This window comes from Nesoenas mayeri, assembly GCF_963082525.1.
Source record: "Nesoenas mayeri genome assembly, chromosome: 17".
Classification (NCBI taxonomy): domain Eukaryota; kingdom Metazoa; phylum Chordata; class Aves; order Columbiformes; family Columbidae; genus Nesoenas; species Nesoenas mayeri.
In genome coordinates this window covers 12,569,346-12,705,980 of record NC_137565.1, presented here as the reverse complement: position 1 = coordinate 12,705,980, position 136,635 = coordinate 12,569,346, and the positions used below count along the sequence as shown (strand labels likewise).

Genomic DNA, 136,635 nt, shown 5'->3' with positions numbered 1-136,635 from the left:
CGTCCAGCCTGGCCTGGGATGTCTCCAGGGATGGTTCAGCCACCACCTCTCTGGCCAACCTGGGCCAGGCTCTCACCACCCTCAGGCCAACAATTTCTTCCTCATGTCCAGCCTGAATCTCCCTCCTTTAGTTTAAAACCATCACCCCTCGTCCTCTCGCAACAGACCCTGCTCAAAAGTCTGTCCCCATCTTTCTTATTGGCCCCTTTTAAGTCCGGAAAGGCCACAATAAGGTCTCCCTGGAGCTTCTCTTCTCCAGGCTGAACACGCAACTCTCAGCCCGTGCATGTTGGGATCTGGGAGAGCACGGCTTCCTAGAGCTTGAGCATCTCCCACAGTGTTTCAGGACAGTTTAACAGCTGGTTTTAGCTGACAGTGTGTAGGACAGAGTTGTTGTGTGGCTGATGCTGGTACTCAGCTATTGCCAAAGCCCCTCAGAGCTGGGATGAGCTGAAGCTCAAGGCCTGACAGCTGAACTCACGTCTTTTGTCAGGATCTGTATATTTTGTCCCCCAAGCGTGCAGTGTGCTCGTCATAATGTCCTTTCTCTGTGTACCCCAGGCACAAGCACGACAGCTCTGCTGTCGTTGGGAACGCGAAGGGACACGGACAGAACCGGGAGACAGTGCAGGAGCGAAGGAAGAAGGAGGCAAACAAAAGCACAAGAGCCAACCACAACCGCCGAGCCCTGGCTGACAGAAAGCGGAATAAAGGCATGATTCCCTCCTAAAAGACTCAGCCCGGCTGTCGTCATCCTCAGTCCTCTGCCTGGGAGGACGCGGTTGTGTTTTATTCCCTCAGCACTCGCTGTGCTCCGGGGACTGGTTGTCGTGGTTCAATACCTGCCGCTTCAGCTCACATGGAATTGCACACCCTGGTGGGGCAGCCCGTTTTGGGGAAGGAACTGCCCTCCAGGCAGACCCCGGCTGCTAGGCGGTTCACGGAGACGTGCGTACGACAGCGGGCTGCACCGCACCTGCAGCGGACAGGCTGCACAGCTGTTCACTTCCTTTGGTACTATTTATAATTCGGAGATTTTTATTTTCATACTGCTCCTTGCGCCCTCTCCATCACTCATGTGGGTTTTCAGCCCCCGCAGCGGGCGGCTCTGAGAGTGAAACTTCCCTGGAGCGGCCCCCGCGGCCTTCAGCTCTGCTCAAATGCCTTATCCTGCGGCACAGGACAATAGGAAAGTGCTTGGGCTGTTCCCATTGCCAACAGCCACCCAGGGGGAGTTAGGTGAACAAACACCTTATCATCCATCCCCATCCCTCGAGTGAGGTGTGTGAAAACAATGTGCAAATAAAAGATCTCAATCTTTTAGTTGGTGCTTTAGGCTCTTACAGACCGTATCGATCTTGAAGTTGGAAAAATCTCAACAAGCCTTTTAACGCGCTGTGTCTGCAGGCACTGAATTCACTTGCTGTTCCATGTTGGTTTAGTGTGATGAGATCTGGCTGCAGCCACCAAGACTAAAGATCCTGGAAAATCAGGGATGGAAACAGGAGGGGAAGGCGGCAGGGGCAGAGTCCCCGTGAGCTGCCTCCTCAACAACTTGTCACACTGGAGCTGAACTGCCCTCGTCATTGTGTTTGCTGTCAGGAAGGCCAGGAGATCATAGTAAACAGTTTGTAGTTGCTGAAGGGGCTTCTCGCAAGCGCTGTCTCTTGTTTGCAGTTGCTCCCTGTGCAAAGAGACACACAAATTGAGTTTGCTTTGTACTCTGTTTGTGAGGCGCTCAAATGCTTACGCGAGCCTGGAGTAGCTGCCGGCAGCTGGTGGGAAAACTGTTGCGGTTGCTGCTGTCGCGGAGCAGCAGCACGTTATTGCAGTGCTGTACCCAGCGTGGAGATGAACTTTCAAGTAAACAAGTAGGCTTGGCTTGGTTAATGTGCTCCGCGTGCCATCTCCCCACCACCATCACACGTGGTTGGGGTTTTTGTTTGTTTGTATTTTTCTAGTACTGCAAGTGCTACTGTTGTTATCCCCGCGCTGAGCAATCAGCCCTGGGCTGTGCAGCGTTCGAGCTGTGGTTCCAGGGTGCCTCTCCCCCTGCGGGCGCTGCAGCGCTTTGGCAACGCGGCCATGAGACAGACAGGGCTGCCGGGTTTTACGCAGAGGGCGGGACCAGGGGCTGTAGGATCAGAGCTGCTGCCAGACACTGCTGGGGCTGCTTTGGGAAGAGTAGAAATGGCTGTCACCGCTCTGCAGATGGGATGAAGTCCTGAGTGCTGCGAGCCTCGTTTCTTTGTGTATCAGGACAGCTCAAACCCCCAACAACACGTAGGAAAAAGGGAATTACATTTACCAACTTCCCCAAATCTGCTCTCAAGCGAAATCACCTGCCAGGATAACTAACTCTACTCTTGTGCAGCTACTGTTCTCTGCACTAACAGCTTCATTTACTCTCTGCCAGCCCACTCTAATGCTTCTCCCCCTGCCTAATACCGTATTCATCTTTAGTTCTTGCTTCTAAGAAGCTGCAAATCTCTATCACCTGCTCAGCACAGCGTGAAGCTATCGGCGCTGCAGACGGAGCTGGTAGTAAAGCAGGCGGTCTCATATGGTACGAGATTAGCCCAAGAAAGCTTAAACCGTTCCTCTTAAGCATCTCTATAAAAGCACAGCTGGAACTGTGAAAGCTGGAGTTGGTTTTTGCTCAAAAAACAGAAGCACAATGTTTTTCAAGTCCTCTTTGTGTTCTTAATGTTTTACTCCTGACACCTATTTGCAAACCCAATAAAGCTGCTTTCATTAGTGCTGGCTCTAATTTTCTCTCTTTCATCCATTGCTCAAATTCCTCCTTATTAGTGAAAAATATAGTGAGGAGGGAGAGACACGGCTTCTGGGCTGGGAAAGAGGGAAGAGCAGGAGTCACTCAGCCACATCTTCCCACAGCCACTGGAGAGCCCAGAGTAATTAACTGCTTCGTTACCCCCAACAGGATCCAAACAGCCCTTTCCTGGGAGGGAAGATGTGTGTGAAAGGGCCACTGAGAGCAGGGACGGGATGTTCAGTGAGGTTGTGGAGAATTTGAAGGGAACCTACTCCTTCCCCCCTGGCTGGAGCGGGGTGGGCAGAGCACAGGGACCCCCAGCAGCTCCCTGGGATGGGATAGAGCAGCTGGGAGGGTGCAAGGTAAGACTGTTCTGCCCCTCAAACCACTCAAATAGCCAGAAGGTGCAGAAATAGCTCAGAAAGATCAACATCCCATTCGGTAGGTTTTGGACAGGCTGGAATTATACACAATGTCCATTTTCAGCCCAGATTGATGGGCCCACACCAGCGCTCACCTGCAGGGGTGAGGCATCCATCCATCTACCCATTTGTCCATCTGTGGAACCACAGATGGTTTGTGTTGAAGGGCCCTTCCCAGCTCCCCAGTGCCCCCCCTGCCATGACAGGGACATCTGCACCAGCTCAGGGTGCTCAGAGCCCCGTCCAGCCTGGCCTGGGATGTCTCCAGGGATGGTTCAGCCACCCCCTCTCTGGCCAACCTGGGCCAGGCTCTCACCACCCTCAGGGCAACAATTCCTTCCTCATGTCTGGCCTGAATCTGTCTGTCCATTTATCTATCCATCTGTCTATCAATCCATTTACCCACTTCTCGCACTGGTAACAGCAGGGCCGGCAGCAGCATCTGTGCTGCAGCAGGATGACGGGCTAGGAACCTGCATCAAAGATGTAAATGATTTCAAGTCCCTTTTCTTTGGGCAAGATTGGAGTGTGCAGGCAGCTCCTCACCCCTCTGCTCAGTTCCCATCAGCAGTGGCAGCAACCTGTAGCTGTATAAACGCTTTCAAGTCTTTCACATTATCTCAAAAATAGTTTGATTTCTTACAGCGTGTTGAAGCTGCGGTACAGGGCCCTACTGAAGCATCCTCTGTCTCCTAGATAAGAAGTTACGAGCAGGGCAAGGGGTAAATCAGGGGAACACAAAGGCAGGAGACATGGACCAAGAATGTTTTATTTTAACGCAGTAAGTTTGAGTACAGCAGCAGAACTCCTTGAGTCCATCTAGGCTTACATCATATCAGTAGGTGGCTGATATAACCTGCCTCGGAGCTGTTCAATCAGGAATCCATTCCCATTTTGATGCAACCAGTTTCAGGAGAGCGGATCCTTCTCTGCAGCGTCTTTTGCCACCCCAGGCTGGATCCTGCTGCTGAGCATTTCAGTTGTCACTGCTCTCATACTTGTGCTTGATGTGTTTCCACAGTTTCTGGATGTAAAACAAAAACCAAACAGTGATCTTAGTTTTTAAGTGGTCCCGGGATAAAGTTTCACTTTAAAATGCAAGCTACCATGAACACTTTGCCCAAGAGCAAGAGGAGAAAGAACAGTTTGTAGGAGAACACGTGTGCGGGTACCAGCAGGGTCCATGGCAGGAACTGTCACCCCGGGTGTCCCTGCTGCCCGGGGCTCACTCTGCTCTGCCGCAGCCAGTCCCGCACGAGGGATGCGGGAGGAACAGCAACGGCAGCTCAGAGCCCCAGCGCACGCTCGCCCTGCCCGCGGAGCAGGCGGCACGTGGACCCCTGGGCTTTCAGAGCAGAACAGGAGGGAACTGCTGCTGTCCCGCAGCCCCTGCGCCTGGGAGACACAGATTATCTCCGCTCGGGCCGGAGGAGCGTTTCTGCTCCCGGAGACATGGGATGCAGAAAACAATCCTGCTCCAGGCACCAATATCTGCTGGCGCAGGCGGGACCGAGGGAAACACCATTCAGTGCGTGCTGTGCTGTTTGATGTACACAATAGAGTTTCAAAAACAAGCTCCCATTCTCCACAATCCTGTTCTCACACCCTGCTTAAGAAAACATTAACGCATATAAAATGCTACAATTAAAAAAAGGAGTCGTGTGCTGACATTCAAATGTGGTTTTAAGTGAGGTTTTACAAGTTACTGTTGCTAAAAAGGAGACAGGGATCCTGCTCTTGGTCTTTACTGTATTTTCTCAGCTCACCCAGCCCCTGGTGAGTGACTTCAAGGTGTTGCGGCTGTCACCTCGTGTGGTATCAGCTTTCTGCTGGTTTCACAACCTGATTCAGAAGGCAAAGAGCAGCTGTTGCAGTCAGGGAAGGTGCGGGGCAGCTCTTTGCAGCATCAAAGCCATTCAGATGAGCTGGCCCCCCTGTGAAACTGTGTCCTGAGAGACCCAAGGCACATCGGAGCTGCAGGACAGGGAAGGGAATCGCTGTGCTGCAGGTGGGAATGTGAAACACACTGAGTATTTTCTGTACTGTCTGCGAGATGGAAATTCCAGCACCTTCTGCCTTCTCTTAGGGCATGTGCTGCATCACCTCATCTGGCCCTGGAAGCCGTTATATCACCTGCCCATGTGACTCAGTATCCAGACAGTTATCGTGTCACAGCTCTAGTCAGAATCATTTTGGGTGGAAAAGCCCCTCAAGATCATCGAGTTCAACTGCTACCCACCCCTGGCACTGCCCCATGTCCTGAGAACCTCATGTCCGTCTGTCCAACCCTCCAGGGATGGTGACTCCAGCACTGCCCTGGGCAGCCTGTTCCAATGCCCCACAGCCCTTTGGGCAAGAAATTGATCCCAGATCCAACCTCAACCTCCCCTGGTGCAACTTGAGGCCGTTTCCTCTGCTCCTGGCGCTTGTTCCTGGGGAGCAGAGCCTGACAGCTTCTGTGCTACAACGTCCTTCCAGGCAGTTGTAGAGATATAAAGACAACTTGACCTTTCTCATCTCACTTTCACACCCAAGATGGCAGATGCTGTTCCCCTGCACGGTGGCAGCACTGCCCGTCCCCAGCTGTCACCCTCCTGTGCTCTGGGCAGACTGGGAAGATGAACGGCTATGGACCCAGAGAGCAGGCTCAATGCATTGTAACCTTCCTGCATTCCACCCCTTTCGATACTTTTTCCCCAGTTACTCCACAGCCACAGAAGCCTTAGAACACACTGAAGCTCTGACCACAACCACCACAACACACAGAATAACCCCAGGCTGGTTGGGCTGCAGGAGCTCTGCAGATCCCAGCCCAGCCCTGCTCACGCAGGGTCACAGAGCAGATCACACAGGATCCCAGGGGGTTTGAACGTCTCAGAGCAGGAGACTCCACACCCGCTCTGGGCAGCCTGGGCCAGGCTCTGGCACCTCCCAGCAAACAAGTTTCTGCTCATGTTCACATGGAGCCTCCTGTGTTTCAGTCTGTGCCCGTTGCCCCTCACCCTGGCGCTGGGCACCACTGAACAGAGTCTGGTCCATCCTCTGACACCCACCCTGAGCTATTGATCCATTGACCAGATCCCTCTCAGCTTCTCTTCTCCAGCTCAGCAGCCCCAGCTCTCTCAGTCTCTCCAGTCTCTGCCCGTTGCCCCTCACCCTGTCACTGGGCACCGCTGCAAAGCGTATGGAAACACCAGCAAAGCCCCCTGTGACAGGCACCGCGGCGCTCGGGGCCTCCCCGGGCAGGCAGGGCCGCGCTCCGCCCGGGGAGCCGGGGCAGCCCGGGCTGCGGGCCCAGGGGCCGCGCTGACCTTCAGGCCCGGGCCTAAGCCCCGTGCGGGCCCGCGGCGCGTCCCCACCCTTCCTTACCCCCTCGTTGAGGTGCTCGAAGATGGCGTCGGCGCCCTGGTCGAAGGCGCGCTCGAACAGGACGGCGCCCAGCACGATGCTGAGGGCGAAGGTGGAGGTGCGGCGGAACAGCGCCCCGTACGCCTGCCGCAGCAGCGCCATCTTGCCGCGCGCTCTGCGCATGCGCGGCCGCGGCACGGGCGGCGCGGGGGCTGCCGGGGGATGGAGGCGGCGCTGCCGGCGGAGCGCGGACCCGCGGTGAGTGCGGGACGGGCCGGACACGGGCCGGTGTGACAGGGACAGGGACAGGGACACCCGGCTGCTGCCGGGAACAGTGCGGCCAGCGGGCCCAGGGCAGCGACCGTCCCTGTGCTGGGACCTGGGGAGGACAAACCGCCAATCCTGGGGCAGTTCTGGGCCCCTCACGCCAAGAAAGGCCTTGAGGTGCTGGAGCGAGTGGAGAGAAGGGAACGGAGCTGGTGAGGGGCTGGAGCACAAGTGTGATGGAGCAGCTGAGGGACCTGGGGGTTCAGCTGGAGAACAGGAGCTGAGGGGAGACCTTCTGATCTCTGAACTGCCTGAAAGGAGCTTGGAGCCAGGGGGGTCGGGCTCTGCTCCCCAGGAACAAGCGCCAGGAGCAGAGGAAACGGCCTCAAGTTGCGCCAGGGGAGGTTGAGGTTGGATGTGAGAACAATTTCTTCCCCAAAGGGCTGTGGGGCATTGGAACAGGCTGCCCAGGGCAGTGCTGGAGTCACCATCCCTGGAGGGCTGGACAGATGGACATGAGGTTCTCAGGACATGGGGCAGTGCCGGGGGTGGGTAATGGTTGGACTCAATGATCTTGAGGGGCTTTTCCAACCAAAATGTTTCTGTGATTCTCTGCTGGGTCCATGGGTTGAATCCCCACTCTCTCTCTTTGTGCCCTGTGTGCTTAAGCAGCTTCCACTGGGTACATGAGTCATTATTTTCTGCTTTTTTTGAGGTTAAATCCACACAGCTGGCGCAGCCCCGGGCACAAGGCCTTGTTTCAGCTTCAGCAAATGCAGGTGAGGGAAGGAGGGGCCCTGGCTGTGGAGCCACAGGGGCCTTGTTGGGGCAGGAGCCCCCCTGCCAGGGTGACCTGCGGAGGGTGAAGCAGAGAAGAAGGAGGGTTTTGTCCTCCCCTGCTCTCCCCTCGGGGAGGTTGGGGGCAGTTGGGGTGTTTTCATGCAGGGCAGTGAGTGTCACTGTTGTGCTCTGGGCAGGAGGTGAGTGTTGTGGGCCATAAAAGGCAGAGGACGCTTTAGTGGCAGCTCCAGGGACCTCACGATGAGCCCAACATGGCCCTTGTGGCAGAACACATGGGAGAGCTGGGCTGTTCAGCTGGAGAAGAGAAACTCCTGGGAGACCTTATTGCGGTCTTTCCGGACTTAAAAGGGGCCCATAAGAAAGATGAGGACAGACTTTTGAGCAGGACCTGTTGTGATAGGACAAGGGGTGATGGTTTTAAACTAAAAGAGGGAGATTCAGGCTGGACATGAGGAAGAAATTGTTGCCCTGAAGGTGGTGAGAGCCTGGCCCAGGTTGGCCAGAGAGGTGGTGGCTGAACCATCCCTGGAGACATCCCAGGCCAGGCTGGACGGGGCTCTGAGCAACCTGAGCTGGTGCAGATGTCCCTGCTCATGGAAGTTGGGCACTGGGGAGCTGGGAAGGTCCCTCCAACACAAACCATCTGTGATTCTATAAGTGAAGCAGAAACATTCCCGTTTACCACCTTCTCTTTGTGTTTTTCTTTCTATTTAACCATAGTGAGGCCAGAGGGGTCCCAGGGTGGCTCCAGCACTGATGGGAGTGACAGACATTTTGGATTGAGAAAGGGAGAACAGATGACAGGGCAGGGGAATCTTGAAGTCATCCCACCGCATGGTCATTGTAAACCAGCATCTACATTAAATTTCAGAACAGATTCTCAAGTGACACTCACTTTGTCATCTGTCTCGCCTGCTCAGAAGGAGTGCACGGTCTGGCTGCACAGTCATTTCTCTTAATTTATTTATGTTTGATTCCCTGCATGCAGCTACCGTGGGGTTTCTGGGGTTGGGCGTGTGCTGGCAGCCTGGACAGAGCCTAGAAGGTGCCTGACATATTCCTGTGCCCTCTGCATCGTGTTCTCCCTTTGAAAAACTCTATTATTATTATTATTTTTCAATATTAACTGCTCGGGTTTGTCTCTAAGACAAATCTCCCCAGTAGCCCATAAACTGCTGCAGCTGGGGTGGGTTTGTGGCGCTCAGGTTGATCTTAATCCTGAACCAAGCTGGAGGCTCTGGATTTACACAGGGCGTCATGGAAATCAGCATCTGTCTGTCTGTCTTGAGGGTGCTGACAAACAGCCGGCTTTTGGCGTGTTCCCGTAGAGATATGAACGCGTTTAAATTGGCAGCTGAATATCATAATCTTGACATTTGGATTTAATGAAGTTCACATCAGGGTATCCAAAGTGGCTGAAATGGCCCCAGGTCTGGGCTGGAGGCAGCAGGAAATCGGGGTCAAGGCCCAGCGATGGTTCTCAGGGGAAAACACCCACACCTCGACAACAACCCGTCGTGTGCTGGTTTCTGGGTCACCTTCCCTCTGGCCACAGCCCAGGGAAACCAGTGGAAGGACCCCCGGGGAGTCCTAAATAAAACGTGTGGCCTGCAGAGTGCGATGGGCAGCGTTTGGCAGCAATTCGAGAAGGGAAAGGGGCTGGTGCACGGGAGATCTTGCCTGGAGTTCAACCAAACACCTCGGCTGGATGAGCCAGACACCTGCGCGTGCCCCAGAATGTGCTATTTCTTGTAAAACATCGCTCCGAGAGGCTCGAAGCAGAGGAGGTTTTTTGTTAATACTTTTCAGCATCAAGATATAGACAAAGCCCTGGCTTTTGTTTCGTTTTGTTTTGTAGTTGGATTTATGCAGAAAGACTTTTAAGCTGGTACAAAACCCGCCTGAAACCATTTCTGGCTGCCCGTGGGTCCAGGGGTCTGCTCGCCTGAATTCAATTGCAAATTAGGGTCTAGAGATGTTAAGAGGAAATGGCCAAGCTGAAGCAGTTCTTTATAGCGCAGCTACATTTACTGTATTTCATAATGACTAGGATGGATTTAATTAGAAAACATCTCTGTTTGCAGCTGAATAATGCTCTTTGTTTACTGTTGGAGCCTTTTGGGAGGATGGAAATAGGTTATCCAGCGCCGCTCAGAAGTGGCTTTTATTCCTCCGTACCAGTGCAGCGCAAAGCGCCGCAGAGTTGTCAGAATCCAGCCAAGATAATCCACGCAATTGAATTCTTAAAGAGATGGAAATAAATCTTCAGTGTAATCTTTGGAGGGGGCGATCTCTGGGAGAATCTGATGCTCCTCTCATTGCCTTTTTTAATTGCGTTCGTCCCCTGTGATGGGAATTGCTGGGAGAATTTGGGAGCCGGCACCTTGGGGCTGCCTGGAATCTGTAGGAGCTTTTTGGTGTTGGGGAGGGAGGGGGAAGGAGCTTCTGCAGTTATTGCCGGTGGGGTGATGAAAGGCAAAGTTCGAGAGATGATTTCAAAGGGCTTCTGCGGGCAGAATTCCCATGGAGAGCTGTGCGGACGCGTGTGGGGCCGCTATGGAATCTCATTCGTGTTCCCCGTTCCCAGCAGCCCTTCTGCAGAGATGGAGGCGCAGGAGCCGGCGGCTGCAACGAGAAGCTTTTATGTCACCAGAAACTTTGGGAGGCAGCGGCATAAGATGCAGAAAGGGGATGTTGTTCCGTAGTGAAAAGCCGCAGCAGGGCCCGCCGGTGGGTCAGACGCCGGGTACGAGTGTTCCCTGGGGATCCCTGCAGCCCCACCACAGCAGAGCCGGCCGCAAAACCCCGGGGTGAGCTAGTGAAGGATGCCAGAAAACTACGGCTTAATGTTCATTAAGCAGCACTTGGGGTTGGTTTTGTGGGCTGGAGAGGGACAATTTCAGACCTCAAGCCCTGCAGAGCTGAGTTTGCCTCCTGAGCAGTAGCTGGAGCTGGTGGTGTTTGTGGGAGATGCAGCTTGTGGTCACGTTGGGGAGAGATGGCTGATCACTGCCTGTCAATGAGGGGATTCACCTGGGGAAGGAGGAAGGGGAGGGGGAGGTTTAGATTGGATATTAGGAAAAAATGGGATATTAGGAAAAATTGGGTTGGATATTAGGAAAAAACTCGTCTCGAAAGGGGCTGTTGGGCATTGGAACAGGCTGCCCAGGGCAGTGCTGGAGTCACCATCCCTGGAGGGGTTTAAAAGGCTCATAGACAAGGTTCTCAGAGACATGGCTTTAGTGCTAGAGTTGGGTTATGGTTGGACTCAATGATCCTGAGGGTCTCTTCCAACCAAAATGATTCTATGACTCTATGAAAATACCTTAAAATGAAGAGATTTCAAACGAAGTTGAGTCTCGGAATGTTTTTACTTTCAGTGCGAATGTCTGCAAGCCGACTCAAAAAAAGCAGAATGAGGAAATGTTTCCATTGAAGGCAGCTGGATGTGGAGGGAGGGGATAACGTCTGAACCTGCGGTGTGAGGCCTGTAAGGTTTGCAGGGATTTGGTTTTGAAGCAGCGTTTCTCGGGAGATCGGGAAGGAAGGGAGTTTGGCACAGCTGCTCGTGAGGGATGGATGGAGGGATGGGTGGATGGATAGATGGATGGAGGGATGGATGGATGGAGGGATGGATGGCAGGAGGGCTGAGCTCAGCATGCTCGGCTCTGAGGGATCGCGTGTTGCTGTTGTTCTCCCTGCCGATTCCGAGGAATCATTAGGGAGGCCGTGATTGATTCTGACCCTGCTTTATTTATAAAAGTCTTGATTTCTTGCGCTGGTCTCTGTGCCATTTTTTAAACGCATTTGGCTGTCAAGGTGTCAAAAACTGGAGAAATGCTTGAGGAGTTTATCTCCCAGTGCATCCATCTTCAGTGTTTATCAGGCACCTTTACACCGCTCGGGAGAGAACTTCCAGCTCCAGCGAGGTGGGGACAGCACTGCACGTAACCACACACCCCATCTGCCCTACCGGGAGCTACTCCATGCCCAGCGCAGGTGCAAGCGCCTGAATTCTGTCCTGGTCCTTCTCGAGCCCCCCACAACAGAGCCTCCGGACCACAAATACTTGTGTGAGAAGCCACTCTGCCCTGGGGAAGAAGGATTTGGCACCTCCAGGCTGATTTCAGTGGCTGTGGAGCTGGGGGTTGTTTTTTCCTGCCTGTAAGGCTGTTGTGTTTTAGTTTTTGCAAGTAGTGTGTTCAGTGGTGGTGACACATCTCACTGCCACAGACTGGGGAGGATGAGGATGAGGATGAGGATGAGGAGGGCAGTCCTTGATGCACAGCAGTGAATAGATGAACTGAATGAAGCGACGTGTCCTTCAAGGTTTGCGATGCAGCTTCCTACGTGCAGTACAGGTGAGAGCAGCTGGTTTAGCATCTTTGAGGAGCTCCTGAGTTTCTTCCTTACCTTGTAGAGATGGACATGGGGGAATTTCCTTCCTGTTGCATGGCAGCTCGGGGAGCCCCGTGCTTCCAGTCGAAGTCCTGGGGCCCCAGGTGGAGGCTGTGACCTCTGATTCCTTCTGTTTGAACGTTGGATGGTTTCTGCTTCATCTCCAGTGGTGCTGGCAGCTGCTGGCTCTCTACGGTCTCTGTTTTGGGTGCTCTGAGCTCAGGGAAGGAAATTTCTTTCAGCAGAGCTGTCGTTGCTTTGGGTAACAGAGATAAACGGAGATCCGAGCTGTCTCCCCCATGTATATGCAGCAGACACTGCCTTGCCAGTCCCTGATGGACAAGAATATTTACTGTTGGGTCTCGCCTCTTCCTCTGTCTGCCAGCCCTAAATGATTTGAGTTCCCCTCCTTTGGAAGCAGGCGCTGTAAATCTCGGATCGTCCGTCGCCGGGCGCCGAGGAGCTGGCTGATGGTTCCCAGGCTGCGCTGATGCTGCTCTGCCAGAAGAGAGATGGGGAAAAGATACTTCTGCGACTACTGTGACAGGTCCTTCCAGGATAACCTTCACAACAGGAAGAAACACCTCAACGGAGTGCAGCATCTCAGGGCCAAGAGAGCCTGGTACGACTTATTCCGAGGTGGGTCCGACCGACCGTCCGCCGCTCCCTTTCTGGGCCTGGGGGCTGATGGATGAGATCTGGGGGCATTGGGAATAGATAAAATAAATCTGCACTGATGATTTGTATTCAGATTGTCTGTGCCGCTAAATTGTGGACTTGATGGTGTTGCTGTTGAGCGGTCTCAGAGGCAAAACCCTCGTGTGTCTGGATGTGGGAAGGGGAAGCTGCAGACGTCAGCTGGGACTTGAAATGAGGTGGAAGAGATAGGGAGGTTGTTTCTGAGGACAGGAGTGGGATATAAAGCTCTCTTGGCATCACGGGCAAATCTGAGACAGGAGAGCCGAGAGAACAAAGTGAGTTGGGGTTTCTGAAGGTGAGTTAATGGCTTCTGCAAACCAGAGTTGATTTCTGACTTGCGAGGAGCATGGAAATGGGGGGGTGTGTGTGTGTGCCGATGGAGAAAACGGACCGTGCACCCTTGTTGGCCGCGGTGCCCTGCGCTGGGTTCTGAGGGTGGCCATGAGAAAGGCTGAGGATGTGACCGCTTGGCTGGAGATCCCAGAAGGGTGGGAGGATTGCGGAAGCAGCGCAAAGCATGCTACAGAGTCATAGAATCCTTTTGGTTGGAAGAGACCCTTAAGATCATCAAGTCCAACCATAACTCAAATCTAGCGCTAAACCATGTCCCTAAATGTTCAAACCTGCCCCAGCCAAGGAGCAGAGGAGGAGGGCTGGATGTTCTGGGGCTTTGGCAGAGGAGGGTCTGGAGTTCTGGGCTGGAGGCTGTGTTAGGATGTGCTGGAGGAATGTCCTGTGTCCTCTGCCTGTTCAGCAGGTGCCTTCTCACCCAGCTCAGAGCTCTGACCTGGCTCACCACACAGTTACATGTGGTTTAGTACCACAGAATAACCCCAGGCTGGTTGTGCTGCAGGAGCTCTGCAGATCCCAGCCCAGCCCTGCTCACGCAGGGTCACAGAGCAGATCACACAGGATCCCAGGGGGTTTGAATGTCTCAGAGCGGGAGACTCCACACCCGCTCTGGGCAGCCTGGGCCAGGCTCTGGCACCTCCCAGCAAACAAGTTTCTGCTCATGTTCACATGGAGCCTCCTGTGTTTCAGTCTGTGCCCGTTGCCCCTCACCCTGGCGTTGGGCACCATGAACAGAGTCTGGTCCATCCTCTGACACCCACCCTGAGATATTGATCCATTGATCACATCCCTCTCAGCTTCTCTTCTCCAGCTCAGCAGCCCCAGCTCTCTCAGTGTCTCCTCATCACAAAGATGCTCCAGACCCCTCAGCATCTTTGTGTCCCTGCACTGGACTCTCTCCAGGAATTCCTTGTCCTTCTTGAGCTGAGGAGCCCAAAACTGGACACAGACTCCAGATGTGGCCTCCCTAGGGCAGAGCAGAGGGGGAAGAACCTCCCTTGACCTGCTGGTCACACTCTTCCTCACACATCCCAGGTACCATTGGCCTCTTGGCCACAGGGGGACATTGGTGACTCGTGGTCAACTGGCCCAAAAAATATGGTGGGAATATGTGTCCAGAGTCCTGAGAGCAGGACTGTATATTTTGGCCATAGCAAAGGCTTAATTTGGGTTAAACTAATTGTGACAGCATTGCCTGTGTGTTCCTCAGCTTCATTCTGGTTCCTGAGGGTCGGAAGTTGTGGGCTGTGTTCTGTCCTGGCTCTGCAGAGCTCTGGGTGACTCTGCTCCCTGCTGAACCCAACAGGGGAGTTGGAAAGGCTCTCAGTGTCGGGGCCAACAGCCCCAGCCCCGTTCTCTCTGGGTCAGTGCTGGTGTGACAGGTCACCCAGCACTTCTCACCAGGCTGCAACCTTTGATTTCCCTCTAACGGACAAAATTCCTCATCCCGTCCCTGATGAGGGGGTTCATCTCCTCTTGTCTCCGGACTCTCTGACCTGGCATCAGCCAGTGCCGGTTCTTCCACAGGAGCTGCCATGTCTGAGCTGGCTTTCCCCAGGACATCTCCAGGAGGTGGACCAGAAGGACCATTTCGGTAGTGTCCAGCTTCTCTGGGAGCTCTGTGCCTCTGCCTGGTCTAAGTGCTGCAGAGTCCTTGCTTTTCTGTTGCACTGCTTTTCCCCAACTGGGATGGGGAGAAAGCATGAAGCAGAAAGCAAAGAAGGTGATATCTGCAAGCTGGTGAAAAGCTGAAGCCAGGGGTGCAAATAGGGACTGTTAACCGTCAATTCATCAGTGGCTTAAGTTCTTGGCCTCCCGCTAGTCAACTGGCCTATTTGGGACCATGATGTGATGGGCTATAGCTGTGCAAGAGATCTTTAACCTGTTCTGTGGTCTGTCCTTTATCTCTTTCAGATGCTGCCGCTATCCTGCAAGAGGAGCAAACTAAGAAACCTTGTCGGAAGTTTCTGCTAACAGGTGAGTTCTTCTGAGGTAGAAATAATGGCCTGAGCTCCAGCAGCTCCTTCGTGAGCCAGCCCAGGGCTGTTCTGGAGAGCCCTGGGATGCGTGTTTGTGGTGGAGGGAGCTTTGTGTCCAGCATGTGGGCATGGTGATCTTGGGTTTGCATGCACATGTACAAGGGAGCACCTCGTGTTCGTGGCTCTCACGGGGCTCTCTGGCTTTCTTTCCAGGCCAGTGTGATTTCGGATCCAGCTGCAGATTCTCGCACATGACAGAGCAGGACCTGGAGAAGCTGAGCGCCCAGGTGAAGGGTGAGTCCTCAAAAAAGGACGAGGGTGTCTGAGCAGGGGGAGCATGGGCTGTGCAGGGGCACATGAGGGGTTGTGCAGCGAGAGGCTGTGGTCCTGTGCTGCTCGTGGATCCCTCCTGCCCGGCTCCTGAGCCTGTAGCGTGGCTGGAGTGCTGCCAGTTCTCAGATGCTTTCTGCTCTTGATCGCCTGGCACAGACACAAACCTGGAGCTGAGCAATGCTGTCACTGCTGAGCAGTGTCTGAAGCAGAGAGGGCTCTCTGAGCCCTCGGGGTTTTGTTCAGTCAGGGAATAAAAACTGTCAGCAGCAGAGGGCACTGGTACATCACTTCCCCTTAAATTTATGGCTTTGATTTCCCCCCACCTCTCTGACATTACCCAGGCTCTGCTGGTTCCACTCCTGGGAAGAGCTTGCCTGCTGTCAGCTGGGTTATCCTGAGGAGAGGACAGGGGTCCTGAATCCAGAAATGGCCCCTTCTCACATGGCCTTGGGTGGAACTGAAGTTTGGGCAGAGGATAAGGGGCGGCTGCTCCCCTGCTGTGACTCTCTGGAGCACTTTGGAACTTTTTCATTCTGGAAATAGCACCTCCTTGCCCTAAGAGAGGCGGCAGCTCTCTTTTCCCTATAGGTTTCTTTGCTTAGGGAGGGGTTGAGGTCTCCGCTGGAGATCATCCAGTCCCAGCCCAGCCTTGCTCAGAGCCGGGTAAACCCAAGCAGGCTGCTCAGGACCATGTCTGGTTGTGTTTGGAATATCTTCCAGGGTAGAGACTCTACAACGCCTGTGGGCAACCTGTTCTGGTGTTTGACCACTTTTGCAATACAAATGCATATTTTTCTTTTAATATTTAAATGGAAATCCCTGTATTTTGGTTTGTGCCCGTTGTCTCTTGCCTGTGCTGGCCTCCCTCCAGTATGTCCCTGTCTCTGTGGCACTGGGGAGCCCGGCAGTGGACACAGCACCCGGACAGAGCAGAGAGGAAGGATCAACCTGCTGCAATGCTTTTCCGGACACAGCCCAAATTCGGAGCAGCTCTTGCACCCACACCAGCTGTTTTGCCAATAGTCTGGCTAAGCCAGGCTTAAGTGTTGAAAGTGTGTGTGTACATAGATGCATATGAGATTTGGGGTGTGCGTGGGGTAGAGACTCCGTCCTGGCCTCCGGAGGGTTGGGTTTGGGCGGGCGGAGCTCTGAGGAGTGGGAGGAAGGCACCACTCCAGAGCTATTCCAGTCCTCGCCGTTGCTGAGTCAGTCCATGAGTCCCCGAGCTCTGTGAGTCAATCGCTGAGCCACGCTGACAGTCAATAAAACCCATCTGGTTGGGCTGCGCGGAGCTGAGCTCCCCAGCTCGTCCTTCTGGCGGCGGCAGTGCCGGCTGGCGGTCACACTCCTCTTCCTCACTCCTAGCGCAGAACCTCTCCCGACCCTTCTGTGCTGCGGGGTTTATGTGCCGGGCTCCCGAGAGGTGGCAGAGGACAGCAGCCTGTTCGCAGGAGCCTGTTTCCGTCATTGAAAGCCGTTTATTGCAGGGTAGTGGAAGCTCTTTGGAGCAGCGCGGAGCCGCGGGGACAGGCTGGCAAGCTCGTCCGCGCTTGAGCGGGTTTCTTTGCCAATTACGCTTGTTATTGAATATTGACTTCTGTCAAATGGGTCAGGCATAAGTGGGGAATTGGCTAGCGAAAGAGCTGATTCCTGGGAGATTACCTGGAAACCTTGCATTTGTCTTACCAAGTCAAACATTAAATTAAACAATTAGGCTTCAAGGAGTGATGGCCAAGGGCCGGCAGGGTGCCTTGTCCTTGGCTGCACTGCCTAGTTGTGGAGTTAAATCCTGCTTGCCTCTCTCATGGTGTTGCTCCTTGGAAATCCCGAGTGAGCCAAGTGGAGCTGAGCATCACATAGACCTCGAAATCTTAGTGCTGGTGAGGCCTCACCTCAAATCCTGGGGTCAGTTTTGGGCCCCTCATCATAAGAAGGACATTGAGGTACTAGAGAGAGTGCAGAGGAGGTGACAAAGCTGGTGAGGGGCTGGAGCACAAGTGTGATGGAGCGGCTGAGGGACCTGGAGGTTCAGCTGGAGAACAGGAGCTGAGGGGAGACCTTCTGATCTCTGAACTGCCTGAAAGGAGCTTGGAGCCAGGGGGGTCGGGCTCTGCTCCCCAGGAACAAGCGCCAGGAGCAGAGGAAACGGCCTCAAGTTGCGCCAGGGGAGGTTGAGGTTGGATGTGGGAACAATTTCTTCCCCAAAGGGCTGTGGGGCATTGGAACAGGCTGCCCAGGGCAGTGCTGGAGTCACCATCCCTGGAGGGGTTTAAAAGGCATTTAGACAAGGTTCTTAGGAACATGGTTTAATGCTAGAGTCAGGTTATGGTTGGACTCGATGATCCTGAGGGTCTCTTCCGACTGAAATTATTCTGTGATTCTCATCTGCCGAGCCTGCAGGGAGCTAGGTGGGATTTCAGGAGGGGCGAGCTCAGCAGGACGTGCTGGAGAAGAGGCGCAGCCTGTAACGCAGTGGCATGGATGGAAGGACCAAAAGCCACACCGGCGTTCAGTGTGTCCTGGGGACATGTCACCACTCCTGGGGGTACCAAAGCACCTGTGTCGCAGACAGTGAGACTGGGGCAGAGCTAGAGCTGTGACAGCTAATACACTACTAGTAAATATATATAAATGTAATAGAAATAGGATATAAAATAAAAGATACTCAATGCAATTCCTCATGAACTCTGCCTGCACCGAGCAGCCAGTCCCAGGCAGCAGCACTTAGTCCGATCAGCTGAGAAAAGCGAAAAAGGCAGAACGGCCCAGCAGCCTCTGAAAAACAGTAAAAGGCCAGACTAAAGAGAGTCCTGAACAGGCCTGTGTCCCAGCTCCAACAAGGACAGAGAAGAAAAAGAGAAAAACAGAAGATCTCGACTTGCCTTAAATCTGAAGGATGACACTAATGGGCTGGAATATTCTCACTGGTCAGTCTGGATATCAGTCAAGCTCTGCCCCATCCATCCCCCTTCCTCTGTGCTTCCCTCTTACGGGTCTCAGACCAGAGCAATTAAAAACATTAACTCTGTGCTGGGGTTTTATCTCTTGTTCTCACACTAAGTTGAAACAAGGACTGTGCCAGCTAGGAAAAAGGTTTCTAACTGCACAAAGAAAATTAGCTCACTTCCATTTAAACCAGCACGCCTGTCTGTCAGGCCACTCCGTCAATGTCCCCATGTGCTTTAGCACCCGGCCCTGGTGTTTTTGTGCTATGAGGCATCGCAGCCGCTGTGGGTGAGGTGACGGAGCGCAGGTTGGATCAGGATCTGGGTCCTGCTGCCTCTCTGGGTTGTCAGTGTCTTCGGAGGTTTCCCATCGGAACCCGCAGCGTCTGGGAGCTGCTGACAGGTCTGCAGCCTGGGCTGGTTGGGGATCTGAGATGAACTGGCAGCCCTGGAAGCTGCAGAGCCCTCTGCTCTGCCCTGGGGAGACCACACCTGGAATCTTGTGTCCAGTTGTGGCCCCTCAGTTCCAGCAGGACAGGGAACTGCTGCAGAGAGTCCAGCGCAGCCACCAAGATGCTGAAGGGAGTGGAGCATCTCCCGTGTGAGGAAAGGCTGAGGGAGCTGGGGCTCTGGAGCTGGACAAGAGGACACTGAGGGGGGACTCATTCCTGGGGATCAATATGGAAAGGGGGAGTGTCAGGAGGATGGAGCCAGGCTCTTCTGGTGACAACCAGGGACAGGACAAGGGGCAATGGGTGCAAACTGGAACACAGGAGGTTCCGCTTGAATATGAGAAGAAACTTCTTCCTGGTGAGGGTGGCAGAGCCTGGCCCAGGCTGCCCAGGGGGGTTGTGGAGTCTCCTTCTGTGCAGACATTCCAACCCACCTGGACACCTTCCTGTGTAACCTCATCTGGGTGTTCCTGCTCCATGGGGGGATTGCACTGGATGAGCTTTCCAGGTCCCTTCAACCCCTGACATTCTGGGATTCTGTGTGATTCTGTGAATCAGTGTTTTGTGCAGAGCTTTGTGTGCCAGGGCTGGAGATGGGCAGCTCTGCCTGTGCCGGGGTAAGAGCGGTCAGTCTCTTGGTGGGTGCACAGTGCTGCTGAACTCCGCTCTCCTCGGGCACAGAAGCAGAGGAGCTGTGAGGCTGCATTGCACCTGTGTCTCCCCTTATCCAGGTGCTACAGAAAAAGGTGTGAAGAAATCCCGTAGCTCGCTAACCCATGGCCAGGGGTGGGCTTGCGTCCTAAACCACAGCAAAGCCCTTCTCAACTTTTCTCAACACTGCTAAACCATGATGGCACTTCTTTGTCGTGTAAATATTGAACCTGTGCCTGAATCCCTCTTCAGTGGTATTGGTAGTGTCAGTGAGCTCCTTTTGCTAAAGATGCTTTTTTATTACAGCCAAAGGAAACATTACATTATTCTTAGCACTCAGCCTTTCCGATGCAGGGAATTCACCCGGTTGTTTGTGTTAGTCTTGTGGGTTCAGTAGGAAAATTTCTGGACAATTCGCTGTTCCGTAACAGCTCAGAGCGTGTCCTAGTTCAGCTTCAGCATTTCTGCACCCCACAGAATAGACTCATCAAGAAGCAACAGTTCCCACCTTCAGCAGGGAGGGAGGATATTCCCAGCTGTTCCCGCATCAAAGCATTAGCCCTCTGCATCTGCTGCATCATTCATCAGCGAGACGCTGCCAGGCTGTCATTTTAAGTAGAGTCATGTCAGGAAAAGTCACTGTCAAATTACCATCTTCTCGCTTCAAGTTATTGGCTCCCCGCTAATCGGCGTCACTTCTGCGGGTAGTATTGACATAAGGCAGCCTCTTCGCTGAGCCCCAGCGAGCCCGAGCTGCGAGGGAACAGCGAGGGCACGGTTGGGCGAGTGTTTGCACTATGTCCATGGGATTGATAGAGTACAAGTGACGCTGCTGGGGGTGGCTGTAGGCCGCTGGTGTAAGTTAGCGACAGGCACGAGGAGGAGCGCTCTCGCAGCCAGCTGCTGTGCCGTGGGCTGCTAACGTCTTCAGCTGCTCGTGTCACAGGCCCCATCGACCTCGGCTCTCTCTGCCACTGCTCGTGTGCTCGGAAGGGGTCTGGGCTGCTGCCTTCCTCCCAGTTGGTATCATCAGCAAAATGGCTCAGTCTGTTCTTCCAGGTCACTGATGGACAGGGTGAACAGGACTGGACCCAGTACTGACCCCTGGGGAACCCCATGAACTGCAGGCTTCCAACCTTGCTGAAGTCAAGGCAGACAGCCATCCTCTTGACACCCACCCTGGAGATGTTTATAAACGTTGATCAGATCCCTCTCAGCTTCTCTTCTCCAGCTCAGCAGCCCCAGCTCTCTCAGTGTCTCCTCATCACAAAGATGCTCCAGACCACTCTGCATCTTTGTGTCCCTGCACTGGACTCTCTCCAGTAATTCCTTGTTCTTCTTGAACTGGGGAGCCCAGAACTGGACCCAGACTCCAGATGTGGCCTCCCCAGTGCAGAGCAGAGGGGGAAGAACCTCCCTTGACCTGCTGGTCACACTCTTCTTCATGCACCCCAGGTACCATTGAGCCACAAGGGCACGTTGCAGGCTCAGCGTGAGTCTGGAGCCGTTCCAGTGCAGCCAGGAAGCTTTTCTGGACAAGGCAGTGAGTTGTGGCTGCTGGATTCCGTGGGTATTTTAGGCCTTGGGGTTCCCTGCTCTAACCAGAGACTTTGGTGGTTTTTGGTCTAGTCTGTGTTGGGACATGGAGTGGGATGAAAAGGAGATTTCGGTGGTAGGTAGAAAAGAGAGAGATATCCCTTTTTGATTTTTTTTCCCTTGCCTCATTAAAGCCTCTCACAACCAGTGCTTGTCCCCTTGTTGAGATGGGATGTGCCCAGGGGCTCACCAGATGGAGAAACCTGTGACAAAGGGAGATAAGGTGGTTGTGGTTCAAGGTTACCTGGGAGCTGAATTCAGGTACCCTGAGTCCCAGCAGTGCCCGGCTCACCACACAGAGGTTCTGGCCTCCCCGGTGTCCTCACCTGGCCAGGCTGCTGCTCCGACCCCAAACAGCTCTGCCGGGGCTTTGCTCCCGGGAACAGCTGCAGGAGACACCAACAGTCCCATCTCCCGCCGTGTCCTTATCGGCGGGTTGCAGAGCAGCACCTCGGCACCAGGACCACAGCAGCCTGTCTTCGTGGTGGCAGCAAGCACATCGTCACCCCTCCCAGCAGCGGCAGATGAAAAGGCCGGATGACAAATTATCCGTCTCCGTCTGCTCATTGTGTAGCGCGTTTCTGCCATCCTTATTAATATTCAACAGGCAGATGAATAATTGGTTGCCACCATGAGGATGAAGTGATCCTTCACTCTGCCCAAGCGATATTAATTTCACACCCTGTCTGGAAATGTATAATATTTTCCTTAAACGTGTGACATATGGCGGGGAGGTGTGGAGGAGGCTCCTGGTGGGCACGGCTGCGGGTGGCTCTGCGAGCGGGTTGGTCTCTAAATGGGATCAGGGTTCCCCAAACCACTTGTCCCCGAAGTTTTGATGAGCAGGACAAAGCGGAATGACACAGAGCTGCCTCGGCTTCCTTTTCATTAATCTCAGTGTTTATTTTTCAGAGTAGCACATTCTCTTTGCTGTTAGGTGGGAACTTTCCACTGGGCTGGGGATGTAGCAGCTCTCAGCATCTCCTCACCTGCTGTGCTTGATGTGCTGGCAGGACCACAACCACGTCATCCATGTCAAGGACTCATGCTGGACCCTGTTCTCCCCGCTGTCCCTTCCTGCTTTGTCACCGGTGCTGCGGGGGCACCGGGGAGCTTTGCTAACTGGGCAGCTGTGGATTTCTGCCCACTAGGAGGGACTGGTGAGCACTGAGCTGCCCCGCCGGCTCTGTGCCCTCCTGCCCAGGGAGGATGTGCTGCAGGGCCTGGGGCATCTGCCCCGTGTGAGGTTGAACCCTTGGAAGGACATGAGGCTGCCCTGCCCCTGGGTAGCCACCAGTGGTTTTCTGCTGGCACTGCCTTGTTTGTTCTGACCTTCCATGAGAAAACGCAGGAACGTGTTCCTCTCCCTCGGCCATGCTCTGCTCTGGTGTTGCGCCTCGGCTGAGCGGGGCCAGGTGACATCTTCCCGCCCGTCTGCAGGGGCTGGGGATCCATCACACAGCGTGTGCCTTAACCAGACCTGACAGCGTCTCTGAAGTCCCGTCTCCTGGCTGTACGCACTCTCTGAACCTCTCAGACTCCCGCAGCCTGCCAGGTCTGCATCGATCCGGACAGACGTCCCTGTCACTCCTGCCTCGCCGGGCAGAGGTGGCAGAGTCCCCTCCTGCCAGCTGGGTGGACGTGTCTTTGGAAACAGCTCAGGGCTCAGCGCCAGTGGAGGTTGTTTCAGGCGAGGATGAGGATGATCTACCCCAGGGGGAGATGTCACACTCCCCTCAAGTGCCCAAACTGCCGCCGTACTCGCTGGCTTGGTCCTTGTTCCTGGCTCTGGCTGGCTGGAGCTGTCACCAGAGAGGAGGCCAAGCATCAGATGGCAGGTGGGGACAGTGGAGGAGGAGCAGGAGGGGCAGCCACAGGCAAATTGCAAACTCTCTGCCATAAGAAACTATGCAGGGTAATGAGCAGCGGGTTTAATGGAGTGAAAGAACTGCAGCGCAAATGTCTGATGGCCTTCTCTCTCTGAACCAGGGGAGCAGAGATCGAGGGAGCTGCGGCAGGAGGGAGCAGATGTCCCGCCTGGCACCATTGAGGACTGGCTGGAGAGGAGGGCGAAGAGACTGAGCATGGCTCAGAGCAACAGGTACTGATGGCCGGGAGCATCTGTGAGGGCTGGATCTTCTTCTGGCCCGTGGGATGCTGGGGATCCCACCAGAGGGGTCTGAGTGGGGCAGGAGAAGGCGCAGGTGACCAGAGGTGCCATCTGATGGGACCCTGAGCTGTCATTTCAGCCTCTCAACACTGCGCTCTTGGCACATGATACAGATACACATACAGATCCAGTCTGGCACACTTGACATGTTTTCCCTCATGTCAAGAAAGGCCTTGAGGTGCTGGAGCGAGTTGAGAGAAGGGAACGGAGCTGCTGAGGGGCTGGAGCACAAGTGTGATGGAGCGGCTGAGGGACCTGGGGGTTCAGCTGGAGAACAGGAGCTGAGGGGAGACCTTCTGATCTCTGACCTGCCTGAAAGGAGCTTGGAGCCAGGGGGGTCGGGCTCTGCTCCCCAGGAACAAGCGCCAGGAGCAGAGGAAACGGCCTCAAGTTGCGCCAGGGGAGGTTGAGGTTGGATGTGGGAACAATTTCTTCCCCAGAGGGCTGTGGGGCATTGGAACAGGCTGCCCGGGGCAGTGCTGGAGTCACCAGCCCTGGAGGGCTGGACAGACGGACATGAGGTTCTCAGGACATGGGGCAGTGCCGGCGGTGGGTTATGGTTGGACTCAATGATCTTTAGGGGTTTTTCCAACCAAAATGACCCTGTGATTCGATGTGCAGGGGCACAAGCTGGGCCTTGCCACCTGTGGCTGCTTCCCCGGGGCGGGCAGGTGGAGCAGAGCTCCTGTGCTCCCCACAGAGTGCACAGACGTATCTGGAAGGTTGGTGCTGAGTTACTAATGCCCGGAGCTCAGTGGCAGCAGCCTGGTCTCATCTGTTGACAGCTCCTCCATCCTCTGCTGCCCTGTGTCTGCACATCCCTGCCAGTCCCTGCCAGCGAGAGGGTGGAATTAGCTCCTCCTCGCAGCATTCATTCGGATTCGGGTGCCTGCCGGTGCCTGCTGTTTCCTTCCTCACCTGACTGTGCCGCAGGCTTAATTGGATGACATTTGGGCAGGTGCCAAATCTCTCTTTTGTTCTTTTTCCATTTGCTCCCCTCCTCTCTGTGTTTGGCCTGGGCAGGATCTTCCTTCTGGTGCTTGTCTGGGCTTGTTGCTTTCTGTCCGCTCCATCCGTCAGCCTGGCCGCTCTTCACCCGCTGCTTGCTGATGGCTGTAACTTTCCTACCCCCCCGCTCACTTCACTCACCCCAGTTTGCTTCTCTTGCCTGTGAATCCCTTGATTTTGGGGTAGATCATCTCTTCCAGAGGATAGCCAGAGGAGTTGCCAGACATTCATAACTATTTGGTCCCTGCTGCATCCGAACATCCCCAAGACGTGGGATTTGTGGGGTTGTTGCTGTCTGCCCAGCCCCTCTGCCCCCAAAGGCCCAAAAACCATCTCTTGGAACCAAACGCCAGCTACTCAAAGCTTCTCTTTGGCTGCCAGAGAAGTTGCTCTGCATCTACCAAGAGGTTTAGGCAGGTCCCTGGTGCCTAGGGAGTCCGTGTTCCTCCTGAAAATGCTTCTAAGGACAGAGAGCTCCCTCCTGCAGTCCTTGAGGTGCCTGAGATGCAGCAGAACCTCTGGCAGGGTCTAACACCACTTTGGGGAATTTGTTTGGGATGACAACCTGCCCGGGGGCTGGTAGTGTCAGTAAAGACCATCAGTCTGTGCAGACCGGCAGAGAAAGTGCTCTCGGGGACAATGGGCTCCAAAAGGAGATGCTGGAGCCCCAGCTCTACCTCTCCTTGGCAGCACCGAGCAGGAAGGTTCGAGCTGGGCTGGAGGAGGTCTGGGACGCGTGATCCCCAAAGCGCGATGGAGGCTGTTGCTGTGAGCGCAGCTGAGTTTGTCTCTGCCCTGCTGGGGCTGTTCATACCTGGCAGGGGATCGCAGGTGGAGATTCTGCCTTGGGTGATCTCCAGCTACACCACAGTGCAAAGAAACCATCACGCTGGACTAAAAGCAGCCGTGTGGGCCACTGAGGGGTGACACTTTCTTCAAGGCAGTGACCCGAACACCGTTCCTGCCTGTCACCTGAATTACCCCCATGGATGGAGAGTCGCCACGCTGCCTTCCCCCCATCGTCGTGCGGCCGCTCTCCCGGCCTGGCTGGGCTCACAGGGACAATCTGCATTTGGAAGCCTCCGCCTGATGCGTATTTTCAAAGCCAGGCTGTGCCGTTGCTTTCTGGAGAGCTGGGCTGAGCTGGACGGAGTTTGCGGAGTTCTCTTAGCGGTGGAGCTCTGCCAGGGCGTGATTGATTTTTAACCTGATTGCCAAAGGAAACGGATCACGTTGGTGCACGGGAATGTGCCATGGAGCCTGCTCCCTGATTTCCTGCAGAAAAGGGGCTGAGTCCTCAAAGAGAGTGAGATCCCACAGGTTTCATGAACGTGGAAGTGGGTAGAGGAGGAGAATCCCATTAACGCCTTTGGAAAGGAAATGTTCTTGACCCTTGCTGGACACCGGAGGATCACCATGGTACAGCCATACTGAACGCTCCAGCTGTCAGTAAACCTCAGATAGCGCTTGTATCTTATGAGACCCCAGGGAACAGGGTACCCAGACAGCATCGTCCCTATTGATTAGTTTTGCTGCTCGCAGAACAGCTCGTTAGTTGATGGCCGTGCTGGTCCACCCTGCGGCATCGTCCTGCTGCCCACCAAACCGCTGCCTGCCTGGACAGAGCCAAAAACATCCCTCTTGGTGTGTGTCCCAGCAGTCCTGCCTGCTCCCCGGCTCTGAAGAGTCCCCACCCAGGGGACAAGTGACCAGGTGACTGTGCATGAAAACGCTGCTCTCAATGGCTCTATCTGGCTTTGGGCCACGGCGTCAGCCCTGCAGGGAGAGGAGGGTGCTGCTTCTCCAGAGCATTATGCAAAGGAGTTTGATTAGATTTCTCCTGGCATAACAATTAAAAAGATTCATCAGGATGGAAGGTGGAGGCCTGAGAAGCTGGAAGGCTGCTGCGAGGGCTTCTGTTGAAGAACAAATGTGTTTCATGCACTCAGGAATTAATGGAAAAGGTGTGTTTCCCATGAATTTAAACCTGCCCTGGCCAAGCACGTTCTTCAGCTGGAGACAAGGTGAGATGCTTGTTGCTTTTGCACTTCTTCAGTCAGCTGTGGTGTTTGCAGTGGCCTCAACTGGTAAACTGGAGGGAGAGGGCAGAGCAGCAGCGTTTCCCGGCTGTCGCGGGAGAAGGAGGCTGAAGGGTGCTTCAGTGCAAACACCCCGCTGTGTTGGCACTGCCTCCGTTTCCGAGGGGTCCTTGTCCTTTGGGGAGCGCACAGCTGGCTCGGGATTCAGTGCTGGGAATGAAACATCTGCTCGTTTGTTTGTTCTTCTCCCAGCTCAGCTGTGCGGAGAGTGCGGAGCAGCCGGGGCTGGGAGGGGATGGGGCACCAGGGGCTGGGCCCTCCCTCAATCCCCTTCTCTTTCTGCTCCCACCTTCTTTCTCAGCAGCATGCACTAAGAATCATTCTGGTTGGAAAAGCCCCTCAAGCTCATCAAATCCACCTGTTCCCCCACCCCTGGCACTGCCCCATGTCCTGAGAACCTCATGTCCGTTTGTCCAACCCTCCAGGGATGGTGACTCCAGCACTGCCCTGGGCAGCCTGTTTCAAAACCGCCAGGATGGGCTGGGGGTGGTTCCGCAGCACCCCTGCTGCAGGATTTGGGGGATGTGTATGAAGATACCTGTTCATTGGGAACCAAAAGCCCCGTCTGCTGCCCCAGCTCTCCTTTGGGGTGAGCAGAGGAAGCTCAGCCCCTCAGCAGGGCCTTGCCAGCAGACTGAGACATCTCTTCCTCTCCCCACCTCCCCAGTGCTCTGCCGGAGAAACCAGTGCCTTTCCAGTACCCGCCGGGCTGGCCCCCGGTGCAGGACCTGCCCCCGTCCCTGCAGGCACCCCCGCCCGGGGGGTGGCCGGTCCCCCCCAACCTGCAGTGGGGCTGAGGCGCCGGGACCCCACGGAGGCTGCACTGGAGATGGACGTCTCCTCGCCCGCTTTATCAAAGGGACAGAATTATTTATATACACTTTGATATCAATAAAAACTTTCCCCCCTTGCAGCCTGCGTGTCTCATGTTACTTCTTGCCTGGCAAGATTTCCCAGGGCAGGAGCTGTCCCCTCTCCATTGAATCCACCACTGGGCCCCATGCGGCTGATCCAGAATGGGGATGGAAGCTGTAACCAAGCTTTTAAAATTACTGTTTAAACATTTCCTCCAGTTGTTTACAACTTACGTTTGCTCCTGTTCAATTCAGTGTGTAAAACTGTGTCGGTTCAGGTGCCGGAGCTCCTAATGAAGCGCTCGGGGAGCTCCCGCAAGCCCTCTGCTCCCGCTCCCGCGGTGCTGAAGGTGAGAAGCAAGGAGGAAAAAACATTCCAAGGTTTCTCCTTCTCCAGGAAACCAAGTAAACAGCGTGTGCCGGGGGGCACACCGCTCCGAGACTCGCTGGGGGACTGGCCAGACGTGTGTGCAGGGAAGGGGCGAGGAGGGGGCTCCGTGCCCCCCTGCTCAGCGTGGGACTGCACTGGGACCTGAGAGCTTTGCTATAGAATCATAGAATGGTTTGGGTTGAAGGGCCCTTCCCAGCTCCCCCAGTGCCCCCGCTGCCATGAGCAGGGACATCTGCACCAGCTCAGGTTGCTCAGAGCCCCGTCCAGCCTGGCCTGGGATGTCTCCAGGGATGGTTCAGCCACCACCTCTCTGGCCAACCTGGGCCAGGCTCTCACCACCCTCAGGCCAACAATTTCTTCCTAATATCTAATCTAAATCTCCCCTCTTTTAGTTTAAAGCCATCACCCCTTGTTCTGTCACCACATGCCATCGTAAAAAGTCCCTCTCCAATGAAATTCCAGGGTGACAATTGTAAGCGCTCGCTTGAATGGTGGCCAAGCCCAGCCCAGGCAGAGACAAGCTGAGCCCAGGAATGTGGCCGCCACAGTGAGAGTTTGAGAGTCCCCCCTCCTCGCCAGACAAGGGGGCGGTGAGCGAGGTCCCCAGCTCTCTCAGGCAGGCGAGTGGCCGCTCAGTTTCAGGGCAGCGCTGGGGCTGCGCGAGGGATCCTGCCGGGGAGCAGCTCCAGCAGCGGGTCCATCCAGGACACTCGCACCCCCTGCCAGTGCATTTCAAGTTTGGCCTCAGGCAGCGGCGGCGGCTCCAGATTCATGAAGAGCGCAGGCAGGAGCCAACTGCCTTCGCCAAACCTCGCCTGGACCGCGGCAGCGCTCGGCAGAGCCCCCGCCACGGATCTGCGGGCACATTGTCACCAGGAGCCACCGGCCCGAGCACCCTCCGTCCTGGGACGCTGCTGTGACACGAGCAGGGGCTGGATGTGACCGCAGCACGGCTGGGTGTGATGGGGAACCAGCCTCAGCCTGGGGCTGGTTGAGCTTTAAGCCAAGTCAAAGGTTTTTACCCTTGGCGGTGTCTCTGCGGTTGCGCTGCTGAGCCCTGTGCTCCTCCAGGCCTTGGGCTCAGAGGATGCAGCCTCAGCCCCAGGTCTCGTCCCCACCTCCTGTGACAGGAGCTGCCACGTGTGGGTAACCAAGAGCACCCGTGTGACACTGATTTGGGGACAAATCAGCGTTCCTCTTCCCTGGGCGCAGGGTTCGCATGGCTGCAGGAGGCCAAACGGGGCGGGGAAAACCCCAAAGGGGCTGCAGGATGCTCTGGAGTCGGGGCACAGGCTGCCGGGCTCCGCTCCCCTGTCATGGGAGCAGCTCTGGCTGCTGTCCCCAACCCGCTTTGATGTGCATTGCCATGTCCCCAGCACAGTGCGGGGGGAAAGCGCTGGGGAGCCGGGGGGCGCTGGGGGGCTCAGCCCATGGCCCCACCGCTCCCCTGGCTTCACAGGGTGACAAATGGCCTCAGTGCGAGCCTGACGTGACCGCCAGACCACAGGCACCAGCACCTTCCAAATGACACCGCGGCTGCCACCGCTGCTGCCGGCAGATGCGAATCAAAGACCAGCTTCTCCCATCTCTCCCGCAGACGTTTTGGGGACAACAGAGAAGCGTGTGTTTTGCAATCAGCCATCAAAATACTCCACAGCTCCTCACCGCTGTTGGGAGACCCGCTTTCACCAGCCCCGCGTCCCGGCCCCGCGCCCTGTGCGTGTTTTGGAGCATCCCTGGGGGAGCAGCTGCTCCAGGAGGTTTTGCTTTACTCAACACCCACGAGCTTTATGGTTCCAAACCCGCTCCCCAGATCCAGCTTAAATTTGGTGGAGAAGCACATCTGGGGCTGAGGAGGCTGGAGCAGCAGGCAGCTCCCCGGGCGAGCTGCAGAACCAAACCGTAAATGAAAATTACAGTGTAAAACACGAACGCAGCTGCAGCCCCTCCGCGCTCCTCCTCGCTCCCCAAGGCACGAGCTGCTCGTGATGCAGAAATTCCCAGTGAAGCCTGAAAGCCTAGAGCGGGAGCGTTCCCTGCCCAGCACCAGCCTGGCCGGGGGCGCTGAGAGGGGCTGCCGAGGGGGTTTAGTTAAAACCGAGTTTTCCTGCAAAAGCTGGTGTGATCTCCGGCCGTCGGGGCCAAGCCGGGCGTCGCTCGCAGCGTGTCGTGTTCATGGAGCCGTGTAACTCCCAGGTGCTTGCAGGAGCCTGTAAATTCCAGGCTTTTATGGGGGTGTATTTTACAGCACGGTGTCGGGAGCGGTAATGACGGTGTGTATCACCGCCAGGGACGGGCGAACCCGCAGAGAACGGCTCTTTGCAGCGAGCTGCACGGGGAGGAAAACGCCAAAGCAGGACGGCACTGGGGACGGTACCCAGCTCCCCCAGGGTGCTGCAGGGGTGTCCCCACGGGGCTCAGTGTCCCCAGCAGCTGCCCTGGGGTGGGCGGTGAGGAGCTGCGACCCCTTCGTGACGGCACGAGCCAAAGTGCCTTTTATAGAGCGAGAGCGGGAGTAATTTATCGGGAAGCTTTTAGGGAAATGAGGAGCTCCTGGGCCCCTGCCAAGGTGCAGCCACGCTGGGCTCTGCACGGTGTCCTCTGGCAGCTCTTGCTGGGAGAGGAGGGGACAGGGACGGGGACAGGGACAGGGACAGGGATGGGGATGGAAACAGGGATGAGGACAAGGATGGAAGTATGGATGGGAATGGGAATGAGGATGGGGATAGAGATGTGGACAAGATGGGATTGGGATGGGGAGAGGAGACAAGAAGAGGGATGAGGACAAGGATGGGGATAGAGATAGAAACAGGGATAAGGACAAGTATGGGAATGGGGATGGAGATGGAGGACATGGGAATGAGACTGGATGTGGGTGGGGATTGATACGGGGATGGGGATGAGGACGGGACAGGGATGGGAATGGGGACACAGTGAGGGGACAGGACGCTGTGACCATCCCACATTACTCACCACACCAGACAAAGAAATCATCTTTCCCCATTTCTCCCCTCCCCAGCCCAAAACGCTTCTCATTGCTGTGACAATCTCAGCGCTGCAAACCCCATGGATTTGGGGCCGGTTTGCTCTGTCTGCCATGAACCACACCGGATCCATGTCCCCCAGCCCCTTCCCTCATCCCACTGCAGCACTTGCGCTGCCAGAATTATTTTCCTTTGCCTTTCCTAACAAGCATGTAATTAAATGAGCAAGGAGCAGGGCCGGCAGCACCGGCAGAGTGACGTGGGGAGCGCGGCCGGGACCCCCCGACCTGCCTGAGGAAACCGCCAAAGCTGCCCCAAGTAATCCCTTCTCATTAAAATTAACTGAGCAGCTTTGAAAAGCTGAGCTTGGGGGGAGCACATTATTCCTTTTATCTCATTTTTCTTTTGCGTTATTGTATTTTCTACCAAATTAAATTGTCCTCTTTTTTGGGGAGGGAGCCTCCTTATGTTTATTCACAGCATCTACAATAGACCTTATTTTTTAAAAAATTATATATATATATGTATATGTATACATACATATATATATATATATGCACATCTCTGAGGCCATGTGGCTTCCTTTAGAAATGAAATATAGCAAGGGCAAGTGTAGAGTCTTGAATGTGGGCAGGAACAGCCCCAGGTTCCAGTGTAAGTTGGGGAATGACCTATTAGAGAGCAGCGTAGGGGAAAGGGAGCTGGGGGTCCTGGGGACAGCAGGGTGACCATGAGCCAGCACTGGGCCCTTGTGGCCAGGAAGCCAATGGTACCTGGGGTGGGTTAGAAGGGGGTGGTCAGTAGGTCAGAGAGGTTCTCCTGCCCCTCTGCTCTGCCCTGGGGAGACCACACCTGGAATCTTGTGTCCAGCTGTGGCCCCTCAGTTCCAGCAGGACAGGGAACTGCTGCAGAGAGTCCAGCGCAGCCACCAAGATGCTGCAGGGAGTGGAGCATCTCCCGTGTGAGGAAAGGCTGAGGGAGCTGGGGCTCTGGAGCTGGACAAGAGGACACTGAGGGGGGACTCATTCATGGGGATCAATATGGAAAGGGGCAGTGTCAGGAGGATGGAGCCAGGCTCTTCTGGTGACAACCAGTGACAGGACAAGGGGCAATGGGTGCAAACTGGAACATAGGAGGTTCCACTTGAATCTGAGAAGAAACTTGTTGGGGTGAGGGTGTCAGAGCCTGGCCCAGGCTGCCCAGGGGATTGTGGAGTCTCCTTCTGTGCAGACATTCCAACCCGCCTGGACACCTTCCTGTGTAACCTCATCTGGGTGTTCCTGCTCCATGGGGGAATTGCACTGGGTGAGCTTTCCAGGGCCCTTCAACCCCTGACATTCTGGGATTCTGTGCCAGTTCATAACAAATCAAAACTTCTGCAGGGAGACAGATGAAATTCCATTAGGGTACCAGAGCCTCCCCCACTTTGTGAGGCAGCCGAAATGATTTCATTGCCATGGAGCACTTCCCACTTTCATTTCTGATTCGGGTGTTCGCTTCAATTTGTTTGACAAATTAGAGGAGATTAAAATAATATTTTAAAAAAAAAAAAAAGAGTAAAATGCAGCTGACTCCTCCTGGCATCCCAAAAATGGGGTGTCCCCCCTCTTGGTGCTGGGGGGGCCCCTCTGGAGGGTGGGAAATCCCAGGACGTGTGTTTTCCCCGTGTGGGGTCAGATACGCTCACGGCACCGAGAGCTTCCCCTGCTTTTATTTATTATTTTAATCTATTTTCCATTAAAAATGCATCACTTGGGGGCTCAGGGACCCATTAGCAGGCAGGGCCCCCCCAGCTCACACAGTCACCGTGGTTGGGATGAGCCGGTTTGTCAGCAGCCGGGGGGGGTTACACCGGACCAGACCCCAGCAGGGTGTAAATCTAGAGTGACGGGGGTGCTGCCCCCCCTGAGGGGTCCCCAGCTTGGCCAGGGGACAGTGACCCCCCCATACCCACCTCTGCTGTGGGCCCGATCCTGACTCCCCCCAGATTGCCCATTAAACTGGCTGAAAGTGCTTTTTTGGGGAAGGTTCTTATGCTGCGTGTTCTCCCCATCCAGGCACTTTTAAGGCAAATGGCCCTAAAATATTCATCAAAGACCAACATGAAATATCAGGGCGTGGGGACAAGGCGGGGGGGGATAAATTCACTTGGCACTTGCATGGGAAGGGGCAGGATCCACTGCCAGAGCGGGGTGGGGGACACAGGGATGTGACACCCCCAGTGCTACTGGAGGGACTCAGGTCCCACCGCCCCCGGGTCCGGGGATGCTCCAGCCCCCCCGGGATGCTGGGGAACCACAGATTGCCCAACATCGCCAGGAGGGCTCGACCACGCTCAGCAGCACCCCTGGGTGCTCCCATGGCCCTACACCCCCAGCACCCATCACCCATCACCCTGCCCCATCGCGCCCCCCCCGTCGCCAGGAGCCCCAGCAGCCCAGAGCGCTTCAGAAATCCCAGTTTTATTTCAGATCGGAAACAACCAACCAGGAAGAAAGAAAATCAAAACAAACCCAAACCCAAAACGAACTCCAAAGAATGAGAAACGGCCCCAAATCCGAACCAGTCCGGTGCCCAGGTGGGTGCTACATACAGGCTGGGGGGCTCGGGGGTGCAGGTCCTGGCCGGCGCAGGCTCCCCGGCCTTGGGGTCGCTCCGGCTCTTTTTGGGAGGGGGGGTCGGCTCAAAGTGCATCAAGCAGGAGGTCAGCGGTGTCCCCCCACCCGGCGGTGGGGAAACTGAGGCACGGCACGGGGCTGGGGCGGGGGGCCGGGCGGGGAGGGGGTGAAATCCAGCCCTTGGCAGCCAAGTCCATGCAAACGCTCCCGTCTCCAGAAACCGTCTCAGCTGTGTATTGCTTAGGGGATGATTTGGTTTTTATCATAAATATAGAGCTATAGACACGAGTATCGGTGCATCCAACGGGATCCTGCGCCCAGGGGGCACAGTCCGACCCCGGCACGGGGGGGCAGCACACGGGGCTCCATGCACGTTACATGCACTTACGGGGTGATTTGTTTTCCAGCGAGGGGGGTTTGTGTGTGTTTGTGTCCCGTATCAAAGGTCCCACGTTCTGCAAACAGCCATGCGAGAGCATCGCCCCGCGACAACGGGGACGCAGCGCAGGTCCCCGGTTCGCCCCATTCCCGGGGGGGTTTTGCATGTCTGCTCTGGCTATGGATGTATAGGTGTCTCTATACCCCTCGCTGCGGGTGCGGGTCCCCGTCGGCGGCAGCACTCAGGGGGTCCCGGTTACTTCATGCCGCTTCGCAGCACCTGGTTGGCGGCGATGAGCATCACGCTGATGATGAAGGCGATGGCGAAGGCGCAGATGAGGCTCTTCCGCACGCAGGTCTGCCGGATCTGCTGGCTGGAGCAGGCTGAGGGGGAGACATGGGGGTCACCCCAACGCCCCCCACCATGGAACAACTCCAGCCACCCACTCGCAGCACCCCACGTTCAGCACTGGTGGCCCCACATGAACCACTCATCCCTCACGGTGTCCCCAGCAGCACACACACCCCAAGAAGGGTCCGACATCCCCAGGGGACCCCAAGGGCTTTGTGCCAACTTCAGCCACCCACTCGCAGCACCCACCCTGCCCTTGGCACCACCCGGCACTCCGCACCCAAAAACCTGACATCCTGCCCCAAAAACACCTTCCTTGGACATGTCTGAGCTTGGGGTGGGAGCTGCGAGGGGGACACCCCCAGTGCTGCAGCACCCACCTCCTCCCCGGGGACTGCGCGCCCAGCCGGGTTACGGGGTGGGTGCTGGAGCGGTGCCAAACTCAGCCAAAAAAATAGCAGCTGTTGCCAGGGTCGCTTCGGTGTCCGGCCCTCTCCTGTGCGGAGGGGAGGGAGGTGGGGAGAAAGTGGGAAGATTTGGGGTTTTGCCTCAAAATGAGCCCATGGGACATGGGGGGAGATCCCTGTGGGGTGGCAGGGAGAGGCTGCGCTGAGCTCAGAGAGCAGTGGGGAAACTGAGGCACAGGGCTTGCTGCACCCTGTGGTTATCGCCCACCCTGCGCCCAAGGCTCTATCCAGTGGTGTCGGGGCTGGGGGTTTGTTCAGCACTCCCGGGCACTCACTCTCCACGTCGACGGGACACTCCTCGGCCGTGCCCATGTGGCTCTCCTCCTCCGTCATGATGATGTTCTCGATGTCCTTCATGGAGAGGTGCTCGCAGAAGGTGTCGTACAGCAGCCGCTTCAGCTCGTCCACCGTCAGCTTCTGCATGTCGCACTGCGGGGAGCGGGCGGGGGGCTGGGGAGGGGCTGACCCCGTGGTTGGGGGTCACAGTGGGGTGCTGTGGGGTTCCCCGGCACCCACGGGTGCTGTGTTTTGGCTGGATCCCCCCAGACTCAAAACATCGCCCCCCCTGCACCATGGCAGGGACAGAAAAGCCTCAGGCTGGTGTATCCTAACCCAGCCCTGATCCTAAGCCTAACCTTTCCACTAACCCTAACCTGCAGCCTGAGCTTGACCCTCAAGCAGACTCATCTGTGAACCCAACCCTAATGGTGACCCTGAGCTCAGCTCTGACCCTAACCCTGTCACCAGCTCTAACCCTGACCCTAACCCAGAGCCTGATCCTGAGCCTAACCTTCACCCTCACCCTAATCTCAACACTACCCCTGACCCTAATCCTAACCCTGACCCTAAAGTTAACCCCAACCCTGTCCCTGAATTAACCCTGACCCCAACCCTGACTTTAACCCTGATTTCAGTTCTAACCCCAACCTCGCCCTTGACCCACCCCCCAAAACTCTCGGTGGCAGGGCCGGGGCTGCTGGACCCCCAGGGTTGATGGGGGGTCCGTACCTTCCAGAAGACGGTGTCGAAGTCGGTGCCGTGGAACTTCTCGGGGATGCCCGAGGTGGACAGCTTGGGCCCCAGTAACGTCACGAACTCCTCAAAGTCCACCTGCCCGTCACCTGCGGGACACAGGGACAACGGTCACTCGGGGCTCAGGGACATGTGCCACTTCCCTGCCCTGCAAAGGGTCCCCATGGGAGCGTCTTGGGGGGACACTCTGGACTCGGTGATGCTCAGACATACACCCCTGCGCAGCCTGGGGGGCCCTGCTCCAAGCCTCAGTGTTCTTCTGGGGGGACATCACTGTGGGGACACTCTGCCCCAGGGCTGCCTGTGGGGACCTTGCTCCAGGGCACTTGGGGGGCTCAGAGCCCCCCGATCTTGTCCATCCACCCACAACAGCCCGGAGCAGCAGCTGGTGTCACAGGGCCTTGGACACTCAGACTTCAGCAGCCAGGGACCCCCAAACCAGCTGAGGACCCCCAGTACCAATGAGGTACTATTGCTGGCCAGGGACCCCCAAAACCAGCCAGGGACCCTAACACCAGCCAGGCACCCCAACACCAGCTGGGGACCTCCAGCAAAGCTAAGGGTCCCCTGACACTGCTCAGGACACCCACCACTGCCTGGGGTCCTCAGTGCCAGCTGGCACCCTAATGTCACCTAGGGACCCCCAAAACCAACCGAGCACCCCAACACTGGCTGGGGACCTCCAACAAAGTTTGAGGTCCCCCCAAAACCAGCTGGGATGCCTAACACCAGCTGGGGTCCCCAGTGCTAGACAGGACCCCCAATACCATTTGGAGACACCCAATGCTGGCCGGGGACCCCCAATGTAGACTGGGATCCTCCAGTACTGGCTGGTGACCCCCAACACTACCCATGACCACAAACACCAGCTGGAACCCCAATTCCAGCTGGCACTCTGATGCCGGTTGGGGACACCCACGGTGGCCGTGACCCAGGGTGGCACGGGGCAGGGACCTGGACAGGGTGTGCCGGGCTGGCCGTGTCCTGCGGCTGCAGAGGGTGCTGGGCTGGAGCTGTCAGGCTGGCGCTAATGATGAGTAATGACAGGAGCAGTGGCTTGGCAGCGCTGCCGGAAAGGCTTTTAAATGGGAGGGGAAAGGAAACCAATAAATTAACGAGCTCCTTAAGGTCCCGATGAGTGCGGGAGCGATGGGGACAGGCTGATGGTGGCAGTGACTGCTGGAGGTGCAGGGCCAGCCTGGCTTGCTGGGCACGGCCTGGGGTGCAGGATCCAACCCAGGGTGCAGGACCCAATCTGGGGTGCAGGATCCAGTCCCAGCAGGTTTACTGCACCAGGAGAGGTTCCGTTCCTGCCCACAAGTGCTTCAGGATTGTTAAATCCTCCTCATCAAAGCTGCAGTGATGATGATGATGATGATGATGATGATGATGATGATGATGATGATGATGATGATGAAGGATGAGCAGGAGGCTCCAGGCATGAGGCAGAGCTGGCTCAGGCCCTCCTGAATCCCACATCCCATGTTGGGTCCAGCACCCACCAGCCAGTGGGGTGGAAATGGGACAAATGGGGTGTTTCAACAAAGGGAGGAGTGGGGTGTCTCCTCCCTGTCCCCATCCCTGTCCGAGGTCCTACCGTCCATGTCGAGGCGCTGGATGATGACCTCCAGCTCCACCTCGTTGGGCATGTAGCCCAGGGAGCGCATGGCCGTGCCCAGCTCCTGCTTGGAGATGAAGCCGTTGCCATCCCGGTCAAACACCTTGAAGGCTTCGCGGATCTCTGCAGGGGGAGCGGGATCAGTCCACACACCCCCCAATAGCCCAGGCACCCCCAGCCCCCGTCCCCTCAGATCCCCCACGGGCAGCACTGGTGGCCCCACATGAACCACTCATCCCTCACAGTGTCCCCAGCAGCACACACACCCCAAGAAGTGTCTGACATCCCCAGGGACCCCAAGGGCTTTGTGCCAACTTCAGCCACCCACTCGCAGCACCCACCCTGCCCTTGGCACCACCCGGCACTCCGCACCCAAAAACCTGACATCCTGCCCCAAAAACACCTTCCTTGGACATGTCTGAGCTTGGGGTGGGAGCTGCGGGGGGGACACCCCCAGTGCTGCAGCACCCACCTCCTCCCCGGGGACTGTGCGCCCAGCCGGGTTACGGGGTGGGTGCTGGAGCAATGCCACACTCAGCCAAAAAAATAGCAGCTGTTGCCAGGGTCGCTTCGGTGTCCGGCCCTCTTCTGTGCGGAGGGGAGGGAGGTGAGGAGAAAGTGGGAAGATTTGGGGTTTCTGCCTCAAAACAAGCCCCTGGGTTGCAGCTCGGAGGGCAGTGGGGAAACTGAGGCACAGTGCTTGCCGCGCCGTGTGGCTATCACCCACCCAAAAGCCTTCTGGTGCCTGTTGGCTCCGTCCCACCTCCCTCTGCCTTGGGTCTCTGCTCCTTTTTGGGGTCGTTTTGCCTTTCTGATGCTCCTCGACATGCGGAGCTCACACCAGGCTGATGGGAACGCCGGGACCAGGCAGGCTCGTACCGGAGCACCGGGAAGCCGGGCTGGGATGGCAGAGCCTCTTCCTTCCCCGGGCAGCAAAGCTGCCGGCACCGGCAGCGCCAACGGGCAGGTCTGTGCCAGCTGCCACAGGGCTCATGTTGGAGGATCAGGCAGGAGAAACGGGCTGAGAACTTTGGTTTTGGGGGGAAAAAACCCACACAGGGTTGTGCAATCGAGCCTGAGTAGTTGGGGACGTCCCTGTCTGAATGATGGCCCAGCAGTGACATATTTCGAGGTGTTTTGGGGTAGTTTGGGGCTTTTTGGCCTGTCAGCCTGATAAGTAAAGCTCCTCCATGGCCAACATCCCTGCCGGGGCACGGGAATGCTCCCAGTCCCCCCTGGGCTTGTGGGGAGCCCCACACTAGTCTGAGCACCCCCAGAATTCATCCTTCGAGGATGCTCATCCCAGGTGGTTCCATCGCCTGGCTCAGGGTGTTGGGGAAAAGCAAGAATATGCCTCAACGGTGGCCAAACTGGGGTCCCATTGGGGGTGTCACCCCCGTCCAGCCAGGACACCCTGACTGTCCCTGGCTGAGCCAGCAGCACCCTGGTTTGCACCCCATGTCTTCTCAGCCCCAACACAGATCCCCAAGAGGTGGCTGCAGGCTCGGGAGGGTGACTGGGTGTCACAGACGTCCCCCCAAACCAGAGGGTGACCGGGAAGAGGTGGGAGCGGGTGGCAGCACGGCCCCCTGCAGCAGTGCGTGTCTGGTGCTTCGTGGGGTCACCTTGGGGCTCCCGCCGCTGCCATCGATCCCCACGGCTGCAGGTAGGGTACTGGGGGAAACGCTGGGCTGGGAGCACCCTGAGGCTCATCAGCACCCATTGGTGGTGTGAGAGGCTGGGTGCACCGACACAACGCCCTGGCACACGTGTGTGCACATGCGGTGAGCGTGCACACACACTGCAGCGAGGCTGTGCGCACACACCTTGCAGCGATGCTGTGCTTGTGCGTGCGCACACATAAACACCTTGCAGTGATGTGCTTGTGCACGCACGGCCCTTGCAGCAATCCTGTGCTTGTGCATGCACGCGTGTGCACGCATGCACAAGCACGTTGCAGCGATGCTGTATCTGTGTGCACACACAAACACTTTGCAGTGATGTACTTGTGCATGCACACATGCAGGCACACACAGAGCCACAGTGCAGTGACGTACTTGTGCATGCACACACACACACGCTCTCTCTGCAGCAGGGCTGTGCACATGAACCTGACCCGCTCTGACGCTGTACGTGTGCACACACCCTGCAGCGAGGCCGGACATGTGCACACACACGCTGCAGTGTCCACACACACAGATACCCCGTGGTGAGGCCACGCGTGTACATGAAAAGGCGTGAGCACACACGCACAGTGTGCAGTGGAGCTGTCCGCGGGGGGGTGGTTACCCACTCGTGCACACACAACCCCTGCAGTGGGGCTGTAAAGTAGCACATAAGCTCACACGCACACACACGCACTCACACACCCGCTGTACACCCACGTCCCAGCTTACTCAGGGGTCCTGGCCCAACTGTGGGGCAGGACCCCCTCGCCCCCCAGCCTTGGGGCTCTGTGCCTCAGTTTCCCCACGGGGAGTCCCCAGGGGCTCCAGGCTTAAAGCACAGCCCCCTCCATCCACTTCCAAAGGCGCAGTGGGTCTGTGCATGGGGCCACCCCATGCCTCAGTTTCCCCTGCGGTGCCAGTGCTGGGGCAGCGATGGGGGCTGGGGGTGCTGCAGCCCCTTTTCCCCCCGTGCCCTGGCCTCCCTGGGGACACCCCGAGCCAGAGCGGTCTAGGGGTACCAGCAGAGCCCATCCCACTGCCCCGGCAAACTTTTGGGGTGGAAAAGGCCATTCTGGCGATAGCGAGCTGAGACCGGCCCCGCTCATCACACGGGTGGGCAGAGCCCCGGCGGCCGCTCCTCCCGGCCAGAGTCCGGTGGCACCGGGGCTGCCGTGACCCGGCTGGGGTGACACGGGTGACAGCCGCTCCCGGGGCCCCCCGTACCGCCAGCCACTGTCATATTATGACAGCCGGGAGGGTGGCCCCGCCACGCCGGAGGGGTCCAGCCCCGCGCCGCGACCGCCGGTCCCTGCTGTGTCATATTGTCACAACGGCGATACCGGGGCCGGGACCCCCCCCCGCCGCTGCCCGACTCTCTCCCACGCGTTCCTTCCTCCCCTCCTCCTCCTCCCCATCGCTCCAGCCGCATCCCGCTCGCTTTGAACCTCCCCACGCCGCCGGGCCGGGGGGACCGCGCACCACAAACCCCCCCCGCACCCCACAGGGGATGGAGCCCCCGTAGCCTCCCCCAGTCCCCCCCAAGCCCGCTCACCCTCCAGCTCGTCCTCGGGGATCTCCACCGGGTGCTGCTCGGCGAGAATGTTGGGGATGGTGTAGATCCCCCGGTACATCAAAGCCGCCGTCACCGGGTGGAAAGGCATCTTCGGGGCTTCCCAAAAGCCAAAGTTTAAACCCAAATCTCCTCGGGGTATGTGGGGGGATGGTTCTCCAGCCGGTAGCGGGGTTACGCTAAAAACAAGTTACCCGGTGCCCGCCGCCCCCCGCCCGGCACCCACCGGCCAGGGCGGCCAGGGCGGGCGGGCGCTCCCCGTCCTCCGGGGCCGGTGTCGGGACGGGGTTGGCGGCGGAGCCCCTCACCGGGGAGTCAGGGCGCGGGAGGGGGCTGGAGGCGGCCCGCTGCCCCCGCGCACATGCCCGCCCGAAGTGGAAACGGGAGGCGAAAGCATCCAGGCACCGGCTAAATCCCGGTGGCGGCGGCGGCGGCGGGGACGGCGCTGGCCATGCCGCTCCGGGGCCCCCCCTCCGCCAGCCCCGGGGCTGCTCACAGCCCCCGGGGGGCCGCTGCCGCCCGGCCACGCTCCCCGCCGGGGCCCGGCATGGCGGGGCCAAGGCCGAGGGCGGCCTCTTCTTCTTCCTCCTCCCTCCTCCTCCTCCTCTTCTTCCTCGCCGATAAGTGTCCCGGGCAGGGCCGGGGCTCGGTTCCCCGCCGCTGGCTCAGCCCCCGGCGCCGCGCACACGCTCCCCCCCCGCCGCCGGCGGCAAACGGAGCATCCTCGGCCGCGGCCCCGGGGAAGCGGCGGCGGAATCCAGGGAGAAGCGGCGGGGCCAGGCGGGTTTTGAATGGTCCCGCCTGGCAAATGGGGCTGGGGGCGGGGGGGGGGACGGGGGGTGGTGCTTCCCCCCCCCGGGGAGGGGTTGAGGGTGGGGGGAGTTGCGGCAGAGGCTGTGACAGCCACCCGGGAGCGTCCCGGGCCGCATCCTGCCCCGGGGCTGCCGGAGGGGGATGGGGTGACCCCGGTGCCAGCGCCAGAGATGGTGGTTCCCTGTGGCACCCTGTGCCCGGGCAGTCGTCACCCTGGGGTCCCCAAATGCAGCACCCTGTCCTCGGGCAGTCGTCACCCCGGGGTCCCTACATTTGGCACCCCAGGTTGCCACCACCCCAGGGTCCCCACACACAGCACCTCATGCCCAGGGAGTTGTCACCCCCCCTGAGGTCTCCACACACAGTAGCCCAGGATATGATCATCTCAAGGTCCCTGCACACAGCACCCTGGGCCAGGGCAGCTGTCACCGCAAGGTCCCCACACATGGCACCCCATGCCTGGGACGGCCATCACTCCAGGGTCCCTGTACTTGGCACCCCAGGCTGTCACCACCCCGAGGTCCTCACATGCAGCACCCCATGACTAGGCAGTTACCACCCTGTTATCACCCTGGGGTCCCTGCACACAGCACCCTGGGCCAGTGCAGCTGTCACCCCGAGGTCCCCAGGGTGCTGTGGGGTGACAGGGACACCACAACCAAACCTCCTGCTGCCACACCATGGCAAAAATGAGTCGTGGAAGAGGAGTGAGCTGGGGCTGGGAGCAAAGCCCTCCATCCCCGCTTCTAACCCCCTCCTGGCTTTCCCCCAAGTCTTGGTCACATTTTTCACCTTATTTCTCACTTTGTCATTGATTAATCACAGTTGGGCTCACATGCTGGGGTGGCTTCCTGCTATGCCACGTCCCCACAGCATCTGTGTCCCCGTGGCATCGGTCTGTGTCTTGGTACCCAGGCAGGGATGTTGCCCTGGACCTGGGATCTCTCTCCTCCCAAGTGCCACCACCTGCCTTGTCTGGCTGGATCCCTGCATGGGGGTGGCCCCAGGAGAACGTGGCCCATGGGGAGATGGGGGTCACAGTGTCCCCCGTGCCTTGGTGACATCTCTCTTGCTGGCCCTGGTCCCTGCCAGGGGCTGCCTTTGGAAGTGCTGTGGTGGGGGGGGGGTTGGAGACAAGAGGGAACACGTCCCCAGAGTGGCAAGAGCGTGGGAGAGAGGAAGAGGGACAGTCGGTACCTCTCGGATGCTCATCCGAACGCCAAGGATGCTCAGGAGCGATGGGGGAAACTGAGGCAAGGCTGAACAGGCTCCAGATGCACTTCTTGTGTTGGGACTGTCACAAGAACCCCCAAAATTTCAGAACCGGATTCCTGCAGCTCCAACCCCTTCATTAAAATCCCCCTGGCATCCCGCAGCCACCCCGGCCACGTGCTCAGCCCCAGCCGTTGCCTCACGCAGCTCAACGCTGCCAGCAATTTTTGGGCAGACGGCGGCTCCAACCTGCCCCCGTCCTAACCCTTCCCTCTCCAGGGGGACCCCATGCCAGGGCTCCCCAAAACCCATCGGCTTCCCCGGCCGCCTCCCGGCAGCGCTGCCTGTGCAGCCACCAGCTGGGGTCCCCTTTAAGCTATTTTTTAGTTGGGAGAAATTTCCTTCTCTGGCAGCGGGAAAACCACGGTGGCCGCGCTCGGAGCTGGGGAATTTCAGGGCTGAGCAAACCCCCGTCGCTGCTCCGGGCAGGATTTGTCCTCCCGGGGTGTCACGGCTCGGAGGTGGATTTTTCCTGTGCTGATAAAACTTCATCCTCCGCCAGAGCTCGGTGTGGTGTTGGGGCACACGGACACGCATCCCATGGGGAGTCTCCGGTGTCTGATACTGTGGTTGGGCTCACAGCACAGCCATGGGGGTGCTTGATTATAATAAAGGACTTTTCGGGAGGATGAAGCCCAAAATGGTAAAGTAGCCTAATTGAAAATCTCCTCCTTTCTTTAGCAGATCCATTTGCTCCTCAATATTAATGAACTCACCCTCCCAATTAATTCTCTGTTTGCCCACTGGAGGCCCCGGGGTGGAAACTCATTAATTTCTCACCACCCAAACCCCATCAGGAATAATATGACAAATTTCTGGGGTTTTCCCCACAAAATCCCCCCTGGAGATGTCGCACTGGGCAGCAATGGGGACCTGCCGGAGCATCGTCCCCGCGGACGGGGGCAGCCGGCCCATCCGCCCCCGCTGCCGCGTCCCTCGGGATGGAGGGCGTGAGCACGCGGCGGCACGGGGGGAAAATGAGAATTAAACAGCAGCTTAATTGCATTTGAAGTCGTGATTGGGTTTTTTATCCGTTAGAGATCATCAGCAGAGCCATCTCAGCGTTTCTCCTGAGCCCGGCTGGAAAGCCCCATCCTGCTCGGCTGCACCGCCCTCTTCCTCACGGGATGAAGGCTGGGACCCACAGCCCTCCTCCCAGTACCTCCCAGTACATCTGTGCCATCTCCCACCACTCTGCTCCACGGCCCTTTTTCTTCAATTTCCTCACTTATTTTGAGGTGAGAAGCTCTAAATTCGTTTCTGAGATCTCAGTCCATCAGGGCTCACTGAGATGATGGGGTGGAGGCAGAGGCCTCCCCAAAACCCAGGGATTTCAGCTTAAAATCCACCCACAGCCAGGTGATTTATACATTTTCACGATGTCGGGACGTTGCAAATGTCCCTCTTTGTAATTCCCCCAGTATTTCATTAGCGGTTCCTCTTCACAATTCTCCCTTTATTTCATGAGGGGCTGGGACCAGCTTTGCCAGGGGGTCAATGTCGCCTCTCCCCTCCATCCCTTCGTCCCTCCCGTGATGGCAGCACCTTCCCAATGCATGCTGGTGATCCCCTGATTAGCTGATCCCACTAACGAGGCAGGAGAAGCCTGATCCAGGCCCAGTGTTTCATGTCCTATTTGCAGCATTGCAATAACCTTGCTCTCAAGAGCTCCCGGGTTCGCATCCCAACATCATCATCTTTATTTCTCCCAGGAAGATTTGCAGGGGGGGCTGGTGGAATTAACAGACGTAAAGCCACGTGCCCCCACGCCCCCGTGGAGACCTTGTGCTGGATCTTCTCCTGCCCGAAGCGTGTCCCGCCAGCTCCTTCTGTCTGCGTGGCTGCAAGTCTGGGCTCGGACACATCACCCAGTTGAAATTCACAGTTGTCCTTGTGGAGGAGAGAGGGAACCCGGCAGGGATGGGGATGGATGAGGATGAGCATGAGAACAAGGACTAGGATGGGGATGGGAATGGGATGGGATGAGGATGTGGATAGGATGGGGATGAGCATGAGGATGAGAATTGGGTTTGGGATTGGCATGGGGATGGGGTTGTGGGTGGGATGAGATGGGTAGGATGGGATGAGATGATGAGATGAGATTATGAGATGGATGGGATGGGATGGGATGGGATGGGATGGGATGGGATGGAATGGGATGGGATGATGAGATGTGATGACGAGATTGAGATGGATGGGATGGGATGGGATGGAATGGGACGGGATGGGATGGGATGGGATGGGATGGGATGGGATGGAATGGGACGGGATGCGATGGGGAGGAGGATGAAGATAGCAATGGGATGGTGATCCCTCACAGGGGTGGAGATGGGAAGGGATGGGGGTAGGATGGGATGGGGTTGGAGATGGGATGGGGATGGCATGGGAATCCCTCACAGGGACAGGGAAACCTGGCAGAGATGGGGATGGGATGGTGCAAACCTGAGCTGGGTGCCCTCAAATCCACCAGAACCACCCCACGGATAACTCACCCCAGGGCAGGGGGAGGATTCTGGGATCCCACATTGCTCACGCTGAGCACAGGGAGGGGGACGTGAGCGGCCCAGGGTGGCCGCTATGTCATTTTAAAGTCACCTGCTGGCACTGAGCCCTGGGAGGCGACGGAGGCATCAATCTCCCGGGGCCATTGCTGTCAGCTGGGTATTTAGTGCAATGTTTCTTAAATGAACGCTTGATGGAAGAAGAGGGATGGCTGCAGCGTACCGAGCCACAAGGTTATCCCGGCGGCCGCGCCGGCTGCCAGTCCCAGCGCCCGCTGTCAAACCCGGGCAGGCGGCCGTGATAACCCCCGGGAGGTTTTGGGAGCCGCTGCTGGCCCGGCTGTGGCCATTCCCACACCAGGGTGGATTTCAGAGCAAATCACACCCCTCATGGGGGAAACACCGGGCAAAGCTCCCGGCTGCTGGTGCAGGTGGGGAGAGAAGGGAGAATGGGAAAGGTTTTGAGAGCTCCACTGAATTTGGGTTCACAAGGGGGAAAATAGTCCATCTGTGGGGGGAGGCGAGACTTCTGCTTCAGAGAAATTCTTCTGTATGAAAATTGGGAAAGATGGAAATGAGCGTGTTCTCAGCATCCCTCCGAGGGGATGCAGCCGGAATGCTGAAAGCAGTGGTGATTCCACTTGCTCCTGCCGGGGAGGAGACAACACCCAGAGACCTCAGTCAAGGACCTTCTTACACTGATTAACAGCGTGAAAAAGAGGTGGGTGGGAAGCGCAGCCTGCCTGGAAGAGTGTGGGAGCACAGGGTGGGATCCGGCTTTTCCAAAGGGGCACAAGAGGGGAGCAAACGTGATGGCTCTGGCACAGCCTTGGCCTCAGAGGCACCAGGCGAGGCTGGAGCCATCCCTGACCGCACCAACCTGATCTGCAGCCCGTCCCCTCAGCGACTGCAGCATGAAGAGCAATAAATGCAACCAAATCCACGTTACAGCGCCTGTGCATCTGTGACACGGGTGGGCGCTGGTACCGGCCAGGTCACTGAGCAGCTTTTCTTTGCTACAGCCAATATAAGTCGGGCTCCAAACCAAAACCCTCGGGTGAACATTAAAACTGTTTGAAAACAGCTTCCACGCTGCCCTCACAGCATCCCTACGGCCTTTCCCTCTCTGTACGCATTACCCCAACAAATCTCCTTGCAATGACATTTGCCTTCAGCACCCAGCTGTGCCGGGCCAGGCTCTGCTCCCAAGCGATGCTCACCAGGGGACACCAGCAATCGGCCAGCACGGTGACCTCAGGTAGGGACACCAGCTCCATCTGTCCAGGATGCTGTGAGCTGCTGTCCTGGGGTGCCCAGCACCATGATGCCAGGACCCTGTGGTACCCAGTGCCATGATGCCAGGACCCTGTGGTACCCTGCACCACGATGCCTCGACCAGCAGCAGGCAGCACCCTGGCAGGGCTGTGACTTCGCCCAGTGTCCCCACAGCAGGTGACACAGTGTGTGGTGGGAGGAGGCGATGTCCCCAGGGCTCCCCGAGCAGCGGTGGCAGCAGATGCTGAGGGAGAACAAGAGGGATGATGCTGCCCAGAGTGATTCCTGGGAAAGGGAAAACTAACAGCAGGGGAGAAGGAGTTTGATCCTGGCTGCTGGGTGCTGGTTGGCAGCACCAGGTCGTTCTCTGCACCCAGACAAACGTCAGCCCTTGTGCTCTCAGGGTAGCAGCTCCCAAGCTCTCCTGGACAACTGCTGGTCCTGACCGTCTTGTATGGTCCTACACCAAACCATATGGTCCTGCACCCCACCACAAGGTCCTGCACCCCACCCCATGGTTGCACACCCTGCTGAATGGTCCTGCACCAAACCACGTCATCCTGTACCCCCTCTGTGGTCCTGCAACCCATCATATGGTCCTGCACCACACCGCATGGTCCTGCATCCCATCATGTCATTCCACAGCCCATGGCATGGTCCTGCACCCCACTGCATGGTTGTACACCCTGTTGAATGGTCCTGCACCCAAACACATCATCCTGCACCCTCTCTGTGCTCCTGCACCTCATCATATGGTCCTGCACCCCACCGCATGGTCGTGCATCCCACCATGTGGTTCCACAGCCCACAGCGTGGTCTTATAACTCATGGTATGATCTTGCACCCCAGCACGTGGTCCTGCATCCAACTGCATGGTCCTGCACCCCACCATGCAGTTCTGCACCCCATCACACCACCCTGCACCCCATCACTTGGCCCTGCACCCCAACACACATCACCCAGCACCTCCCTGCTCCAGCGATTCATCCTCCGCTCGCAGGGAACCGTGGTGCCCGGAGCATCTCCACGTGCTTTTTATTTTCTACCGTCCCTGTGTTTCCCCCCCGTGCTCCACCTCCATGGCTGAGTGGGCACCTCTGCTACCACCCAGAGGTTTTGGCTCTGGAGCTGTGGCTTCCCCACCAGCAAATCCTTCCTCTTCACCTGTTAAACCCCTAATTAAGCCAACAAGACACACATCGGCTTTTTAATTACAGCTCTGTGGTGGCTCCCCCAGGAGAGGCTCTGGGCAGGGGCACAGGCACCGAGCCGGGCTGGTCTCCAACAGGACCAGGTGAGGCCGCCTGTCCCGTCCCTCTCCCTCCTCATTTCATGTTCTCCCCTTTTACCCTGGCCCCCGGCACCGCAGGACAAGGGCAGCACACCCATCGGCAGCCCCGGAGCCAGACAGCCTCACAGTATCACAGTATCACCAGTCTCACCGGCACCATCCCTGCCTCAGTTTCCCCATCCCTGCCTCAGTTTCCCCATCCCTGCCTCAGTTTCCCCATCCCTGCCTCAGTTTCCCCATCCCTGCCTCAGTTTCCCCATCCCTGCCTCGGTTTCCCCGTCTACCCCCAGTCTGGCCCTGGCTTTCTGCTACAAGTCAGGGTGCGGGGACAGGGACACTCATGTGAGCAAGGAATTGTCCCCAGGCCAGTGCCAAAGCCACCCCCACTGTTAAATCGCACGGAGAACCGCTGCCCAAATGCTCAGCGCTGTCCTGGGTTTGCAAAACTCCCAATTTCCTTCCCAAGGAATCCGGGGCAGGAGGAGAGCGCTGGGAGTGGGACGTGGAATCGCCGTTTGATGGGATTTTCATCCTTGGGCAAAGTCATCTCCAGCCAACCCACACCCGCTCTGCTGCCGCCTGGGCTCTGATGAGCTTCATTGTGCTAAAAGGGCAAAAAATCAGAATGAAATTTCCTTTGAGAGCGCAGGAATGGCCCAGCCTGCGGTGCGGGAGGGCGGCAGGGAGCGGGCACGGCGCTGCGGGGCTGCAGCGTGTGCAACGTCGTGAGTGCGCGATGGCGCCCGTGCATGGTGCTGTGTGTGGTGCTGCAGGAGTGCAGTGCTGTGTGTGCAATGCTGAGTGTGCAAGGCTGAGTGTGCACTGAACAGGCTGCCCAGGGCAGTGCTGGAGTCACCATCCCTGGAGGGCTGGACAGACGGACGTGAGGTTCTCAGGACATGGGGCAGGGACAGGGGTGGGTTATGGTTGGACTCAATGATCTTGAGGGGCTTTTCCAACCAAAATGATTCTATGATTCTATTACCGGCACCGGTGGCTTTGGGCACACGCAGGAAATCAGGTCACCCCCCGCTTCCCTCACCCGCTGCCTCCCAGCACCCCCCAAACCTCCCCCGCTCCCCCACCAGCACCCTTGGCCAAAATCCCCCATCCCACCTGCACCAGCCCTGCATGAAACAATAAAAAAGGGGAAAAAATCCCCCCCCACCACCTGCTTCTCGGAGGGGACCAGAGGGCCGGGAGTGTTTAACATCACTGGGTTTGGTGCCCGTGAGCAGACACACAAGCGCATCCGTCGCTGAGTGCATCAGGCTGCAGTGGGGCTGGGTGCCGGGAGCAGCTCCCCAGGCCGGGTCCTGCCCAGACTTGGGGTGTTCAGCACCAACAACGCTTTGGTGAACCCCCCTGGCTCAGGGCCGGCAGCTCAGGCGGGTCCCCACATCACCAAAGGGGTTTTATCAGTAATTAATTTTAAAAATGAGGTCAATGCAGCGCATCGTTTATTTATTCCAGGCAGGCTGAGATCAGGCAGCGTCGGGCAGAGCCGGGGGAGAAAAACCACAGGGCTCAGCCCCCCTGGGCACCCCAAAACCTGGGAGGGAAAAGGGCACCTGCTGCAAGTGGGGACGGAGGGGGACGAGGTCCCAAGAGGGATCCCGGAGCGATGGGGAGGAAAGACCATCCCACCCCCCTAGAGCTGCCAGAGGGATCCCAGGGCTGCAGCTGCGCTTCCCATAAACCACGAACTGCGGCAGCGAGAGGTTTTCCCGAAGAAAAAAGAGCGAACAAGTCCCAGCTCCCCCTCCTAGTGCTCTGAATTTTTATTAAAACAAAGGAGAAAACGGTGATTTCTTCCAGCGGTCCGGGGGGTGGGGAAGCGGCTGTGCCGGGCCGCAGCCGCCGAATCGCGGCCACGCGCGGGGAGTCGATCCAAGGCAGCGCGGTTTTAAATAGAAAGGGTTCAGGACACGATTTCCAACATACCGAGCCCTGGGTTGAGCTGCCGGGGTGGCTGTGGGTCCGGGGATGGGGCGGGAGGGGGCACTGGGGGTCCCCAGAGGCTGCGGGCAGCACCAGCTCCATTAAATGGTAAATCTCAGCTGGGAGGGAGGTTTTCCCCCGAGCGAGGGATTTGGGACATGAAGGAAAGGTCAGGGTGTCACCGTCCCCCAAGGGGGTCAGAGCTGGAGCAAAGGCACCCGCGCATGGCAGGCAGGAGCAGGATGGCTCACCCGGGGACAGCAGCACCCCCGGGGGGCTTGGAGGAGCTGGGGTGGCCCCACAGCACATTCAGGGGTGCCAGACCTGGGCACCCAGTGAAAGCCCAGCCCAGAGCCCCCCTGGCCTCAAGCTGCCCAGGTTTGTCACAGTTTGCAGGTAAATGAGGAAAAGCAAAGGTTTCATTTGGTTGGCACTAGCTGTTCCGCTCCTCATCCCTGCAGAGAGGAGGAGGAGAAGGAGGAGGAGGAAGAAGAAACCTTCCTTGCCCAGAGAGGTGGTGGCTGAACCATCCCTGGAGACATCCCAGGCCAGGCTGGACGGGGCTCTGAGCACCCTGAGCTGGTGCAGATGTCCCTGCTCATGGCAGGGGGGGCACTGGGGGAGCTGGGAAGGGCCCTTCACCCTAAACCCTTATTCTGTGATTCCTCCCTCCACCTCCTCTCCCCAGAGAAGCAGCAGCTCCAATCCCACAGCCCGAGGTCCCCGTGACCCCTTGATTTACCGCACTCCCCCAGAAGACACTCTGGGGACAGCCCCACGCTCCCTGGGGGACACAGCCCAGGGACACCCCGGCACACTGACTGCTCCACCGGCTGCCAGGCGGGGGGGCACGGCTGCAGCCCCCACCCCAGCACCGGGGGAATAACCGGAGAGCTGAGCCAAAAAACTACACTAGAAAAATAAGAAGGCGGCTGGAAAAAAAGGGCAGGGAGGAGGATGAGGGGACACTAATCTAGAGAACATCACACAGTCCGTGGGCAGCGGGGCCCGAGTCCATCGGCATATGGAGGCTGGCAGGCGACCGGGGGCAATGCCCGGCCCCCCCACCCTGGCTGGGGCACCCCAGTCCCGGGGAGCAGCTCCGGAGCAGCGTGCGGGGCGGCCGGCGCGTCCTAGAGCTCCTCGAAGAAGGCGACGCGGGACTTGGTGCTCTGGAGGGTGAGCTGCAAGAGAGCACAGGGGGCGGCTGAAGGGGGACGGGGCTGACCCCCCTCTTTCCCATAAGGTTTCCCCCCCCCGGCGGGGCTGAGCAGGAGGGAGTTGGTGTCTTTACCCCCTCCTGGCCCAGCCCCGGCCCCTCGGAACACAGGCGGGCAGGCAGAAGCGGGGGTGTCGTGCAGCGAGCTCCCGGCTGCACCCAGGGCAAAGCGCAGGCAAGGGGGGGCTTGGGGAGCACCTGCCCCCCAGGCAAAGGCTGCTGAGAGGCCACAGACCTAATCAATGTAATTAGCGTGGCTGCAGCTGTCAGGCTGTGGGATACAGAGGAGCCAGGAGCAAAGGTGACAGTCCCGGGTGTGGGACTGCGCCCCTGGGGTCCGGCTGCGCCTTCCTCCCCATGGCCTGAGGGTGGGGAGACGGGTGGCTCTGCCAAAGCTGGAGGAGAAACATGGTGGGGGGACACATGAGGTTCTTGCAAAGCTGGAGGAAAAACGATCACTATGGGCTGAGGAGGGAGGCAGAACCACACTTGGCTCTAAATCCAGTGTCCCCAACACCCCTGGGCCAACCGGGTGCACGTTACTCTGTCCCCAGTTCGGGACCGTCCTCTGTCCCGTCCTCACGTCCAACCCCAGCACATCGCCCCAACGGGGTGAGCATGGTCCATTTGTCACCGCTGTCCCCACACCCGCGGGGGTGACACTGTCCCCCTGCCCCTGCGTCCCACGGGATGATGGAGCTGGAGAGTCCTCGCTGCAGGACCTGCAAACCCAGCCCAGAATAGCTTCTTGCAGACCTACCCAAAAAATAACACCCCCCGGAGGAACCACAAGCACATTTCCTAGCAGGGCAACCAAGATGAAAGAAACATCCTCAGCGGCGAGGGAAAAATCACTGGATTTACAGATAAGCACCCAAAGGAGCGTGGTGGGAGAGGTGCCACCTTCCCACCAGCTGCCAAATCACCGCAGGCGTTTGCCAAACCAGCCGGCTAATTGCAAAGGCTTCGTTTCAGCTGGATTAAGCGGCAGTGCCTTCTGCCGGGGACGCCGGTTTTGCTGAAGCAGGGATCCTGGGATCCCGTTACAGCGAGTTAAGCCCCGCGACGGAGCTGCCAAGAGCTTCCCCCTCCCACGGCCTTGCCTCGGTAATTCCTTCCCGGCTCTCGCGCCAGGCTGAAAAAAATCTGTATTGCAGAGGAAATTTCTGCAGGGACTTAATACTGTGTGCTGGCAGTATCGCCGGGGCCATCTCGTCCTCCTGAGCGTCCCCCCAGAGCGGGGTGGATGACATTGGACAGGGGTTCTGTGGCCATGGGCAGATCTTTGACTCTTTTTCAAGGTTGGAGTGGGAAGAAAAAAGGGGCGAGAAGCCCCAGGCTGGTCCAGCCCCACGGACAGCCCCGGGGCGGCTGCGTTTCGGCTCTTGCAGCAGCGATCCCGCCCGTGATCCCAAGCAGGCGCCTGGCTGGGTCTCAGCCCAGAAAATCTGGCGTATCAAACCTGAGCGGACATCACGAGCACAGCTGGTCCTGCCCTCCCAGTCTCAGCAGAGACAGGCGGTGGGTGACACAGGGGGCTGGGGACGCGTCCCACGTGTTCGCACCACCCACCACAGCCCAGCGGGGCAGCTTCACTTCCCCGTCGCACCAGCGAGACCTCTGGGAGGCCAGACACCCCAGGGACGGACATTGAGACAGGGCGAGAGGAAACGGCCTCACGTTGTGCCAGGGGAGGTTGAGGTTGGATGTGGGAACAATTTCTTCCCCAAAGGGCTGTGGGGCATTGGAACAGGCTGCCCAGGGCAGTGCTGGAGTCACCATCCCTGGAGGGTTGGACAGATGGACATGAGGTTCTCAGGACATGAGGCAGTGCCAGGGGTGGGTTATGGTTGGACTCTTGATCTTGAGGGGCTTTTCCAACCAAAATGACTCTGTGATTCTATGATTTACCCACCAGCGATGTATTGCCCAACACCCCCCCACTAAAGTGATCTGTTCTGCAGGCTGGATGGAGAAGACACGCACCACCACCCCCCCAGCCCACGGCAGCTCCCGGTTCTGTTCCATTAGAACACATCAAGGGGAGATGCCCCCAGACCCCCCAGCAAACCCAGCGCTCCGATGGAGAAGAGAAAGGAGCCACCTGCAGCCACTGCTGAGGCAGAGGGAAGATGTTTCCCTCAGGCTTATCAAGGAGATTCAACTGTTCTGAGCCTGCTCTCCGCCCGGAGCTACGCTCAGCTCTCCATCCGTCCCCCGTGTGCTGTCGCAGCCCTGGGGCGCCTCAGAGCAGGGCTGGGCAACCCCAAAGCAATGCCGGGGGCAGACACCACGGTGCCCAGAGCCGCGCGGTCCTGAGCAAATGCTGCGGCAGAGCCGGGGACGCCGGCTGAGCTCTGGGGGCATCCCGCACCGGCACGGGGAGAGAAGAGATACAGCCCTGCGCTCTCACCGGGGCTTTCATCCGTGACCTTCAAGGGCTCCTGAGATGCTCGATGCTGCTTTTTTTTACCTATCCAGGGAAAGCGAAGCACGAGAAGTGCAGCCCAGCTGCGGGGGCACAGGGAGCGGGAGCAAGGATGGGTCTGGATGAGACCGGGTGTCACAGAGAGGGGCGAGCGCTGCATTTCCAAGAGGGCCACGTCCTGCTGCTCCCTGGCGCTCAGCACCAGACATATTTCACCACCTGAAAGGCAATATCTGCAGGAATTTCACTGGTGACAGAGCAGACACCTTCACTCAAGGCATCCCCATCTCTCCTCACCCCCATCTCTCCTCGCCCCCACGTTACACTCTGGCTCTTTCTCACAAAGCCAAGAGGCTCCTGCAGCGCTGGCGTCCAGGCAGGAGGATTTCTTCCCGTTTCGGCTCCCGGAGAGGAGCCTCCATCTGTCTTTCTCCACAGTCACCTGAGGGCGTTACAACAGCATCACCCCGGCGGGATCCGGGCACAGTTGCCCCATTTCCCATCACCAGGAGCTGAGTTGTAGCTAAAACCTCAGCAGGGGCTCAGCCAGAGGAAGGGGCTGATATTCCCCCACTGTCCCCAGGGTGATGGCACCTCCGGCAGCCGCTGGCACCGGGGACTCGTGGCACCAGGGACACCCGGCAGCTCGCGGGCAGCTGCCTTCTCCCATCCCATTACAGGCAGGCAGATGAATACACAGGGAGGAAATTAAATCGCTCTTGACTGCACACTGACTCTCCACCACCTCCGCCGTGCCTGGAGGGAAAACTCCCCCCTTTCCTTCCCTTTTTCTTTCTTTGCCTCCTGTTTTCCTGGCTGGTGAGCCAGTGCGGGCGGCTGAGCTCCAGGGGGGAAAGCCCCAGCACCTCCTCTTTGCCCAGCCGGGCGAGGAGAGATAAATAAATACACGTACCCAAAGCGCAGCGCCGCGCAGGGTGATTAAGAACGAGTTACATTCTCGTCAGTGTGGAGAGGGGGGGAAAAAACTTGATTTACAAGCAGTATTATGATAATCTGCTTCCTGCAGGAGGGAGGGTGGGCTCCACAATGCGCTACCAGAGCCATCAAAGAAAATTTAGAGAGAGAGAGAGGGAAGCGCAATTAAGCGGCCAGAGCTCAAATGAATCAAGAAACGAGGAAGGGAAGAGTCCCGCTCCCTGCATTCCTGCACTGGGGTTCCGCTGAGCTCTGCTTCTTCCCAGGCCTGATTTGATTGAAGAAAAACAAACAAAAGCAACCCAATCAGTCCCTCCTAGGAAAAGGTGTTTTGGAGTGGCTAACGCGATAACCGCAGGCACAGAGCTCTTGCAGGGCAAGGAGGGCAGCGAGAACTCCTCGGGCTGTGTCCTCCCCTCGCACCGGGATGGGACGGGGGAGAAGGGGATGGAAATCCCATCAGCCTTTCCCCATCCTCCCCAGGAACGCGCAGAGGTTGTTTATCCTGCAGCCCAGCCAGGCTGGAGGTGACAGAGGGTGACTTGTGCCAACCCAATGCCATCACCTCGCCCCACGCCGCGCTGGGGACATCTGTTGGGAGACCTACGGCTCCTGATAAATCAGCACCTGGCGTTGCAACCATTAAATCCTCTTTATGTTCCCCTCAACGTCCTTCTCCATCCCCGCCTGGTCCCCACCGGCCAGCCGGACCTTCCAATTCCCACGCTGACTTTTGAAACCAAAACCTTTCCGAACTTTCCGTCCCCCACCCCTGGCCGTTTCTCTCTTCCTCCCACGCCGCCGTTTATTCTCTCCTCAGCACAACATCTCCCCCCAGCCTCCCAGGCTTTGATGAGCGCCTTGAAAAGAAAAGAAGATGACGCTCCGGTTGAAGGAAACGCTTTTCAAAGGATGCCACGAAAATAGCTGATAGGCCTGACGTTTCCTCTCGCTCCTCGTAAACAAGGGAAGGCGGCTGCCGTGTCCCAGTTTGGCTGCCAGGGAGTTTCACTTCCCAGCTCCGAGAAGCAGGGCAGGAAGAAAATGAAGCTGGAGGGGACACGGGGATGAGCGGGTGAGCCCCACGGGGGACGCGCCTCCGGCTCCTCCTGCGCTCACAAAAGGTGTTCTGAGATTTTCTCTCTCCTCTCGCAGCTCCCCAGGGGATGGAAATGCTGGTGCTGCTCCTGCTGGGATGTCCCTGGTGGTCGTAGCTTCCTCCTGTCCCGGAGGGTGGATTATAGAGTGATGACAGGGCAAAGCTGCAATTCTGCATCTTGCCCATGTACAGGATGCCACAGGATCCACGGGGATGGATGAACCCACCTGTGTCACCCGGGATCCCTCCTGCCCTCCCAGAGCAAAGTATTTATTATGCTGGTCACCTCCCTCTGCGGGATGAAGCTCCAGAGGCACATGAACACCCTTCTGCCCCAAAATGGTCACAGTTCTCCATCTCCCCAGCAACATTTGGGGGTGGCACAGCAGCTTCCTATCAGCATCACGAGAGCCTGGATGGCAGCGCCCATTGCTAACCCATCAGTGTCCCCACACAGGTGCAGGGGACACCCCAGAGCTCACCCAAGAAAGGCCTTGAGGTGCGGGAGCGAGTTGAGAGAAGGGAACGGAGCTGGTGAGGGGCTGGAGCACAAGTGTGATGGAGCGGCTGAGGGACCTGGGGGTTCAGCTGGAGAACAGGAGCTGAGGGGAGACCTTCTGATCTCTGAACTGCCTGAAAGGAGCTTGGAGCCAGGGGGGTCGGGCTCTGCTCCCCAGGAACAAGCGCCAGGAGCAGAGGAAACGGCCTCAAGTTGCGCCAGGGGAGGTTGAGGTTGGATGTGGGGAACAATTTCTTCCCCAAAGGGCTGTGGGGCATTGGAACAGGCTGCCCAGGGCAGTGCTGGAGTCACCATCCCTGGAGGGTTGGACAGACGGACATGAGGTTCTCAGGACATTGGCCAGTGCTAGGGGTGAGGGAATGGTTAGACTTGATGGTCTTCAGCATCTCTCCAACCAAAATGATTCTGTGGTTCTATGTCTTGAAGGTGAGAGGACTGAAGACAAACCCACACAGTCCATTTTGCTCTGCCCTGTTTGCCCCTCCGTGCTCGGCAGCTGCTCGTTGCCTAAACCCGCAGGAGACGATGCTGCATCTGTAGGAACCTGGCAGAACATGACCACTCCTGGCCCAATGATGGAGCAAGCCCCACCAGTCTACTGCTGACAAACAAGCAGATTTGAAGTAGCTTATCCAAACCTCAAGTGCCTCCATGACGGGAAAAACCTGAGTTGACGCCAACACTGCACTGCAACCAGGATCAGCAGGAGAGGAGCTGGCAAGAGCATCATCAGCAAGAGCTCACCGCATCCCACCACACCGCGAGCCCCGCAGCAACGCGGTGACCCAGAAAAAGAGAGCCTGGCAGGGAAAGGCCAAGCCCATCCTCGAAGACCAGAGCTCTGCTCCAGGACAAAGCCGCTTTTCTGGGAACAGGCGTGGAGATTTGCTCCTAGCCTGGAGACTTCAAAAGGCTTAAATCACAGTAAATAAGCACGACTGTGCCAGAAGAAAGCAACTGGAATGAAAGATCTGATTGTGTTTTAGAGCTGCAGCCTGTCCTGGGAGCATTCCTACACCGGAGGACGCGAGGAAGAAGTGGGTTTTTCATCTTCTCGAAGCGGCAAACCCTTCCGAAGCCGAGGTAGATGGAATCGGCAGCGCCGGCCCGCGGCAGAGAGCGCTACAGAGAAGGGAAATCGGTTTCCAGATGAGATGCTTGTGCTGTGCCCACAGAGCTCATAAAAAAGGATTAGCATGTTAACCACGTAATTAAACATGAAAAACTTCGCGGGCGTCTTCAAAGGCAGGCAGCAAAACCCAGAGGTCACACTGCAGCACTTGCTGCGAATCTGGATTAATTACGGGGGCTCCTCCCCGGCTCCAAATCGCTCCCAGTTGCTGGATTAGTCTCTGCACAAACCGCCAGGGCTTCACTTCTCCACCTCGTGCTGCGGCCACAAGTGGATTTTGCCCCAGTTTCACCTGCTACGGAGCTCCTCAAGCCAGTCGGGATGGGACCGCGGGTTTCAAGCACAATGAGCCTGCCCCAGAAAGATCCATCGCCTCCCCCGAGGCGTCCGGGACCCGCAGGGTCACCCTTTATTTTAGTCGCTTTGTCCCTCTTCCCAAAGAACCACCGAACGACGGGTCTTGGGAACACCCGTAGTCCCAACAGAATGGCTGGCAGCAGCCGCCCGGCACAAAACCTGAACTGGGGTGATGTACAGCGCTGCCTGCAGCTCTGGGAGGGCTGGACCATTTGAGAACAGCACAAACCTGCGCGGATCACTCCTGGGTACCGGCCAGGGAGACGTCTGCAGCTCCAGCATCCTCCTGCCTCCGCCACACAGCTCCAGAGGTGCTGGGAACCGCTGTACGTGCCCACCATGCAGGAACTTGGAACAAAAGCCTTTTCCAAAGGCACTTAATCACCAGCTTTGCCACCACCTGCCTTGGCGAGCGCTGCTACTGCAGCATCCGTGTCATCTCTTCCCTTAGCGCGACCCCTCGACACTCGCTAAACCCTGCGGGTGTGCAAGAGGAAAGAGCACAAAAGCCTCCCCAAAGTCGTCCTCCCGAAGGAGGGAGGCGATGCTCCACACGCACACCGATTGAGGGCAAACCCTGGGAGGAAAGCAGGCGCCGGTAAAAAGAGACACGGCGTTAAGAGAGCCGGTGTCCCCGGGTGTGACGGTGACCAAGCACCATCCCCCTGGGCCACCCCCAGCCACAGCCATGCCCAAGAACCACCCTCAGCCATCCGCTTCGTGCTCCTGTGACACCTCTCAAATGCATCCACGTGCTGCTCCGCTGCAAGACGGAGCATTTTGAGGCTGTTATGACAGTTTTGGCAGCAAAGAGCTGATGGGGTTTGTTTGGTGTTTGTTGTTTTTTTATTTTAAATCCTGAATTTCTTTCTGCAGCAAACAAGGTCCTGGTTTACTTCATGAAAGAAATCTTCAAAGGCCACCCCGCACCTCCGATAGATTCCCAGCCACCGGGAGCAGCGCGCAAACAGGCGCGTTTAATTATTTACGCATCTACGCCTGCGCTCCCCCGCTGACGCTGCCAGCTCAGCCCTGCCAAGAAAGACGCTTCCCAGCGCGGAGGATCGGGCGCAAGAACGGCTCTGGGGAGGCTGCGAACGCTGCCGAGGGAGCGAGAGCCGGGCAGAGCGTGCGACATGCAGGGGGCTGTGCCGCGGGGACCCCACTGTCACCGTCACCATCACTGGAGCGGCGCGGGGGTGGCAGCACCGGCGGGGAAGCTCATGCAGGGTTAGTGCGGCAGCCAGCGAGCCCAGCGCCCACGCAGAGTACCTCCAACAACCGACTCGGGGGTCTCAAATGCAGATAGGTCTTCTGCCCTGGGCTTGAGGCTAAACCAGCAAAATAAAATGAACAACGACAACAGAAAACAAAAGAATCCTCTGTGATACGAGCAACGTCAGGACACCCGTGCAATCGGTACGGTTTGCCCGGAGCGCTGAAGTGAGCAGCGGCTTCCAGGTGGGGCAGAGGGTTGGTATTGCTGAAGTATTGCTAAGCTGCCAGCATCACCCCATTCTGAGCATCTGGAGTTTTCCTTTCCATCACAACTGCAAAGACAAAAGGGCTCCTGACCTCCCGGTGACAGGAACACAAGCAGTGTGTGATTTTATCCTGATGTGCTCCGCTTACAGACTGTTATTTAAAAGCCTGAGAGGCGGGAGCCGGGCGGGCTCGGGTCCCTCCTGAAGGGAGCGGACAGGACAAGGCTCCAGCTTCCGAGGCAGCAGGATGGACCACACAGTCCCGATGACAGCGACAAGCGCTGACAGGCGGCGAAATGATCGCCCAGCCACCTTCTTTAAGTGAGACAAATGGGGCCATCAGCTCTCTATGAACTTGTCTCTGTCAGATGTGAAAATGTAGCATTTTCTGTTTAAACTGAGGACTGTAAGCACAGAGACAAAACCTGACAATACAAAACCCGCTGGGAGCAGAAATGCGCTCAGATTCTACGATGACGAAAGGGCCTGTGAAGATTTTCAGCTTCTCTGCTCTGGTGGGACAGGAGCTCGAACAGCCCTGGGCCAGCACGGGGAGATGGGAAAGTGAGACCCGCTGGATTCATTTTCCTGCCCCAATTCAGTGATTAGCGACTCCCAGCCATGAAAGTTGACACGAACTGATATTTTCAAATCCTTTTGGACCTGTCAGCTGGGAAGCGGAAAGAAAGAAGGATTTGTTTTTACAACCCGGAGTTGTTACCGCAGCCTGCAACCCATGCCTACGGGTATTTGAATCCTGTCCAAGGCTGCGAGCAGAGCCGGGTAACTGACTTTCCAGTGTAAAACCCTTTGCAGGGTAAAACCCTTTGCAGGTGACCAGGACTGATCATGACATCCCACTGTACCAATTCTGGATGTGCCCCCGGCCTCTCCTTACGCTGAGCCCAGCTGGGACAACAGCAGAGCTACTAAGAAAAAGGGAAAATAAAGAAGGTTGTGGCCTTTCAGGTGTGAGCCCCGGGAGAACAGACCCGGCCATCCTCACTTTTGGGCTAAACTACTCATCTGAACCGCATTTCTAGAGGCAATTTCCCAGGTCCCGAGCACAGGGAGCAGAGAGCTCACACACACCCCGCTAGCGAAAGGTTTTGCTGTTAGTATTTGAAGCTGCACTATAGGTTACTCGAGATTAAAAGAGAGGATGATGCTTTCGGTTTTTTCTACCGAGAGTTTGTAAATCAGGAGGATTTTTGCCCTTATTATTCACCAGAGAAGCTCAGCGCTGCGGCTTTGCAATGCCTGGAGGGAACGGTTGCAATAGGCAGGGAGGGTTTTTCCCGTTCCTGGGGTCGCTGGGGTGGCAGATCTCTCCTAACACACCCCTGTGCAGCTTTGGTTAAGGTTCAGCAAGACCTTCAAACCTCAAAGCCTTTGCATCCCTTCCCACAGCGCCGAGGGACAAGGCTCGGCTGGGGCAACCACAAGCCAGGGCCACCAGAAGCTGGATCTTCCGCACCCTGGTTCAAAGCTAAGCAGCCGGGGAAGAGAGCCTAGACCAAACAATTTTATTATAACAACTTGTGCAAAAGCTAAACCGAACGGAAGGGTTATTTTGGTGTTGCTTTTAAAGGATTTCATCAGGCGAGATACAAACTGGAGCCGTCCGATACCTTTTTAATAGTGTTGTGCTTGCTGTTGCCCCGGCTGGCGTTCTCATTGTGCAATATATCCAGCGCCGTCTCTCTCTCCTTGAGCTTCAGCGCCTCGATTTCCGTCTTCAGCTCGTTCAGCTGCTCCTGCAGGTGTTTGCTTTTCTCCATGTACTCCACCCTGGCACACACACAAGAGTCCTGGGTTAGCACCGACTCTATATCGTGGCGGCCCATAAGGGAATTAGAACAGAAAAACCCTCTCTTCATCACTTATAGTGTGTGGAACCGACAACGTTAATTTACAGCACGTGGTAAACTACTCTGAGCAATTTGCTTGTTATTAAAAAGAAGAGCCAGGCAGCTGACCCAAGAACAAAACTCTAAGTGATGCTATATAAAAAATAAAGCCAAAACAGAGCTGCTGGGTGGTGTCTGTAAGTCTCCCCATTTCCGAGCGAAGCTACAGTGTGACACGGGTTAATGTCACAGTTTCAGTCTACAAGGCAGCGATTTAAGCGGCGCTGCCCTACTCTGCAAAGTCAGCTCTGAAAATCAAAGGCACGAATCCTCCCAGCGAGGCAGGACCCCGATGTACCGACTTCCTACGTTTTAGAGAGACTGAGCTTGAGAATGTGTGGGAGCAAGCACCGCCCCCAAAATACGGGTATTTTTTAGGCACACAGCATGCCCAGCAGAGGAGAAGGTCTCCCAGATAAAGAAAGAACAAACAAAAAGAAAGGAAAAAAACCCCATAAACCATTCTCAGGACTCGAAGCATCGACTGCAGAAAAATCACACCCTGCCAGCCTCGTACTTGTGATTAAACACCCAGACCCAGGTCCCAGCACCAGCGGACTAACAAGAACCTATTTGGGGTGCCAAAATTTGTAGGGGGTTTATCTCAGCACACAAGGAAGGCGAAGAGTCCCGGAGAAGTCGGCAAAAGTATGTTGGTTATTGCTCTCAGCGTTTGGCAGCGCCAAGCTCTTCCTGCTTAGGAGAGCGGGATGACCTAGTTAGCAACCTGGGTACAGAACTGGGAATTATCCTGCCATTTGCAGCTTCTATCTTTCTCCTTCTGGCTTTAGGAGAAGTTTCTAACCTCCGTCTCAAGCGCATGGTCTGTTGTTTCATACACAGGAGACGGTTCTGAGCTGAGGCAAAATAACCTACCCTCTGGGACCCAGGGGTGTTTCATCCCAGCCCCGGGAAATTTTGGCCGGGGCGCTGTGGCAGAGCCCTCCGAGCTTTGATCTACCACCCATCGATGAATAAAGCTCATTATTACTACAGAGATTAAAATCTGATCTGCTTTGATTTCTGCTAAAATTGTAATTTCGAGGGCTACACTCGCACCCTCAGGAAAACACAAGATCAAAGCTCGTCATCGCATCCCAACTTGCTTGCGCGCACTTTTTATATATAAACATGACACAGATTCCAAGAAAAAGGGGTTAAAGCTCTAATGCGGGACGTTAGCGCAGGATCCTGCTGTCTTTACATTCTCTGGACACGATGTAAATGCATAAGCGCCAGCCTGCAATAGCTCAGCACACCAGCAGACTGAGAACTCTTCCTACTGACACGGATAATTCAAGCCTAAGCAAGAGCCAGGTTAATCATACAGAGAGGAATTGAGTGGTGCAGGGCTCAGTGGGCTTAAACTCACCCTTAGGCAGGTATTAGAGACACATCTGTGACACCAGGTCCCCACCTGCTCATTCACTAGTTAGATCATGTTCTGGGCAGAGCTATTAATTAACGACCAGGTAAATGAGAACCCAAAGGATTTCTCCCCCTTTCACCTGCTCATTCGAAACATAAAAGTCACATTCAGCCCCGGTACAATTTCTCCTCCCACCGCTATCCAGGCACACAGCCCCGCACTGCGCACACGTACTTCTCCTTCTCGATTTCCATGGAAAGCCTCTTCATGTCCGTATCCTTGAAGTCGAAGGACAGGCTCTCGCTGATGAGGTTGAAGCTGGGCAGGTCGGTCGGCAGCGCTGTCGTACTCGAGTTCATGGACTGCTAAAGAGGCAGAGCACAAATTAACCATTTTGGCCACACAAGTGTTCCTATAGCAAACATTCTGTAACACAGAGGTGCCGTCAGAGCAATGCTGAGCACAAGGTGCTATGTACTAACAATGTAATGAGGACGAGGGGAAACGGCCTCAAGTTGCGCCAGGGGAGGTTGAGGTTGGATGTGGGGAACAGTTTCTTGCCCAAAGGGCTGTGGGGCATCAGAACAGGCTGCCCAGGGCAGTGCTGGAGTCACCATCCCTGGAGGGCTGGACAGACGGACATGAGGTTCTCAGGACATGGGGTAGTGCTAGAGTCAGGTTAGGGTTGGACTTGATGATCTTGAGGGGCTTTTCCAACCAAAATGATTCTATAATTTGCACAGGAAAGGGAAGGGGCACCTGTACCCCTGACACAACACTACTCACAACCTCATTTGTCCAAACCAGCCTCAGACTTTCCACAGAGCACATCACTCAGCTCTTTTTCAGCTGGGGATCGTTTAACGCAGAAGATGGCAAACACTCCAAGGCGCTGCAGGGTAGAGCAGCAAACAAGCCCAGCAGCCCAAGCACCAGAGCAGCCTCAAGATCCTCTTGCTCCATTCACAATTTGCTCTTTAACTCAGAGCTATTGCTTTGCTGGGATCTTGCTCTTCACGGGAGTAAATAGGAGACAAAACACCACGTGCCTTCAAAACCTACCGACAAAACCATAAAGTCCAGATTTTATCACCACTGTGCCACTTAAAACAGGGCTGGACGCAAGCTGCCTCTTGGGAGGTCTCTGACAGCTATTTAATGTTCATTTTTATCTTATTTTTAACTTACAGTTCCAAGTGCTTAGGAACCAGTGCTGGATTGAGCTGGAAATGCAGAGATAATATCAGGAATCACTCGTATCACACCTGAGCACGGATGTGGGACTTTCATCCTCCTGCAAAATGCTGCCAGGCCCTTCGATTTTTATCTTCCCCTAAAGACATGACTCTTCTCAGTCAAAAATTGTCACAACTCTACTAAATGGGCTCATTACCAGCAGAGAAAAAGCATCTCATTGCCCTGCTGATGCGTTAGATGAGGCTGAAGCGGTGGCACAGGACAAGGACGGCACAGCAGCTTCTGACCGCGCTCCTGGGTCTGAGTCGGAATTGCTGCCCAGCCCTTGTTTTGGATACAAGAAATCCAGCCCGGCATCCAAAAGCTCACCCACCTCTCTGGCAGATGCTCCTTCCTGCTTTAAGGGATTCCTGGAACAAATCCAAGGAGCCCAGAGCAGGCTGGACTGGGGGATGGCAGGAGATGGTGCTGCTCCAATCTGGTGGATGGTTCTAGGGCACTTGTCCCACGAAACCAGATCTTGTACTCCAGCTGGTTATTTTTTTCTCTCCTTTCTCCTATTTGGGACACTCCCTCTACTCCGCCCTGGTGAGACCCCATTTGGAATATTGTGTCCAGTTCTGGGCCCTCAGTTCCAGCAGGACAGGGAACTGCTGCAGAGAGTCCAGTGCAGGGCAACAAAGATGATTAAGGGAGTGGAGCACCTCCCTTATGAGGAAAGGCTGAGGGAGCTGGGGCTCTTTAGTTTGGAGAAGAGGAGACTGAGGGGTGACCTTATTAATGCTTATAAATACATAAAGGGTGAGTGTCATGAGGATGGAGCCAGGCTCTTCTCGTTGGCAAACAATGACAGGACAAGGGGTAATGGGATCAAGATGGAACACAGGAGGTTCCACTTAAATATGAGAAGAAACTTGTTTGGGGTGAGGGTGGCAGAGCCTGGCCCAGGCTGCCCAGGGGGGTTGTGGAGTCTCCTTCTGTGCAGACATTCCAACCCGCCTGGACACCTTCCTGTGTAACCTCATCTGGGTGTTCCTGCTCCATGGGGGGATTGCACTGGATGAGCTTTCCAGGGCCCTTCCAATCCCAAACATACTGTGATACTGTGAGACTGTGATTGTTTGCAGCGAGCTCCGCTTCAACAAGACCCGCTAGCACCGGGGCGCTGGTAGATTTACTCTGCACAATAAGCTGCCTCTGGCCTCGCCGCCAGCCTGGAATGCACAAACAGCTGGGGCTCGTCCCCCACTCGAGAGGGACCACATTTCATTCACCCTGCGGGGGCGAAGCCAGAATGCAAACACCTTGTAGGAGCACGAACAAGCAGCACCTCAAGCCGTCTGGAGCGCTCCAGGTAAGTCAGACTGGCACGAGAAGGAAAGGCGATTTCTCACTCCCCTTCGCGACGGCTGGAGCGCAGGATGCAGCCGCATTAATTCTGGAGCGGGTGCTGCAAGGGACAGCCGAGTACCTAAATTCCAGCCTCGAAGGCGAGGGGACAGCTCTGCCAAGGCAACTGATTTCAACCCGGCATCCCATTGACATGCAGGTCCCGTCCCCGTGAGGCACACGGGTGTTGGCAAAGCCCTTCCCAGCGCAGGTTGCGCGGTCTGCGCCGTGCGGGGAGCCAGCAGAACCGCCCTGCTGGCCTTCAAACAACCTTTAGCTTCGGTTTGTTTTCCTTCAGCACAAGCTTGTTAGGGTTTAAAGAAAAAAAAAACGACAAAGCCGAACAAGAGCAGCAAGAGTTGAGCAGGGATTTCAGCTGCTGCAATCATTAAATGCAGGTGTCAGTTTGTCAGGGTCACTACAGCCACTTCATTGCCCGTCCTCAGCATCACTCTTTCATGAAGCAATGAAAAAACTGGTGGTCAGAGAGCAGTAGCATTGAGGAAGAGCAAGGAAAGAGCACAGAGTCTGCGGAGGGCTTGCGATGGCACAGGCTTAATATCTGGAGCAAAGCATTTTCCTGCCGTTTGCAATAATGCCAGGCAAACCTTCCAGAAGGCACGGAGATCTTTAATCCAGGTGATACAGGGTGACGAAGGGGACACAGACCTTTCCCCTTATGTGCTTCCTCACCTGGAACAAACTGCATAACCCCACAGGGCATTAAAGCAATTTGCTGCCGTTACTAGCGGCAAGCAGCAGGCTGGCGGGGTCACGAGCCAGCGAGACGGGCGAGAACAGAGGAGGCACAAGTCGTGTCGTGAGGCTTCCCTCAAGGGGATTGCTCCTCCTGGTGCTGCCACTGCCTTTATTTCGCTGCTCGAGAATTTGGGCGAGCCCGAAACAACCACCTGCTACGTGAAGAGGAGCAGAGAAGGGACAATTGCCTCTAGTCTTGCTGCGAGCGGGACCTGAAGGGCAATGAAGGAGGGAAAGAGCCGCTGCCAAGCCGGTAAAGAATGAATTGTTCTCCTAGCCCTGACAGCCCGAGACTCAGATTCACGTCTTGTTTCTCATGCACCACCTACCAGTCACATCACAGAAGCAGCTTGGGCTTCAAGGACTAAAAAAGCACTGAAATGAGCTTTAAAGAACCAGGATTGGAAACTGGAAAGTTAAAGAAAAATTATATATTTAACCGTTTCTTGCCTTTTCTGCAACACAGACATTAATGGTTGGACTTAATGATCTTAAGGGTCTCTTCCAAACTAAAGGACTCTGTGCCTCTATATTCATCCACTCCCTCCCTCTCCTGCTCGTCCCCCCAAGTGAAGTCCTGTCAAGCTTTCAGTGCCCAGGGACGATCAGCATAAGCACTGGGACCTCAGAAAAGGGCAAACTCAGCATCACACCCTCATTAAGGAGCTGGAATGGCAGAGCTGCCGCTCACCTGAGGGACATGAGCCGCCCAAGAGCAGCTTTCAAAGCTGCTTCATCCCTCAGGCCACCTGGGCTTGTTCCCTCTCAGGCTGCACAAATCCAGCTCTTCGAAGCGGTGCTCAGGACCGGGATCTCAGCACATCTCACGTGTCTGCCCTGAACACACACACAGCAGAGCCAGGAGAGAGGCCACAGGAGACAGGAGGAGCGAGGCAGGTGAACAGGGGATCACAGAACAGTTTTGGTTGAAGGGCCCTCCCCAGTTCCCTCAGTGCCCCCCCTGCCATGAGCAGGGACATCTGCACCAGCTCAGGGTGCTCAGAGCCCCGTCCAGCCTGGCCTGGGATGTCTCCAGGGATGGTTCAGCCACCCCCTCTCTGGCCAACCTGGGCCAGGCTCTCACCATCCTCAGGCCAACAATTTCTTCCTCATGTCCAGCCTGAATCTCCCTCCTTTAGTTTAAAACCATCACCCCTTGTCCTGTCACAACAGGCCCTGCTCAAAAGTCTGTCCCCATCTTTCTTATTGGTCCCTTTTAGGTCCAGAAAAGCCACACTAAGGTCTCCCCGGAGCTTCTCTTCTCCAGCTGAACAGCCCAGCTCTCTCAGCCTGTCCCCAGCAGAGCTGTTCCAGCCTCGGGTCATTCCTGTGGCTCCTCTGGCCCCTCTCCAGCAGCTCCATGTCTGTTCTGTGCTGAGCGCTGGAAGAGCCCAGCAAGGTGCTGCCACCTGGATATGGGCACAACGGTCACACTCGCATCCTCCTGACACTGGGAAACAACAGTGACCGAGCCTGTGCAGGGGCAGGAGGAGCAGCAGCCGCGTGGGGGAAATCTGCCAAAAAAGCACATCCCCTCCCCTCCCGGCACCAGCAGCCGCCTCATGGCTGATGGAGCCACGCAGGAGGGTTTCAATGAGGACACTTCACCCTGTGCATAAGTTAAACCCAGTACTAAAGAACCACTGGATCCCAGAATCCCAGTGTCTTGTCAAATACAGAACACTCCAAGGCTAAGCTTTATCTGGCACCTGACCGAGCATCCCGTAGCTAAGAGCACCCAACTATTTTCCATGGCTGACGGCTTTAAAAGCTTCTGAGCATTTTTGCAGGGAACTTGAGAGTATGGAGCTGAAAAATTACTCCATCTCAAGCCCTCTTCCATCTGCTCCTCTAAAGTTTCCAGAGGAGGGGGGAAGGAGCCTGCAGGTACCAATTAAAACTTCACTACTAGACGAGTCAATAACTCCCACGTACGTCTGGTGAGTTTATTCCTGAAGCTGCCGAGCTCTTGCCCATCTCCCCGCAGGACTGCGCGGCAGCCAGAGCAGGTGTGAGCTGCACGGAGGGGACACTTGATGGGTTTTGTCCCCCTGGCAGCACAATTAGAGAAGCAGAGGGCAGGAACCACCAGACAGATCGAAGCGATGATCATTTACTCCAGTATTCCAGTCCCCGGCAGCATCCGGGACCAGATGCTTCAGAGGAAGGTGTGAAATCCTCTTAATGAGTAATTATGGAATAATCTCCCTTCAAGAAGTTTTTTTCCCAGCACATAGAGGTGCGGTGTCTGGTTTATGCCCAAATAATGAATTTACAGGTTCTGAACAAAGTTTATCCCACCTAATAAGAATAAGGACATCCTCCGTTTTTTAAGTATTTAACTCTATTTTAAAGGCTATTATGAGCTGGTACACTCCACGCGTGCTATTAAAGCGTGTATCTGACATGGCTGTTAAATTGGTTTAAAGTTAGCTGCCTTTAATTTCCCCAGCAGCTCCCTGTTCTGGTAGCACGAGAAAGGGCGGAAACAAATAAAAGAGCCAGGTGACGTTCTCGTATGTGGTGCCTGGATGAACAGGACAACACTGCCAAGGGTTTCTGAGCATCAATGCGATGGGACGGCTCGTACCTGTCCATGATGGGATGGAGACAGGGGACTCCTCTGGCTATAGCAGAGGGGACATTTACAGGCTGGGAATGGGGAACGACACTACAGATGATGCTTACTGTGTAAGACGACTTGCTGGTGATCTCCAAAAGCTTCTGCTTTGCTCTCCGCTCAGACTCGCGAGCCTCCTGCAGGTCTTGCTTTAGCTGATCAGCCTCCTTCGCCCTGCAAGAAACACAGCGACAGGCAACTGTCAGATTGGAGTCGAGAGGAATGAGAAGATGGAGAAGCAGGATCACAGTGTAGGTGCAGAATAGGCTGAGATTTGTCCCACAACAAGACCTCTCTCAGGTGGGACGTTTTAATTAGCACAAAATTCCAAGCCACAGAAGGGCAGCTCTGACGTGGGCTCTGGAGAATCAATGAGCGAGGCGGAGGGCTGGAGAAGCGTGCTGAGATGCCAGGATGGGGAGAATGACTTCAAGAGTTAAGCTCAGCCTTACAGCAGGAGAGGCAGTTTTCTGACAAGTAAGTCTCTAATAAAGATTATTCCCTACATTCAAAAAGGAAAAAGCACCCAAGATGGCACAGCTTTGCCTGCTCGCAGGGCCCAACTATTCCAGAACTAGTATTCACCCCTGAAGCTCAAGGACCACCCTCCACAAGGAGAAAGTCGAAGGTGGGAAGAAAGCTGGATTAAAATTTGAGTGAAGACTTCACAAGATAGAGACCAAGGCAAGAAGAGAAGGACAAGGGCAGTGTCTACCCAAGCAGAAGGGCTGACACCAAGCAAGCTCTCACATGGAAAGGAGTAATCGCTTGGAAGGAAACAAGAATGATCTTTTACTTGCTCGCTACCAAATGCAGCGTGGGACCTGGGCTTGGGGATCAAGAGGCTGAAAACACCAGTTTTAATGAGAAATAAGGACTCCGGGAGCTAGGGAGACCTTCAGGCTAACCTGAAACACAGACCTCACAACCGGTGAGGAGAACTGAACAACTGAGAGGTAAATAGAGGAATAAAAAGAGAACAGGGAATGTTGATGTACCATCCAGAATAAAGAATAAAATAAAGGCTTTGGAGAAGGGTCTCCAGTTCCGTTCCAGGGAAAGCTCAGGGCCACCACTGCTCTGCCAGCACCATTTCCCAGCCGGAGACAACCCGGCTGTGACAAACAGCGAGATGGAGAGAGAAACCAGCTGAGCCACAGGGTCGTTTGCCGCTGAACGCGCACGGGAGGCCAAGGGCTCAGTGTGAGCCGCTGGACGGACAACGCGAGGCACGAGCTGCTCTGGGCTGAGCCAGAAAGGGGCTGGAAAGCAAAGCAGAGGCAGCTGCAAGGTTGTACCCTCTGACCTCCTCTCCGACTCCTCCGCCATTTTCAGTGCCAACATCTCTGCCTCTAGCACCTTCTGTTCCATCAGCCGCTTCTCCTCCTCCGTCCGGATGGCCGTGGCTTTGATTCGCTGCATCTCCTGTTCGGCCTCGGCCGCTTTCTGAGCCAGGAGCTTGGCCTCCTCCTCCGTGATCTGAGCCTTCTCAGCCAGCAAGTCTGCTGTCTCTTCAGACCTCATCTGAGAAATAAGGCACGTTAAGCCATCGAGTGTACTGAATGTCTCCCCATAAGTGCTCCCAACCCCCGGAGCGTGGCCCAGCGTCCCTCCCTTCCAGCCTTCCGCAGCCAAGACATGGATGTGCCCAAGCTCTGGATCAAATCCTCCTCTTGTGCTGCTCCCACAGCAGGATGAAACCAAATCCATCTGGCCTCTTGATCACCATCCACAGCAGCAGTTTGAGAACAGCCATAGGACACTTAGTGTCTCCCTAAAACGCTTCAGCAATGGAAAGAGGGAGGAACAACCTTCCGGAGACTCACCAGAGCCTCGTTGGCCATCGTTGCCTCTTCCTTTAACTGCATCAACCTCCTCTCCAGCTCATCCCTCGTCCTCTCAGCCTCTTCCCTCATTTGCTTCTCCCGGGCCAGGCGCTGCCGTTCCATCTGTGAAAAAGGGATAGGGGAAAGCAAGGAGGAATAACGCACATTAGGAGGCTTTCCACAAGGTGAGAAAGGGTCAGTATGTGGGGTTAGAGCAGAGGATTGCACGGCTGCTTCCTCTCTGCTGATTAACATGGGGAACTTCACTAAACAGGGGTGACCTGACGCACCCAGCTCCTGCAATGACAAGTGTCATTCCTGAGACAGGCCCCTGCCCTCTGATCAGGCTGCTCCCCACAGCACTGCCCCACAAGCTGCCCTGCAGGTGATCATGTCCCCACACAGCCCCTCCTATGCTGGTCCAGGCAAGGAGGGTCCCAAGAGCTCCAGCTGTGCCTGGAGTTAGAGCAAGTTGAACAGATGGCAAGAGGGCATCTTCAAAACATCAAATAGAATCATTTTGGTTGGAAGAGACACTCAAGATCAAGTCCCAGCTGTTCCCCCAGCCCTGTCCCTGCGCCATGTCCTGAGAACCTCATGTCCGTCTGTCCAGCCCTCCAGGGATGGTGACTCCAGCACTGCCCTGGGCAGCCTGTTACAATGCCCCACAGCCCTTGGGGAAGAAACTGTTCCCAGATCCAACCTCAACCTCCCCTGGCGCAACTTGAGGCCATTTCCTCTGCTCCTGGCGCTTGTTCCTGGGGAGCAGAGCCCGACCCCCCTGGCTCCAAGCTCCTTTCAGGCAGTTCAGAGATCAGAAGGTCTCCCCTCAGCTCCTGTTCTCCAGCTGAACCCCCAGGTCCCTCAGCCGCTCCATCACACTTGTGCTCCAGCCCCTCAGCAGCTCCGTTCCCTTCTCTCCACTCGCTCCCGCACCTCAAGGCCTTTCTTGGGGTGAGGGGCCCAGAACTGACCCCAGGGTTCGCAGTTTGGCCTCCCCAGGTCCCAGCACAGGGGATGGTCACTAAATCAATGTGATTCTTAGGGATACAGTTTAGTGCTAGAGTTAGGTTATGGTTGGCTTGATGACCTTAAGGGTCTTTTCCAACCAAAGTGATTCTATGAGTCTATGATTCTATAATATCGACGCACTGCATGGCAGGAGGCTGAAGGACATGGATGGCTGTCACATCTCCCCCAGCCCGTGGGAAATTTCACTTCCACTCATTTATAGGGATGGTCACAAAGAGCACGACCATGCCTATATCAGCTCCTAGATGAGACAAACTGTCCCCCTCCAGCTCGGTGTGCAGGGAACAGCAACACTTCTCCTGGGGGGGAACAGCCCAGCAGACCCCGTCACCTCTTCCCAGAGATGCTGAGAGCCTTGTGCAGACTGAACGTGCCCAACAGCTGCCTCCCCGCTAGCCAAGTGCCCAAAGGGAGCCGTCGGGCTAATTAATTAACACGCCAAGTTCAAGTGCTCCAGCAGCAGAGATGGATGCGTGATAAATCTCCACGCTACAGCAAGGACTCAGCACTGCACAGCCCACCCGCGGGTTTAATAAGGGAAGCGAGTGCGACACATTTCTCCGCTCCTCGGACACCAGCTGTGTTCTGCAAGCAGGATGCCCGCTGCTCTAACGGCTCTGCTTCCCTCTATTAAAGGTTCCCCTCGTTAATTATCATCACTATCTGCATCTCACTCAGGACTTCCATTAACGAGAAATCCCGATATAAAAGGATGATCTGGAATCGGTTAACAATGGTGAATCCTGGAGCGAGCAGGTGAGACAGCACAAGGAGCAGCCCAACCTTTCCCAGAGAGCACGAGCGCTCTGGATTTGAGTGATAAGCTGCCGCTTGGTCTCAGTGCCCGTGGGCCACCTCCCTCACCTAAGCACAGCACCTCAGCTCTTCCTGCTCTTGTTCAAACGCAGCAAAACCTCAGAAAATTGCAAAACCTGCGTCCGAAGCCACAAGCACTTGGACACTACGCTGCTCCTTCCAAGGAGAACCTTTTGCTCCACTAATGTCAACTTCTCATGGAGCAGAGCAACCCTTGGGGGACACAAAAAGCCCTTTGTCCCCAGAGGAGCTGGCCTGGTCACCCTTACAGTGATTCTCGTCCCCTCCTGCGACCCCACAAGCTCTGGGAAGGAGAACGGCTTCAGGAGGTGCCTGCAAGACAAACCAAATCACATCCCCAGTCCAGCTGAGCACCTCAACCCCAACGTCAGCGCCACACGGACACGCTCGAGCCCATTAACTTCATCCCTGGAGCAGAAGGCCCTCCTGGTGCAAACGACTGCTTGGGTTTCTTCTGCTGCTATCTAGCGGCTTCAGTGCAAAAGGGACATTGATATTCTAAGCACCAGTACTCAGATTAGCTGTGCAGGTTTCAGTGAGTAGAAAAGGTCTACGAGCAGAAAACAATGATTCATACAATCCAATTTGCTGATATATGCTCATTGGCTACACCCCGCTGCCTCCAAAGAGCCGTTTGTGCCGCCTGGGCTGACCTGCTGCAGATAAAGGAGGCCAGCGCCAAATTAGCATGCAGGCTGCACGCCCCGAAACGTCGGCGTGCATTCCATCACCGCGTAATTAGAAAATGAGGCGAAGAACTACGGCAAAGCACAGCTCCCCCTCACAGCCCCTGCTTTAATTACAAGCAACTACCCCAACACGCTCCATCTTTCCAGTGACCGAGGCGGGGGAGATGCAGACGTGCTTGCGGGACACCCAGATCAGCCCTTCCGTCCCGTCCTCCCAGTTTTGCTCCTGTGTGCGGGGCCCAGACTGGGGTTGCCAGGCTGCCATCAACCCCAGAGCCAAGTTAGGACACCTGGTGAGGTGGGAACAGGCTACTAAAAAGAGACGTTCAGCTGGACCATCCCTCAAAGCTGCTCCGTGCGCTCAGTGTCGTTCTGGAGACTGTTCCTCCCCAATTTCATCTGCATTTTGGATTTGGGCTCGCGGTCTAGTTATAGATGTCTCTCACCTGCTTCCTGGCTTTCTCTTCCCTGGCCTGTGCCTTCATCTGCTGGACCTCCAAGGAGTCTGCCTTCCTCCTCCTCATGAAGAGGTCGTGGTTTCCGATGCACAGCTGAAGAATCTGTTCCAGTCAAGGGTGAAGAGCGGAGAGAAACAGCTGTACACGTGGTGACAATGAGGCGGGTTGGATTCTTGACACACGAAACCCACTAGAACTGCTTTGATTTGGTGCTTGTAAGCACTTCCACCCACCGATGGCAAACCCCAGGAGCTCTCAGACCCAGTGGAGGGGCACAGAGCCACGTCCCAGCCCAAACACCAGCTCCTTGGCCAGCAGCTCTTGCACAGATCAATTTTGTGTGCATCTAGCACAGCACGGTTCTGGCAAGTTTTATACCAGCCCTAGAAAGGCATCAGGCTAAAGAATCAAACAAAGACTTTTACAGCTCTGGTCAGTTCCCTGGTTCTCAGCGCTCCCTTTCTTTACGTTCAAGATGAACCTTCTCCTAACTGCACATTGAAAGTACTGAGATTAAAAAGAAGATGGAAACCCACTTTTCATGCTGGATGAGACTCCACACAAACAGAAGTCTTATCGCAAACTTCCCTGGACATCTCCAGATATCTGTGCTGAAGGGTTCTGAGCACCAACGAGGTTTCCTTTGGTACTCAAGGAGCAAGATAAGGCAGGAGGCAATACTAGAGGAGGGGTAGCAAAGGGGTGGGCACACAGAAGCGTGAAAGCTCTTCCCAGCAATAAATGCAGGTTTCTAAATTCTTTTCTAAAGGCCTGATCCACGTGCCCATCTTATATTTCACAAGTCATGAATAACTTCTCTGGAGTCAGAGGAGCCACAGCACAATGAATCTGAGGAATGCAGCGACCGAGGCCTTTGTCAGGCAGCCCCATGTCCCCAGGGCACGTGAAGTACAACCTACAACCAGGACAGCAAAGTTCCCCTCCCTCGCTTATAAGGATGGGAAAAATATCCCTCTCTGCCTTCTGCAGGTCCCTTGTGCAACTTAACACAGTGCACAGCTGCTACAGAATTTGGATGAAAACTCCTCCAGATGCCAAATCCAGAACAGCAGTTGGTATGTAACTCGGCACTGAACAGAACAGCCCAAGGTAACCCCCTCCATCCTGTACAAGGAGAGTGCTCAGAGGGCATCAGCCTAGGAGGAAACAGGACTGCTGCTCTGATGAGGGTGCAGCCCAAAACAGGGAGATCTATGTCACAGAATACGGGATCTGGAGCAAAGATGAGGGTGAAAAGAAAGTTTTACTTACTAAGAGCTTCCACCACGCTGGTTCAGCTGTGACCCCAGAGCTCGGGAAGGGAGCACAAAAACAGGAGAAGGGGAAGAGGGGCTGTGAAGGAGCTTGAGTTGAGATTCCCCCTTCTCTTCTAGAGGCTGTGACCGAGCAGTAACTACTACACCAAACCACATCTCCGGTCCAGCCAGGTCAGCATGTTCCCCCCGACTGCTCGAAGGAGAAGCCCCAAAAGAACATCGTCTCGTACTGCTGGCACAAAACACTGCTGCAGGCAATAAAAATGACTCTATCTGTAGACTTACCAGCTTATTCACACGCAGCTTTGACGAATTGAATTTAAAAACATCAATCTTTTTGTCCAACGGCTTAATCGTAAACTGAAAAGGAAAAAGATACAGTGGGAGAGTTATCAGAGAGCGGCGCATTTAATAAAAACGCAGCTATCAAAGTCTTACTGGAAACTTTGGCCCAGAGGTCGGCAGTGTCAGACAAGCAGAGCTGAGAGCTGCCCCCATGGCTGTCAGCCAAGCAGGAGAACTAATGTCAAAAGCAACCAAGGAGACAACTGTTCCTCTGGTCAGAAAGATGCGAGTGCCACACAGAAGTGATGAGAGTGCTGGACCTGACAGACCGCAACGCCCGAGAGCTGCTGACACCTCCACTTATAAGGGGTCCCCAAAAGGATTTTCGATGCATTTTGTCCTCCAGAAGTCAGCTGTGTCACAAGACCGCTCCACAATTCAAAATATAATATTGTTCCCTCGTTCTAACTCATAAATATGTTCCACTTGCCCAGCGAACAGCTCTAATCACGGCCTCTCCAAAGAGCTTCCCACCGTGGGTGTTTCAAAAGGACACAGGTGGCATCACCAGACTCGAGAGTTTTGGTGAAACAGCCCCAGGACTGACAGAAGACTCTGAGCTACCAGAATCCCAGAATCCCAGAATGTCAGGGGTTGAAGGGCCCTGGAAAGCTCATCCAGTGCAATCCCCCCATGGAGCAGGAACACCCAGATGAGGTTACACAGGAAGGTGTCCAGGCGGGTTGGAATGTCTGCACAGAAGGAGACTCCACAACCCCCTGGGCAGCCTGGGCCAGGCTCTGACACCCTCACCCCAAACAAGTTTCTTCTCAAATTTAAGTGGAACCTCCTGTGTTCCAGTTTGCACCCATTGCCCCTTGTCCTATCATTGGTTGTCATCGAGAAGAGCCTGGCTCCATCGATACCGACAGGACACTTGCAGAGATGGAGTGCTCTGCGACACCACATTTTTTAGGAGGCATGCATATATTCCATCACTCCCCACAAAAATAACCAGCTGGCGAGCCAGCGCTCGAGCAGACAGTCTGTGTCCATTAGAGCAGGTCTATTTGTCAATATATCGCGCTGCCTGGGAAGGGTTTGGCCTGGCAGTGTGTCGTTTTGTCAGTTTAAGAGCCAATCTTTCCAGACTCTCCCCCAGGCAGACGTGCGTGAACATCCCTGGATTTGGGCTCTGGCAGAACCCCCCAAGTCACTGAAAGCAAGAGCAGAATTGCACCAGGAGAGGAACTGCAGTTCCCCATAAAGTCAGGCTTTGTTAGGACGGATTAAACCCCTCCGTGGTGCAGACATCACTGTCATCCAGCTATTATGCCTGTTTACTGCCACATCAGGTCCGCTTGTTGTCATCCTACTGCACTGATTGACCTGATGGAAGGCGGCAGCTCTTCCCCCACGAGAGAGCTGTCACAGCCTGGTGTCACGCTCTGGTTACAGAGGTTTCCATCCCGATTTCCGAGGCAACGCCTGCTCAGCAGCTTCCCCTGCGCTCCAAAAAGCCTTCGGCAGCCACTAAGTGCCGGGCGCTTGTGCAGAGTTGTGAAGCTCCTCATTTTTAAGGAGTCAAACAAGTGCAGAGAATTCCAGCACTACGCCTGAACTTCAGAAGACACGCGGTAAATGCAGCTGATGAGAAACCTTTAGCTTTTACCCTGATCAATATCATGTTTAGACGGGAAAACAAATGTTAATTAAGAAGTTAATTTTCTTCCTTAACATGAAGGCAGCTGGTTTTCTTTGAGCAGCTCTCACAGCCTGAAAATTGAGCAGATCAGTCCCCCCTTCACAGCCCATTTCACAGTTATTCTCAACTTGGTTTGGTGGGCAAAGATTCATATTTATGCCCTGGATTTAATTAATATCTATTCAATAGTGGGCTTACATTACTCAGCTTCCTAAAAAGATTCCAGCTGTTATGCCAAACCCAGCAGCTTGAAAACTCGAGATGATGTAAAGATACGGCAAGACGCAAGAGCTTTTCTCACCAGGAATACATCTCACTGTATTTCATACTACAGGATACATACACAGTAATGTATTACACTGTAATATATCCAGTAAAGCAGAGATCTCGACTTTGGGCTGAGCACATCAGCAGTAATATTATGTTTTGAACATACTCTAAAGCCAAAGCAGAGGAGAGCTCCCAGCTGACCCCACATACGCCCACTCCTGGAAGGTTTCAGAAAGGCTTGGAATTAAGGTTTCCACTGGAGAAGCTGAGCTGCCCTTAGCTAAGCTGGCCATAGCAAGCACAACAGAGAGGCCAAGAGAAATCATTTTAAATGGCAACCATGTCTCAGTGCTCTCAGGGAATACGGGAGATGCATTCGTACCTCTTTATCGCTGTACGAGATATTCCGGATCTCGTTCCACGGGAAGGAGATTTTAGGGGTCAACCTGTTGTCTGGGTCATAAATGTGAAGACCCAAGGCGTCGACTCCAAGGAGCAGTTCAGTGCCCTTTTTATTCTACGGGAGGAAAGAGCAGAAAACCCCTTTATTGCACTCGGAGGGTCTGACATGAACTATTGTTACATTCATCAAGCGGCGCCGAGCATTGACCCACCAGGGTTAACACAAGAGCTACGCCGGCAAGAAAACGCAACCCACAACCTGCACTCACCCTAATTGCAAAATAGTTGACTCCGTACATCTCCAAGTCCTGAGCTATCTTCAGATACTCCATCTCTGCTTCATCTCTGTCAGACACAAAAAGGCCAGCATTACGGTGTTTGGCAGGAGCTCAGCGAGGGGGACGGCGGCTCTTTCTGATCCTAAGCACACACAGGGTTTTAAAGCCTGGACTGTCTCTGCCACACAGGTCAAGTCTGTCTTTGCTGCCAGGATCAATAAAGCCCAAGAGCAAATCCCACTCTGCAGCTCGTGGCATCTGAGCGGCCGCTGCTGCCTGCCCAGCGAGACGCGGCACTTGGAGCCTCACTTTGTACAGCTCCCAATCCCTTAAGCATATAGAGAAAATCCCTGACTGAGAGGCTGATGGTTCAGATCTGTCTGACTTTAAGCTTATTCCCCACAAAGATCTTTTTACCACCTGAGGCAGCAATATGCCTCATTAGTCTGAATTCCCACGTATTTTCCTGGTCCAAAAAGCACCCTGATCGCCCGGGCGCCCCTCTGTGGGTTGTCCCTTACCGAGCATCAGTCCCAAATTCTCTGGAGGGCCCTGCCAGTGACCAGGGGACAGCAGGACACACGCAGAGCGCTCACAGGCGTGCAGGATTAACCCCGCTGTCCCCAGAGCCCATCGCTCCCCAGACCCCGGGGACTCTGCAGGTGGGGGACCGAGCCCGACCCGCCGCTCCAGCCACACTGACCTGGCTCTGCCGCGGTGCTCCGCGTACCAGGCCGTGATCCTCTCCTCCCACATCTCCGGAGTCATCTGGTACAGGTTTATTACCTGCGATACGTGGGGAAACAAAGACCAGGTCACACTGCGGCTCTAGTCACAGCCTCCTCAGCCAGCGAACAACACACCCAAGTCCCAAAAAAACCCCCCTGGCCCCATGTCTGAACTCAGGACAGGTGACTCTCAGCAGGACACACTCAACTCTCCCAAAAACACAGCACACCCCCCATCCCCAGGATGAAACCGTGAAAAGAAAGAAAACGTTTACTTCTGGTTTTATTCAAATATGTCAGAAAGAAATTGAATTCTCCTCCCTCAATCCATCTGTTTGGATTGTTTGCCTCGGTAAGGAAAGCCAAGGAAGGCGAAGCAGGGTGTGCCCCACACGGCCGCAAAGGGCTCTGTTATTAATAGAATCATAGAATCCTTTCAGTTGGAAGAGACCCTCAGGATCGTCAAGTCCAACCATAACCTGACTCTAGCACTAAATAAAACACCTCCAGGCTTCGGAACCCGTTCCTCCGCTCGGCCGAGCTCCTTACCCGCTTGGGAAGCAGCTCCTCTTGCGCCAAGAAGCCTCGCTTGTGCACGTTGGGATCGTAATCGCCGTACTGGAAAGAAGCGCAAACACCGTTAGCAAGACGGGCAAGTAAAACTCTTCACCTTTACACAGCCACCTCTTGGGGAGAGAACAACTGCAGAGTGCTCACACCCCTCACATCACAGCCCTGGCAGAGAACAAACACTGCTCAGCACATTCAGTAACTGTATTTTGTCCAAGCTGGGAGGAGTGGTGACACTGGAAGCTGTGCTGCCATCAGAGACCTGGACAGGCTGGAGAGCTGGGCAGAGAAACATTTAATGAAATATAACAAGGGCAAGTGTAGAGTCTTGAAAAACCCCAGGTTCCAGTGTAAGTTGGGGAATGACCTATTAGAGAGCAGTGTAGGGGAAAGGGACCTGGGGGTCCTGGGGACAGCAGGGTGACCATGAGCCAGCACTGGGCCCTGGTGGCCAGGAAGCCAATGGTACCTGGGGTGGGTTAGAAGGGGGTGGTCAGTAGGTCAGAGAGGTTCTCCTGCCCCTCTGCTCTGCCCTGGGGAGACCACACCTGGAATCTTGTGTCCAGCTGTGGCCCCTCAGTTCCAGCAGGACAGGGAACTGCTGCAGAGAGTCCAGCGCAGCCACCAAGATGCTGCAGGGAGTGGAGCATCTCCCGTGTGAGGAAAGGCTGAGGGAGCTGGGGCTCTGGAGCTGGACAAGAGGACACTGAGGGGGACTCATTCCTGGGGATCAAGATGGAAAGGGGAAGTGTCAGGAGGATGGAGCCAGGCTCTTCTGGTGACAACCAGGGACAGGACAAGGGGCAATGGGTGCAAACTGGAACACAGGAGGTTCCACTTAAATTTGAGAAGAAACAACTTCTCAGTGAGGGTGTCAGAGCCTGGCCCAGGCTGCCCAGGGGGGTTGTGGAGTCTCCTTCTGTGCAGACATTCCAACCTGCCTGGACACCTTCCTGTGTAACCTCATCTGGGTGTTCCTGCTCCATGGGGGGATTGCACTGGATGAGCTTTCCAGGTCCCTTCCAACCCCTGACATTCTGGGATTCTGTGTCATTTGATTGCAAATGGAAACATCTTCCTCCTGCTCATGCATCAGAGATGGAAGCAGAACAAAACTTCACACCATCAGTTGACGTCCCCCATCCATCCACCAGTTGGACTTCATGATCGTTGTAGGTCCCTTCCACCTGAACGATTTTATTCTCCTTTAATTACCATGCCCAGAAATCACTTCCTCCAATGCAGGGAAAGACTGTACAGCTGAGCGGTCCCTGCTGTCCCAACGGTAGCGGGACAGACCAAGATATGAACAAAGGCCTGTCCCCAAAGATTGATTGACATCAGTCACTCAGCTGAGGCAGACGGCAGCTTCTCTGCTGCTACTCACCGCCCTGACAAACAAATAGAATAACAATTCCAGGAGTCTGACAGGCTCCTCTCGGGCAGGTGTTGGCTTTTCTGCCGGAGGGTCTGTTGCTCAACTGTGTCAAGGAATGCAATTCAGACTTGTTAAGTGCCTCCAGTAATTACTGGTATTTGTTTAGATTTACATCTTTTTGAGCAGCACATAAAGTGATTGAGAAATAAAAGTGCTTATTAACGGATTGAAAAGCCAAGTGTCCCTGCAGTGCATTTGAAAATGAATTTGCCTCCTGTACAGCTTAGGGCGGCAGGAAACAGCCAGAAAACGGCACCTCGAATAACCGAGCGAGTTCAAGAGAAGAGGCCGATGGATGTGAGGCATGGAGATGAAATGCTGTGATATTCATTCACCTGGCAAACAGGACTCGTGCGGTGACATTACCCGGTGACACGGGACCTGACGACGTTTGCTCAAGTCACTCATTTTGTAAGGGGACGGCCCTTCCCTCCCGCTTTGCTGAGAGACCCGAGCTCTGAAAGTACAAACCGGTGATGATTCCTAAAGCCAGACCGAGTCACACATGGCGGTCACGTAATAAGTCGGGAAACTTTCCATATCAGGCTCCTTTTAATACCAAAACCATCACGCTGTACACTAAAACCAGAGCTTAGCATCAAATCTACACACACATCCTTGCCGTGGCCCAGCGAGCAATGTTTCGTAGATGACAAGCGGGGATTAAAGACGCAAATATTGATCTGGAGCCAATGCAGATGCGAAGAAAGCACGGAACGATCAGCACTGACTCGGATGTCAATTAATAGAACAAATCCACCACGGATTTCACGCGGGAAGGTGCTGAGCAGCGGCAAATCTCTGTCTTCAGAGGTCTATGGATGCTGGGAGCTCCTTGGAGAGGAGAAAGGGAACAGCAATAGAAACAGCAAAGCAAACAACTCCAATAACCTTGGAGAGGCACAAAATAAACCACTTTTAGGTGATGAAAATAACAGCAAATAGGATTAACGCGATTATTTTTTGTTGTGATCTACCGTGGAGATCCAAGACTAAGTAGGGATTATGGGATTTTCACGTGGTGAGAAATATTGCCCTGTCCCAAAGGAATAATTGTACTGAGAGTACGTATGAGAACACTAATTATTCACAAGTCAGAAATCAACCAATGGCTTATGTATTGCAGTATATGGCAGCTCAAACAATTTGCCAAACACACTGTAAAGACCTTTTCAATTAAATCATTACTTCAAAACTGCCATGGAATTTCAGCTCCTGCTAATTGAACTATGCCATTAATATCCATTGTTACGTGTGGAAGTTGCCTTTACCTCACTCATGCACCTGTGTGGATAAACACAGGCATGTTCAGCCTCTGACTATTAACACCAAGTGTTGCTTGTTTTGGGGGAAAAAAACACTAATAAAAGAGCTCTTTGCTAGTGCTGGAAGATCTGAAGAGCTGAGCGCGCAGCGATCTGCATTTAGGGGACAAGAAATGGAAGCACCTCCTCGACATTACTATTTTATTACTATTTTCTGCCAGGACGTGTTTTTCAGTAGATTCCCCATCTCTCCCGGCTATTTAAAACCTGAACCGCCTCCAACATCAGCAAGCGGTGTGGGTGGTTTGAACGCAGGGCTGGAGGGGAAAACACAGAGTAATTCCCCAAATGGATACAACAATACAGAAATAAATAGCCTTTTATTTTTATGACCCGCGGGCTTACTTTGTTATTGCAGGTAGGTGTGCAACAGCGGTACAAACCAACCTGGCTGTCAATCAAATGGCTGCAAATGCCCCGCTATGTCAGGCTATTATGCCCTTAATCATGCAAATCAGCTCGTTATTAGTGAAATTACTACATTTGGTGGCTGCTTTCTTGTCCAGAACGGACATCATTACCCTGTTTAACTGGAAGGAGATGACCTGCAACATCTTTCTTCCCAGCTCTGTAACACAGGCGTGCTTTCAGCTTTCTCCTTTGCTGAAAAAAAGCCCAAAAAAAGCAGAAGGGGAAACCCTGCCCGGAGGGGCAGCGAGGAGTGATGTCTGATGCAGACACAAAAGCAAAGATCAGCAGAGACGTTCCTCCTCCACCTTCACACAATCTGTGTGCAGAATCAGGACGTGCAAGGTCAGAACCGCACGTCTGAGCTCCCGCTGAGTGCATGGAGGGCAGGGAAGGGAAAGGGGATGGCGCGACCAGGTTCCAGTATAAGTTGGGAATGACCTATTAGAGAGCAGTGTAGGGGAAAGGGACCTGGGGGTCTCGGGGACAGCAGGGTGACCATGAGCCAGCACTGGGCCCTTGTGGTCAGGAAGCCAATGGGACCTGGGGTGGGTTAGAAGGGGGTGGTCAGTAGGTCAGAGAGGTTCTCCTGCCCCTCTGCTCTGCCCTGGGGAGACCACACCTGGAATCTTGTGTCCAGTTGTGGCCCCTCAGTTCCAGCAGGACAGGGAACTGCTGCAGAGAGTCCAGCGCAGCCACCAAGATGCTGCAGGGAGTGGAGCATCTCCCGTGCGAGGAAAGGCTGAGGGAGCTGGGGCTCTGGAGCTGGACAAGAGGACACTGAGGGGGACTCATTCCTGGGGATCAATATGGAAAGGGGCAGTGTCAGGAGGATGGAGCCAGGCTCTTCTGGTGACAACCAGGGACAGGACAAGGGGCAGTGGGTGCAAACTGGAACACAGGAGGTTCCACTTAAATTTGAGAAGAAACTTGTTTGGGGTGAGGGTGGCAGAGCCTGGCCCAGGCTGCCCAGGGGGGTTGTGGAGTCTCCTTCTGTGCAGACATTCCAACCCGCCTGGACACCTTCCTGTGTAACCTCATCTGGGTGTTCCTGCTCCATGGGAGGATTGCACTGGATGAGCTTTCCAGGGCCCTCCAACCCCTGACATTCTGGGATTCTGTGACCGTCCTGCGCCAAATCACAGCCTGTTCCCCAGCACAAGCTGTCAGGGCCGAGAGTCACCAGCACTCAATATTTACCCAACGGTTTTTTCATTTCAGCACCAGGGAAAGTCATCCCCTACATATCCTCAGCTCAGCAGGGTCAACGGAGAAAAAGCCGAGTGAGTGTTTGCTCGTGCACTCTAATAAGGGTGATGGATGTTTCACATCGATAGAAGCATTTCTAAAAGCAACTCATCTTTCCCCGGCTGGTGAGTCTCTCAAGTAAAACGCGGTTTCATCAGTATTCTGACTATGAGGAGAAAACATCTTTTCCTATTAATAGTCAATTCAAACGCTCATCATCACAGCACATCGCTGTGTACTCAGCCAAACCGCACAGGGGCTGGGGCTGAGGCTTTAGGAGGAAGATCACGGCCCCAAGCCTGACAATACTCAAGAAGCAATTGGCCAAGGCCCTCAGACACATGGTATAAATTTTGCGGTTGTCATGTGCAGGGACAGGCGTTGGACTCGATGATCCTTGGCGGCCCCTTCCAACTCAGGACATTCTATGATTGTATGATTATCAGGCAACCCAGAAGAAGTCACGGTGAAGCTCAGAGGACTCTGGATTTCCAGCCGGCCTGGACCAGGACTTCAGGGGACAGAGCCACATCCCATCCTGCACTGTCACCCAGGGTGAACTCACAACCAGGAGCTGCCCTGTTTCTCAGTCGTGCTCATTGGGGACAGAGGAGCCACCTGCCCGGGGTCCCCAGAGTCAGAACCGACCGCGAGGCTGCGCTGCAATCAGACTCCAGTCCCTCCTCTTCTTTCCCAAACACCTTATCTTCACACACATAAACTAGAGATTAGCAAGGAGACTTGTTCACTGAGCAGCAGCACATGGTATGTGTATACAGGGATAAATCACTTATCTCCCGCAAGAACATGCAAATTTCTGAGCCTTGGGCTGCTCCCTCTGCTGCTGCACGTGTTCAAGGCTGTGAGCTCCAGCCTGGAAAAGAGCGTTATGTGAAATAAGCCCTCAGCAAAACACATCGGCTCTGGCTCTAGAGCAGAATTCAGCCGAGGAATGAGGGGAACTTAATGACCACTGAGTTTTTCATCTGTCTAGTGAGGCCAAACACCCAAGATCAAACCCAAGATAAAGGAGAAGCCAGGAAGAGCCCTTTAATGCCGCAATTGATGTGACAAGCTGCGGCACTCAAAATGAAGTAGGTATTATGATGGCAAGGATTCTGGGGAAGCAGCAGAGCTGCGAGTCCCACGGCTGGTTTGCCTCTGGCTACAACAGCAAGAGCAGGGAGGAGATCCAAAAATCCCTGAGCTGGGGGGGTTCACCTGCTCCAGTAAGACACACTGGGGCAGGCGCCGCAGCCCGGGAGCCCAGCACTTGCTACAGAGCCCTGGAAAGACAAAGTGAAAATCCATCCAATGTCTGAAAGCAGCCAGGAGCCAGCAGCGTGGAGAAGGCAATACTGTGAGCATAGTCCCACAAATTCCAAGGCTGCAGAGGAGGGAAAGGCCAGAAGTGCAGAACTCCCTCCAGGAGCCCAGGGGAAGGCGAGCGAACGGAACCGCGGTGACGAGCGGCGCAGGAGTCCCGTGCAGACTTTCCCCACCGCCTGCAACCGACCACGAGGCAACCGCTCCGTCCTGTCAACACGACGCCTGGAGGAGCCGCTGTGAGCTCTGCTGAACGAGCGAGCTGTGCGGCAACGGGCTCGCTGCTCACAGCTCGGCGGACGAGCCCAGTTCAAGTCCAATATTAATCATTTAGCTTTAGATGCACGCTAAATGTAAAAATTATTTAGAGACATAAGGTTGTATGATTTTTAATATACTCTTTGCTTCACGTTACTTGGTAAGCTGGATTTGCTAAAAGTTTAAGCTGTAAAGTTCTGCTCATATTTACCAAAAGCAACTACAAACTCCACTGGGCACTTGTGATATCAGGTCCAGTTTGCACTTTGCTGGGAAAAACGGAGCTGACTGGGGAAACAGCGACCCAGGGCTAATGCGGAGACACTACAGAAACTGCAAAACGGGGCCTGTTCTGCACTGTGCTGAGCAGAAAGGATTTATTCAGTCAAAACTGCATCTGCAAGGCCATGGACAATAAACCACGTCCACAGCTGAACAAAACAAAGGCCCCCGTGGAATCAGTGAAAAGATTCAATGAGAAGCAAGAAGACCCCAAAGTGAAATGTTGTTATTGGACTGGATCATGGTCTGAATGTCTGCAAAGATATAAGGTTTGCAGTTTCTGTGCTCGGGTGGGACCTCCGCACAGGTACCAGCGTGAACCGGCCCTCCCGCTGCCCCGCTCCACTCCAATCTCTGTCTCTCTCCCGAGGGTTCGGTCTCCTGACATCTGCTCCGCATTGGGCACGGGCCCCTCAGCGCTGCCCCTGGAGCTCCAAACAGACTGCGAGTGAACGTCACCAGGGAGGGGACAATCCTAACGTTTGCACCGCGACGGATACGGCCCCGTCCGAACGTTCGCATTGGGAACGGGTGCAGGGCCTGGAGAGCAGCTCACAGCGTTCGGCTGGGCACATCTCCCCCACAATAGAGCGAACCCACCACCAAACTCTTTAAGTCGTGCTTCTCTTTAAGAAATCTCAACATTTTTCTGCAGTAAGCAGAACCCTAATTCCTCCCCCGCGACAAGAAGCAGGTATTATATATGGCAAAGCACCTCGCTGCGCAGGAGCGACGTTAACGCGGCGTCAGCAGGTGACTGCAGGTCCTACCTTGGCTTGCACGGCGTAGGAGGCCAGCAGGACAGAGGCTTCTGGAGGACAGTAGATCTTCTCATCCAAAATCTGCTTCTTCACCTGCGCGAGCAGCAAAGGACACAGAACACACGCATTTAGCGGAGTGGTGCGAGGCGCGACTGCCACAGCAGATGGCTCAGTTTGTTTTCACTCGAGCTGTCAACTGCACAGTTCCCAATTTTCATAACGCTAATTACAGTTCAGGCCCGGGGAGTCTCTGGTGGCGCGGAAGGGGCTGAGGCTTTCACAGGCCGCCTTTCTCAGACAGGTCTGTGAGAAGAGCTAAATTTGTATGTGGAAAACGACAGAGCCCGCATCCCATCGCTAAAGGCAAAGGGAGAGGAGGGGGGGAAAAGTCGTGCGTGTAAACACCAAGATAAAACCTCTTAAGGCACAAGCTATGGGTTGATATGACATCTATACATAGCATTATGTCAAAAAAGAAGCAAGTCTCAGCGCACAAAGCTTTTGCTCTGGGATGTTCAGTGTTAGGAGTCAGTGCTCACCTGTGCCAGAGGGTAAACCCCCCAGTGCCAAGCGAGGGTCACCCCCCAGCAGTGCCATCCATAGCAAAGCCCTGTGGAACCAACACAGAGCTCCCGAAAGCCACGGCTTCGCATTTCCTGCCTGCTGTGCATTAGAAATAATTAAACCTGTCATGTTCGATACCTTTTTGGTTTTGCACGCTTCATTTTCCTGAATGCAGATAGGGGAAAAAAAAAGCATACTGTTTCTGGGAGACTTAAATGGGTTGTCACAGAGACGCAGTAACATCAATTTGAATTTGTAACGTGTTTCGAGTCCTCAAAGTTGGTTATGACATAGCCACAGAAGATATTCTCCTGCATTGAGATAAAAACAGGAGAGCTCGCAAGCTTGTGTGTGTTCCCGTTTCCCATAAGCATTGCAGGAGCGCGGGCTGCTCTCATCATCAGAAATCTCGGCAGAAAAGGCATAGTCTGCATTTATAAAATGCAGCTTTAACCGCTTTGCCTCCCCAGTTTTCCTTTTCAAAGATGCCAACAGCACTTTTCCTCGTCAAGGATAAAGCGCATGGCAAATGGGACGTTTAAAAATAGTCCCGAGGAAGATAGACCTTGGAAATTAACAGCAATATTTTGCATTCAGAGCTCCATCAGCTCTGAAGAACAAGGATGGACTTTGGAAGAGTGAGGAGCACCAAGAAGCTGTGAGCTCGCTTTGGTATCGATGTGACAGGGCCGGGCACACTGACATCTACAGTGGTGCTTCCAAGAGCATCCAAAACCAGGTTGCCCCTACTTTGGTGTAACAAGCATAATTATGTCTCTTTTTTTCAATTTTGATAATGTATTTCTTTTAGAAACTTCAAGTTAACAGCCGCAGAGCAGCTGAAACACCCCAAAAAGTACCTAGAGGTCTGACTAGGACTATGCTATTACTAGTATTATTATTCTAACGGTCCCTGTAACAGCAGTTGGCAGAGCAGTTATAGGGAATAGTGATGTCTGAAGCAGAGCTCCTGCGGCAGCGGCTCCTCGTGACCAGCCACCAGCTCCGCTCATTTCTCAGGACACCAAGTTTTGAAGCGTACTTTAAATAAAAGCCTGAAGATGCGTTCGTCACAGCTTCCAAATGCTCAACATAAGGGCACAAGTCACCGGGGCAGGTGGGACTGTCAGGTTTCCCCTTCTCCTCTGCGTTTGCTCTGCTTCTGGGATTACCTTCTGCCCCAGTTATCCGTTTTGCAGAGAGGTGAGCCTTGCTGCGCAGCCTGAACATGAACAGGTTGGCTGCGTTCTGTCCCGGAGGGTGAAATTCCCCTGTTTCACCTACCGACGGGATCACGTCCGAAGGCGATCGCCGCCCTCGGCACGGCTGACCCCGCACCCTGCACAGCTGGGCTCTGCGTGTCGCTCCAGCCACATCTGACAGATTCCTTGTCCCCGGCTACCACACACTAATATGACAAATCACCTCATCGTTCCCGACAGTCGCTTCGCCGGGTCTGCACGTCTGGGCATCTGTGACTGCCACAGCCAGACAAACCGACCTATTTTAAGAAGTTGTTGTTGTTGAGGACGGCTCCCTTCAGAGAGGTGTGAACATGCGGGTGAGGATTCACACTCCGCTGATCGACTTTCTGACCCTGGAGCCTCCTGGCACTTCTGCCCATCCCGGCTCCTTCTGCCTTGGGCTGGAAACCCGTGTACAGGGCTCCTACCTGCAGGAAGAACAAGTGCTGTGTGATCTCCTGGACTAGCTCCTCTTCTGCGTTCTCAGGATAAAATTTGGCCAGGAAGTGAAAGGTGACGGGCTCCTCTGTTGGAACATCGTGATCCAGAACCTGTGGGATACAAGAGCCATTCAGCCACCCCTTCCAGCTCCTTTGGCACCGTCTCTTGCAGCCAAGGGATCTGTTCAGATCAGCACGTCTTTTGTCAAGCAGTTTAGACATCTAGAACAGACAAACCAACCTAAGTAGCTCAGAAACCAGGATTAAAAGAAGAAAACAAACGAACATCTCTGACACTCCTAAGGATGCAAGAAAACAAACAAGGCAGAAACAAAGAGCATGCGAAATGAGCCAGCGCAGGTTGACCCTGATCTGCTGTGTGCACGTGGCCCCTTCCAAACCTCGCAGAGCAATAATCCATCTTGCTACGCCACCATCTGACTTTCTTGTTGTTTCCCTGTGCTGCCTCCTCTTGTATTTGAGTGTGGTTCCTTAGAATCACAGGTGGTTTGTGTTGAAGGACCTTCCTAGGTCCCCAGTGCCCCCCCTGCCATGAGCAGGGACATCTGCACCAGCTCAGGTTGCTCAGAGCCCCGTCCAGCCTGGCCTGGGATGTCTCCAGGGATGGTTCAGCCACCACCTCTCTGGCCAACCTGGGCCAGGCTCTCAACACCCTCAGGGCAACAATTCCTTCCTCATGTCCAGCCTGAATCTCCCTCCTTTAGTTTAAAACCATCACCCCTTGTCCTATCACAACAGGCCCTGCTCCAAAGTCTGTCCCCATCTTTCTTATGGGCCACTTTTAAGTCCAGAAAGGCCGCACTAAGATCTCCCCGGAGCTTCTCTTCTCCAGGCTGAACAGCCCAGCTCTCTCAGCCTGTCCCCAGCAGAGCTGTTCCAGCCTTCCTTGCCATCTTCCTATTGTGCTGGCACTGTCCAGTTCAGACTCCTCTTAGTTTAAAACCCTGGCATGACATGCGAGACACCCAGACCTCCCTCAGTCTCAATTACCGTCTGGTTTTAGTGTAACAACCTTTGGACACAACCAGAGCCACGTTTCCCTTCTCTAACCCACCCCTCAGCCACCCGGAGGCTGCAGATTTGGGAAGTGTTTCCTCCCTCCTCTCCATCTCCTTTTCACTCCTCTGGTTTCCCCCCCCGGCTCTTTGTACATCTCAACAACAAAAGAAGCCAAGATGCCACTTCACTTTTCCGCTAAAGGTTTTGTCATTGAAGGACATGGAAGAGACTTTTTGGTTTCATTACCATCACCGGGAAGCCCAGCATCCCAGCACAGCCGCCTTCCAAAATCCCTCACTGGGATTCAGTGGGCAACATCTGAGGCTTCACAGCTCGGAAGGACCTGGAGTGGGTGGTGTATCTTACAGATGTCATGGGGATGAGACATAAATACATTTCACATCAATAGCACACATAACACAGCCTCGGGCATTCCAAGAAAGAGGAAAGCACATCCTCCTTTGCCAGCCCACACGACCTCTCAAGGGAGATTTGCTTCCAACCTTCTTGTCCATTTTGAGCCAAGCCACCGTATCCTTGATCGTGTACTGGAGCCCGAAGAACCAGGTTTCTCGGAGTCCCAGCGTCCTGCACACCAGATCGAACAGGTCCTTCCCTTTCCACTTCACCTGCAGGAGAGCAAACGGAGTTATAGAGATGCATTTCAGAGCTTCATCTCCAAACAAATCCGCTCTTTTTTCACCTCACAAGGTCTTTGAGAGTGCGGAGACGGCATCTGGTAGAGATAAGAAAAGTGCTCACAAAACATAATTTATATCCTTCCGTCTGATCCCACCTGCAGATCAGCAGGAAACGGAGACGTGACGTCCCCATCCCAAACATGACACTGTAAAACCCCCTGGTTCTTCCTTGGGCGACCCACCGACGTTCGACAGGACCTGAAGGGCCCGTTCAGGTTCCTTTTGAGCTCTGAGCTCTGTTTCCAGCAAGAAACATAAAAAAATCACCCTTAACTTAATGGCTTTAGCATCTCTATCTACAGCCTCACGAAGCCCCGTGCAAACTCCAGTGGCAGCAACAGCGTTTCGTAGACAACATGCTGAAAATCAGAGTGAAATAATCTATGTATGAAGCATGTTCGTCCAGAGCTACCGACCCTGCACGGGTAAAAAAGAGCTCAGAAAATACCACATTATCACTGAAGTCAGCGGTTCTCCCCCAGCACATTTTGATAGAGTCAAACTGCATTTTCTGCTGAAAACGTTGGTGACAAAAGCAGCTCAGGAGCGGAGAAAATTGGTCCTGCTCAAACCACCGTGTCCTTCGAGCAATCCTGCAGCTGCGCCGATGTTGTTACTGAAGTTTGCTCATAAAAACAGAAGGCGTCGGGAGGCGGAAAGGTGAAGAGGGACATAAAACAGATTAATCTAATATGCCAGAGCCACTTTGCTCTTCCATCTGCACGGTGGAAACAATTGCTGGACCGAGACATATGGCCATTACTCTGAAGCCCGAGGGCAGAAGGATCTCGGCACATTCTCTTGTCGCTACAACTCAATCTTGGTGCCACCTGGACAGCATCAATATTAATGCTCCGCGCGGCGGGGACGGTGACGACCCGCTCGCTGTCACCCACTGCCGCCTTGTGGGCACAGCCGCCCAGGACAACCTGACTGCCGTTCCGCCGCTTTGGACTCAATGAGCGCATCGCTATTTTCTCCCCCTCCCAGGGCTGACAGTCCTAGAATAGAATAAAGCCAATGCAACCCTCCAAAAACCAGCGCCCCGGGACAGCTCGGCCACAATTCACATCAAGCGCCATCAACGCCTCCAGGTCAAAAACACCAGGAGGAGCAACTTTTGCAGCGTTGTAATTATAACCCTCTAATTTCACACATGTAGCTGGTCTGCAGTCCCCGTGATGAGCTCCAGCTCGGCACACGATGGCTCAGATCGCAGGGAGGTTAATTCGAGGGTTCAGACAAAACAGAGCGAGACACGTTCGAAAAGCTATTTTGTCCCATTTCTGTTGGCACATAAAAAGCCACGCTGCCATCCAAGGGCTATTTCTTAACTGGGAATAAACTGCTTCGCATAAAGCGTTATGGGCTTTTATTTCCTTTCTGCAAAGACCGCGTTTCAGCCCATTGCTCTGGAGGAGCACCCGGGGCCTGCACCAAACCTTCCCGCGACAGGATCCCGCACGATCCCTCCACGTCCCACGGGATCAATGTGTTGGAGCTCCAGCCCTGCTATGGCCTGTGTCCCCCCAGCTCCCCAGGTAGGATTTCCCCACCAAACCCCCCTGTGGAGCATCACCCAGGCACCCAAACCTCATTCACCGCATCGCACCAGCTGGTACGACCCAAACATCCCCCCCATAAAAACACTTCCAAGACCAGCAGCGAGCATTAAAGCAAGAAATTTGTGTGTTCCCCTCCCCTGCAATTTTAATTTAGTGACAGGAATATTTAAAGCGATGGCTTCTGCTGCTGGATTTTATACTGTTATGGCAGAAACATATATTTAACATTCCTGCCTGCGCGGTGCTAAAGTCACCAACCATAACAGCGCGCAGACGTCCTCCTCGACTGTGCTGAATTACCTTCATTAAATATATAAATGGAGCAGCAGCCACGTTCCTTTCAACATACATGATTTCACTCCGCACTTCGGTACTTAAAACAACCATCTGCATTCAAGTGGCACCTTTTGACAGCTGAACTCCGACTGGTTTACAGACGCACAGCACCTCAGCCCTACTCACCCTGGCTCCATAGGCCTCGTGTCATTAACTGCCACATTTCCCGGCCATAAAACATAATAAAGAGCCCCCCCGGGCACGGGGAGATGGCGAGGACAGGCTGGCATGTCCCCATCCCGTCACACTGTTCCCTTGCTCCACGCTGAGGTGACACCCGAAGCACAAAGTGGATTTTACAAGGAGCTCCTGGAAACAAAGCAAAGAGGCTCAGAGCAGAAACATCCCCTCTTGGCCACACGGTGCTGTAACAAAGCTCCATCTCCCCATAAAAAGCTCCATCACGACAACCCGAACGCGACACGGAGCCCGACGCCACCGCAGCGGCTCCGCATCCTCCCGTTTACACGACGGCAACAGACGGAAATGGAAATATTCGGCATTAGGAATACGTGGCCGAACTGCTTTATTAAGCGCTGCAAGGCCATTATTCCTCAGAGTCGGAATTTATGTTCTTTACTAAGTCCAGAGCGCTTACAATTTATCAGCGGAGCTTTTTAAGTAAACAGCACTAAACACTTAAACCTCGGCAGCCAGTGGCTAGAACAGAACACTTCCAGTCCGGGTTATTGGCGTCATCTTTTTCTCCAGCAGAGCCGTCGCATTTGGCACCTATTAACAGGGTTTGCATTATTTATTAACCTGCACAGAGAGGCATTTCCAACTAGCAGGCAACTCGACATTTATTGCAGCGTGGAACCTTTCTGTCAAGTTTCACAACTGCTCCTTGGCTAACGAGTCAATGAACCAGCCACCAAATTGAGTGGGAGGGTTATTGAGAACCCCTTTTCACCCGTAACAAGGGGGAGGTCAAATGCTATAAAAGATGGGGATAGGAAGGTGTATGGAGAGGGGGTTGTGGGGAAAAGCGACTCCCAAAAGCCACCGGCACAGGGTGCTGCTGTTCTTCCAGTGATGGCAAACTGCATTTCCTACAGCTATGCGGAAAGAGGGGAAAAAAGAGACATTTTTAACTATTTAAGATAAAGGTTCCTCACGCAGCAGCTCTGCTGGGACAACAGGGGTGCCCGAACTGCAGGGGACAGAACCCGGCTCTGTCTGGGGATGGAGATGTCACCTTGTCACAAACACCAGAGCTCCAGCCGTCCCTGGGGAATAAGGGGACAGAGAGGGGACAAAGGCGGCACTCACAGCCTGGACATGCTGCCTCCAGAGCAAACCCCCCACAGCACGACCTTGAGGAAATTCCTAACGCACAGAAAAGATTTTACTGCACCAATTTATCCTTAAATAATGCAGAAGATGCCTTTTCACCTTAGCAGATCGTTTTATGAAGCTCTTGTTCTGCGCCAGAGATGAGGAGGGAGCGCGGAGTCCCCCCTGTGATAAGATGATGGTCTAAAGAATCTGCGGAAAAGGGAGCGAGCCCTGGAAGAAGCATTTGGATCCCACCAGTGATGTTATTTCCATGGAGAATGAAGTTTTAACACGTGGACGTGACACTGAAACAGGGAGGGGGGTGGCAGAGCATCCCCCACCAACACCTAGGGTACAGCCAATGGACAGGAGATGCCCAAAAAAACCACCCGCAACACTTCACATCTCCAACCAAGACGATTTTGAGACCGCAGACCACATTTATTTCTCCTTCTGGACCTGAGTAACAACAAGAGCGCCACAGACAACCATTTATTTGGATTTAAAGCCCATTCGGAGCAAACGGGGAATCAAATATGCCATATTCTCCCATTTTTTTTTAAATAAAGTGATGTCAAATACTTTTAATTGCCGCTTACGGAGCCACAAGCCAAGGCTGTAAAAGCTATTTTTATTTACTAATGCTACGCGACAACTCGATAACGAGCTTTTAATTAAAATCTATTTCTGTTAAGCACCAAGGAGGCCAAAAAACGCGCCCGGGCGTAACGACGCAGATGGTGCAGCCGAGCGCGTTTCGTGGTGTCTGCCCGAGATGGAACAGGGACGCAGCGGAACAAACGGCTGCCGCTGCGGCCAAACGGCACCGAAAGCAGCAGGGGAGGCGTCAGGGACACCAACCGAGCGTGTCCCCAAGCCCCACGAGCTGGGGCTGTGCAGTTGAAGAGTTACAGGGTCAAGCAGCAGCTCGGTGCAGGGAAAGACGCTCCAAGGGGTGGAGAGAAGGACCGAGTTCCTGCAGGGAGCTCTGGCCTTCCCGGGACGAGGGTTCACAGATTTGCCGTGATTTACAGAGCCCCGTGCCGCCGTTGCATGTACTTTCAATTTCCAAAACCACCCGCCTGAAAGCCATTGTACAAGGAAAAAAAGGGGTATTAAATGGCATCCAAACCAGAGTACATACACCAAAGAGAAAGACACATTCGTCCCAAACACCTTCCCCGTCGCATCAACACACATCCTGTGGATTAACCACGGAGACCAAGGACCGACAGGGGTTTTGAACCATCTTTGGAGGGAACTGGATAACATGGGGTTTCATAACCGGCTTAGAAGAGGCTGCAAAGGGACACGAGGATCCAGAGAGTGTTTTGGATGCTGGGTGCAGAGAGAAGCCCGCGAGGATCTGCGTTCGCAATGAGCCTCACGTGCCCTGCGCACAGCTTAAGGGAACGCAGGACTGAACCGCACCAGGCGAGACACCTCTGAAAAATCAATTCCCAAATGACGCTGTCGCAAATCAGCAGAATTTCTGATTTTTGGGGGCCCTTCAAGACATGAAGGGAGAAAATAGCCCTTACCTGCCGTGTCTTGTATTTAAAGATGTACGGGCCACAACTGAACAGCACAGAGTCCCGGGCGCTTGTGGAACTGACACAGGACTGGGGCCGATGGATCCAGGACATCGATGTGACAGCCGGTATCCCCACAACTCACTGAAGATCATTCCATAGCGAAGGGGGATTATTTCTCTCAGCTTTTTAAAATAGCTCTTGCTGCCCACGGACTCATCTTTCCCAGTTCACGTTGTGCCTGCTGCAGAAGCCAAGCAGCATCGACAGAGGTCGCTGCCCCTACCAGCAGCGCTGAGCATCAAACCAGGGGCAGAATGATCCTTATAAAACCCTTTCCAAGTGTTTGGTGAAGCAGAGGGAAGCTTGGGCTCCCTGGTTTATCCTCTTGCTTTTTATTTTGGTGCAGCGACTGGACAGGGTTCAAACCTTCAAATCTACTGCACCAGCTCTTACTCAAAAACTGGCTCAGCCCCAGATTTTCGCCACCAAATCTCCGCTTGCTGCCGTTTCAGAGGATGAGCTTTTGCAGCTCAGCCGCACAGCTCCCGACGTCCCACAGCACAGAGACCGACGCTCGGCCGTGCGCTGCTGAAATCGGGTCTCAGCTACTTACAAGTGAAGATAAAAGCTTTACAGCCAAACTTGTCCGAGTGGCCCTGCACCCTGCGGGCAGCGGGCTAACGAGATCCCTTCCAAGCAGGGTTATTCTGATTAGTTGCTGGACACTGAGGAACACAGAATCACAGAATCTGAGAGTGTCAGGGGTTGAAGGGCCCTGGAAAGCTCATCCAGTGCAATCCCCCCATGGAGCAGGAACACCCAGATGAGGTTACACAGGAAGGTGTCCAGGCGGGTTGGAATGTCTGCACAGAAGGAGACTCCACAACCCCCCTGGGCAGCCTGGGCCAGGCTCTGACACCCTCACGGGAAACAAGTTTCTTCTCATATTCAAGTGGAACCTCCTGTGTTCCAGTTTGCACCCATTGCCCCTTGTCCTGTCCCTGGTTGTCACCAGAAGAGCCTGGCTCCATCCTCCTGACACTGCCCCTTTCCATACTGATCCCCAGGAATGAGTCCCCCTCAGTGTCCTCTTGTCCAGCTCCAGAGCCCCAGCTCCCTCAGCCTTTCCTCACACGGGAGATGCTCCACTCCCTGCAGCATCTTGGTGGCTGCGCTGGACTCTCTGCAGCAGTTCCCTGTCCTGCTGGAACTGAGGGGCCACAACTGGACACAAGATTCCAGGTGTGGTCTCCCCAGGGCAGAGCAGAGGGGCAGCAGAACCTCTCTGACCTACTGACCACCCCCTTCTAACCCACCCCAGGTACCATTGGCTTCCTGGCCACAAGGGCCCAGTGCTGGCTCATGGTCACCCTGCTGTCCACCAGACTTGAAGCAGTAACAGGACACAGTGAATACATCAGCCCAAATTTGCCTTGCTGCTGGAACACTTAAGCTGTTTCTCTAGGTCGACTGTAAAGCTCTTCTCTTCATTTTAAACTTCAGACCCACAGAAGCTGCTCCTGTAGAGGGATTAAGGTGGGAAGTGACGGGGCAGACAGGGATCAACATCCTTGTGGGAGCTTCAGGCCCAAGATCACAGCACAACAGAACGAGGTAAAGAAGGACATACCCTTCAGCAAAGGCGCTGCGGCTCCATGGACGGAGAACAGCCAACCCCACTGACCGCCGAGAGATGGAGAAACAGGCAAAGCCACGCGTGGGACCAAAAGAAAGACCGATGGGTTCTCCTATTGACCGGGGAACTTGGTTCTTAGAGGAAAAAAACCTGCACATTGGAGTGTGAGAGACCAACCTGGCTGTACCATCACCATCCTGCCGGAGAGACGGGGCAAACGATGCATTGGAAGACACGGACGCAAAAATACTGCAGGGTTTTAGAATCACAGAACGTCCTGAGTTGGAAGGACCCACATGGACCATTGGTTTCAGCTCCTGTCCCTGCACAGAACACCCCACAGGTCACCCCGTGTGTCTGAGGACGTTGTCCAGTTTCTTCTTGAACACTGTCAGGCTGGGGCCATGACACCTCCCTGGGGAGCCTGTTCAGTGTCCAGCACCTCTGGAGGAAGAACCTTTTCCTCATGTCCCACTGAACCTCCCCTGGCACATCTGGCAACAAAGATGCTGCAGGGAGTGGAGCATCTCCCTTATGAGGAAAGGCTGAGGGAGCTGGGGCTCTGGAGCTGGACAAGAGGACACTGAGGGGGGACTCATTCATGCAGATCAATATGGAAAGGGGGAGTGTCAGGAGGATGGAGCCAGGCTCTTCTGGTGACAATCAGTGACAGGACATGGGGCAATGGGTGCAAACTGGAACATAGGAGGTTCCATTTAAATTTGAGAAGCAACTTGTTCCTGGTGAGGGTGTCAGAGCCTGGCCCAGGCTGCCCAGGGGGGTTGTGGAGTCTCCTTCTGTGCAGACATTCCAACCCGCCTGGACACCTTCCTGTGTAACCTCATCTGGGTGTTCCTGCTCCATGGGGGGATTGCACTGGATGAGCTTTCCAGGGCCCTTCCAATCCCAAACATACTGTGATACTGTGATCTTCTGCCATTCCCTGGGGTCTGTCACTGTCACAGAGAGCAGAGCTCCCCAAGCCCCTACGTACCACCCATCACCGTGTTCATCACGGAACATCAACATTAAACACCTTCCAACAAGATCTCTGAGCACGGAAAGGTGAGGGACTGTTCAAGGGTGTCCTCAGGAAGGTGGGGATGGGTTTAACACGGGGATAGCTCTTAAGAGCTATGCAAATATCAATCCTTCCTCAAGATGCTGTCAATTAATTAGGTACCAGGCTCGAACAGCCGCGATGGCGGTAACAAAAAGGAAGACACTCGCTTTGTGCCTTCAGGATTTCCTTAAACAAATTATGAGTCTTTAAAGTGAAAAACCAACTGTGCTTATTAAGCTTCATCACTGTGTTTGAAAGATTAAGATTTCATTTCTATGAATTATTGCGGATTTAGGCTCAATTTAGGGGCATCATTTGCAGAGTAAGCAGATGCGAAGCAGGTTTAATCTGTTAAAATAAACAGCTGGGAATATCTACGTGGCGGGCTGGAAAATGAACACAGAAAAGCGAGGTCCCCGCAGTCACGGGGGGCAGACGAAGAGGGACCTTCAGTGCAGCGCCGGCCGTTGTGTCAGCGCAGGTTACGGGTTCAGATCTCTCAGATGCCCCACGCACCCGCCTCGAGGACCAGGGCAGAGTGTCACCCCCTCACTGTCATCAACACCCCAGGGCCTCTGCCATTTCCAGCCTTGGGGTCTGAGATATCCGCTGTCACTGCTTGAGGTGAGGACGTCACCTCTGTCCCACACGGCGGGGCTGGGCAGCCTAATCTGTGACAACACAGAGCCTCGAGAGCTCTGGAATAAAGTTAAAACGCATCAGTTATATTAATCCCACATGGACAAACTGCTACAGCAAGGCGCTATCGCTCAGATGTGTTTATCAGCAATGCGATCGATGCCCGTCCGGGAAGCCACTGGTTAAGTCATGCTAAAAACCAGCACATGTAGCACCCCCAGAACATCCACGCATCCCCTGGACCACTCAAGGCTGTTGGGGCGGGAAACTCGGGGTGAAGCCGAGGGGTCAGTGGGGATTAGGCAGCAAAATGTTCTCACCCTTCCTCCGCTGCGATTTTCCGTGGAGTCTGAAGCCCGAGCAAGGAGCTGGCTCCAGTACCCACAGGTACAACCCTGGGACTTCCAGCCCTGCAGAGGAACTGCTGAACCCCCAGTTTGTTCCCCTGGTGGAGCCAGGAGGTGCTGGTGGTGGCAGAAAGGGAGGGGACAGCACAGGCAGGAGAAACCACCAGGCAGCAGCGTGTCTCCAGGAGCAGGTCATCGATGAGATCTCCTGCAAGTCACCAGCTCCCTGTGTGTGCAAGCAACAGGCTGCAAAAACACATCTCGAGGGCCCCTCGAACAGCACGATGGCAAGATTCCCACTGCACCTCCTCCCACCGATCCTCTAAGGGGCATTTGTGTCGCAGAGCTCTCACCTCCGCAGCCTCTGCTCAGGTCAGCAGAGCTCCTTCCCACCCAGAGAAACCGAGCGCAGAAACGCTCACATCGATACACGGCAAACACGTTTGATGGGAGCAGCGGAGGGACCTGGGGGTTCAGCTGGAGAACAGGAGCTGAGGGGAGACCTTCTGATCTCTGAACTGCCTGAAAGGAGCTTGGAGCCAGGGGGGTCGGGCTCTGCTCCCCAGGAACAAGCGCCAGGAGCAGAGGAAACGGCCTCAAGTGGCGCCAGGGGAGGTTGAGGTTGGATGTGGGAACAATTTCTTCCCCAAAGGGCTGAGGGGCATTGGAACAGGCTGCCCAGGGCAGTGCTGGAGTCACCATCCCTGGAGGGCTGGGCAGACGGACATGAGGTTCTCAGGACATAGGGCAGGGACAGGGGTGGGTTATGGTTGGACTCAGTTATCTTGAGAGTCTTCTCCAGCCAAAATGATTCTGTGATTCTATAAGCCCATCCCTCACCTCAGCCCCAGCAAATCGAGGCCACAGGTGTGTTTGATCCATGCACAACATCAGGCGCTGGGCTTGGTGCGGTTCTGCAGAGCCAGCAAAGCAAGGAGCTCCCCCAGAGCCCCCCAGTGAGACAAAGACAGGACCAAAACCCAGCCAGGGAGCTGGACTGCATGAATAAACCCTGAAGAAAACTCACACCTCAAGCTGGGCTGCCCTGTGCTTGAATAAAACACACCTCGCCTGTGCTGAGCATGGCTTGACACAGCCCCATCGCCCACCTGCATCCAACCATCCCCCTCGCTCTGCGCTGAAGGACAACACCTGAATTCCCCCGTGCGCCAGCTCTGACGAGACCCAGGAGACCCGAGCAGGGCCATACACGCGGCTCGCGAGCTCCTTCTTGTGCTTGCAGAAGGGCAGGAGAAGTTCTACCTGCAGCCACAAGCTCTTTTGGCAGGAACCTTCCCGGAACGTCACCTGAAGATGGACAAGTTGCAGGGTCACATCCCACCCGAGAGCGCTGCCTTATCGCTGCACAAACACCCAAGTCCTGACATGAAACAACAAGCAGCTGCACCATTAAAAAAAAAAAGAGAATTATTTAGTTTTCATCATATGTTATTACTGGCAGCCCTGGAAAAACATGCGAGAATGGAGCCAGGACACTTCAACTCTCCTGGCAGCACGATAGGGGGAAGCTCGCACGACTACTGTCTAAAATAAATCTGGATTCCCTGGGAAAGGCACAAAGTTCTTCAGAGCTGACACCAGATTCCAAGAGCAAGACAATTCCCAACAAATACCCCTCGGCTTATGGGCACTGGAATTCCATCAAGATTTGGGTGAGATTAAGGAACTATGAAGTATTACATTAAAAAGTTAAACTGGGCAGAGATTGCTCGCAATGTTTGCGTGTCCCATCTTTCTAGATCAGTGGAAAACGCAGCAGGAACAAACCAGACCCCTGGGGCCTGACAGCGACCGCCCGGGAGAGCGTTTAAGAATCACCAAGGGCCCAAAAAAGGAAAGTTTTGGAGCAAAACCAGAGGCGAGGGGAGCAGACAGCAGGACACGGCCCCGGAACAGCCTCGCAACTCCCGAAAACTCCGTTGTTTTGTGTTTGTCGAGCGCTTTGGGTCGGACCCTCGTGGGTTCAACACCTGGGACACCACAAGCCCGGGTCTCCTCGCGACAGCTGGAGACACAAAGTGGGAATATATATGAAATAAAGCAGAGTTAGAAAGACAAAAAGAAAAAAAGGCGACCTGTAGGCAGAATAAAGCAGAATTATAACCACAATAAAGCGAATTATAACCACAATAAAGTGGAATTATGACCAGAATAAAGGGAATTACAACCAGAATAAAGTGAATTATAACCAGAAAAAGGTGGAATGGCACAGGCCTGCTGTCCCCCCCGTGCAGCCCCCAGGGTCTCTCCGTGACCGTGTCCCCGTCCGGGGGGCTGGGACTCCCCAGCACCCGCCCCTGCCGCCCCCGGGCCTCGAACCCCGGTCCCCCCGGCGGCCCGGCCGCGCTGCCGGCCCCGGGGAAGCCCCGTCCCGTCGCCGCCGTCACCTCGCAGCTGAACTCCATCTCGGCGTCCATGGTGGCGATGCGCACGGTGAACGTCTTGGGCTGTTTCCGCTTCAGCGAGCTGAAGCTCATGCGGGACGCGATGGCCCCGGCCATGGCGGCGGAGGCGGCTCAGCGCGGCGGCAGCGCCATGGCGGCGGGGAGAGCCCCGGGCCCGCCGCGCTGCGCCCGCCCCCGCCGCCACGCCATTGGTCCCGCGCCGCGTTGCTCCCACCTCCGCCAGGCGGGCTGCGCTGTGCCGCAGCCAACGGGGAGGCCTGTGAGGGAGGAGAGGGCGCGGAAGAAGCTGTGATTGGGGAAAGCGAACGCCGCTCAAGGGAAGGGGGCGTGGTAAGGCGGGGCCACGTCTCTGCGAGGTGGAAGGAAAGAGTGGGGCGGGGCGGTGACGCCCCCTGGCGGCCGGTAGAGCTGGTGGCACAGCGCGCCGTGACGTGCTCGGGGAAGCCAGGCGCATGCGCGGGGGAGGGGGTTGCAGGGACGGGCACTAGGACCCAGCAGTGCCAGGGCGCTCTGGGACCCGCCGCGCTGACGGGATGGGGTGTCCGTGCCCCACGGAGTGTCCGTGACCGTGAGGTGTTCCCGGTGTCGTGGAGTGTCCGTGATCGTGGGGTGGCACCCCTGCCGTGGGCCACCCCGCAGGACGAGCTGTCCCTGGGTGCCGCGGGGACACGGTGCTTCCCCCGCCCGGGGGGGGGTTCACTCCCGAGGGTCGGGGGGTGCCCGGCCAGGGGGACCCCGGCGTTGCGGGGTGGGGACCCAGGCGTCCGGGCTCGTCCCGCCCTGGGCGGGCGCTGACCAGTTCGGCGGGTGGGGGCAGAGACTGGGACCAGCGCCCGGGGCGGGGACACGGGGCGGGACCGGCGCGGGGAGAGCGGGACGGGTCTGGGACAAGTAATGGGATAACGGGACAGAAGTGGGGCCGGCACCGGGACAACGGGACGGGACTGGGACCAGTAGCGGACAACGGGACCACGATCGGCACTGAGACAACGGGACAGGACCGGGACCAGGGTGCCAGAACCAGCTCTGGGTTAGCAGTACGGGGCTGGGATTGAAACTGGGACTGGGATTGGAACTGGGACAGGGACTAGCGCTGCATAATGGGATGGGGCTGGGAGCAGACCATAGGACTGGGAGCAGACGATAGGACTGGGAGCAGACAGTGGAACTGGGACCAGGGGATGCGGAGCGGCACTGGGGTAGTGCGGTGGAGACTGGGACGTGCCAGGATAAGAACAGAACTGGGGCTCAGATCAGCGTGGGGGTAACAGGATGGGAATGCGACCAGCACTGGGATCATGCAACAGGGACTGGGACCAGCATGGGGGTAACAGAATGGGACTGGGACCAGCGTGGGGGTAATGGAACAAGGACCAGGACAAGCACAGGAATAATGGGATGGGACTGGGCTAATGGGCTAATGGGAAGGGAACTGGGACCAGCGGAGGGATAACGGGTTGGGACTGGGATAACGGGACAGGAACTGGGACCATTACGGGGGAAGCGGACGGACCCGAACCCCGGCAGGACCAGGCGGGGACTGGGGAGCAGCAGGAGGCAGGAAGCCCCCCTGAGCCTCCCCAGCTGGCAGGTGAGTAGATCAGCCCCCCTCCTCGGGGGGACCCAGGCGTCCGGGGAGCAACCCCCGCCCCCGCCGACTTCGTCAGCCCGGGCACCCCCGCAGCGGGAAGAACGAGCCCTCTGTCCCCGCGGGGACAATGGGGACATTGACGGGTTCCCCCCGCGCTGCCCCCGCAGGACCCCCCCATGGCAGACGGCGACCAGCCCCCACGCAGGGCCCCCACCCCCGCGGGCACCCACGGCCCCGGCACCCAGGTGGGGACAGGGGAGTGGGGAGAAGGGGAGGACGTATGGGGGAATCTGGGGAGGAACTGGGGGGGGGGGCATGGGAAGATATAGGGGCCCAAAGGAGCCCGAGGGTGCGGCATGGGGAGCTATGGGGGCCATACGGTCTTGGGGGGTATGGGGAGCTAGGAAGGGGTGTGGGGGGCCTAAGGGTTACCAGGGAAGCTGGGGGGGGCCCTGGGGAGCTATGGGGGGGGGGCTACAGGAACTGGGGAGGTTCATGGGGAGCTATGAGGGGTATGGGGCGCCTAAGGGAGCTCAGGGGGGGCTGGGGGCCCATGGGGAGCTATGGGGGACAAGAGGGACCGTGGGGCACCCAAGGGAGCTAAGGGGACCATGGGGGGCAAAGGCCCATGGGGGGATTGCAAAGGAGCCCTGGGGAGTCATGGGGGCCATGGAGAGATATGAGAGACAAGGCGGGGGGGCACGGGAGCCCCGGCAGCAGAGGCTTGGGCATCTGGGGGTGCAATGTGGAGTGTGCAGGTGAATTGGGGTAGGGGGGCTGGCAGCCCGGGCGGGTCGGAGGGCCCCCCCCTCGGAGCCCCCGCTCTGGGTCAAGCCCCTGCCCAGCCCTGCCGGGCCGTGCGGCGGGTCCACGCCTTCGGGAAGGGGGGGCAGGCGCTGCGCAGGGACCCCCGCGCCCCCCCGGCCATGCGGGGCTGGCTGCACAAGCAGGTGAGGCTGGGGGGACTTGCGAGGGGCTGGCGTGGGGGGTCCAGGGGAGTGCATGGGGTTTGGGGTGTCCTGAGATGGGAGGTGCTGTTACGGGGTTATGGGGTTTGGGGGATCAGAGGAGGGTGGGGGGCTGGGCTGCTGGGGGTGTTGGGGGGGTATGGGGTTTGGGGGACCGGGGGGGTTCTGGGGTGGTGAGGGATCGGGGAGTTTGAGGGGATCTGGGGTGGTGGCGGGTGCTGGGATGTGTGGAGTTTAGGGGGTCTGAAGTGTGGGGGTACTGGGAGGGTTATGGGGTTTGAGGGGGTCTGGGGTGTTGCGGGTCCTGAGGAGCTTATAGGTTTTGGGGGATCTGAGGTGGGGAGACTCTTGGAGGAGTCGGGGATGGTGGGGTTATGGGGTTGGGGGCGTCATGGGTTTGAGAGATCAGAGTTGGGTGGTCTGGGGCAGTGAGAGTTGTTACAGGGTTTGGGGGGGGTCTGGGTTGGCAGGGCGTGCCAGGGGGGTTCTGGAGTTTGGGGGATTTGGGGAAGCAGAGGGGTCTGGGGGGTGATGGGCAGGGGGGTGTCTCAGCCCCTCTCCTGCTCCCCCAGGACAGCTCGGGGCTGCGGCTCTGGAAGCGCCGCTGGTTTGTGCTGGTTGATCTCTGCCTCTACTACTATCGGGGTGAGGGGACTGGGGGCGGCAGGACACCTTGGGATATTGGGACCAGCAGGGAAGGAACTTGGGTCACTTGGGGTCCCTGGGGCAGTTGGGAGCCCCTCGGAGGGGTCAGGGAACCCGGAAGGATGTGGGGTACCTGGAGTATTGGGATCCTTGGGGTGGGTAAGGGATCCCTAGGAGAGGACTGGGGATCCCTGGGGGGATCAGAGATCCAGGGATATATGGGGTCCCTGGAAGGTTGAGGGTTCCTGGAGGTGCAGGAACCCCGGGAGAATCGAGGGTCCTGGGATGATTTGGGGTACCTGGGGTGCTGAAGGGGTCTCGGGGTGGGAGGGCTAAAGGTTTTGGGGTTTCTGGGAGGTTCGGGGGCAGCCAGTGGGACTCAGAGGGGGTCCCCAACAACCCCCCAATGGTGCTGAGGGTCTTGGAGTGCCAATGGGGTTCCTAGGGGTTCTTACCCCACCGAGACCCCTCTGCCCACCAGACAGCAGCGAGCAGCAAGTGCGTGGGGGTCTCCCCCTGCCCGGCTACGAGATCCGCATCCTGCCCCCCGCCCCCCGTACCCCCCGATTCCTCTTCACGGTCAGTCCCAGCCCCCGGGCTCCCCGGATCTGGGGGTGCCCTGGGTGGATGAGTGGGTAGGGGGACAGGGCCTGGACGCCTGGGTCCCCTCCACCATGAGTCCCCGCATCCCCAGGCTGAGCACCCCGGGATGCGAACGTACTGCCTGGGGGCCGAGACCGCCGAGGAGCTGAACGCCTGGGTCTGTGCCCTGCGCCGGGGCGCGTCTCCCCTGTCCGGGTGAGGGGTCACTGAGGCAACTGGGGCCACTGGGGGGCACAGGGAGCAATGGGGGTTGGGTCCCTGGGGGGTATAAGTGGCATGAGTGGTGGGGGATAGGGTTTAATTTGGGGGAACCCAGGGACAAGAGGTGATTGGGAGCTTTGGGGGGGTCAGAGAGGGTTTGTGGGGTCTGGGGGGGGCGGGTCACAGAGGGTTTGGGGAGAGCCTAGGGACACTTAACCCTTTAACCGCTTGTCTGCCTCCCTCAGCTCCCCCAGCACCCTCTCCCTGCAGACTCCCCCGGAACCCCGCAGTGCGGGTCCCCTCTTCCCCCTATTGCCCACCCACCCTTCTGGCTGGTGCTCCCTGTGCCCCCCCGGTGAGGAGCTGGGGGGTCCCCTCATGGCACCTCCTCGCCGTCCCCTGGTCCCTCCACTGCCCCCCGGCAAGGAGGAGGCCCCGGCTCAGCGGGAGTCCTGCAGGACGAAGGACACCCCGCAGCGCCCCGTGTGCGCCGGTGCCGCCGTAGCAGGTGGGTCCTGGTCCTGGTCCTGGTCCTGGTCCTGGCCCTGGTCCTGGTCCTGGTCCCGGTCCCGGTCTCGGTCCCGGTCCCGGTCCCAGCCCGGAGCGCCTCCGCCCGCGGGAATCCCTGACTCCGCCCCACCTTGACTCCGCCCCCCACAGGGAGGGGCCCGCGGGAGCTCCGCCCCCCTGGAGCACAGACCAACGAACCGCCCTCTTCGGATGCGGCGGCGCAAGACATCGTGGCCAATCAGACACTGACTTCTGCAACTGGCTTTTCTGATTGGCTGCTGGCATACGAGGCCACCGATGGGGCTCCGCCCTCCCCGGGCACCGCCTCCCCGCCGCCAGCCAATGAGGCCTCGCTCTGGCGGCGGGCGAGTGGGCGGAGCTTGGAGCGAGAAGGTGCGGCCGGCCGCGGGGCGCGGCGGCCAATCAGAATCACCCTTCTCCAGGCCAGCTTCTGAGGGAAGGGCGGGGCGCCACGCCCCTGGAGGGCGTGGTCGGACTGAGGGGCGGGGTTTGATTGGCCACGCCCCCGCCCCGCCAGGCCCCGCCCCGCTGCGGGGAAGATGGCGGTGGCGCGGAACGGCGGGAGCGCGGCGCTGCGGCGGCTGCGGGGCGGGATCCCCGGCGGAGCGCGGTGAGCGGGGCCGGTGGCCTCGGACAGCCCCGGTTCGGCTGCCCCCGGACCGACCCACGCCCCTAATTCCCCCCCAGGACCCGCTTCCCCGCGCATCCCCCCTCCCCGGTTCCCCCCAGCGGACTCCCGGGCGGGCCTCGGGCTCTGGCGCGGTGCCGGGCGGGCAGCGGCCCCGCTGTTAATGCCGCACCAGGAAGGACAAAGGTCCGGCCGGCAGCGGGGCCCCGGGGCGGGGGAGGGGGCGGAGGGGCCGTGACCCTCCCGAGCTTCCCCGGGGGAGCCCTGCAGCCCCCAGCCCCAACGTCCTCCCGGGGGTCACCGGCGGGGCTGGACCGGTGCTATGGGGCAGCGGGTCTTCCCCACCGTGGAGAGGGTGACGACCAGCTGGAGCAGCCCCCGGGGCGGGGGGGATCCCTCGGAGATGGGGGGCTGGTGTGGGCTAAAAAAACACCCCCCTCTCCAGCCTGGGATGGGGGGAACTGCGGCCTTTGCTTTCCCCACATGCCGCCTACAAACCTAGGCCAGGGGCTGCTGTGCCTCAGCCCCCCCGAGATGAACTGAATGACACCTCCGAGACGGATGATGGAGGCGGCTGCCTATGGGAACTGGCAGCGTTTGGTTCCCATTTGCCCCCCCGGGCAGAGCTGCCAGTGTTTTCTGCAGCGAGGGGGTGTCGGCGGGACCCCCGCGCTGAGCCGCTGTCCCGCAGGGGGTACTCGCGGGACGCCGAGGGCAGCTGGTTCCGCTCCCTCTTTGTGCACAAGGTCGATGCCCGCAAGGATGCCCATTCCAACCTCCTCTCCAAGAAGGAGACCAGCAACCTCTACAAGATCCAGTGTGAGTGGCCTGGTGGGGAGGACGGGGCTGGGGAAGAGCACAGAGAGGGAGAGAGGGTGCACCCCCCAGTGTGGGGCTCTTGCCCTGGCAGCCCCTCTCTCCTCTCCCTGCAGTTCACAACGTGAAGCCGGAGTGCCTGGATGCCTACAACAGCCTGACGTGAGCCCCGCTGCGCATCGTGAGGGCTGCCCAGTGTCCCGGCGGGGTTTTGGGGTGCTGCTCTGGAGCCAGGGGTTGGGCAGGCTTGAGCATTGCTTCTTAGGACCCTGTGTGGGTCTGCGCCCCTGCTCCTTGCCTCAGTTTCCCTCCCTGTGAAATGAAACCCCTTCACAGGGCCGCTCCAGGTGCGGTTAGGGCAGAGCCATCCATGCCCTGGGCTGGGAAGGAAAATGGGGCTATGGGAAGTGTTTTGGGGTAGCTGCTCCCCCCGCAACAACCCCTCACAGAATGTGCCCTCACAGAGAGCAGGTGCTGCCCAAGCTGCACTCAGATGCCGACTACCCCTGCGACCTGGTGGGCAACTGGAACACGTGGTATGGCGAGCAGGACCAGGCAGGTGAGGACGGGCAGGCAAAGACCTCAGCTCATGCTGGCTGTCACGTGGGGGGAGCTGCTGGGTGAGATTTTGGGTGCTGCCCCCCTTCCCAGCCCCAAACTCTCCTGGCAGTGCACCTCTGGCGCTTCTCGGGCGGGTACCCGGCCCTCATGGACTGCATGAACAAGCTCAAACAGAACAAGGTACTGCTGAGGTTGGGGTGAGCTGCCCGAGCTCTGCCCCTCGCCTCTGCCTGACCCCCCAACCCAGGTTGCACTCACCCCCACCCCAAAAACCCCCCATCTGGGGCTGTCCCCAGGAGTACCTGGAGTTCCGCAAGGAGAGGAGCCGGATGCTGCTGTCCCGCAGGAACCAGCTGCTCCTGGAGTTCAGCTTCTGGAACGAGCCCCTGCCCCGCCAGGGACCCAACATCTATGAGCTCAGGACGTACAAGCTGAAGGTGAGCGGCTGTGGAGTCAGCCCGTGCCTTGGGGTACCCCTTGGGTCAATATACCCCCAGGGTGGGGGTCCTGTCTGTTGTGTTTGGGGGAAGCTTCCCAAATTCCTGCCTCCTTGGTGAGGGAACCTCAAGCAGGAGAGAGCGGTTGGTATCTGGCTGCTCACTCTGTTTTTCTTCTCTGTTTCCAGCCAGGGACCATGATTGAATGGGGCAACAACTGGTAAGTGACTGTTTTCATAGAATCATAGAATTGTTTCAGTTGGAAGAGACCCTCAGGGTCATTGGGTCCAACCATAATACAACTCCAGCACTAAACCATGTCCCTGAGAACCTCGTCTAAATGCTTTTTAAACACCTCCAGGGCTGGTGACTCCAGCACTGCCCTGGGCAGCCTGTTCCAATGCCCCACAGCCCTTTGGGGAAGAAATTGTTCCCACATCCAACCTCAACCTCCCCTGGCGCAACTTGAGGCCGTTTCCTCTGCTCCTGGCGCTTGTTCCTGGGGAGCAGAGCCCGACCCCCCTGGCTCCAAGCTCCTTTCAGGCAGTTCAGAGATCAGAAGGTCTCCCCTCAGCTCCTGTTCTCCAGCTGAACCCCCCAGGTCCCTCAGCCGCTCCATCACACTTGTGCTCCAGCCCCTCACCAGTTTTGTCACCTCCTCTGCACTCTCTCTAGTACCTCAATGTCCTTCTTACGATGAGAGCCCCAAAACTTTCCCAGCATGAAGGCAGCTAAGGTGGGCAAAGGTCCCCCTGGAGCAGGGGGGCCCCTCGGGCAGCTCCCCCCACTGCGTTTCTCCCGCTGTGTGCCAGGGCTCGCGCCATTAAGTACCGTCAGGAGAACCAGGAGGCGGTCGGCGGGTTCTTCTCGCAGATCGGGGAGCTGTACGTTGTGCATCACCTCTGGGGTGAGTCCCCCCAGCCCATGTCAACCCCTGGGTACCCACCCTAGGGGCTGAGGGGTTCTGGGTGCCAGCCCTGTCCCCTCCCCACAGCCTACAGGGACCTGCAGTCCCGGGCGGAGACGAGGAACGCTGCCTGGAGTAAGAGGGGCTGGGACGAGAACGTGTACTACACGAGTGAGTGTGGAACCCTGGCCCCTGTGGAGGCCCCCCTGCCTGCCCTCAGCCCCCCTGCCTGCCCTGGGGACCCCCAGCCCTCACCTCTCTCTCGTTTCCTTTTCCAGTGCCGCTGATCCGGACCATGGAGTCGCGGATTATGATTCCCCTGAAGATCTCCCCCCTGCAGTGAGCGGGGGCTGCACTGGGACGTCTGCCTGTGCCTGGGGGGTTCCCCCTGCCTACACCCCTGCTGGGGAAGGGTTGGGGTCTCTGCTCCCATGCAGCTCCCAGCCCTCCTTTCCCCCCACCCCTGCTATTTTGGGCTGCCCTGTGGGGGCTGTGAGCGGGGAGGGGAAGGGCGGGAGCCCCCCCTTCTGCAGTGGGTCCCCAAATGTGGCAGAGAATGGTGCTGCCTGGGGGGGTTGGGCAGGCTGCAGAGGTGGGGGAACTGTCTTAATTATTCCTGATGGACCCAGTGGGTGCCTTTCCTGCCAATTAAATATTTAATATGCCAAAGCCTGGCCCTCTTGGGGGGGGTTGGGGGTGTTCGGGCCCCACGCAGGGGGAGCAGACCTCCCCCAAACTGGTCTTGCCCAAGGGGCCACCCTGCACCGAAAGCCCTGCACTCATGGGTACTCTGGGAAACCAAGGTCCCTCCTGTGTGCCCGTAGTACCATTTGGCACCCTGTTTTGTGCCCCCCGCCCCAAGCCCATGAATCCCCCAGTGCCACTGGGGACCTCTAGCCAAGGGAGCCCCCGATTCCTGCAGGTACCCTTTGCACCAGGAGCCCCCACGGCCACGCGTGGAGCCGCCGCGGGGGGAGCTGCCCCCCAACAGGGCTGGTCAATGGGGCTGTGACCCCGCCCCGAACAGGACTGTCAATGGGGCCGTGGCCCCGCCCCTCAGGCCTGACCCCGCCCCAGTCGGGTTTGTCAATAGGTTTATGACCACGCCCCTTTGCCGAAGCCACGCCCCTTTGCCGAAGCCACGCCCCGTTCCCGCCCCCGCGCTCGCAGTCCGCCTGTTGGTGTGTCCGCTAGGGGGCGCTTGCAGCGGTTGCCGCTCTGTTCCGCTCTTGTTGCTTCGTTGGCGTCATTTCCGGGCGGCGCCGAGGCGGGCGGTGCGGTGAGCGGGGCCGGGGGAGCAGAGCCGGGGGCGCCCGGGGCTGAGCTGAGGGGAGGACGCGTCCCTGCGCCCCGTGTGCTGGGGATCGGGGCTCCAGGGGAGCACAGGGCCCTGGGCCTGCGGGTCTGATGGTCTCCGGAGGGGCCTGAGCCCGGTGTGGTGGGGGCCGGGGGGCCCTGAAGGGGTAGAGGCCCCTGGGCCTGTTGTCTGTGAGTCTGTGGTGGGGCTGGGAGCGGGGAGGCGCGGGGGCCTGAGGAAGAGAGCCCGGGACAGCCCCAGCCCGGGCAGCTCTGGCCCCACAGAGATGATGATTTTGCCGCTTGTCCCCCAGTCCTTGCGTGGCAGCGCTATGTCGTCAGAGTCCAGCAAGAAGAGGAAACCCAAAGTGATCCGCACGGATGGGGGCCCGCAGGAGCCCAAGCGGGGCAGGGGCGATGGCGACCAGGTAGGACCAGGGGCTGCGCACGGGCACAGCGCTGGTGTCCTGTGTTAGAATCATAGAATCAAAGAATCATATTATCTGGAAAAGCCCCTCAAGATCATTGAGTCCAACTGTTCCCCCACGCCTGTCCCTGCCCCATGTCCTGAGAACCTCATGTCCGTCTGTCCAGCCCTCCAGGGATGGTGACTCCAGCACTGCCCTGGGCAGCCTGTTCCAATGCCCCACAGCCCTTTGGGGAAGAAATTGTTCCCACATCCAACCTCAACCTCCCCTGGCGCAACTTGAGGCCGTTTCCTCTGCTCCTGGCGCTTGTTCCTGGGGAGCAGAGCCCGACCCCCCCCGCCCGGTTCCAAGCTCCTTTCAGGCAGTTCAGAGGGCGAGATCTCCCACAGTATCACAGTATCACATTATGTTCTGGATTGGAAGGGACCTCAAAAGATCATCTAGTCCAATCCCCCTGCTGGAGCAGGAACGCCTAAGTGAGGTTGCACAGGAACATGTCCAGGTGGGTCTTGAATGTCTCCAGAGAAGGAGACTCCACAACCCCCCTGGGCAGCCTGTTCCAGTGCTCTGTCACCCTTACTGAGAAGAAGTTTTTTCTCAAATTTAAGTGGAACCTCTTGTGTTCCAGCTTGATCCCATTGCCCCTTGTCCTATCATTGTTTGCCAATGAGAAGAGCCTGGCTCCATCCTCATGGCACTCACCTTTTATATATTTATAAACATTAATAAGGTCACCCCTCAGTCTCCTCTTCTCCAAACTAAAGAGACCCAGCTCCCTCAGCCTTTCCTCATAAGGGAGGTGCTCCACTCCCTTAATCATCTTGGTTGCCCTACGCTGGACCCTCTCCAGCAGTTCCTTGTCCTTCTTGAACTGAGGGGCCCAGAACTGGACACAATATTCCAGATGGGGTCTCACCAGGGCAGAGTAGAGCTCAGCTTCTTTGCTTTCCCAAGGGCTGTTCTCACACCTGCTCCTTGCTGGACTTGTTCTCCCCCTCAGAAAGGTGTGAGACCATTTCCCCAGCGACCACTCTGAATTTCTGAACCTGCTTCCACCTCCTTCAGGAAACATAGTGCTCAAGAAGCCAAAAGTTCCTCTGGAGGCACAGGGAGAGCGAACATGAGGCTGAAGGGTGCCTCTTGGGTTTGCAGGTTGCCTTAAAACACTCCCACAAGCAGCAGCGTAACTTGGGTTCAGCCAAAGCAGGGACAGGGATTGAAGCAGTAATTCCACTTCCCATCTTATCCTCTGTAGTCGTGTAGATTCACAGGTGCAGGATGGAATCCAGTTTAAATTTCTGACAGCTATATAAAAGACAACCTGAATTTCTCAGGCGTTTTAACACCTGGTGGTGTTTGTGTGTGGGATTGTTAAGCGAGTCCTCTCCCCTGTGTAGAGTCTTGGGCGTGGGATTAACAGAGAGAGTGAGGAATCAAGACCCAGCAGTTTGTGTCCCAGTGCCCTTTACAGAGCAGATGGAAGGAAGGAGCCTTAGAAGGTGCTTTCTGCCTTCACAGGATGTTCGGTACTACAGCGAGGAGTGCGAGGTGGATCTGCGTGACCCCATCAAAGACTATGAGCTCTACAGAGACACCTGCCAGGAGCTCCAGAGACTGATGGCAGAAATCCAGGAGCTGAAGAGCAGGGGCATCAAGGACAACGTAAGGAAAAGCCTCAGTTCTTGATTTAATGCGTTCTGTTCTTTGACATTTTTCCTATTAATTTGAGGGAAATGGGCACTATTTTCTGGGGAGAGTCAGGAAAATGGAACAGCCTCCATTAAATAAAGTAAAATACGATTTAGCTGAGATGTTGGTCTGGACTGAGCAGATGTTGTGCAGACTGAGTTCTTCTAAAGCACCTGACGTCTGGGCTCCTGACGGGTTGGTGGGAGAACTCTCGCTGTCCCATGGAAACCCAGCAGCCTCAGCTGTGGGTGGGGAAGGCTCGTACTGTCACTGCCCACACTACCCTCTGCATGGCAGTGTGTGCGATCAGGCTCAAACACACTAGAAAAATCACTGTAGTGAGCCTGGAAATCCATACAGGCTATTTCCAGTGAGTGACCTGTGAGTCTGGCAGCGGGAAGTTCCCTCGGAAGCCGCGGTGACATAAATCGTGGCTCCTTAGCGAAGCGCGGAGCCCCCTTTGTGACAGGACTTGCAGGAGGTGCCTGCAGCAAGAGGATTTTGTGGTGAGAGTTGTCTCTCCCACTTCAAACCATTCTCTCCGGCTTCAAACCCCTCTCTCCTGCCACTCAGGCGTCTGAGATCGATGAGCAGCGGATTCAGAGCTGCGTCCACTTCATGACCCTGAAGAAGCTGAACCGCCTGGCTCATATTCGGCTGAAGAAAGGGAGAGACCAAACTCACGAGGTGCAGAGGGGCTGGGGGGTGAGGGATACAGGGTGGGATTTAGGTGGATTGGAGATGGTGCCATTTCCACCTGGTTTATGTTTGGATATGTGGGAGGAATTAAACAGCAGCCAGGTCATGATTTTTGAATTAGAGGTTTATCAGACACTATTGCGGGGCAGCAGAAGCTGTAATTATAACGAATAATGACGGAGCGGTATCTGCTTCTGTCTTGAATATAACAGGTAGTCAGAAAGCTATGTCTCAAGAGTCTGATGTGCAGCAGGCCTGAGAAATGTGTGTAAAATTGGCCCCAAAAGTAACAGAGTTCCTGGAGAGCTTTTCCCAGTTTACAAACAACATTATTGCCCTTGTACAGCTGAGGAAACTGAGGCACGGGGATGAGAGAGGGCTTAGTCCATGTGCCTCAGTAGCTCTGCCCCATTCTGTGCCTTGTCCCCAAAATATGCTGCCTCCAGGGCGGAATCAGTTTGATGTGATGAGCATTTGCTCTCCCAGCCCTTGAAAAAGTCTTTATACACCCAAAAAATTGTTGTGTACCCTAAAACCCACCGTTGCTAGCTGGTGTAGTGTGTGGGGGTGTTTGCTGGGAGGAAGGTGACGGAGCTTCATCCCCTGCTCTGGCCGTGTCGGTATTTCAGGCAAAGCAGAAGGTCGATGCGTATCACCTGCAGCTCCAGAACCTGCTCTATGAGGTGATGCACCTGCAGAAAGAGATCACCAAGTGCCTGGAGTTCAAGTGAGTTTGGGCGGGGAGAAGAGGGAGCAATGGTGTGTCTGGGATGCGATGGAGGCCTCCAAAAGGGAGAATATTAGAAGGGCCAAAGACCAACTACAATTAATCTGTTCACTGCCATAAAAGACAATAAAATAATGTTTCTGCAACTACACGAGCAGCAAAGGGAGAGTTAAGGAGAATCTCCATCCTTTGTTGGATGCATGGAAAACACAGTGACAAAGAATGAGAAAAAGGCCAAGGTACTTAATTCCTTTTTTCCCTCAGGCTTTAATAGTGAGACCAGTTGTGTAGTTGGATTCGATGATCTTAAACGTCTTTTTCAGCCTAAACAATTCATGACTCTATGACTCCATGAAATTTTGGGATCTTTTGCCGCATCACCTGAGCCCGCTGTGGGAGGAGAGCGGCTGCTCCGGATGCCCCTGATCCTTCTGTCCTTGCAGGTCAAAACATGAGGAGATTGAGCTGGTGAGTCTGGAGGAGTTTTACAAAGAGGCCCCCCCCGAAATCAGCCGGCCTGCTGTCACCCTGGCCGAGCCCCACCAGCAGACCCTGGCCCGCCTGGACTGGGAGCTGGAGCAGCGCAAGAGGTGGGTCAGCAGTGTTTCGGTTCTGCGTCAGCCTGCTGTGCTCTCTGTGGCCCCCGGGAGCGAGCTGCGCAGCTGCTGGGTGAAGCAGTGGGTGAAAAAGGTTTAACACCCTCTTGAAATAATCAGCATGGAACAAGTGACAGATTCATTGTTTCACTGAGTCCTTGGTGTGGAGAATTGTTGTGTGTGTGGAGTTGGGCTTGGTGGGATCCTTGTTTCATAGATCAGGGGGTTTTCATTTGTGTGCCTGGTGAAAGAGAGTCCTGGGGAGCAGAGCAACCACCAGACCAGCGCAAGAGAACATTGGTGCTGGCTCTTGGGTATCAAGAGAAGAAAATTAATTGTATAGCTCCATGTTTCCCCAGCATCTGCTTGGGGGCTCCTGCAGCTGGAAACAGTGGCGCTGCTCATCATAGGGGTGATCCTGCAGGATCAGTGATTATGGACTTGTATCCCCGCTGCTGTCTTATGAGGTTACGGGCTGTCATCTTATGGGAAGAGGCTGAGGGACCTGGCGGGTTCAGCTGGAGAACAGGAGCTGAGGGGAGACCTTCTGATCTCTGAACTGCCTGAAAGGAGCTTGGAGCCAGGGGGGTCGGGCTCTGCTCCCCAGGAACAAGCGCCAGGAGCAGAGGAAACGGCCTCAAGTTGCGCCAGGGGAGGTTGAGGTTGGATGTGGGACCAATTTCTTCCCCAAAGGGCTGTGGGGCATTGGAACAGGCTGCCCAGGGCAGTGCTGGAGTCACCATCCCTGGAGGGTTGGACAGACAGACATGAGGTTCTCAGGGACATGGGTTAGCACCAGGGGTGCGTTAATGAGTGGACTCGATGCTCTTGAGGGTCTTTTCCAACCAAAACAATTCTGTGATCCAGAACGTGGTACTGCAGATGTGCCACATAGGGCAAAGTGATCCCTGTTTTATCTACTGTGCTGTGGTGTGAGGAGCAAAATCATGCCTGGCTTGGGGCCACAGCCCAGTGCTCCCATTCCTGCTTGTGCTCCTGACGCTCACCACGGTGAGGAGCTGCCTGCGCGGCGCTGATCTCCCAGGGCTGTGACAGGCGCCGATGTCCTAGTGCTGGCAGACACCTCGGTGCAGCTCCAGCCCCCATGGTCCCTTGGCTGGCACAGGCAGGGTGGGCAGCTCAGCTACTCCCCCCACTCTTGCCCCATGCAAAAAGCAAGCACGATGCAGCATCCCTGTGTTTGATAACAGCCAGTGGCTTTTTCAGCCAGGCAGCAGCCACGATCAGCCTCTGGAAAGATCTGCCTGCGTGAGCAGGGCAGCGCAGAGGAGCAGACCAGCGAGAGGTGCTGCCTGGCTCCGCTGCCTCTCCCAGACCCGTCACGTCACACCCAGCTCCTTCTGTCCCGCTTTGTGCAGCAGCCAAGGCTCCCGGACAGCTCTGCCTGCAGCACATGCTGCAGAGGAGTATCCGACCTGGAGATCTCTTGAGAGTTCTCCTTAAAAATTGTTGTTTATTGCAAATTGCATAGAGGGTGAAGATGAGCTAAGCTGAACCTGTCCTGCAGTTGCATGTTGAATTGCTGAGAAGCCTCATGATTCCCACTCACCCCATGGTATCTGGGGAACACGAGGGTTCACCTCTTGCTGCTGTCGTGGTGGGAAATATCCCCTTCAGCTGCCTTGGGAGCAGATGCTCGTAGCGCCTTGAGCACTTTCTGATGCTGGTGGGGTTGTCAGTGCCCGTCCATAACTGTCACACTGTGGAGTACTGGCCAGCAGGCCCAGGCAGTGACCGTCCCTGTGCTGGGCACTGGGGAGGTCAAACCTCGAATCCTGTGTTCAGTTTTGGGCCTGTCATGCCAAGAAAGGCCTTGAGGTGCTGGAGCGAGTTGAGAGAAGGGAATGGAGCTGGTGAGGGGCTGGAGCACAAGTGTGATGAAGCGGCTGAGGGACCTGGGGGGTTCAGCTGGAGAACAGGAGCTGAGGGGAGACCTTCTGATCTCTGAACTGCCTGAAAGGAGCTTGGAGCCAGGGGGGTCGGGCTCTGCTCCCCAGGAACAAGCGCCAGGAGCAGAGGAAACGGCCTCAAGTTGCACCAGGGGAGGTTGAGGTTGGATGTGGGAACAATTTCTTCCCCAAAGGGCATGGATTAGTGCAGGCTTGGGGTAGCAGTTGGACTCGATGCTCCTCAGGGTCTCTTCCATCTGAAATGATTCTGTAGTTCTAATTGGCTCCTTTCTGCCTCCGCTTGCCCTTGGTGTTCAGAGCTCTTTGTGTGTCACCATGTCTGAGCTCCCCTGGTTCCTGCAGTGATTTTTGCTGAGTCAGAAGAGCTGAGCCCATGACCCCCACAGACTTTGTAGCTGTGGTGTGTGGCCGTAACCGAATTCCCTCCCCTAGGCTGGCAGAGAAGTACAAGGAATGCCTGACCAGCAAGGAGAAGATCCTGAAGGAGATCGAGGTGAAGAAGGAGTATCTGAGCAGCCTCCAGCCTCGCCTCAACAGCATCATGCAGGTGCCTGAGCTCTGCAGGGAGGGGAGGTGTTTTTTGGACTGAGCTGAGGTACTGGAGATTTGAAACACTTGGGCTGATTCTGCTTTGGAGACATTTTGCTCCCAGTGAGTGTGGATGGCGGGTAAAATCTGCCTCAGCCTCGTGCCGAGACTCCTCTGGAGCCTCCTTGTTTATGCAGCAATTCCTGCAGCGCTGCGGATGGAGGAGTCATTAAACAGGCATTTCTCTGGGGAGCGATACACACTTCCAGCCCCTTGCGATTGCCTTGGGAGGAAAGAAAAGGTGAAGAAACTGGGTTAGCTGCAGATCCAGAAGTTTCCCAGCACAGGAGAACTGTGAGCTCTTCCTGGAGGGCTCACTGTGCCCATGGCAGCATTTCACCCCATGCTGCGGGGCTGATTTCCAGTCCCCCACCTGCCAGCTTGGGGTGAAGGAGAAGTTGTGGAGGATGAATTATCCTGTTCCTGGTGATAACCGTTCTCCCTCTTGTCCTCTCAGGCCTCCCTGCCTGTGCAGGAGTATCTCTTCATGCCTTTCGACCAGGCACACAAGCAGTACGAGACAGCCCGGCATCTCCCACCACCGCTCTACGTTCTCTTTGTTCAAGCCAGCGCCTACGGGCAGGCCTGCGGTAAGCGCAGTCCTCTGTGACCCCGTGGGGGGCTGTCATTACTCATTGCTCCCCCCTGGGCCAAATTTCACTCCTGCTTGCAGAAAACCCTGCTTTGGAGACACTTTGGGAGGTCCTTTTTGTCCCTGCTGCTTTGCTGCCGGATTCCGCTGAGCCCAGAGCAGCGGGGTGGCCTCAGGGCCAGCGCAGTGAGGCAGCAGCACTCGAAACCGTGTTTGCTCAGCTCCCTTGCTGGGAAAAAACTGCTTGGAAAGCTCGCTTCCTGCCTCTGCCACCCTTCTCAAGGGCAGCAGGGACATTGCTGCGAGCTGGCTCGATGCTGACGCGGCCTCCCAAGACCTGTCACCCATGAGGTGGGTGCTGCGCTGTGCCACCCACGGCAGTGGTGGCTCCAGAGCAGGCAGTACCTCTGCTTGCCCTCACAGAGGCCTTTCCCCGCTCCTCACCCAAAACCTTTCCCATTCCAGAGGCTTTTTGAAGCCCCTCCCAAATCAGGAAGGATTTCCCGGTGTGGCTCGGGATCCCCGGGCTGTTTGCAGCTCCTGCATGGAGAGGGCTGTAGCACAGGGTGAGAGCTGCAGTGCTACCTGCTCTGAAGTTGCTCCAGGAGTGGGGCAGGTGATGGGAGTGTGGAAGGACCACGCTGTGCCACTTGGCCACACCAAATCCCTGCTGATGACCCACAGCCCTGGTGACCCAGCTCCTCGCTCCCCGTTTGTGCCAACCCCAGCCCCTTTTGGCTCTTGATAAAGATTTGGCCTTTACAGTTTCCAGGGCCAGTCCCTCCAAACCCAGCGTTTTCCCTCCTCTGAGCCCGTCCTATCCAGAGATCCAGCCCTACGGTGCCCCCACGGAGCCTTTTGACAACCACCCCTTCCCGCTGACCCTTCGTTTGAGCCTCCTCTGCCGTGGGGCTCTGCCTCATGCGGCCATGCAGCGGGAGTTTTCTGGGACAGGGCTGCTTCTGACTCCTCTCCGGTACAGAAGTGGGGTTTGTAGCTTAGTTTTCATGTCTCCTCTGTAGATAAGAAGCTCATGGTGGCCATTGAGGGGAGTGTCGAGGAAGCCAAAGCGCTGTACAAGCCTCCCGAGGACTCGCAGGGTGAGCTGGGGAGTGTTGGCACTGCGGGCAGACGAGTCGGGGGGAGAAGCGGGTGGGTTCTGAGGTGGAAATGGCACAGTGCCTGGTGTCTGCACCGCTGGTCCGCTCTGTCCCCAAGTCCTCCTTCCTGAGAGGTGTTCACAGCCTGTTGGAGTGACCCCTGGTGCTGGGGGAACGTTCCTGTGCGTCTGCATCCTGCTAGGGCCCTGCTTTTGGGGGGATGGTGCTGTCTGGGGGGGCTGTGGCCTTGGGGAAGGGGCTGGTGGTCCTGCTGGGTTTGGGGAAGCTGCAGAGCCCTGGGCAGTCCCCACTTACACCCCTCTTGTTGTGCAGATGACGAAAGTGATTCGGACGCAGAGGAGGAGCAGACCACGGTAAGGGACACCGCAGTTTTCTCCCAACACCTTATCGTTGGCAAAACAATCTGTGCCTGCTAACTGGGGGAGGTGCTGGGGAAACTGGGCTTGAGCAGGTCTGAGCATTAGTCCCTCCACTCTGTGAGCGTGTCTGTGGGTGCACTGAAATTAAATCCAGATGTTTCTTGGGAGCAGACAGATGCCGTTTTCAGTTTCTGTCCCAAATGTAGTAGAACCAGAGTACAAATCTGTCCTGCTCCCGTCCCACTGCACTCACATCCCTCTCAGCTCCCCAGCTGGAGCTGTTCCACTTTGTATAAATAGCCTCGGGCTGGAGGCTGCATCCAGTGGGGAGGGACATTTGTGTGTCCGGTAGGGAGGGACGTTTGTCTGTCCCCCTCCCATCTGCCAAAAGCCTCGAGCTGGGCTCTGCACATGGGGCTGCTCAGTGCTCCCTCGGGGCAGTGTTTGAGTCCTACAGGTTGTAGCTTTGGGTGCTGGGGAGAGGCTGTAGGTGCTGGGGAGAAGCTGTGTGTACTGGTGAGAGGCGTTAGGCACTGGCTGCCCCCAGCATCAACGCCTGGGGCAAGGTCTGTGCCACCAATCCCCACCACCCTGCAGCTGCACCTGGTGTTTTCGAGTGTTGCTGTGAAGAAGGGCAAAGGGAAGGGCCTCAGGTTCTGCGCCTTGCCATGAGGAAGCTTTTAGGGGCAGCAGGTGCTTGGCCTCATCTTACAGGGATGGGGATGCTCCTGGGAGCTGAAGGAACGATAAGAACTGGAGTGACTTTGTCCTTGCCCCTCCCCAGGGCTGCTCCGTGGTCATGGTGCTGGGGAACTGGACTGGAAGAGCGGTGGGAGGAACTCGGGGTCTGTGGGTTGCCAAGGAGCAGGAGAAGGGTCTCACCCCTCTGTTTTTCCCCCCAGAAGCGGCGCAGACCCACCCTGGGTGTGCAGCTGGATGACAAGCGCAAGGAGATGCTCAAGCGACACCCCTTGTCCGTCACCATCGACCTCAAGTGCAAGGGTAAGTGGGCCCTGGTGGCCTGTGGCAGATGGCACGTGAGGATGGGTGACAGCAGGTCAGGGAGGAACCTGGCAGCAGCTTGGGGTCCACAGGGACAGCTTGGGGTGCGGAGAGGCTTTCCTGCCCTTGGCCCAGCTGCGCCGGCAGGGAGGAGCGTGACTTCCAGGGGACACTGAACAGCAGCTCTGGCTCCTGGAGCTCCTCTCGCCCCCGTGGGTGGGGTGACCTTGCTCTGAAGCTTCTTCCGTCTACTTGAGAGCTTTTCTGTTTTGTGCTGGGGTCTTGGGCCTGACAGATCCAGCCTGGCAAATGCTGGTGGGACAGTGTAAGAGGTTATAGGACATGGATTGCCAGTTCCTCTCTGCCCAGTCTTTTGTTGTCGAAGCAGAGGGACGTGTATATCTCCCTCTGCAGAGAGCGGATAGCAATGTTGTCTCTCCTCTATTGGCGCAGATGACAACGTCCTTCACCTGACCTTCTATTACCTGATGAACCTCAATGTCATGACAGTGAAAGCCAAGGTGACCACTGCCGTTGAGATGACAACAGCCGTCAGCGCTGGGTGAGGAGAGACCCGTGGGCACCGAGCGCAGAGCTTGCTGGGCACCGACCCCTCTGCATGCCAGGAACACCATCCCCTGGTGTCCCCCATCCTCTGCTCAGAGTGACCTGCTGGCAGAGTGATGTAGTGCCAAGGGCAGCACATGGTGACAATGTACCCCTGTGCCCAGTGAGTTGAGGCACTCCACACCCAGCTATTGCTCCTGGTGGGTGAGGTTTTAACCTCAGTTCCTCACTGTGATGCACTTGGGGGCCTTGATGCAGAGCTGCAGTGTCAAAACGGTGTCCTGACTTGTCCCTTGGTGGCTAAAGGAGACCCCGGAGAGCACAGCTCCGTCTCTGCTTCTGGGAGGGCTTTACCTGGTGCATCCTCGACCCTGCAGAATCCTCCCCCTCAGCCCCAGGGCTGTTCCAGGAGCCCACCCAGGCAGCACCCTCCTCCTTAGGATGAGAGGAAACAGCCTCAGGTTGCACCAGGGGAGGCTGAGGTTGGATGTTGGGAACAATTTCTTCCCCAAAGGGCTGTGGGGCATTGGAACAGGCTGCCCAGGGCAGTGCTGGAGTCACCATCCCTGGAGGGCTGGACAGACGGACATGAGGTTCTCGGGGACATGGGGCATTGCCAGGGGTGGGGGAATGGTTGGACTCAATGGTCTTCAGGGTGCCTCCAACCGAAACGCTTCTATGATTCCTCCTCCTCTCCCTTTGTTGTGACAAGCCAGGGGCCGGGAGGTTGGGAACCTCTCAGGGGAACAGTCCTGGACTGGTTGGGGGCTGGGACAGAACCTCTCCTCTTGTCACCTTCAGCGGCCAAACTGCCTCATCCCACCCGCAGCCCGTGCCGGCAGCTCCCTTCACCCGCTCGCTCTGCAGGTCACCTTGTCCTGAGCACTGCAGCTGCCTCTCCATGAGCTCCCCAGGGGCCGCTGGAGCCTGGTTGATGTGAGGAATCGCTGAACTGGCAGCTGCGAGCGCCTGCCCAGGGAGCTCCTGTCAGCTGCCAGCTCTCTGGTCACAATTCCACAGCCATGAGGGGCTGCCTGAGGCAGAAGGAGGTGGGAGAGGCTGTGCCTGGGCCACCTTCAGGCAAGTGCTGCCTCCCAGCCTGGCCCATTTGAGGCCTCCTAGTCCCCTTGGGGTTCCCTTTTCCCCCTACCTGTCCCAAACCCTCCATGAGAGCAGCTGGAGTGTCCCCAGCGTTCCTGCGCAAGGTGCTCCCTCCCTCACAGCTCCCTTGGCTGCATTTCCCCAAACCCGTGAAGCTCTGGCTTGAGCCAAACCCCAGATCCCCCAGCCCTACAGCTTGATTGAGCTTGTGAGTACAATCAGACTCGAGGAATTTTATTTCATTAAGCAGAATTCCTCTGCTTAAGCTTGTTGGGTGGCACACAGCCATCGGGCCATGTGCTGGCGGTGTCCTCTCCATCCACACCTGCAGGTTTTGGAGTTCACACGCTGGAGTGTTTCTGGTCTCAAAACCCAACTTATGGAGCTCATAATCCACATCTCTGGGCTCAGAGCCTAGTAGTGGCCACCCCAGAGAGACATGGAGCCCAGGCTGCTGATTAGTTGATTAATTGGTCTCTCCCCTCCTCCTGCCAGCGACCTGCTCTCCCCAGACTCCGTCCTCAACTGCCTCTATCCAGGAGACCACGGGAGGAAAACGCCCAACCCGGCCAACCAGTTCCAGTTTGATAAAGTGGGGTGAGTGGGGCTGTCCCCCCACATCTGGGGTGGCTTTGTCCTTGTTGGGAAGGGCTCGGGGAGCTGCTGTCCTGCCCATCAGCAGCAGCTGGGCTCACTGGGCATGGCTTGGGGTGCAGACAAAGCGCCTACTCACTCTGGCTGCCTGGTGGGGAGACACGGGAACACTCTGGGGTGATGTGACTATTCTTCATTGTCCCCACAGCATCCTGACCTTGAGCGACTACGTGACAGAGCTGGGGCACCCCTACGTGTGGGTGCAGAAGCTGGGCGGCCTCCATTTCCCCAAGGATCAGCCTCAGGCATGTCTCACCCCTCCCCACACCCCTAGATGTCAAGCTGGGGTTTAGAGAGGTTTTGGGGGCAGTTGTGTCCTGTCCCATCCCCCCTAGTGGCACCAGCTACCCCCAAACCACGATGCACCCTTGGCTGGGACAGGTTCAGCTGAGGTGAACTGTGCAGCGGGGCCACTCCAGCGTATTTTCTCTCCCATGTGTGGTAGTCTGAGCCCTGTCACGGGCACTGAGCAGCCACCAGAGCGTGTCCCTGTCCCTATGGCTGGCTGGGGTGGCTCTGGGAGCGTGAGGTCCCCAGCAAGAGCCCAGAGGCTGGTGAAATGGTGACGGTCCCTCCTGCCCACAGCACGCAGTCACTGCGGACAACGCGCTGAGCGCCAGCCACATGGAGCTGACGGTGAAGCTGCTGCGCTCGAGGCTGCAGTCCCGCCTGGCTCTGCACAAGCAGTTTGCGTCGCTCGGTGAGTGCCTGGGGACAGGGCATGCGGTGACAGGGTCCTCTGGTGCAGGAGCTGATTGGTGTCACCTTTAGTGGGGTGCCGCAGATCTGCGGTGCTACCCACAGTGTTCCCATTTGTTCCCTCTGTCCTTAGCAGGCGCGGAGCTGTAAGGGCTGCCCAGTTTTGGGTGGGAGGGGAAGGCTGGGCCCCCCTGCTTGCTAGCACCCCCTTGGGAATTGATTTAGGCTGTGTTGTGAGGTGAACCACACAACCATGGATGTTGTGCGCCCGTCGAGAGGGCCAGGCGCATGCTGCCAAGGCTGTGGGCTCCAATGGAATCGCAGCTGAGGCCACCGCTGCTCCTCTCTGGGCACCTAATGGAGGTGTCGGGAGGATAACGATGTCCTCAGGTTCTGCTTTTGGAGCATCGCTGCCTATGAGCTAGTGACAAGCTCTGTCCCCAGCCTTCCCCTTGTCCTTGGTTTCAGAGCACGGTGTTGTGCCAGTCTCCAGTGAGTGCCAGCATCTCTTCCCCACCAAGATCGTCTCGCGCCTGGTGAAGTGGACTGCCATGACCTATGAGGACTACGCGGTAGGTGCCAAGCGCGAGGCCATATCCCTTACAGCTCCCGCGTGGTGCTGGCGGCTGCTCACTCATCCTCTCATCCCTCCTGGCAGGAGCTGCCCTACACTAAAGACGTGATTGAGGCCGGCTTGGCTGAAGACACTCACCTCTACTACATGGCTCTGATCGAAAGGGGAACAGGTAGGTGTGATTCCTTCCCCTGGCAGTCACTGATTCCCACACTGGACACCTCCAGGGCAGCTTCTGGGGGTCTTCATGGATCATCTCTTTGTTTGGAGGTCCCATGGGCTGTGGGTGATGTTTTCCTCATGACAAGACAGACCTTGAGGTGCTGGAGCAAGTTGAGAGAAGGGAACAGAGCTGGTGAGGGGCTGGAGCACAAGTGTGATGGAGCGGCTGAGGGACCTGGGGGTTCAGCTGGAGAACAGGAGCTGAGGGGAGACCTTCTGATCTCTGAACTGCCTGAAAGGAGCTTGGAGCCAGGGGGGTCGGGCTCTGCTCCCCAGGAACAAGCGCCAGGAGCAGAGGAAACGGCCTCAAGTTGCACCAGGGGAGATTGAGGTTGGATGTGGGACCAATTTCTTCCCCAAAGGGCTGTGGGGCATTGGAACAGGCTGCCCAGGGCAGTGCTGGAGTCACCATCCCTGGAGGGCTGGACAGACGGACATGAGGTTCTCAGGACATGGGGCACTGCCAGGGGTGGGTTATGGTTGGACTCCATGATCTTGAGGGGCTTTTCCAACCAAAATGATTCTGTGATTCTCCCTGTCTCTGCTCAGCCAAGCTCCAGGCCGCCGTGGTGCTCAACCCCGGTTATGCCACGCTGCCGCCCGTCTTCAGCCTGTGCCTCAACTGGAAAGGAGAGCGGAACAGCAGCAATGATGACAACATTCGGGTAACCCAGGGTGCCGGGAGAGGAGGCTGGAGGACCATTGGCTTTTGAGGGGTGTCCCCAGCAGTTCAGAATCCATAATAAATGAGCTGTTGGGGTGAGCTGGTGGCCAGGCCACCTGCCAAAGGCAGCAGCGGGTCTTGGGTGGGCAGAGCACAGACCTAAACCTGCCAATTCCTCTGGCAGGCCATGGAGAGTGAGGTCAATGTCAACTACAAGGAGCTGTGGGGGCCCAAGCCAGGGTACCAGCTCCTCACCAACCAGCTGCAGCGCCTGTGCATGGTGCTGGACGTCTACCTGGAGACCGAGCCGCATGACCCCAGCGTGGAGGGGCCCAAGGAGTTTCCCCAGGAGAAGATGTGTCTGCGCCTCGTCAAGTGAGAGCCTGGGGGAACCCGGGGCAAGTGTGAGGGGTGATGTGGGGTGTGAGGGTGCTGTCAGGGACTCTGGTGGCACTACTGTCCCCTAGAACATGGCACTATGTGCCCTAGTGCCTCTTCTTTAGCTGCCTAAGGGGCTCTGCCTCCTACAGTGGGGCTGTACCCCAGGACCAGGCCCTTTGTGTGGGTGCCAGGGGCTTCCTGCCCCCTGGCTTAGACCCCCATGCCAAGAAAAGCCTTGAGGTGCTGGAGTGAGTTGAGAGAAGGGAATGGAGCTGGTGAGGGGCTGGAGCACAAGTGTGATGGAGCGGCTGAGGGACCTGGAGGTTCAGCTGGAGAACAGGAGCTGAGGGGAGACCTTCTGATCTCTGAACTGCCTGAAAGGAGCTTGGAGCCAGGGGGGTCGGGCTCTGCTCCCCAGGAACAAGCACCAGGAGCAGAGGAAACGGCCTCAAGTTGCGCCAGGGCAGGTTGAGGTTGGATCTGGGAATAATTTCTTCCCCAAAGGGCTGTGGGGCATTGGAACAGGCTGCCCAGGGCAGTGCTGGAGTCACCATCCCTGGAGGGCTGGACAGACAGACATGAGGTTCTCAGGACATGGGGCAGTGCCAGCGATGGGTTATGATTGGACTCAATGGTTTTGAGGGTCTTTTCCAACCAAAATGCTTCTGTGATTCTCCCTTTCCAGGGGCCCCATGCGCCTGAAGCCCTTCAAGTTCAATCACCCCCAGGGCTTCTTCAGCCATCGCTGAGCATTGTCTTGTCCGTGTGGAGGAGTGTCTCCATCCCACCATTTCAGTTCTTTTTCTGAGGTTTTGTGTTTCATTTGAAGGTTTTGTAGCCACTTTGGCTTTGGATTAAATATTGAATTGATGGAAAAGCCTGTGGTGCCCCATCTGTGCAGGGGCTGTGATGGTGGGACAGGGTAGGACAAGGGGTGATGGTTTTAAACTAAAGGAGGAAGATTCAGGCCGGACATGAGGAAGAAATTGTTGCCCTGAGGGTGGTGAGAGCCTGGCCCAGGTTGGGCAGAGAGGTGGTGGCTGAACCATCCCTGGAGACATCCCAGGCCAGGCTGGACGGGGCTCTGAGCACCCTGAGCTGGTGCAGATGTCCCTGTCATGGCAGGGGGGGCACTGGGGGAGCTGGGGAGGCCCTTCAACACAAACTGTTCTGTGATACTATGACCAGGGGGGCTGCAATGAGCCCTGGTTCCCCCTCTCTGGGCTCTGGCAGCATCTTGTTGCTGAGAGGACCCGTCTCCTTGCCCGGGGTGCTACTGCCTTCTGCCCGCCCCCCCAGGCCCTCGGGACTGTGGAGCTGAGATGGCTAAAAACTGAAATAGCTCAAAACTGAAATACCTAAAAATAGCCCTGTTCCAGAGCCCGCACTGCAGGCCCAGCCCATCCTGCCCGTGCTGGCCGCTGACTCAGCACAAACCACGCAGCAAGGAGGGGAACTTTGCCGCGTCCAGGGCTGGCGGGGGGAGCAGGGACGTGTCCTGTGCCAGGGCTCGGCGTTTGCAGGGGGAACCCTGGGGAAAGTGCCCCCTCCCCAGCTCTTCCCCACAGCAAGTCCTGTCCCATAGCCAGGGTGACAGAGCTGGGGCTCTGTTCCTACTCTCAAAATCTTCATCCCTTCTGGTCACCACCAGCTGCTTCTCCCCCAGGGGCGATTTCTCCCTGGGGGGTTGCTGACAGTCCCTCTCCCCAGCTTTTAGGCCGCGATGCTGCAGCTCAGGGCTGTGTCGCAGCCCTCGGGTTAGTCTGGGCCCTGCCAGCCCCTGGGGAGCCGCGCTTATCCAGGGAAGGAAGGGAAAAAAAGCCAATCCACTAAAATGTTTTGCATGGTGGCGTGGGAGGAGCTGGGCCTGTTCCCAGCCCCCGTGCAGGCAGGACACGAGGAATCAGCTCCTTTGTGCCTGCCCAGTGGGCTGGAAAACCCTGTGTCACCCCCCAGTGCTGGTGACACCTGCCAGTGCCCCCCTGGCCCAGCTTTCCTGCCCCTCTGCACCATCTCTCCCCACCCAGAGCAGCAGAAGCGGAGCCAGGGTGTCTCCATAAGCACTTTATTTGGTTATTGCACAGAAAGCAAGTAACAGTGGGCTGAGGTTCCTGGTGCTCCGTGTGTGTGAAGGTCCCCACAGCACCCGGGCTGGCTGCAGCCTGAGTCACCACTTGGGGGGACAATCGTCACCCCCAGGACCCTGCCAGCCCCCGTCCCAAGCAGCTAGAGCTCTGCGTCAATCCATCGATTGCACATACGTTAAATAAATGCACTTAGAGGAGAAGGGCGCTAGGTTCCCCTGGGGGCTCTTCTCCTGGGTTAGAATTCAAGTGTTGAGGTGTGGAAATCACGTTCTGCGGGGGGAGCCGGGCTGGGAGGGCTGCGTCTCACAAACATATTGCTAAGGGAAAGCCCGGCCTGGGGGGTTGTCCCCACCCTGGGGGTACCGGAGCAGCCCCTGCACCCAGAGGGGCTCCACTCACTTCTTCCCCGGCTCTGAGGCTTTGCTCTCCTTGCTGGGGGGCTCAGCCTTGGGGGGCTCTTTACTGGCTTTGGTCTCATCTTTGGGTTTCGCTTTAGCTTTGGGCTCTTCCACCTTCTCCTTCTTGGGCTCCTCCACCTTCTCCTTCTTGGGCTCCTCCACCTTCTCTTTCTTGGGCTCCTCCACCTTCTCTTTCTTGGGCTCCTCCACCTTCTCTTTCTTGGGCTCCTCCACCTTCTCTTTCTTGGGCTCCTCCACCTTCTCCTTCTTGGCTTCCTCTACTTTCTTGGGCTCCTCCACCTTCTCCTTCTTCGGTTCCTCCACCTTCTTCTTGGGCTCCTCCACCTTCTCCTTCTTCGGTTCCTCCACCTTCTTCTTGGGCTCCTCCACCTTCTCCTCAGCTTTTGGCTTCTCAGCCACTTTGCCAACCTCCTGCTGAGGTTTTGGTGGAACCTCCTTCTCAGCCTTTCCTTCTTCCGCAGGTTTGGGGCCTGGCTTGGTTGGCTCCTTCACCTGCGGGGCTGGAGGCTCTGGCGCAGCAGCCACCTTCTCCTTGGGCTTCTCCTCCACCTTGGCTGGGACGTCCTTCTTGGGAGCTTCCTCTTTCCTGCCCTCCTCTGCTCCGGGCTTGGAGGGAGCCTTCACCTCCTTGGGCTGCTCTTCCTTCACAGGGGCTTTCGGCTCTTTTGGAGGGGAGGGGGTGGGCTCCTTGGCCGGGGCCGCTTCCTTCTGTGGGGACTTGGCCTCCTCCTTCAGAGGAGATTTGACTTTCTCAGGGGACTTCACAGTTGGGGTTTTGGCCTCCTCTTTAGAGGGGGTTGGAGGTTTCTCAGGGGACTTCACAGCTGGGGTCTTGGCCTCCTCTTTAGAGGGGGTTGGAGGTTTCTCAGGGGACTTCACAGCTGGGGTCTTGGCCTCTTCTTTAGAGGGGGTTGGGGGTTTCTCTGGGGATTTGACAGATGGAGTTTTGACCTCCTCTTTTGAGGGGGTTGCAGGTTTCTCTGGGGACTTCACTGTTGGGGTTCTGGCCTCCTCCTTTGAGGGAACTGGGAGCTTTTCTGGGGATTTGACAGCTGGAGTCTTTGCCTCTTCTTTTGAGGGAGTTGGGGGTTTCTCTGGAGACTTTGCAGCTGGGCTCTTGGCCTCCTCCTTTGAGGGGGTTGCAGGTTTCTCTGGGGACTTTGCAGCTGGGCTCTTGGCCTCCTCCTTTGAGGGGGTTGCAGGTTTCTCTGGGGACTTCACGACTGGGGTCTTGGCCTCCTCCTTTGAGGGGGTTGGTGGCTTCTCTGGGGACTTGACAGCTGGGGTCTTGGCCTCCTCCTTTGAGGGGGACTTCGGTTTCTCTGGGGACTTGACCTCCTCTTTTGCAGGAGACTTGGCCTCCTCTTCTTCACCCTCTGCTTCAGCTTTCTCCTCTTCTTCACCCTCTGCTTCAGCTTTCTCCTCTTCTTCACCCTCTGCTTCAGCTTTCTCCTCTTCAGCTTCTTTCTCAGCCTCATCCTCCTCTGTGACCTCCTCGGTCACCTGGATTTCCTCTGTCTGTTCCTCCACAATCACCGTCTCCTTCTCAGATTTTTCCACCACTTTGATCTTCTCCTCACTCTTCACCTTGATGTTGGTGGTGATACTGGGAGCCTTGGGGACCACCTCGGGGAAGGAGAGCATCCCAATGCCAGTCTCAATCCGATATTCCTCCCCTTCCAAGAGCTTCCTACCAGGAAGAGACCAGAGCAGGACAATCAATCACTGCTTCTCACCCAGCTCAGGCCTCCTCCCATGGCCAGGAGCTGCCAGCCATGCCCTGCAGCTCCATCTCCATCAAGGAGCATCCACTGGGACACCAGCACTGGGACCTGGTTGAGACCCTCCCACCTTCCACTCATTTCCCCCCTACCTATAGGCAGCAATCTCGATGTCCAGGGCCATTTTGACATTGAGCAGATCCTGGTACTCCCGGAGCTGAGCTGCCATCTCCCACTTGGTGTTCCTCAGCTCACTGTCAAGCTGCTGGATGGTTTCCTGCAGTGAACAGAGCAACTGGTGATGTGGGGGTCCAGTCCCAAGGGGCAGAGGGACACTGAGACACCCCTAAACGGTCCCCTGGAGGGACACTGTGGTATCCTCAGAGAGCGGTCGGCAGACACAGAGGGAAGAGGACACATTCAGGAGCTGTTTCAGCGTGTCCAGTTCAGTGAGAGGACCTGCAGGAGTTCCTCAGATGAGAGCTGCCCTCCTGTCAGCTGAGCTCCTTCCAGCAGGGACAAGCTGTGGAGACGTCCTAGGACTTGGATGACTCTGGTGGCCACCAAACCCCACCCTGAGGCTGATGGGGCATCACCCAGGGGACAGGGTTTCAGCCCCTGGCCACCACTCGGTGCAGCAATTCCCAGCTCTGGGACACAAGCCACAGCCTGAGCCATGGGCACAGTTTGGTGGCGGTTGTGACCAATGTCATGGGCAGCTCTAAGCCAGGCAGAGAGGTGGGACAGCTCGATCATGGGTGGGGGACACAACAGCCCCGATGCAACCTCAGGCTCTATGTACCTGATCACCAGGAGCTGGGGAAGGCTGGGTCTAGACACAACTCTGAGTATTTGCCACTGGTTGTCACCACCTTTGAAGCCAAAGCACCAGCTCTGCTCCTCCCCAGCAGCTGGATGGTCCCTCCCCACCAGATGCTAGCTGGAATGCTGCCCACTGCTTCATCTTACCTGGTAGGACAGGACATCTGCATGATGGCGCTCCTCCGAGTCCTGCCTCTGCCTCTCCAGTGACTCCTGTGTCCCTTTGAGGGCCTCGAGCTCCGTGGTCTTGGCCTGGAGCTGGCGCCGGTACTCACTGATCTCCTCCTGGGCCAAGCGGATGGCATCTGTGTTCACCTTGGCAACCTCCGAGAGCTTGTCCAGCCTCACTGCAATGAGAGAGAGGAGAAGTTGCAGGGAGGGGGGATGCTGCAGCCTCCCCTTCTCGGGGAACCTTCTGTCCTTCAAGACTGCTCATCCTGCGTGTCCTCTGCAGAGCCAGCCTGGCGGGGCTCCCTGGCTGCACCAGCTTCACCGGTCCTCGCTCTGCCTGTGCCAGGAAGGTGAAGGTGCCCGGGCAGGATGGGCCGGGTGGGTGTTTTCCCCATCCTGGCGTTTTTCCAGTGCAAACCTGCACTGCAAACCCCCCTCTCCCCTGCCACAACCCCCATGACCTCCAGAGCTCCCGCTCCCCCCCGCCACTGCCTTGCCACGCCCAGCTGCGGCCGGACGCACCTTCCCGAGCTGGGGGAGGGGGGTGGAATTTGCCGCAGACCCGCGGGGAACCAGAGGGGACAGGGTGGGGATTGGGGACAAACCCCGCGGCTCCCGGCGCCCCCGGGACAGCGCGGCCGTGGGGCGGCGCCCGGCGCTGTCCACGGTGCTGAACTGCCGCTGTCCACGGTGCTGAACCCCGCCGTGTGCTGAGCCCCGCGGGGCCGATTCCCCCCCCCGGTACCGTAGTGCCCCACCCAGCAGGGCAGCACGGACACTCCTGCTCCCACCTCCCGCGTCATGGCTGCGGCACTCCCCCTTCCGCTGTACTTCCCCCGCAACGCACCGCAAACCCTCCTGGCCTCGCTGCAGTGGGGAGGGACGGGCGGGACACCCTGAAGAGTTAGGAGTGTCCGACACCCCGAAAAGTTGAGGGATTCCGGTGCAATGACCATGCCAAAACGCATTGCGGGGCGCGGGGGGGACTCATCAGTACACCCAGAGACAGCGAGAGCTGGTGGCAGGGGTGTGGTTACTGAAATGTCCTCCCGGAGCACAGTATATATGGGGGGGACCCTGCTTCCCTGCTCCCCCTGGGCAGGATACCCTAACGCTCTCCCAGACTACAGTATAGAAGAATGGGGTCCCTGTTCCCCCCCGGGCGTGAGTTACCCTTAACGCTCTTCCAGAGCACAGTATATATGGGGGCTTCTCTGCACTCCCCGCGGCGCGGCCGCTCTAACGCCCTCCCGGAGCGCGGCAGCCCCGGGGAGAGGTGGGGGGACCAGCCGGCAGAGCCCTCCGCGGGGTGCGGGGGGAGACGACTCACCGCGGAACCACTCCTCGGCCTGGAGTGTGCTGCGGGCCGCCGTGCCCTCCAGCTGGGCGCGCAGGTCGCGGAGGGCGGCGGTGACACCGGGGCGCAGGGCGGCGGGAGGCTCGGCGGGCGCCTCGGGGCGGGCTCCCCGCAGCAGCGCTCCCACCTCTGCCCGGTGCTGCCGCCGCAGCAGCTCCGCCTCCTCCCGCAGGGCTCGGGCTCGCTCCTCCAGCGGCCCCCGCGCCCGTTCCTCCTGCGCGGAGCGCTGGGCCAGCCCGCGGGCCGCCGCCTCCAGCTCGCTTCGCTGCCGGGCTTCCTCCTCCAGCCGCCCCCGGAGCGCGGCCACGTCCTCGGCCAGGCGGGATCGCTCCAGCCGCAGCTGCCCCTTCTCGGCGCCCAGCCGCAGGACGGTCCCCCGCATGTCGCGCAGCTCCCGCGCATACAGCTCGCCCATGGCCGAGCGTCCCGCCTGCTGCTGCCGCAGCGCCGCCGCCTCGGCCGCCAGCGCCCGGTTCTGCTGCTCCAGCGCCCGCACCCGCTCGATGTAGCCGGCGAAACGATCGTTCAGCACCTGCAGCAGCTCCTTCTCGTTCCGCGCCCGCGTTTCGCCGTTCAGCGAGTCCAGGCTCTCGGTGGAGGATGCGGCCGCGCTACCTCCGCCAGCCCCCGCGCCCCGAGCCCGCCCCACCACCGGGCTCGGCCACGAGTAGAAGCCGCTGGAGGCGGCGGAGCGCGGGGCAACGCGGCCCGGCTCCTTGCGGAGCCCCCCCGGGGGCCCCAGCAGTGTCTCCAGCATCAGGCTCATGGTGACCCCCACCCTCGCTGCGGCAACGCAGCCGCCGCCCGCTTTATAGGGCTCGGTGCGGCCGCTCCGCCCCGACACCGGCCACGGGGATGGGCACCGGTGCCGGCACCGCCCTGCGCCGCAGCCTCGAGGTGGGGGGGAACCCCACGGCCACTCCCCGGGTAGGGAGCTGGGACCTTTGATGAGGAGCGGGGAACATCCGAGAAGGGAGTGGGGACCCTTCGAGAAGAGAGCGGGACCCCCGGGAATAGAAGAAAGGGACCCTCGGGAAGGGAACGGGACCCTCAGGAATAAAGAACGGGACCTCCGAGAATAGAGGGCTGGACGCCCGTGAAGGGAACGGGACCCCTGGGAAGGGAGAGGGGACCCCGGGAAGAAAGAACAGGACTCCCGGGAAGGGAACGGGAGCCTCTGGAAGAGGACGAGACCCCCGGGGAACAGAGAACGGGACCCTCGGTAGGGGAGCCGGAACCCTCAGGAATAAAGAACGGCATCCCCGGGAAGGCAACAAGACCCCCGGAGAACAGAGAACGGGCACCCCGGGAAGAGAGCGGGGACCCTCCCCCCCGGAAGAAAGGACGGGACACCCAGGAATAAAGAACAGGACCCCTGGGAAGGGAACGAGAGCCCTAGGGAACAGAGAACGGGACCACCCAGGGCAGAGCGGGGCTCGTCCCGGGGTGAAGGAGGGTGGGAGCCCCCCGGGGGACACAGACATCCCCTCCCCGGGCGGGATGCCAGGGCAGGGACCCTGGAGGGGATCAGTCCCCAGACCCCCCAGTTGGTGGCCCCCCGGGGGTCGCGCACTGCCGGAGTCCCGCTGGCTGGGGGTCCTGGACACCCCGCAGGGTCCCGGGGGCTCCGGGCAGGGGGGTCACCTCGCCCCCCTCCACCTGCCCTTGGAGGGGGGCTCAGCCCAGCCAATCAGAACTGGCAAGTAGCCTGGCCGGTCAGCGCATCCAGAGCAGCTGGCCAATCAGCACAGCCGCAGCCCGCCAATGAGCACGCATAGAGCTCAGCCAGTCAGCAGGTACCGTCATCAGCAGCCAGCTCCACAGAGCTCAGCCAATCGGTAGCCAGGTACATGCAGCTCAGCCAATCAGCATGCTGCTGGCGGGGCTCCCGGCCGCGGCCCCCCGGTGCACCCCGGTGCGTGCCGGGATGGAGGGGGACGCGCTGTGCCCCGGTGCGTGCCGGGATGGAGGGGGACCCGCTGCGCCCCGGTGCGCCCCGGGATGGAGGGGGACCCGCTGTGCCCCGGTGCGCCCCGGGATGGAGGGGGACCCGCTGTGCCCCGGTGCGTGCCGGGATGGAGGGGGACCCACTGTGCCCCGGTGCGCCCCGAGATGGAGGGGGACGCGCTGTGCCCCGGTGCGTGCCGGGATGGAGGGGGACGCGCTGTGCCCCGGTGCGTGCCGGGATGGAGGGGGACCCGCTGCGCCCCGGTGCGCCCCGGGATGGAGGGGGACCCCCGCTGCGCCCCGGTGCGTGCCGGGATGGAGGGGGACGCGCTGTGCCCCGGTGCGTGCCGGGATGGAGGGGGACCCGCTGTGCCCCGGTGCGCCCCGGGATGGAGGGGGACCCGCTGTCCCCGGTGCCACCGCAGCGGGACCCGCCGGGCGGGCCGCGGTGCCGCGGTCCCTCCAGCTCCCGCCCGCTCCCGGCCCTCGGTTCTGCCCAGGGACTCACAGCCCGGGGGTTCGGGAGTGCCCCTGCACCCGGGGACACCCGGCTCGGAAAGGGGGGACGCGGCTGTGCCGGGTGGCAGGGTGTGACCCTGTCCCCATGCCCTGCCCCACCCGTTTCCATGCCCTGCGGTGTCCCTTGTCCCTCCCGCTGCCCCCCGTTCCATCTGCTGTGCTGTCCCACCCCTGTAGCACCTCTGTTCCCCGTCTCCACCCCGGTCCCATCCCGTGTCACGTACCCCGGTCTACCCAGGTCATCCCCATGCCCTGCGCTGTCCCCGCCCGCTCCCCTGTCCCTGTCCCCGTCCCGCGTTCCCACGCTCTGTCCCACCCCTTGTAGTGCCCACTGTCCCCATGCCCTGTGGTGTCCCGTGTCCCATCCCCTGCCCGCTGTATCCCATCCTCTGTCCCCGCTCCCATTTCCCGCCCCTCCCGCCCTAGCCCCGCCCACTCCCTCATGGCCCCGCCCATCCCGCCCTGGCCCCGCCCCGGAAGCGCTCCCCCGCTCGTCACTCACTTCCGCGGGGCCGGTGGCAGCGGCGGCGGCAGTAGCAGCAGGTACGGGCCGGGCCGGAGGTCTCGGCGGTCTCGCTGTCCCGGGTCCCGCTGCTCGGCTCTCCCGGCGGCTGCTGGCGGGCTCCGCTCCGGCCGTGCGCACCCCGGGCCGGCCACCCCGCTGGCGGGCTCTGCTCCGGGCCGGGCCAACCCCCGGGCCTGGGCCCTTCCCGTCTCCCCGCTCCTGCCCGGACGCGGCTCCCACCGGGCACCCCCGCCGGGAGCCCCGGGCTCTCCCCAGGGTGCCCCGGCACAGCCCCGGGGCCGCGTCCCGCCCGGGCCCTCCTGTCGCTCCGTGGTCCGGCCCGGGTGGGCACACGGGGTCACCCCGAGTCCGCTGCGCCGGGACCGTGTGTCCCCGCCGGGCAGCGCCCCCGGCAGCGCGGGTTCCCGCCTGTGGCTCAGGGCACGGGCTGTCCCTTGCACTGCTTCGTGATGTGACAGGAGGGGAACGGCTGGAGCCCCTGCACCCCGGCTGGCATCGTGGAGTCTGGGGCTCTGGGACAGGGGGGAACAGGCAGGAGAGCCGAAGGGGACGTGGGGAAACAGGGAACCCGCCCCCAGTCCCCTCCTGCTGCCGCATTTGGGTGGAGGAGGAACCAGTTCCTGGGCTGGGGTGGCTGTGGGGACTGAGAGCTGTTGCTACCTATGGCAGATCTGTGCGAAACGGTCAGTACCGGGTCTGCTGAGGCGTGGAATAAGCTGGAAACTGGGCACGGATCACACAGAGATGTACCTGCTCTGATATGCCATGTTTGCCGCCTCCTCCGTGAAGGTTCTAGGGGAGAAAAAACCCCAGACTTAATTAAAAATAGTCTGTGAAACAACTTTAGGTTAAGGAAGAGGTTAAGTAGGTGCCTGGGCTGGGCAGTTGGTTGGATCTGCTTTGCTGTCCCCAGACCTGGCTGTGGATCAGGGGCTGCCGGACACAGTGGACCTGACGCTTTGGGACCTGAGGGGCTTCCCAGGGGTGTTGGTCTTGCTGGGATTGTGCCAGATTGGGAGCTCTGTGGTGGTGTTTGGCTTCCCCAGGAGGAGAACGTCCCCTCTGCCTCAGGAGGCTGCTGGTGGGGCTGCTGCTGTGGGACAGAGCTCGTTTGTGTGTCCCGACACCCCTGGAACAAGGTCCTCAGCGTCTCTGAGGGTGCTCCCCTGGTGTTTTGGGGACACCAGAGGTGTTGTCTCCACTCAAGGTGATGTTTGTGGCTTTGCTGCTTAAAATCCCCGCGTCTCTCCAGCTCACGATGCGTGCTGGGATCCCTGTATGCAGTGCAGGGGACACCTCAGGCTTTTTCTTTGCCCATTCGTGGGTTTTATTCCCCGATTATTGATTGATGGGCTGGACCAATTGCAACTGTTCTGCGTACGGACGCTCTTCTGCCCTCTGGGTTATTAATTAGGGGCCAGATGCCGACGCTTCAGGGTTTCGTATCACTCAAGCGGCAGCTCAACGGTTGAATTGACCTGCCATGATGTTGAGCCCCTTGCGAAGGCCGCGGTGAGTTCGGCAAGACTGTACCCCAGGAATTGCAAAGAGGGGCACCTGAGCCCCTTGGCTGAGGGGACACGGACCCCCTGTGACAGCGCGAGGTGGCTCAGTGACAGGTTTGCGAGGGGACGCGCAGGTGGCGGCCCGCAGGGTTCACCAACCACCGTCTGCACTCGGCGCTGCCGTTCATCAGCGGCTCCTTTTCTAGAAAGCGCAGAATAACTTGTGGTGCTCACGGGCTTTGGGCAGCTCCTTCGCGGGGGACACTGCGGGCGTATTTACAACTTTAGTGAGAGCCATGGGGTGTTGCCAGCCCCGCGGTTTGGTGGCACGGGGCAGGGTGACCGTGCTGTGACAGTGTGGGTGGGATGGTCCGAGTCCCTTTGGGGAGATGTGAAGGCTTGAGCCAAGCTGGGGACGCAAGAACCAGCTCACAGCCCCGCGTTGCTGCAGGGCTGTGAGCTAAGGCTGGCTCAAACTACACCAGTCCTTGGGAAAATATCTTCATAGGGGGCTGGTGTGAGCCCATGGGGCTTCGTGCTGGCGGTGGGGGGAGGCGTGGGGCAGAGGTGGGGATGGGAGCAGGATGGATACACCACAGAACCTCGCTGCTGTAAGGAGGAAAAAGAATTGGGTTCAGCATGAGGCTTTTTAGCCGCTGGCTCTCGTATCCTCAGCTGCTTGTTCTCCTTTTCCCCGTCTGGGTTTTATTGTCCCCCACTGGTGTCTGTGCCCGGTCTGGGGGTTTATTCACCAGCCGTGTGGTGTGGGGGCCGTCACGGCCTCACGCGTCTCTGACCTTTTGTGTTGGCCTCAAGTTGCTTCATATCAGCAGAGAACAGTTGTGCAAAGTCCCCACGGCTTCGGTGACCTGTCACGATGTTTAAGGTTTTTAGTCTGCCTTAATTTTCTTTAATTACGCCAGCTTACCGGGTTTTACTGATCCACTGCGTGTGCTTTATTTGCAGCTGTGAGAGGGCGCGTTTATTGCTCGCAGAGGTTTTCTTGCCCTGCTCACCTTCAGCTCACCCCCTGTTTTCTACGTGAGCTGTTCCCCAGAGCTTGTCCTTGGAGTTCCCGCTCCTCTCCGCCTCTCCCGCTGCTTTTTTGGACTCAATGATCTTGAGGGTCTCTTCCAACTGAAATTATTCTATGATTTAGGTGCCAACACCCACCCCATGCGCAGGGGACGCGTGTTTGTGCCGGGCTGAAGCTGATGTATCTCCCTGCGTTTCCTTCCTGCCTGCCTTGTCAGCCCCTCTGAGGCCACTTGTCGGGCTGGGTAGATCCAAACTTAGGCAGTAAATTCCTGGCATGGGGTCTGTGGGAAGATCAGCAGGGCCATAGTGAACCCTTGTGCTGGAATAACCTGGGACCCGCTTGTCCTAGGCACAGTTTAAATGCTCTTGTGGTGCTGAGACGGGTCGTTCTGCGGGAAGAGCGGCAGCGCTTTCCCCTCATCCCTTCCCAGGTAACACGTCTGTGTTGCTAGAAGGTGAAAATCTCCCGTCAGCAGCATCTGAACCTTCAGGGATGGAGGAACTGGCCTAAAACAGGGTGGTAAAAGTAGCTGGGGGTCACTAATGAGTTTTCTTTCTGTAAGAGGAACTGAGTGGCGCCAGTGATGGCTTATTCAGCATTGCTGTCTGCCTTGGTGAGAGACACCATCCTGCCTTTGTTGCTGTATTTTGGGTTTAGGAGCTTCTTATTCAGGCATGATGGGTGATTCGGGACCCGCTGGCGCGGCCGTGGGGAGGGAGGGGGCGTGAGATCGAAGGGGGGCTGGCACCACGTTGTGCCCACATGGACACGTCGCCTGCAGCTCTGGGACATGGGAGCTCAGCCGCAGG

At 56.9% G+C, this 136,635-nt stretch overlaps 8 protein-coding genes across 21 annotated transcripts in view; 4 read left to right on the top strand and 4 right to left on the bottom strand.

The window, feature by feature from the left end:
* The window catches only part of ASCC2 (activating signal cointegrator 1 complex subunit 2), a 29,382-nt gene extending 26,652 nt beyond the window's left edge, over window positions 1–2,730 (top strand). For all 4 annotated transcript variants that reach the window (XM_080355294.1, XM_080355292.1, XM_080355293.1 and 1 more), the window contains one exon: window positions 562–2,730. In XM_080355294.1, the coding sequence (XP_080211420.1) occupies window positions 562–730 (169 nt within the window). In that variant the 3' untranslated portion in view covers window positions 731–2,730. The remainder of the gene's footprint in view (window positions 1–561) is intronic.
* A 1,217-nt stretch (window positions 2,731–3,947) lies between these two features.
* On the bottom strand, window positions 3,948–6,720 carry UQCR10 (ubiquinol-cytochrome c reductase, complex III subunit X). The gene is made up of 2 exons (XM_080355587.1): window positions 6,568–6,720; window positions 3,948–4,222 (listed from the first exon to the last, which is right to left on the bottom strand). The coding sequence occupies exons 1-2, from the start codon at window positions 6,706–6,708 to the stop codon at window positions 4,175–4,177; spliced, it is 189 nt and encodes a 62-aa protein (XP_080211713.1). The 5' UTR covers window positions 6,709–6,720; the 3' UTR covers window positions 3,948–4,174.
* Window positions 6,721–6,739: 19 nt separating this feature from the next.
* ZMAT5 (zinc finger matrin-type 5) lies at window positions 6,740–27,178 on the top strand. 6 transcript variants are annotated; one of them, XM_080355581.1, is made up of 6 exons: window positions 6,740–6,804; window positions 12,434–12,651; window positions 14,977–15,039; window positions 15,255–15,335; window positions 23,008–23,119; window positions 26,963–27,178. In XM_080355581.1, the coding sequence occupies exons 2-6, from the start codon at window positions 12,525–12,527 to the stop codon at window positions 27,090–27,092; spliced, it is 513 nt and encodes a 170-aa protein (XP_080211707.1). In that variant the 5' UTR covers window positions 6,740–6,804; window positions 12,434–12,524; the 3' UTR covers window positions 27,093–27,178. The 6 variants fall into 6 exon arrangements, with proteins under 6 accessions (XP_080211707.1, XP_080211712.1, XP_080211710.1 ...); XM_080355586.1 differs by lacking the exon at window positions 26,963–27,178 and adding an exon at window positions 25,018–25,403; XM_080355584.1 differs by having other exon boundaries at window positions 6,754–6,804; window positions 12,431–12,651.
* Window positions 27,179–33,776: 6,598 nt separating this feature from the next.
* On the bottom strand, window positions 33,777–40,317 carry CABP7 (calcium binding protein 7; the record flags this gene model as incomplete). Its single annotated transcript, XM_080355559.1, has 5 exons — window positions 33,777–33,904; window positions 34,615–34,768; window positions 35,348–35,460; window positions 36,969–37,112; window positions 40,209–40,317. 5 exons carry the CDS (start codon window positions 40,315–40,317, stop codon window positions 33,777–33,779), a joined length of 648 nt encoding a protein of 215 aa, XP_080211685.1.
* An 8,605-nt stretch (window positions 40,318–48,922) lies between these two features.
* NF2 (NF2, moesin-ezrin-radixin like (MERLIN) tumor suppressor) lies at window positions 48,923–100,101 on the bottom strand. Of its 4 annotated transcripts, none has more exons than XM_080355509.1 (17): window positions 99,918–100,101; window positions 88,913–89,038; window positions 87,378–87,500; window positions 85,151–85,234; window positions 78,075–78,143; window positions 77,501–77,583; window positions 76,789–76,864; window positions 76,500–76,634; window positions 74,143–74,217; window positions 72,569–72,682; window positions 69,565–69,687; window positions 69,045–69,262; window positions 67,807–67,912; window positions 62,008–62,138; window positions 60,126–60,285; window positions 58,283–58,341; window positions 48,923–50,503 (listed from the first exon to the last, which is right to left on the bottom strand). In XM_080355509.1, the coding sequence occupies exons 1-16, from the start codon at window positions 100,029–100,031 to the stop codon at window positions 58,306–58,308; spliced, it is 1,773 nt and encodes a 590-aa protein (XP_080211635.1). In that variant the 5' UTR covers window positions 100,032–100,101; the 3' UTR covers window positions 48,923–50,503; window positions 58,283–58,305. The 4 variants fall into 4 exon arrangements, with proteins under 4 accessions (XP_080211635.1, XP_080211636.1, XP_080211633.1 ...); XM_080355510.1 differs by having other exon boundaries at window positions 62,008–62,135; XM_080355507.1 differs by lacking the exon at window positions 58,283–58,341.
* A 4,909-nt stretch (window positions 100,102–105,010) lies between these two features.
* On the top strand, window positions 105,011–108,359 carry NIPSNAP1 (nipsnap homolog 1). Its single transcript, XM_080355412.1, has 10 exons — window positions 105,011–105,084; window positions 105,794–105,921; window positions 106,035–106,080; window positions 106,383–106,477; window positions 106,589–106,659; window positions 106,776–106,916; window positions 107,105–107,136; window positions 107,729–107,823; window positions 107,911–107,994; window positions 108,102–108,359. The coding sequence occupies exons 1-10, from the start codon at window positions 105,014–105,016 to the stop codon at window positions 108,164–108,166; spliced, it is 828 nt and encodes a 275-aa protein (XP_080211538.1). The 5' UTR covers window positions 105,011–105,013; the 3' UTR covers window positions 108,167–108,359.
* A 715-nt stretch (window positions 108,360–109,074) lies between these two features.
* THOC5 (THO complex subunit 5) lies at window positions 109,075–124,579 on the top strand. 3 transcript variants are annotated; one of them, XM_080355380.1, is made up of 20 exons: window positions 109,075–109,102; window positions 109,434–109,547; window positions 111,066–111,209; window positions 111,810–111,923; window positions 112,565–112,662; window positions 113,106–113,252; window positions 115,622–115,736; window positions 116,235–116,367; window positions 117,392–117,469; window positions 117,803–117,843; window positions 118,752–118,851; window positions 119,305–119,413; window positions 121,015–121,116; window positions 121,322–121,418; window positions 121,759–121,873; window positions 122,341–122,444; window positions 122,531–122,618; window positions 123,218–123,333; window positions 123,517–123,707; window positions 124,399–124,579. In XM_080355380.1, the coding sequence occupies exons 2-20, from the start codon at window positions 109,452–109,454 to the stop codon at window positions 124,460–124,462; spliced, it is 2,052 nt and encodes a 683-aa protein (XP_080211506.1). In that variant the 5' UTR covers window positions 109,075–109,102; window positions 109,434–109,451; the 3' UTR covers window positions 124,463–124,579. The 3 variants fall into 3 exon arrangements, with proteins under 3 accessions (XP_080211506.1, XP_080211507.1, XP_080211505.1); XM_080355381.1 differs by lacking the exon at window positions 109,075–109,102 and adding an exon at window positions 109,163–109,311; XM_080355379.1 differs by lacking the exon at window positions 109,075–109,102 and having other exon boundaries at window positions 109,363–109,547.
* Window positions 124,580–126,195: 1,616 nt separating this feature from the next.
* On the bottom strand, window positions 126,196–131,056 carry NEFH (neurofilament heavy chain; the record flags this gene model as incomplete). The annotated part of the gene is made up of 5 exons (XM_080355343.1): window positions 126,196–126,456; window positions 126,544–127,909; window positions 128,093–128,217; window positions 128,910–129,109; window positions 130,264–131,056. 5 exons carry the CDS (start codon window positions 131,054–131,056, stop codon window positions 126,196–126,198), a joined length of 2,745 nt encoding a protein of 914 aa, XP_080211469.1.
* Between the last annotated feature and the right edge of the window lie 5,579 nt (window positions 131,057–136,635).

What these genes read in the sequence shown, in the direction of transcription:
- UQCR10 (XM_080355587.1), bottom strand. Translation starts at nt 6,708, where the DNA reads ATGGCGCTGCTGCGGCAGGCGTACGGGGCGCTGTTCCGCCGCACCTCC. An exon ending in TCGAGCACCTCAACGAGGGG is followed by an intron (nt 4,223 to 6,567) that starts GTAAGGAAGGGT and finishes TTTTACATCCAG; the next exon opens with AAACTGTGGAAACACATCAA.
- ZMAT5 (XM_080355581.1), top strand. Translation starts at nt 12,525, where the DNA reads ATGGGGAAAAGATACTTCTGCGACTACTGTGACAGGTCCTTCCAGGAT. An exon ending in TCGGAAGTTTCTGCTAACAG is followed by an intron (nt 15,040 to 15,254) that starts GTGAGTTCTTCT and finishes CTTTCTTTCCAG; the next exon opens with GCCAGTGTGATTTCGGATCC. An exon ending in GCTGAGCGCCCAGGTGAAGG is followed by an intron (nt 15,336 to 23,007) that starts GTGAGTCCTCAA and finishes TCTCTGAACCAG; the next exon opens with GGGAGCAGAGATCGAGGGAG.
- NF2 (XM_080355507.1), bottom strand. Translation starts at nt 100,031, where the DNA reads ATGGCCGGGGCCATCGCGTCCCGCATGAGCTTCAGCTCGCTGAAGCGG. An exon ending in AGATGGAGTTCAGCTGCGAG is followed by an intron (nt 89,039 to 99,917) that starts GTGACGGCGGCG and finishes GCTCTCCTGCAG; the next exon opens with GTGAAGTGGAAAGGGAAGGA. An exon ending in AGCACAACACTATTAAAAAG is followed by an intron (nt 50,504 to 60,125) that starts GTATCGGACGGC and finishes GCTCTCTTGCAG; the next exon opens with CTCACCCTCCAGAGCACCAA.
- NIPSNAP1 (XM_080355412.1), top strand. Translation starts at nt 105,014, where the DNA reads ATGGCGGTGGCGCGGAACGGCGGGAGCGCGGCGCTGCGGCGGCTGCGG. An exon ending in CAACCTCTACAAGATCCAGT is followed by an intron (nt 105,922 to 106,034) that starts GTGAGTGGCCTG and finishes CTCTCCCTGCAG; the next exon opens with TTCACAACGTGAAGCCGGAG. An exon ending in ATTGAATGGGGCAACAACTG is followed by an intron (nt 107,137 to 107,728) that starts GTAAGTGACTGT and finishes GCTGTGTGCCAG; the next exon opens with GGCTCGCGCCATTAAGTACC.
- THOC5 (XM_080355379.1), top strand. Translation starts at nt 109,407, where the DNA reads ATGATGATTTTGCCGCTTGTCCCCCAGTCCTTGCGTGGCAGCGCTATG. An exon ending in CAGAGGAGGAGCAGACCACG is followed by an intron (nt 117,844 to 118,751) that starts GTAAGGGACACC and finishes TTTTCCCCCCAG; the next exon opens with AAGCGGCGCAGACCCACCCT. An exon ending in TCTGATCGAAAGGGGAACAG is followed by an intron (nt 122,619 to 123,217) that starts GTAGGTGTGATT and finishes GTCTCTGCTCAG; the next exon opens with CCAAGCTCCAGGCCGCCGTG.